This window comes from Muntiacus reevesi, chromosome 6 (assembly GCF_963930625.1).
Source record: "Muntiacus reevesi chromosome 6, mMunRee1.1, whole genome shotgun sequence".
NCBI lineage: Eukaryota > Metazoa > Chordata > Mammalia > Artiodactyla > Cervidae > Muntiacus > Muntiacus reevesi.
Window position 1 is genome coordinate 65,979,398 of NC_089254.1, and position 135,501 is coordinate 66,114,898.

The 135,501-nt window shown below is 41.3% G+C and overlaps 1 protein-coding gene across 4 annotated transcripts; it reads right to left on the reverse strand.

Annotated features, from left to right (window-relative positions):
- Positions 1 to 25,402: 25,402 nt before the first annotated feature.
- SNX10 (sorting nexin 10) lies at positions 25,403 to 92,106 on the reverse strand. 4 transcript variants are annotated; one of them, XM_065939711.1, is made up of 7 exons: positions 91,864 to 92,106; positions 54,835 to 54,881; positions 40,182 to 40,268; positions 36,685 to 36,785; positions 36,016 to 36,114; positions 27,710 to 27,922; positions 25,403 to 27,254 (listed from the first exon to the last, which is right to left on the reverse strand). In XM_065939711.1, exons 2-7 carry the CDS (start codon positions 54,856 to 54,858, stop codon positions 27,173 to 27,175), a joined length of 606 nt encoding a protein of 201 aa, XP_065795783.1. In that variant the 5' UTR covers positions 54,859 to 54,881; positions 91,864 to 92,106; the 3' UTR covers positions 25,403 to 27,172. The 4 variants fall into 4 exon arrangements, with proteins under 4 accessions (XP_065795783.1, XP_065795785.1, XP_065795784.1 ...); XM_065939713.1 differs by lacking the exon at positions 91,864 to 92,106 and adding an exon at positions 91,738 to 91,786; XM_065939712.1 differs by lacking the exon at positions 91,864 to 92,106 and adding an exon at positions 56,371 to 56,501.
- Between the last annotated feature and the right edge of the window lie 43,395 nt (positions 92,107 to 135,501).

The window sequence follows — 135,501 nt, forward strand, 5'->3', positions numbered from 1 at the left end:
ATCCATACCCATGCAATCATTACAAAGGATGTAACAGATCTAAATGCCCTGAGGAGAGATGTTCAATATATTATTAGTTTAAAATACAAGGCACTGGAGAGTAAGGTTTAGTGTTATCCCACTTGTGTAAACAAAGAATTGATATACTTATTTTTATATGTATAGAAATTACTAAAATATACAAAAATATATTAACAGATTGTAACGGTTGATGGTATAAAAGAAAGGAAGGAACAGGAGAATTACTTATTTCGTACACTTCTGTAGTATTTGAATTATTTTCCTATTGAATATATTCTATGATGTCTAAAAGTGTCTTCCACCTTCTTATCATCTCCTTGTTTCATCTATTTCAGTTTAACCAACTAGGTTTTCTCAAGACTAAAGTTACAGATTCTGTACTAACTCTATAAACTCATACACATCTCCCAAACTTTTTCTCTCCAAACTACTTTTTCTGTTGTAAATATGACCCTCCCAAGGTTTTTAGCTTATGATTAACCAGATGAAACCATCAGTACACAGACCTCCAATCTAGGTTTTGAATTACAAAAGGGACCTTGGCGGGGAAGAAAATGCTAACTCAATTGCGTCAGTTAAAACATCAGCGTTAGCAACACCAGTGTCCTGATGCAGGAGGTCAAAGATCCATGGACTCAGGGAGTCACAGCAGGGCTTAACTGGGGCAGTTCTGGTTCTGCCATTAGAACCACGAGCACTCCAATCTCAATGAAAGTGCATAAGACACCACAATTATCTCCGGATCATCGACTCGGTAGACCCAAACAGCGCCAGTCTATCGTGTCAACGTGTATTCTGGGAGTCTTTAATGCACGGATCATTGGCAAGCTGCGCCATAAAAGCCCTGCAGGGGCTGTGGCCGTGCATGCAGTCAATGCACACTCAGGGACCCCCCAGGTCCGCATCATTGGCAGCACATCGTGTCAATGCATACTTCGGGAGCCCTGTGCATGCCGAGGAACCGCGTCCACCAAAAATACTTCTGAGATAGCTGCTACAGGACATACACAGTATTCACTCCTCCAAACGGCATGTCAGCAAGTTTACTGTGCAACAAATAACTCCTAAAAGGCACAAAAGGCTCCTAGAGGCCCAACTTCACACACAGGCGGTTAGTCCAGGGGACTGGGGCATGACTGCGGTGGGAGCATGGGTCTGTCTTTACAGTGAACAAGGGGATAGGAAGAGCCAGTTTATACAATCGAAGCCACTGCCTCTACTCCGTGCTGTCAAGGTTTTCAGCATAACACGGACGACTTCCTAATTATCTGCCTGGGTATTTGATGCTTAAGAACTAAGAACCTTCTCTCTCTCCCTTGTCTTGTTCCAAAGCACCTGCGGGGTAACGTGAGAGGGTTACAGGAAAGCACCTCGGGTCTTAAGCCTCTAGACTAGTACCTGCCCCAAAATATAATGTGATCCACATGTGTCATAGTAAATGTTCTTTGTGGTTACATTTTTAAAAGGTAAAAAGAAACAGCCTTAATAGATTTTAACAATATATCTTATTTCACTCACTATATCCAAAACATTATCATTTCAATGGCCCATCAATATTTTAAATGACTGAGATAGCTTACTTTTTTTTTTTTTTTTTTTTTGGCTTCACAATCTAGTCTGTATTTCACACTTATAGCACATCTCCATTTGGACCAGCCAAATTTCAAGTGCTCCACAGCCCCACGTGTCCAGCGGCTGCCCCAGGGACCGCACAGCTACTCAGGCCTAGGAAAACGCACCCATCCCAGGAGCGTAAACGTTCACTGCGCCCCGTCGGCTACCTGTCTCAAAGCAGGGGTCTGTCTAGCCTGCGCCTCCTCTCCTAACAGCGCTGAACCTGCCGAGGCGCCTTTTCTCAGCCGCTTCTGCGGGTGAATCTGTCTGAGGCTTTGAAATCCTAAACGGACCACAAATAAGCTTTCAGAAACGGGACAGAACGACTTTAGGCCAAAGTGATAGGCAGTGTCCGGTCCTCTTTCTTAGACGTGGAGATGAAGAGAGCGAGGGGCTGCTGGGTGCGCGGAAGGGGAGCGGGGACGGCGCCCCGGGCGAGGACGGCAGCCTCCCGGTTACACTACACCGCCCCCCAAACTTGCGGATCAGCAGGGCTTGCGGGTCACGGGGAGTCGGCCCCGGCGGCGTGGCTGGGGTCCGAGACTGAGTCTTCCCAGGGACACAAAAGGCAAGGATGCGAGGATAGGGAGACAGCGACAAAGATGCGGGGTCGGGAAGAGAGAAGGGCCGGGGCGCTGCTACCGGTGCGGGCGGCGGACAAAGCCGGCGGCTGTCAGGGGGGCAGCGGGCGCCGCGCTCATCCGGGGACTCGCGGGACGTGGGAGGCGGGGGGCGGCCGGCGCCCGGCAGGCCCATTTGAATATCAGGCTCTGCCACACTCGGGGCGCCGCTGACAACTTCATTACCTCCGCGGATAAAAATGACTGCGGGCGAATGCAAATAGCGAGCCCGTCTCGCTGCCTGCCTCCGCTCGGTCGCCGGCTGCGGGCGGGGCCCCGCGCAGCGCCGCCCCCGCCCCGCGCCCCGGGCCCCGCGCCAGGCCCACCTCCCCGCCACTGCCCCCGGCCCCGCGCGGCGCCGCCCCCTCCCCGCGCCCCGCGCCCCGCGCCCCGCGCCGGGCCCACCTCCCCCCACTGCCCCCGGCCCCGCGCAGCGCCGCCCCCGCCCCGCGCCCCGGGCCCCGCGCAGCGCCGCCCCCGCCCCGCGCCCCGCGCCCCGCGCCAGGCCCACCTCCCCGCCACTGCCCCCGGCCCCGCGCGGCGCCGCCCCTTCCCCGCGCCCCGCGCCCCGCGCCGGGCCCACCTCCCCCCACTGCTCCGGCCGGCCCATGCGTCTAGGAAAGGAACGCGGTGGCGGCGGCCGGGAATTGCTAATCTAGTTAGATTTGCTCGTGAATGTTAAGAAAATGCCCTGCTTCTTAACTGTCGTTGAATTAACGTGTGAAAATGCCAGAAAAAGAAAAAAAAAAAAAAAAAAACTACCCTCTGCATGGGATTCCTAAGCTTGAACCCTGGTAAGAGGAGGCTGGATCTCATTGGTTCGCAACCACCACGCCCGAGGTGAATAAGTTGGACGAAAGCATCCCCAGCGCCCATCTTTGCCCACTGAGCAAGCAGGTGAGGGGGTGTGCGACGCCCTGTTCCCAACCTTTCGGGTCCTCCTGCCACTAGGGCGTTGCTGAGTCACCGTGCAGAGCCCCCCTCCCAAACTCCTGGTCCAGCTGAGTAGTCCATATGGGGATGGAAGCAAGTCTTGTGCAGAAAGGAAAGAAGTGTTTCCAGAGCCGCTCATCTTCCTTTGCATAGAGAAAGAGGGGAGGGCTCACTTCCTGACAAGAAGTCACCTCCTGCCTTGGACAGCTGCGGTTATTGCGTGCGGACTCCTTGCGAACTTCCTGAGGTCGTTTTATTAATAACACCAGTAACAGCAATAACCATAACAGTAAACATCTACTGAAGGCTTATGCACAAAGCATTATGCCTACTGCTTTACCGAGATTATTTTATTTTTGCCACAACAACCCTATTGCTCTCCTGGAAACCAGGGCTTAGCCAAGCTTTGCAAGAAGCCCAGGGTAAGCCAGCTAGGAAGTGGTGGATCACGGGTGAGAAAGGCCTCCCTCCCTCCAGAGCCTGTGCTCTCAACCATTCTGCAGTTTTCTGGGCCTCTCCTTCAGCTCACGTTGCTGTACCATGCCCCCTTCCTTCTCCCCTAGCTCCACCCGCCCCCGCACCCCAGGCCATTCCTTCCTGTGGCTCAAGGGTAAACCCTAAATAGTATCAATCAATCAGATCAGTCCCTTTTGTCCAGGACTTGGCTCAGAAAAGGAGTTGGTGATGGACAGGGAAGCCTGGCGTGCTGCGATTCATGGGGTCGCAAAGAGCAGGACACGACTGAGCGATTGAACTGAACTGAACTGGCTCAGAAAAAAAGCATGTGACCCGTCCTGGCCTACGCGGAAGTTGGGGGAACATCTGCGGGGTGAGAGGGGGTCTGAGAAATGCTTCCCTTCGGGATATCGGAGCGCTGTGTGTAGTTCCAGGGTGTCCACCACCTGGTGGCGCTAGTGGTAAAGAACCAGCCTACCAACGAAAGAGACAGAAGAGATGCGGGTTGGATTCCTGGGTTGGGAAGATCCCCTGGAGGAGGACATGGCAACCCACTCCAGTATTCTCGCCTGGAGAATCCCAAGGACAGAGGAGCCGGTGAGGGGGTGGGGGAAGAGGCTACAGTCCATAGGGTCGCACGGAGTCGGACAAGGCTGAAGAGATTTAGCACGCACGCACCACCTGGTAACCAGCAACAGAGCTACTGTCAACAGAGACAAATTTGCAAGATTTAGCGCAATTAATGCCAGGGCTGAAGTTTAGGAAAGTGGCGTCCTAGTCCTTTCTCTATCAACAGTGAAATCATGCTGTTTCATGTTTATTCAGGATTTTATTCAAGGTTAATTCCTTTTGGGGACAAGAGATAATATAAAGAAATTAACAAATGAAAACTCGAGCAATTTGGCCATGTCTCTTCCCCACTGTTTCTGTTTCTTCATCTGTAAAATGACGGAAGAACTTCTGCTCCTGGGCGCTTCAAATGGAACCTCACAATCCCAACTTCTCCTGGGCACGCACATCCAATCTCATTCGGCCTCAAGGCTCTCAACAGCTTTTCCCCAGCTCCCTTTTCCATCAGGATTTCTCTTTGCCTACACAGGCAAGTCACCTCTTCCCTCCCAGGGCGTCAGACCCTCCATCTAACTGTGCTGCAAGTGCACATCCAGGCGTCTGAGCTTGACTGCCTTTCAAATGTTGTTTACTAGACTTCAAGTAGTCTCTCTGGGGCACTTGCATCTGGTTTTAAGCGTTTTGGAAAACAATGGCTACTTAACCAGTCACTTACTTGGTTCCCTTGGCAATTGCTTTAAAATATAGAATCAAATTAGAATGGAAATTTTCTTTCTTTCATTAAAGTCATGCACACTTTCCATTAAAATATTCAAAAAACCTATATATGTACTATAATATATACTGTATACTTTAACAATTCATCCGGAATCAGTAAGTGGTAACCAGCTCAACCCTCTAATGTTTCCCACCACCAAGGAAAGGAAGCCCAAACTCCTTAACAAGACATTCAAGACAGTTTACAGTCTACACATAACCAGCTCCAGCATTATTATCTACAATGGTAGATAGGGGTAGTAGATACCCCTAAGTCATTCTGGTGCACTTCTTCTCCCACGACATAGTACTTCAGTAGGTAGGGTGCCCACATTCTCTAGAATGCCCTTGAACCTTATCTCCAACTTTTCCAAGTCCAGATTAAATACCACTTTTTTGCAAGAAGCCTTTCCCATTCCTCGCATTTAACGACACAAAATACTCAATTGTCTATTGTTTGTTCTCAGTAAATGTAACATGTTTTGTGTTTATTGATACCCAGTATTCTAGAAATAATTCCCATGTGTCCAAATAGCAGAGGACTTCAACATTATTATGCAAACAAGTAAAATGGGTTATAAATATTATAGCAGACTGTATAATAAAGCTCATTCCCAGTTTAAGGATGAGCTGTTCTCATAAAGGCATTAAAGTTTCTTTCACCTTGTTTGTGTTAGAATAACTTTGACGCAGGTAATAGAAAACCTGTCTCTACTAGATTAAACAGCAAACAAAATGTAGTGTTTCCTGTAGTATTTCTCAAGATAGCAGGTGCTGAGGTTAATTAATTCATGTTTAATATTGTCAAGGACTCAGATTGTTCTCATCTTTCCACTACTCCATCTTCAGCTTACTGACCTTGTCCTTAGGTAGTTCTCCTCAGGGTCCCAAAGTGGCTGCCATAGTTCCAGGCATCACTTGAAGACATGGTAAAGTCCAGCCCAAAAAAATGAGACTAGTCTTACTTTAAATTTCTTCTTCTGGAGTCAGTTATACCAGAAGACCCCTCAGAAGATCTTTCCTCCTATTTATTTGGCCAGAACAAGACCCCATGTCTCTCTCTACAATTTCACTAGCAAAGGAGATGGGATAATCATCACTGATAACAAATCAGGATTTATCTTTGAGTTATATTGATGGGGAGGGGGTGGGGGAAAGGCAAGAGTTAAGACAATATCAAAACAAAAGCTGAATTTTAGTCAGTATCTCAGTCATTTATCCCTGCATACAAACTATCACAAAGCTTACTGTCTTAAAAAATATATATATATATTTTCCTGAAGAATCTGAACTGGGGAGAAAGGAGTGAGTCCCAGGAAAGAAGGGAAGATTATTAGGTAAGTATTTAAAAGTATTTCTCTGCAACTTATTATGGTTTATGATTTGAAAATCAAATATCCTTATGTTTAAATTATTCTTGTGAGTATGTGTGTGTGTCTGTGCTCAGTTGTGTTTAACTCTTTGCAACCCCATGAGCTGTAGCCCACCAGGCTCCTCTGTCCACAGAATTTCCCAGGCAAGAGTCCTGGAGTAGGTTGCTATTTCCTTCTCCAGGGATCTTCTTGACCCAGGGATTTAACTCACCTCTCCTGCATCTTCCTATGGATTCTTTACCACTGAGCCATCTGGGAAGCCCCCAAATTATTCTTAAATTGGTCTTTTCCACAAAATATGGTATACATTTTGTATATTTTGAAAATATACACACAAAAAATTGTGTATATTGATTTAATCAGTAGTAAGTTGGCTAAACTCAACCAGCAATTTTCTTAGAGGGTGGTAAAATGATTTCTACTCTTTTGCTTTGTTTTTTCCTAAAAACTAGCTACATAATGGACTCCACATCTTAAGTTTTCCTTTCAATAATAATGCTTAAATGAATGAAGTAATTTTTGCCCTAAATCTTTAGCTTGCAGACATCTAAGAATTAAGATCAAGAGGATAGCAAGTAATCCCTTTGATTTAGCAAATAATTTGATAATGGAATTACTAACCATGGGAATATTACCCTTTTGAAAATCAGTAAATAAAAAAAAAAGAAAGAAAATCAGTAAACCACAGAAGCTTTTGAAGACATAATAATTAAGTAATAATTCCCCTCTTTTAATCAGGGCCGGTAGGAAAATTGCAACATACAGTCTTTGTTTTGTAATATCATGTTATCGTAAATAGGCCTTCTAGTTCTCTTGTAACTTTTATACATCTGAGGCAAAAAAAAATTCTTAAGTGGTTGCTATAGTTAGATTCATATCATTTACTAAAATAATACATGGTATTCCTTTTGTAACTGTATCTTCCATCTTCTTATAAATGTATAGCTGTCGCTATAACAATACCCAGTCAGGTGATGAATGTTCATATATTAATGTTATCTCTCTCCCTTTTTTGTGCCCAAGAAACCCATGGCAGTGCTTGAACAAAATTGGATGTATTTCAACATCATCTTTGTGAATCATAGACCCTTAAAGCCAGAATCAGCCCCAGAATCAGCTATCTCATTTGATGAGTGAAGAAAGAACTTAAAGAATTTTCTGGAAGTTTCCAGGCTAATTAGTGGTAGTGTGAAATCTCATTATCTTGTTTTCTGCTTGACTGCTCTTTACACCACATAATACTATTAATGATTAACATTAAGGACAGAGCTAAGTTTAACCAGGTTATCAAGTCAGATTCCTTAATGTGGAGTTGGTGGAGCCCACTCAGTCATGTTCCTGCAGGGGGCAGGGTTTCCATTCTGCCCTCAGGGACAGAGAGTTTATCCTCTATCCTCCAGTCCATCATACCCAGAGAGCCCGCCTACCATTGTGTATACCATCAAGCTCCACTCACAGATAGCCAAGATCCCTGTTTTGTTACATGTCCTAGCCGCCCAGGAAAAACCAGGGTACAAGGAACATGCTTGATAAGGTGCTTCTGTCTTCCATGCTTGTTTTTTAGTTAGTGAGGAAAAGGGGAAAGGAAGAAGGCAATTGATAGTGTATTTCTTACCATCTCCTCACCATCACAGTGAATTTAAAGCCAAATTTTAAGATTAGAATCTGACAGCTCAATCATATAAGTAGGTTTTTTGTTCTCAAATGCTAGTTGAATTTTCCCCCTTAAATAATTATTTGGATTTAGAAATCCCAGGGTCTATATTTTTTCAATATGAAATTATTCCATTTGCTTCATTTATTTAAATCCACAACTCATCTGTTCAATTCATACACTTATAAACAGGAGGAAGGAAAATGTACTCTAACTCTCTAATATTTTTTTAACAACTAAAGCACAGCTAAGAAAATGAAGCCTCTTCATTCCCCTCTTCCTCCACCTTCTCTTCCTCCTCTTCTTCCTTTTGACCAACAACTGCTGTAATCCACACTAATGAGGTAGACTGTGCTAAGAATTTTCTTCACTTAACATTTCTCATTATTAATAAATTTTACACTGACAACTATAAAGTGAACACTTAGGATTTATGCACCTAACCTAATTACATATGCTGCATGTATGCATTTCATTATTTACTTGACAGATTCATTCCTTGATATCATAAATAATTAAATAAGAATCAAATATTAACAATCAGATACATATTAATTCTCCTCAAATCTGTAGAAACAAACTATATTTTTATCTTCAGTTCAACAAGCACTGATTAAAATGTCTTCATTAGGCAAATTTCATAAGCAAAGTTCTTGGTCTACATTTCTTACCTTCTCTAAAAATTAAACCTGGGTCAAATTATTCTGGAATTACTTCATGGAAAAAAATAAATATAGCAGTATTTTTAACAAGTCATGGGATTCATAATCTTTCTCAAGCACTGCTGCATCTTATATATGAAACATTAATCTTTGTGTTTGTTAGGAATTTTCAAATATAGTTTTTATTATAAACGAGGAACCAGCACCATCTTAGTTCTTAGTAGCATGTTACCAGAGCTTCCTGTCTTATGAGTTGATGGGTTTAACCAAATAATAATTATATAACTAGTTTAAAGAATAATTTCTAGACATTGTGGATAAGGTAAGGACTACATTTATTGGGGCTGAAATTTTACCCTGAGATTAAAATGTACAGCTGTTACTTTTTCTACTTTTAACAAGCTAGGTTTAAATTTTTTTATTCGTGTATATCAACATCTTCATTGATCAATCTTTTCTCACATACTATCAAATTTGCTTTGGTAGAGCATACCATACAATTTCATCATTTAAAAAATGTTAAAGATTCATGGATAGCCACATTATTCATAATAGAAGATTAATGCCAGGCTGACAGGTTTTTGTAAAGATCTAACTCTTTTTTCCTAAGTGCATATACCATATCTATGTGAAATGTACCTCTGATGTTGCATATTGATTACTCTCTTCTCTTCTCTTCTAAAGCTAAAGAGAGAATATTATGGAATGATTGTCAGGGTTAGTGTGTCTCTAACCTACACATGTACTATTAATAATTTATGAGCTGACTTGAAATACAGCATCAAGAAACCAACTGAGGACCACTGCCGCTGCCTGGAATGACATATACTCGGGGTTGACAGCATGTGCACCTAGATTTTGAGGTCCTGTTGTTAAAATATGTAGAGAGACACAAACGTTCTAAGTGCCAGAGCTAACTGAATGGAAGGAAGCCACACTTCTTTGTTACAAATCTCTGGAAGCTATATTTATGTCTTTTCATCCCATCCTTTCCATGCCATGAAATTTTCTTATTAAATTATTTAATCAGCTTGCCAAGTGAACTCATGGTGTCTATAAACATTAGAGTCTCCACTCAAGAAATATAGAGGTACAGAAAGCAGAAGCTTGGGTCTTCTTATTCCCCACATTCCTTCACATCTAGAGGTTGTCTGGGGTGGATCCTTCCAGACTGTGTTCTATGCTCATACAAAGATAGTGGGGGTGGGGAGAGAGAGTCCCCTCTACCCTCAAAAATGGTATCACACTCTACACACTGTGCTGCAGTTTGTTTTTTTCATACAACATATCTAAGACATTTCCCAGATCAGCACATATGTTTGTAGTTCTTTTTTTTTTTCACTGTTTTCTCATTTATTTTTTAATTGGAGGAAAATTGCTTTACAATTTTGTATTGGTTTCTGCTGAACAATAACGCAAATCAGCCATAATTATACACATATCCCCTCCCTCTTGGGCCTCCCTGCCTTCCCCCAATGCCACTCCTCTTGGTCATCACAGAGCACCAGCCTGGGCTCCCTTTGTTATATAGCAACTTCTCACCAGCTGTAGTTCATTTTTAAACAACAACATAGTGTTCCATTTTATAGAATACCATGGCTCATTTATCCATCCCCTTATTAATAGATTGTTAAGCTGTCCCAGATTTTTCATAATTGAAAAACAATGCCAGATACACGGGAACATATATACTATGTACTTGCTTAACTATTTTGAAAAGACAGAGTTCCAGAAGTGAAATTGTTAGGTCAGTAACTAATCTTTTAAATCTCTTTAACCCATCAATTAGGTAAGAATCAATAAGTATTACTATTTAGGATTTAAATATTATAACATTTCATTAATAGATTCGCTTGTAATATGTTAAGTGTATTTTTTAAAAAACATACTTTTACAACTTTAAGAGTATGGAGTAATTTTGGAAAAAGATTATGTTTTAGTTACATTAATTTCATATGTGAGTAGCTTTCTGCAAAAGCAGACTAAAGTCAAAGTTGTTTCCAGTGTTTTAGCAATATGTCATCAAGTCACATGTGTGTGTATATTATTTTTAACATCAATGTCCAAAGCAGCCAGTCTTCATTTCAGCAATGCTATCCATAACTAAGGATGTTTATGGAGATTGACAACTGTTAAACCACTGAATGCTTTTCAAAATATATTAAAAAAATCTTATGTGTGAAAACATTTCATCTAGGAAATCTAATTAAAAGCAAGGTTATATTTATTTGAAACCATCACAAGTAAGTAAACTTATAAAATTTCCTGCTTTTCACCTAAACTGTTTGGAGCCTTCTACAAACAGCGTCATGGTTACCTACTGTGTCAGGTTCTATTATATGAACTAGAATATGTTTTCAGAGAAGAAGCTTGCATCCGATGACAGACACTTCCTATCTGCTAGGACTCATATATAAAAATTGGAACACTGATCATTTCACGTAGAGATTTTCCATAGCGAGAAGATAAAGGGAAATCTTGTTATGCTAACTGACTTACTAGTCAAAAGTAGCCAGGGCATTGAAACCTAGAAACTAGTTAATGGTTTGTAACAAGTCAGAAATAAAGATGTTCAACCAAGAAAAATGACATTAAGCAGCACTGGCTACAAGAGAAAAGAGCAGCCTGTCAGAATCACACGAGGACTGTGGTGACAGGTAGACAATAAAATGGGATGACACTGGGTCCTCTCACCGGGGGTGTTTTCAACAGCTTTCTCTTGGGAGTTTCCATGCACTTCCTTTGTAGGAAACCTTCCCTTTAAAAATGGCAGCAGACCCCTTGGAGGTCTTATTAAAATTCTCCTTCGGTGTTATGAAGTGTGTTGTTTAAGGCAGATGGCAGTACCTGAACGGTTCATTCCTCATTGTATAAAGGAAAGTGAGGAAAACAGTCATACCAAGAAGGTAGTTTGTGGCTGACATATCCTAGTAATATTGCACGGTGGCCATCGTCAGAGAAGAAATGAATCAAAGAGGAAAATCAGTCCACAATCCCACCTAAGATGGCAGAAAGCATGAATCTAAACAGAAGCAATATGGTACATAATGAATATTTCATATTCAGATTGATACCCATTATATCTGCAAACAAATTTCATATACCAGTTAAACTTCCATAGCACCACTAGGATAAACATGGTTTTTTGTTTTAAGAGAAATTTCCTTTCATTCATTCTTCACTAGAAAACTGCAGCTAAAACAGTGTAACTCTTCCTACCTCATTATGGACTATAAAGGCTATGCCATGCAAGAACTGAAAGAAAGCAAAGAGTTTAACTGTTGCCCAATGACTTCTTTAATACAAGTAATTTCAAGGAATCAATCTACTTTATCTAAAATAATGCTATCACTTTTTTACTTAACCCTGTTCTAAGTAAAGTTAAATCATTTCCCATATGTCTAAAGTATTATAATACCACTAAACTATTTCCAATAGAATAATAGCTTCGAGAACACTCTTCTAAACCACTTCTCTCTTTTTTTATTCTATCCCAACATATTTTAAGTTATACGGCAAAATAAACATTTCATAACCTTTTTCAGCTGAAGTTTTTTCTACTAATATCATTTCAACCAGTGGGAGATCTATATTTTCCATGCTGCAGTTCAACATCTAAAATTATTTCTGATATAGATTAGCTGTCCCTTCGTGAACCATGAAAGACAAAATCTAAGCCTCTTTAAGCCTGTCTTGTTTGACAGCATGCACGTATTTACATGAAATATAAAGCAAATATTTGTTCTTTTCATACAAGCTGTCAGCACAAACTTGCATTGTTTAGAAACCTGTTTAGACAAACAGAATTGGCATTTACCACATAACATATGGTAAAAGGTCAACAATAGGTAAAATCAAAGATTATCGAAAAAGAAAGAAAGCGTTGACATGCATTTGTGGAACCAAAGTTGATCACATTATGCCGTAACTCATATAGTATATTGACAATTAAACTTCGTTGTGTATTCATTGTTTGTTTAAGAAAATGTGAGGCTTAATTTTAGTTGCTTACTTATCAGAGTATTAACTTTTGGTTCACTGCAGGGATAGGTGTAAGAAAACTGTTACCTGAAAAGTTCCCAATTAAAGTTGCTTTTCAGCTTTTTCTCCACAGAACTTTCTAATTGCTAATAGGAACATACTCTGGACATTTCTTGATATTACTGCCACCTAATCAGGGTCACTGAGCTACCAACTCCAACTGCCCAGGACAGTTCTTGCTTTAAGGAACTAGTGATTCCTGAGTGTGCAGGAGCAGTAGTTTACCAAAAGATCAAATTTGCTTTCCTCCTGCCTTTAGGATTTGCACTATCATGGCTTTCCTGGCAAATGCCTCCATCCCGGGGGCACATTTCATCTACCTCTAGACCTGCTCTGTTCTGAAGCCACAAGGACAGAACTTCTTCTGCTTCCTGTGGACAGCGTCCCATCTGCTGAACACACATTTTAATAAGTGAACTCTATTTCCAGGGAAATACCTATTGGTATTAACAAGAAAATAGCATCTCTACAAGATTTTCTGAAAAGAAATGCTGTCAGTGCCACTCATTCTACCTTCAAAGACAAGTCCCTGTAATTACTTTCTCCCCTTCATTTCCTTGTCTGGATAAAGCAACGAGATCAAGAGAACCTATCCATTTTCCCCAGATACCTTCCAAACTGTGCATCCGCTTTTGCAGGCTGGGATCAGAAATTTCATTATCTGTATTTGTATTAGTAATTCACTGCACAGAGAGAACAGGGGCAGAGGAGGACAGCAAGCATGAAAGCAAACATCAGACAGACAATTGTATATATGCAAATGCTTGCAAATTTCTGCCAGCATCTCCCTATCTATAACCAAGCAACATGGAAGCCTATTCATTCCTCAGTCTCTTCACTGCCAAACATGGTTGTGGATTTGAAGGGGAAAATCCAGGAAACATTGAACTTTTAGCCACTGAGACTAAATCTAACTCAAAAACTACTACATAAAAGGCTAATGCATAAATATAATCAATGATTTTCTAGAAAGACATGAGATATGCAACCTCCTGGCCACAGAGAGCAGAAAAACAAAGATGCCCTGGGAGGGGGCGGGAGAAGGGATCTGCTGCAAGTGACTCTCCAGCCCAGTTGTCAGAGGACTGAAGGGTTGCCTTCAAGCTTCATGTTGTGCATGTGCATAAGCTGCCTGGGCAAGAAGGGGTATGGGAAACCAAAAAGAGGCAGGATGAAAAAATGCCCCCAAATTCATAAATACAAAGTGTTCACTGTCAAATGAATATACATGGTGTTTGAAAATGACAGCAAAAATCATCATGTGTTTTGTTTTGCCTTGAAATCAATTATTCTCACTGTTGGTAATAGAAAATTCCATGACTTCATTCTTATATGTATACTCTACTCACTGCAAATCCCTTTCACATATAGTAATTCCATTCATCCTCAAAATTGTGTTTCAGGGTAGGGTCAGCATTATACCCAATTTACAGTAAAGAAACCTGGACATGGAGGTTAAACCAGCTCCACTGTGAACAGAGAGCTAAAGGGGTGGCCTGAAGAAAATCAATAGACTTGTGAGAAGAGAAGGGACAGCGGGTAGGTGAAACAATGGGTGTTTACTATGTCTACTAGTTGTCCTTCAGCTACGGCCCCTGATTCATCCTGTCTGGTATTATGGTTAGATGTTTTCAAGTGTATCTGCTCTCGGATGGACAGCCCCTGAGAACTATATATCAGTTATCACTGTATCTCCTGAAGGACCCAGGACAATCCTTAGAATATAGGATAAGCTCAATAAATGTTTTTTTGACATTACTGTTTCATTAAACTAGTTTAAACTAGTCTTTTAAGCTAAAAGACCACTTCAGGTTTTTTAAGTTCTGTGGTGTCTTGTTCTTTTTATTTCATGGATATACATAAAATCTCAAACACTGTTAAATACCTTCTAACACTGTCAAAGACAGAGCTTCAACAGTAGAAGCAAATAACCTATGTTCATAATCTACACATATTTTGACTCTCCTCTAAAATCATTTCTTCAGTTAATTTACACAGGTAAAAAAGAGTAAGCTTCTGCGGTGCCTTTCTAAGTCACTTCATTTGGCTCTTCTATTTTTGTTCAGCAAATGTTATATTTGCTGAAAATTCGAGTGCCTGAGACTCCCTGCATCCTTTCATAATCTGTTAGCGTGCAGTTGTTCATCATTTGAATTTCACTGCAGTGTAGAAATGACCTTAGTCTTTCCTTGAGTCATTTAATTTCCATCTTTCTGACCTTTCTCAAGGAGTCTCCTCAAAGCCTGTAATCTCAAGTACTGCTTCTTTTCCTTCTTTCTGGGTTTATAGCCGCCCCGCTTGAGATTGCCCAGCCTTTTCTGAAGTTAGACATGGCCATGAGCCTGAGTTCTTATCAAGAGATGTGGTGATGATTACAACTACCAGATCATCTGTTTAAGGATGTCTGGGGTTTGATTTCGAAGAATCCAGCAAAGAGGGACATATCTGGGGCACAGAATGGTACAAGTTCTACCATAGGACCCTAACTTGAAGCTGAGTGATGGGCACATGGGGGTGAATTATACTACATTATCCCCACTTTCATTTCAATATATTTGGAATTTTCTATTAAAAAATAAATTCAAAGGTGCTGGCCCTAGTTGTGTTGTCTCCTTTCCTTATCACTGGCTGGAAATAGAAATGACTGGAGCGAACTTGGAAAGCACCTGTGGAGGATGGCAGAGCCACTCCCCCCACCCCCAGCCTGGGTCCTGGAGCAGGACTTGTCCACCTGTCTTGTAGATTTCCTGAAAGAGAAATTGATTTCTCGATCATTTGAGCTATTGCACTGTGGGGTCTCTGATAGCTAGAATTCTCTACATAACTCAAGCCCCTTATTTAGTTACATTCTATTTCAAAACATACTGGACCATAAAGAAGGTCTTTGGACCATGAAGAAGGCTGAGTGCCAAAGAATAGATGCTTTTGAATTCTGGTGTTGGAGAAGACTCTTGAGAGTCCCTTGGACTGCAAGAAGATCAAACCTGTTAATCCTAAAGGAAATCAATTCTGAATACTCATTAGAAGGACTGATGCTAAAGCTGAAGCTCCAATAATTTGGCCACCAGATGTGAAGAGCCGACTCATTGGAAAAGACCCAGATGCTGGGAAAGCTTGAGAGCAGGAAAAAGGGACGGCAGAGATGAGACAGTTGTATGGCATCACCGACTCAATGGACAGGAATCTGAGCAAACTCCAGGAGACAGTGGAGGACAGAGGAGACCGGCTGTGCTGCAGCCATGGAGCTGCAAAGAGTCAGACACGACTTAGCGACTGAACAACAACAAAATTTCAAACAGTCTTCTTTGCTCTAACAGCCAGCATAATCTCACTCATCTTCCCCATCCCTTTACTCCTCTTGGGCTCTCTTATTGGTCGGCAGGGTGTTAGAACTCAACCAACATTTACTATGGTTACATTTTTTGTTCCTCTGAAGATCAGGCTGAACCACAAGCCATACAAACACCTAGGTTGCACCAAGACTACCTTAAATTAAATTGCTCACAATCCAACTCACTGTCAAAAACCTTACAAAAAATGTCACTTTTTAGTCTGGAAGTCTACTATTTAATACAGTTACTGACAAACTTGATTTAGAAAAGAACTATACGTTACTATAGAAAAACTTAGGATGAAGTAGTAATATTGAGAACATCTCAATCAGATAATAAAAGGTTAAGAAGAAATTTAATTTTCTTTACACAAAATATGCTTGTATTCTAAACCAGTATTCTTGCCTGGAAAATCCCATGGACAGAAGAGCCTGGCGGGCTACAGTCCATGGGGTCACAAAGAGTCGGACACAACTAAACGTGAGCGCGCACACACACCCGTTCTAAACCACTGTGTAGGTTGCATCTGATCTACCAAGTGTTTTCTCTCTCACCTCCCCAGTCCAGCACAATCCAACTCAGTGCTCTCGTGGACTTTTGAACTTCAGTGTGTATACAAGGCAAATGCTCTCCAGTCCAGAAGTTTCTGTCCTTCCTGTGGCCTCACACCAGCCTCTTCCACACTAACCCTGGCCATAGATTGGGCTTAACATGTGTAGCATGAGGTGCGTGGGTTAAAACAATTTTCTAAAAGGAGTTGTTAATCCTTGTGATGAATTGCCAAAGAAGGTCACAGACTCTTTCTCCAAAGGTCCTTAGAAATAAAGTAGATTTTCACAGAATGACTTTTAGAGGAGGTCCCGTGAAGGTCAGAGGATGAACTTAGGTAAACCAACAGGGAGAAAAGCAAAAACAGGATGCAAGTTAATGTTTGCTATTCGTTGAAACTAAACAAAAGGAGGAGTTTGGGGAAGTTCTCTTTTCAGGGTTAGACTGTACGTTTCACTCTACCCACTTTTGCTCACAGGGAAAAAGATAATCAGCTGCAAGTATAGCCGATTGTTCCCACCCTCAGCCCCCAGCACTGTTCACACTCCACACTCCCCTCCCAGTCCTGCTGCCCACATCCTTCAGGAGAATTCCCTCTTTGCCAGACTAGTTCCTGAGCTGTGGCTGCCCAGGTTGGACCAAGTGTGGGCAGGAATCAAGAGGATTGGGTTTACATTAAGAAGAGTAAATAAGGTTAGAGAACAAGGAAAAGACAAGAGCCAGTGTGGGCTGGGATCTGGAAGTTTGGAAAGAGACTAAAGTTATCACAAGTTGAAAAAAAGCTGACAAGAAATGTGAGATGTAAATATCTATATCTATCTATGTATATCTATCTAGAGACAGAAAGAGAAGAGGACTGAGGCTTTTAAGAACGTTTTGGAGTATTAGAATCCTTTGGTATTTTTTAAAGAGAATTCAGTAAGGCTTTAAATTATTTTTCAGTTGCTTTTTAAAAGTCAGACTGGGCTTCAGCTTTAAATGGGATTATATGACATAGCAGACTACATTTGGAAAAAATACTCGTCTGTCCATCAAATAAAATATTCCAACTTAATCATCCACTATTTATTGAATATCAGTTGCTCTATTATGTACACACTGAGCTAGGCACAATGTCTTAGAAACAAATTAACCAAAAGAACTATTTCATCAAAATATTTCATCGAATGGTTTCTTTGATAACTGAAAAGAGGAATCTCAAGCAAAGCTTTGATTGACTGCCATGTAGACCTCACGAATGGACAACTACATCACCATGTCAAGGTCTTCTGCCACAGAGAGATGAGACATGAGTCACTGTAACAGCAGGTTCTTCTACACCTTCCGGACAGCCAACGATGTCCAGTTCCAGGAGGAGATCTCTCTGAATCACCTGCCACCATTCCTGAAGTTGATCCACTGCTACTTTTGCTAGTTCTACCACAGGAAAGGGGCTTTGAAAAGGGTCTGTATACCTTTTGCCTGCATAGGAGTGTAACTCATCTCTGGCTCGACCTCGCTCTGTATTAAACTGTGGCTAGTGCTGGGAGGTTGAGGTGGGCCAGAGGTAAAATGCATTCTTCATCCTCCAGGGGCTTCTGCCTGAAGAGAAGATGGGTGACCAAGCGCACAGCACAGGGCACGGGTGCTGCCAGAAAGGCAGTGCGAATGTGAAGTAGGTCCTGCGCGGAAACAGCAAAAGCACCCCTGCCCTGCAGGGGGTGTGGTCAGAGTGGGCATCTGTACCAGGAGACATTTCATTAGAGTCCTGAATAACTAGGTGAAATGAACCAGGCAAGAAGGCCTGAGTAAGGAAAGCGAGAGAGCCTTCCAAGCAGAGGGAACTCGCGCTGATTTCATCAGCACCTCACAACTTGCCCACAGGGTGTATTATTATCTTCATGTTGTATATAAAGAAACAAACTCCAAAAGGTTGAGGGACCTACCCCAAGCCACTCATCTTTAGGCAGTGAACCTAAGATTTCAACTTAGCGCCATACTCCCTGCCTCTTTACAGAACCTGGTCACTGAAAGGGAATCCTTCTCATTTAATGATATCCACATTGACTTCCCTGGTGGCTCAGAGGTAAAGGACCCGTCCGACAGTGCAGGAGACGTGGATTCGAGCCCTGTGGTGGGACGATCTCCCGGAGAAAGAAATGGCAACCCATCCCCATATTATTGCCTGGAAATCCCATGGACCGAGGAGCCTAGGGGGCTACATTCCATAGGATCACAAAGATCACATAAGATCACTGAGCGTGCATGCACCCATCTCTCACACCATATCCTCAAGAACGTTTAGGATGAACATGTGCATGCTCAGATGCTCAGTCATGTCTGACTCTTTGCGACCCTATGAACTATAGCTGCCCAGGCTCCTCTGTCCATGGGATTCCTCAGGCAAGAATATTGAAATGAGTTGCCATTTCCTCCTCCAGCGGATCTTCCCAACCGAAGGATGGAACCCTCATCTCCTGCATCTCTTTGCATTGGCAGGCAGATTCTTACCACTAAGCCACCTGGGAAACCCAAGGATGAACACAAGTGTCCCTTAATCATTCTGGGAAAAAGATCCAAAGTATTATAGACTCAAAAGATCATGAAATTTTTATTGTTTTTTTGGATACAGTTTTGTAAAACAGTATCCCCCTACACACACACACACACACACACACACACACACACACACATACAGTATCTCAACATATGAAAGGCACTGAGAAGTCCTGCAATAGTAATAGACCATGAAAACTTCCACCCTACCTCCTTTTTTCCCTTTCTTTCTTTCTTTTCTTAAAATAACATTTATTAACACCTTTAAAGACATTCTGTATTTAGTCTTTTTATTGTATTGATGAGGATACTGCAGTCTACAGAGGGTGGGCGCTGCCTTTGGGTATGTGTTAATGGCAGAGTCAGAACCCAATTCAACAGACTTCCCTCCTGTCAACACTCACTTGGGTAAATCACACTTCAAAGTGTCCATTCCATACCTCCAATATATAAACAGTACACAGAGCACAAGAGCTGATAACCTTGTAATTGTCAACTTACAAATTACTCTTTTAAAAAAAATACAAAGAAATCCCTAGGTGAGAGCTGAGATGGTGTATACAAATTTGAAGTGTGTTTATACACACTATTAATCGCCCTTGTCATGGTTTATACTAGTTATCCAAGTCTTGCTGATATCAATTGTTTATCTTCACAGACATCCCACAGAAATAATAATACTAATAACAACTACTAGCTCTTTTTTGCTCTCAATGTGAAGGATAACATTAATATATTGATGCAAATTTCCAGTGTTTATGCATGCACTTAAATGGAACCAAAGCTGAAGAAATCACTTCTTAACAAGATAATCACAAAACAAATCTTTGTACCAAGTACTTCATTACTAGATTAAATTCCATCATCACTAACTAAAAAAAAAAAAAACTTTGGAATCTGGTTGGAATCAAGACAGAAAAAAAAAAAGTGGGAGAGGAGATTGGAAATCCTTTTGTTTTTGCAAAGACTCACATTATAGCACTATTTCTTATATTAAAATTAAAGTTATTTGACTGGAAATTCTTTAAAGTAATGTACAAATTTAAAAACATATTTCAAGAGCAGTCAGTACTCAACTTCGAAGAGTATTTATGAATAATAACATACTAGAAAAGGTCAATTGGGCTTTCTACCTAAAAAGTTAAATATTCAGTGCCTGTATTCTGCATTTGTTACCAAAGTCCCCTTTATCAGCAGAAGGAGGCAAATGATACCCTGAAAATGTTTTAAACGTGCAACTTTGCTTATCTTCCTGTATTAATGATCCTTATGACAGTTGTTACATTAACCTTATCACATTGCACAGCAATAGGGGAAACCAGTTGTGAAAAGAAGAAAAAGAAAAAGCATTTAGTTTAATCTTGGAAACTTTTTTTTTCTAATTGAGCATTTTTCTGATTGTCAAGGAGGGTGAAAATGAAAGTTAGATTTTTACTGAGTTTTCTTAAAATCTCAAAGAAAAAACTAGACATTTCCAAATGGGTGACTCATTAACCATCATATACTGTGAAAAGGACACAAATTAGACTATCGACTAGTGGCTCATTATGTGAATTCTGGGTTTCCTGAGATCCACAAAGAGGCTCTGACTAGGAGACAGTCAATGGCTCTTGAAAAAACCAGTTTCTCTTTCAAGGTTCTGAATCTCTTATTTGTGGATATCCTATTCAAAACTTGCCATTTGCCTCTAAGACGTCTATGTCCTTCTTCATGCATTTGTGTGCACATAGAGGAAATTCAAAGGCTCCATCTTTTAATCCCTTTTACCTTTGACAATAGTAAACCTGACCCTGAGACCCTTCTATCTTCTCATTCTCTCAAGGTGCTTGAGAAACCACCTAACTTTATGACTAAAATTAATGTTTTTATTCAACTGCAGGTGCTTGAGCTCAACACCCATACCAGCAGAGTGAAAATCAGCCCCTTTCATTCCTTCAGCCAGGTAATATGCTTTTTCCTTTTTTCTTTTTCTTTTTTTCATTTTCCTTTTAATGCAGAGCAGGGATACTGATTACAAAGAGGCAGTTTGACTCCAGCAATAGGTCTTCTTCACTAATCCTCACTGTCATGGAAATTCCAGCTGCTACAAGAATAAGAGGCTCAATCCATATTTGCCAGCTCTAATATGAAATCTGTCAGAGCCCAAATTAATGAGTTCCAAATTCCTTACATCACGATAACAGGTTAAGACTGGTCAATTAATTACATAAATCCTTCCCGATTCATTGTGCGTTTGCAGCCCAGATTGTGTCTTACATTACTCCATGACACAAGGCCTTTTGGCTCCTGTTGTTCTGCAGAAAGGCCCCATTTAAGTGGAGGCTGCCTGCCACGGCAAAATGTTAAATGTCACCCGTTAAATTTGCACTTTTCTGTAATTGCTTTTGTTAAAAAAAAAAAATTAAATTACAGCACAGGGCTCCCAGTATACCACTACATAGAGGGCCGGGGTTGTACTGAATGGATCCCAGGGCAGGCAAGCTATCTTTTATGGTTTACACAGGTGTGATAGTTTACAGTCTCCTTTTTACCTGGTGCCCGGTAGGCAGCAGAGCCCAGAACGTGCACGTTTATGAAAAATATACCAAATTTCCCTAAGATCGATGGCAACAGAAACATATATGCAGAAGATTCTTTTATGAAGAGATTAAAATAGGATTCTTTAGCCAGTTTCCCTTTTGCTTACCAGTGAAAGTTTTAGATATATAAAACACTTGATCTAATCACCTTTTCAGGACCATATATTGTACAGATGTGAGTTATACTTGTTCAGGTATTTGTGGTGAATGTTGCAGATGGTTTTCCTGTTTGCAACTGGCACACACCTACACAGGGCGAACAATTGAGGATTAAGATCTCGAAAGACTTTAAAAATTATCCAGACTTTAATCCTTATTAAAACATCAAAATGCACCTGGAATCACAACTGGTTAGATTTAGACCTAGAACTATAAGGCGTCCAAGTTCCAAATTCCGAGTGCCCTCTCTCTTCACTGCACTACACTTCTGGTGGAGTGGACTCTTTATGCACCTAGTTGCTCTGTATCCAGTGGAACCAGTGCCGGTTATGTTTCCTGCATCATCCTTTTGACAACTGGCTGCTCTGAGAACAAGGAACAGATGACGCTCCCAAGGACCGACGGAAACCTGTGTAGGGCGTGGGTTCTTTCCACTTGGAACCCCACACCACCACGCAAAGCCTAGCCAGACCCCAGGCGGCGCGTTCTCCCACGGATCGCCGGGCCACCACGCTGGCCTGGCAGCGCCCCCCTCTGTCCTCCTGCAGCCTTGCACCGGGTCTGCCACCGGCCGCGCCCTTCCTTCCAGGGTTAAGGAAGCTCGGCCTCTGGGCTCCCGGCCCTAGTGGGGTGAGGGACTTGTCTTTCCCTATACATTCCCCCCACACTCCCTCCACACACGCGCACACATTAAACCTTGACCCAGGGCCGTTTCAAGACCCAGAAGCACGCGCTTCTTCCTCGGCGACCCGGTCCCGCAGCCAAGCGCACCTGTCCCCTCCCTACCCACAAGGGAGCGGGCGCATTAACGCGAAGGCGCTCCCACCGCAGGGTTTATTTAGGGCTCTGGGGAGATTCCAGGGGAGAGGGGACAACTAACGTGTGCGGTGCGGACGCAGATAGAACGTTCGGAACGCGTGGGCTTCGCCCCAGCTCCATCGCGACCCCGGAGCGCTCCCGGGCCCCTACAGGCCGCATCCACACCCTAGCCGGCGGCGCGTCTTCGCCCTCTCTTAGGCCCGGCGGCGAGGTCGAGGGCTCAGTGCCGCGCGAGCTTCTGCAGAACAAAGACGGGTCCAGCCCTAGAGTGAGAACTGCCGCCGCCGCCTCCCCGGCTCCGGCCCGGCTGCCCTGACCCAGCTAAGCCCGAAACCCACCCGAGCGACTGGCGGCAGCCGGCTCCACGCCCGCTCCCAAACCAGCCGGGCCCCGGAAACGGCTGAACCTGCAGTCCCCGGGGGTCATCGGTATTCAAACCTCCCTCCCGCACCAAACCTGTCACCCCAAGCCCCTCTGCATTATTATTTTTATTATTTTTTTCAAGTCGCCAAGTTGTCATTCTAAAGTTAGGAAGGGGGCCTCGCGGTGCCCACGTTCGAGGCAGGTGGGCAGGGGAGGGGGCACTGCAGGTCGGCGCTGTAAATCCTGTCTCTTTGCGGTTGTTGTTCCCACTCACCACCCGCCGCCCCCCTCCACCCGCGTTGGGTTTTTTTTTTTTTTTCCCTTCTTTCTTTCCGCCTAGCAGTTGCTATGGGTTACCAGGGCGGTTGCCATGGGTTACCGGACCGAGGCCGGCTGGCTCGCTACCTGCCACCCAGTCGCCGCCGCCGGCGGAGCGGCCCGGGCGGGAGGCAGCGGGAGCGCGCGTGTGCGGGCAGCGGCGCGGGGAGTGTGCGCGAGCCGGCCGGGCGCCGCAGCCAACAGGCGGCCCGGGTGCCGCAGCGGGAGCGCCGCCGCCGGTAGGGTGGGGGGCAGAGCTATAAAGAAGGCCCGGAGGTAAGAAACAAGCAAAAACACAACCACAAGTTATGCCCGTGCTGTTCCTCTAGCAGCAAAGACAAGCGGTGTGGGGTTTGGATGCATCTACACTTCTCGTCGGGGGAGAAAGGGTATTTTCCTGTTTAGCATAAACCATCTGCGTAGTGTCTTGAGAGTTTAAATTCCGCAGAAAAATTGTAGCTTAATTTTTTTTTCTCGTTTCCTATTATTTTAAAAGGAAGTCTTTGGAATTTTGGAGAAAAGGGGTCAACTACCAGTTTGCGCAGCTAAAATAAATGAGCGTCCAGTGCACCGTTCCTAACAATGATCTAGAAAAGTTTCCATCAAGAGTGAAGAGCAATTGTGTTTGACTTAAAGGAACAATGGTGACTCGTTTGTGAGCTGCATATGGCAAAGAAGAAAGCCAGAATCCTTTGTAAATATTTCAAATTTAAAGAAATTGTTGCTTATGTACATCCTAAAATTTTTGAATTCCATTCTACTAAAATGTATTAATTTCGTATGACCTTTATGTGCAAAGGAAATTGTACCTATGCTTTGAATGTCTAATTACAATAACTAATTTCAGACAGCTTTTTGTATTTGAAAATATGTGTATATATATGTTATATATATAATAAAGGTCTATATTCCAAACAAAAGCAGAAAATTGTATTGAAATAAATTGTCCCTCTGTTGAAAAGATGCTGCATTATATTCACAGGATATCAACTAAGTGACTTAAATATTAAGAAGAAAACTTACTTAGAAATAGAATAAGCTTTTGCTATTTTTGTCTTAAAATTTTAGAAGCCTTTCATGGAAAAGGGTCTTCCTTTATGGCTGAAATATTGAAAATCTTATCTGTACCACAGCTGCTCAATAATGATGAATCCTCAAGGCACCAAAAAACAAACTGAGTTCAAAACAACATTCAATTTAATGTTGGGATATAATGGTAATTGTGGCTAAGCGAAATGAATTTGTTTAAATTCTTAAAGAGACATAAGAGAATTTTTTTTGTCTTACTATAGTAAGGTTATTGCATATCACTTGTTTGTATTTAATTATTTAGTAAAATGTGAACTAGAGTTAAAAAGCTCCTGCAGGGTATTTAATATCTTAAGGTACATAACTCAAGAGTAGCATTTGTTTTTCCTTAGTAATTTTTAAAACTTAAAATTTTAACTCAGTTTCTTTAATCACTTTCTTCCAAGTGAGACTTTGAAAGAAGCCCTAAGTAACAGGTTGTTGACTTTCATTGTTGACAATTTTGGATTATACATAAAATCAGTTCTGAAACAGAACACATAAACTAGCTTAATAGGTGAATAGCATGCCCTTTCAGAATTAGCCAGAGAAATATAGTATTGCTGTATACAAATCATAAAGCATCCAGGGTAAGAATTCTTTAAATTTGTTACATTTTAAATAGTTTTAAATAAACATCTATTTTATTTAGTTATGTAAGTAATTGTTTTCTTTCTCTAAAGAAAGCTTTATAAAAATATGCCAGAGAATAATAAGAGACTTGAACAAAGCAAGAAAGCCACTAGGGGCTGAAGTTCATTTAAATCTCTCAGCTGTTGGGAAATCAGTTTTAAGAAGCCAGTACTTAGATATCAAAACAACCAAACCAAGGCTAAACGCCTTAAATGTATACAACTACAGTGAATATGAAATCAAATTTTACCAAAATTATCCATTAAAAATTACTGATGATTCAGAAATACACTGAATTTAGATCTAAGTCAGAAGAAATATATTGTATAAAATAAGCAACAAACAAGTTGTTTTTTTCATGTTTAATGTGAAAATGATGATCTCATGAAGTTTACATACCACAGTATTACACATTACTTAATATCAATTTTGACAGCTATAGTCTCATCATCTAAGAATTACATTACAATTGGTGGCACGATATATGCTTTTCAAAACTACTGTAAAACAGAACATGAATACAAATGCATATTGCCAAGGAGCTGGTGACCACACTGAAATGACTTAATGGCAAACTTCACATGTCAGCAAGATAAAAAGAAATTGCTAAATCTTTTTTCTCCAGTATTAAAATAATGAGTCTTAGATGATAAAAGTAGTAAGATCCAAGATACATTAAATAAAAATATTTACAAAAAGTTCAATAACATTTTAGACCAAACAGAAAACAAAATGGCAAAATTAAAGAAATCATTCGTATCCTAAATTTCATTTTTTTCTGTTGAGCCTGTTACAAGCATTTCACAGACTTTTTAAAATAATACAGTAACTTTTAATAAACTCCTAGTTAAAATGAGGGTGAGGTAACATTTAATTAAAGCAACAAGTTATCCCCCTTATATAAAGATATCTTCTTGTTAATTTCAGAGATATTTCATACCATTCAACAAGAAAGAAATATGAACAGTTATCTCAAGAAAATGCTGCCTCATCTGAAATTTGACGTTCAATGTAGTTTATCTAAGATATTTTATCTTTGACCACTATAAGAAAAGACATTTTGTTAAATTATACCAATCCTTAGGCAGATGCCTTAAAAGAAAGGACTTTTAAAAAAATGAATAATTAATTCTGAAATTAGCAAGTTCATATCCTTTTACATATCATGGGAATATTTACTGGCAAATTTTATTAATTTTTATAAGATCCTACTTTTAACTTAAAGTAACAAGCAACTGTCACTGATACTGAAAGTTATCTAGTGATAAGAAATTGCACATTAAGTCAGAAAATAAATCATGAACCTCTAATTCTAATTACACACAGATAATGAAAACAAATGGTTTGTTCCCAGAAACCATGTGTTAAAGCTGATTTTGGACAATGAAAATGTATTTCTGAATCTACATATTGCAGATTCTTTACTGCTAAGCCACCAGGGAAGCCCTCTATATATTGCAAATATAAGCAAAATGACTAGAGCTATTTCTGGGCTTTTTATTTTTAAAGATGTAAACATTATTTTAACATGTCTCTATTCGTAAGATACATTTTCCATCTAAGTGTGAAATAGAATAATGAAAAGATTAAACACTCTTAAAATATTTCAATCAACCATTCCAAAGCTCAGTGTTTTTCCATTGCAGAGGAGGTACCCACAAAATTCCAGCTGCCTGTCTGAGAGAGGCATTCTGGTCTGTGCCGTAAGTCATACACATACCTGCTGTGTTTATGCTAACACTGCCCCAGTAATACAAGGAGAAATGCTCCATCTGGATTTGAAATGCTACCTATTTACCTATCTTTTAAAATGCAATAAAGCCAACTAGATTTTGTTTAAACATATAAATCATTTCATCTGAGGGCAGGATCTCGTTTTACCAATAGCGTGCGCTGATCAAGGAGAGTGCTGCATTCACAGGCTTTTAGCTTTTCACAGAAGCTTAGCCAAAATAAGACAACATAAAAATACCACTAATAAACAACACAACATCTTTACGAATTTAAATACTTAATATGACAGTTAGCTTTAGGTAAGAATATATTATTCGCAAGCTTTATTCTCTATGACTGGACACAATTTGCTATTCCTAAAATGGTAACATTAGAATTATTTTTCAGGATTCCTGTGGAGCTGTGCTCATTTTACATCCGTTAGGACTGCTGTCATCACTACTATGTCCAAACCCAGAGGATGAACTGGAAAAGAAGAGAGGGGGGAAAATAATAAAAAGAGGAAATTGGTTTTCACAACACACTCAAAGCCTGAGTAACAGAGGAGAACTTTAATTATCTCCAGTCACAAAGAGAGACAGGAAATTTGGACTTTTAATTAGCCATTTGGAGTGCAGTTGGATATTTTTTTAGCTAGATAATTTAAACGCGAATAATTCAAGTCTGACTAAATGAAAGTCACATAATCAGAATGCAGATAATTGAATTTCTACTGCATTCATTAATTCAGTGTGGAGGTGTGTGTGAAGAGTACTATGATGAGCTGTCACAGCTCAATAAAATCTCAGTCAATTAATTTTTTCATTATCTTAGTATTACATCAACAAAAAGTGGAGTGTGTGTATACGTCTATACACACGCATACGTGTACGATGTGTTATATAAATACGTATATGTTAAATCAAAATGCAAGGAAATACCTTTCTGAATCATAATCTATATCGTTTTCTTTTTTTCCTTCTTCTTCTTCTTCAGGGAAACGTCTGTTCATCAAGGCAAACTTGTGAATTGCTTCTTCTACAGAGTACTTGGTCTGCCCAGACACACATGCCTCGATGTCTTCTGAATTCAGATGACTTTGCAGGAAGAGGTGAAGGCTGCTATCTGAAAGCAGAAGTGCATTCTGCAGAACCCTGTGTAAAAGAAAAAAGAAGACACGATCAGTGCGCAGGGAGGGACAATTATAGGGTGGGAGAGAGGAAAACATTAGAAATATGCCACTGAAGTGATTTCTCTACTATGGCAAACTTGGCATCAATTACAGACTCTCCCTATTAAAAGGATGAAAGCATATGTTAACTTTTATTCGATTATTTGGAAATTTAGGTGAGTAAAAACATGAAGCTAATAGTTAAGAACATCTGTTAAAAGAATAACTTCAAGGACATTTCTTCAATTTAACCATCTGTTATGACCATGTGGATTAATTATGGAAATATTTTGCTTAGATAGTCAGAGAAATTTATTCTGCCTTTAAAAAATTTACTGCCAACCAGCATGTCAGTTCTGTGATCTTTATTGGTTAGGCTGTCATGAAACATCAAAACTTTCAACGACTATTAAAAACTATATTAAAAAGTCAATACATTTCTCAGCATGTCTTACATTTTCAAACTTTACAAAGATGCTTATATACAGGTTCACAAGGGCTCAATTGAGAGGGAGTGTTTTTTGAATACTTAAGATTGACTAGAAATTTCTCCAAAATTTTCAGCAGTGTATGTATTTTAAAATGAGTCACTAAATAAAATTGCTCCCAGCCAGTTTTACCATATATGTAATTAAAGTATGATAAGTCTGTAATAAGTGCATACTAGCCTTCCCACATTCCAAGATCAAAGTTTACAAAGGGAGAACAGATTTCAGCTAGTACATCATGGAGAATGAAACTACATGGAGAATGAAAAAGTGCCCTGTAGCAAAAGGTACACATGCTCAAATTCATCTTATCAGTTAATGTGTCTTTTCTGAAATGCATATCAAAGAACACCCTTATGTTTAAATAAAAACTGGTTTTCTCTTTTTAGCAACGATTTTGACATATGATAATTTAGTCTCTGTTAATAGGTCAACAATGATATAACACAAGACACTAAGACCGGATGTTGGGGACAAGCCTGAAACATTGAAACTCAAGTGTGATTCTGTTCAACACAGATTTTTCATATGGAGATCTATGAGAAATAGAGTATTTCAGACCAACAAAACTTACCTTATATTCTGCATTCTTACATGCAGAAAACAAGTTAATTAGAAAAGTAAACAAGTTAATTAGAAAAGTAAATCTCTTTTGATCATTCATATCAATTTACTTAAAAACCAAGTCCACTGGAATATTTCCTTCTCTTTCAAATAAGACAGTTATTTCTTAAAGAAGGCAAGCATCGAAAAATACACAGTATCAAAACCAAAATCTGGCTGTCCTCTTTGCTTCAGATAGGTTTACAAATGGTTTTTGAGCAAACATTCTTTACTGACCTACTAAAATGAAAAGTAAAACCTTGGTGCGTTTTTAAAAGGCAAAGCCTCAAGCAAAATAGCTAAATATTTCCACTCTTCCATGTCCTCTGCCCTGAGTTCCCTCAGTAAATGACCATATCACATGATAAAGATTAATTTACCAAGTACAAGGAGTAAAGTAGTAAATCCTTTTTACTACTCTTTGAGATTTATTTTCTACATTTATAAATGTTTACCACTCTTGTTTTAAATGCTTCAAATCAAGAGAAGATTTATATAGCAACGACCCATTAATATTAACTTGCAGTCGCTGTGAAGTTTGAACTGAGTGTTTCCTGTGTCCTTTTGTCAGCGGTTTCCTGCCCGCATGTTAAAAGTAACTGTTCATGGGATTATACTTACTGCTTTGTTTCTGTTGGAAATGTGTTTTATTTTCTTTATAAAATAATGGGTAATCTTTAAAATTGATTTTGGATGCTTCGAGGCATTACACCACAAAAGTAATGAGCACTAATGCCAATGATATTGGACACAAATTCATTTTAGCTTTATTTCATGTCTAAAGCAATTCTATTGAGCCTTGAACTGGTCACACGCTGTTATTAACTTGCTAGTAACCTAACACATGGGTACAGCAAACAAAAGTGATCAGAGTCCAGGTTGATCAGGACCTCGAGGCTACTGTCTTTTTTCTTGAACTATAATTCAATTTCCAATTTTACTGTACATTAGACTCATTATTTCCCAGTCTTGTCTTTTCTGCTTAATACTGCCATCTGGAGGACACACAGGTGAACAGTCAGAGGGAGCCTGGCACCCCTAGGTCACAATTCTGAAAGGGGAGAAGGATGTGGCTGGGAGCATCTGAAGAACCACACAGGCTCTTGAGTGCAAAAACATCTGCCCAGTTTAGGTTTTGTGAATTTCCTCTGTCTGGTTGGCTAAATTTATGCCACCATACTCCATGGATAATTTTTAAATAAGCAAAAATAATTTTTAAATTGTATTTATGATTTTTATTTTCAGTCAAGTGTTTCATTCCAAAATTAAAAATATACAATGTTCACAGAATTTTCCCATCTGGTTCAGTAAGCAAAATTAGTTCATTTTAAGTAATATCCGGTTTACTATATATCAGAGTATTGTGACTGCCATCATAATACTAAATCCTATTTTTACCCTAGTCATACTTGCACCACATTTTCCACAAACAAATTTAATAGCAGAAAATCAACTTCAAACTTAAAATAAACTTCAAACTTAAAGGAATACTTTGTAAAACAGTCAGTAAAATGTCACCTTTATAAGTCTCCATAAAAATAAATGTATATAATTTTCAAGCCCTTATAAAAGGAGCAAAAAAATAGCCTCTAGAATTTTAAAGGAATTTTAAGCACAAGCTATTTATAACATGAGTCAAAAGTTATTCCTTTCTCCATTAATAACTTTAAACAAAGCAAAACCTGTTTTTCCTTGAATTAAACACATTTGAAAATCTGGTTTTCCTCAACATGAGTTTATTAGGTGCATTCTATATTGCTTCAGCTGAGAATATATATAGCTGTGCAAGCCATGTAACCCTAACTAAGGATGCCCTGAGTCTACAGAACCCAATATAATGATATACATACACATCTGTATAGCGGGTGGAAGTTCACCAGTTTGATGTAGGGGAAAAAATTAATTCAGCCTGTTTACCGCTTACCATGAGAAAAAAATAAAACCTACAAATCTTCATTGAAGACATTCATGATCTGTGCTGTGGTGCCCTCTATTGAACATAAAGACTTATAAAAATTGTGCGTGTGTGTGTGTATGTGTGTGTGCGTGTATAGGACTAGCTGTAGTGTTTCCATGATATCCTTTCATAAAAATTTTTTATATAAATTCATTAAAATTTTAAGACATACAGAACTGTTATATGAAAGTCTACCTTGTAAGGTATGTGTAGTTATATTAATGGGATGAATTCAGTAAAGAAGAAAAGTTGGCGCCCACTTGTGATAGCAAAGTGCAAAAAAATAGTAGAAATGCCAGTTTCATAGCTGGAGACTTACCAACAGAGCTTATAATTTAGTCTATAACTTCTTTGTTCATGACTATTCGTAAAAGTGACTTACAATTTAAAATTAGCCAGGGAGGAAATCCCAAAGGGAGATCATACCCAAGACAGAGAAAAAATGAATATATTTGAAAAATTTCACAATCATACCAACTAATTTAGCTAGCATTTAAGAGTTCCAATTATAAAGCTGCCAGTTCCTGGGATTAATATAGTGCCTCCACCTTGCTTATAATTTCCTTATCTATAAAACTGAGATGAAACTTGACTCCTAATATTGTCAGAGGTATTGAGATAAAACATGTAAAAAGCTAAACATAGCCAGTCTTCAATAAAATGGTATGCTGCTGCTGCTAAGTCACGTCAGTCGTGTCTGACTCTGTGACCCCATAGACGGCAGCCCACCAGGCTCCCCCGTCCCTGGGATTCTCCAGGCAAGAACACTGGAGTGGGTTGCCATTTCCTTCTCCAATGCATGAAAGTGAAAAGTGAAAGTGAAGTCGCTCAGTCGTGTCCGACTCTTCACGACCCCATGGACCTCAGCCCACCAGGCTCCGCCGTCCATGGGATTTTCCAGGCAAGAGTATTGGAGTGGTTGCCATTGCCTTCTCCAATAAAATGGTATAAATTCCTCTTATTTGGTATCTCAGCAAAGGAACAACTTTCTAGTTTCTCTATGAAGACTGCCAGGCTACATACGTTGCTATCAAATATGTATTACTTCACAGATAACCTTAAAATGGAAAAAATACATATTTATATTATAGACACATACCTATGCACAGAAACAGCAGTATTTTTGTTTCAAAGAGGTTGAATATATACAACACTCTTGGTTTATAACTTCAAAATTTATATAAAAACCAAGTTTTTTAAGAATTCAAAAAGAAACATGTTTATTCGGGGCATTTATTGGGAAGCCCCCTAATTTCATTCCCATTCATCATCACCAGTTTAAAAACCAAGTCTTAAAAATACATGCTAAAAAGGAAATTCCCTGGCGGTTCCGTGGTTGGGACTCTGTGCTTCCACTGCAGGGAGTGCAGGTTCAACCCCTGGTCAGGGAACTAGGATCCTGCATGCTGTGTGGTGCAGCCAACAATAATTAAAAATATATGCTAAAAATCTACTATACACAGGCATATTTCGTACTTTAATATTGTGGTGTGTTTTTCTTAAATTCCAAAAGTGCTCTACAAACAAGGAACAGGCTACCGACAGTGGCCTCATTTAACGGATAACCAACGGGCCTCAGAGGATGTCAAGGTGGGGTCAGGACACAGATGGCTGAGATGCACGTTGCATCGTTTCCCAAAGTGGGCGTAGGCTGGGGGGACAGAGGGGTCCACTAGAGGCAAAGACATGCAAGGCTGCTATTTCTACACACACTGGACAAACAACAGGACTATGTACGAGATTTGCGGGGCACAGAAAAGACGGTGGGGAGGGTGGCAGGGGCCACAGCATTTAGGGCACTTAGGTGAGGACTGAATCCAATGGTGTGGTATCAGACTCCTTGTTTCCTTCAGGAGCAGACCACATAGAAGCACCAGCTTTCATTTTTCATGTGAAATTCATCTCTTGGAGACTAATGTTCAGAGACCATAATGGGACAAATAACATCACAATGGTGTCTGCTCCGTGATTTGACTTCTGGATGACATCAAGATTCAACTTTAATGAATCAAGACATCCCTGATAAGTATGCAGTTGCCTCCCCGCTAGAATGGAAGCTTCAAGAGGACAGGGATATGTGTCCGTCTTGTGCAGTCCTATATCCTCAGTACCCAGCCTGGTCAAAAGCAGTCACTTCATATATTGGCCCACTGAGTCCTTTCCCAACCCTCCTCTGAATGACACAACTACCCATGAGGTCGTGATGTGTGTATTACATTATTGCACTTTCCAGCAAACCAAGGCTCACAGGAATGAATGACTTTTCTGAGGTTACAGAGCCAGAAAACAACCAGGAGCCAAGATTCACAGACCTGGAACACAATCCCTCGAGCTCCTGACCCAGGACACTTTCCATTATGACCTCTGCATAAAATTCAACCAGCAAACTGCCAAACAATACAGCATGCAAGAATAACCTACAGTAAGTGAGCACAACCCCTCAACAGCCTAGTGACTCTCACACCGGCATGAATTTGGTTGCCCAATTGTGCAAGGCAAGGTCATGTTCAAAACAATGAAGTAATTCCTGATCAAAAAAAACACATGCCTTGTGCTTAACAAGCCACATAAGCAAAGAGACACATGGTGTCCTTTGATCTCAAATAAGGACACTTCTCTCCAGAAAACACACAGCTCCCCAGATGCTTATGGAGACTGCAGGATACAACTAGCCCTGTCCGGGACTCGCTGGCGATGGCCAGTCTGCAGCGGCCCCCAGCAGCATCTGGAGTGACAGGCCACTCTGCAAACTTGTCTGTGGGGATCAGGTCTTTAGGGAGAGGCCATCAACCACCTGGGTCTCATATAGACAATTAAAATTGGAGCTATCCCCAAAGGGAAAGGGCAGGAAAAACTTGAGCAGGTCTTTGTTCTGTCATGCCTATGAAACTCCAAAGAACACCACTGTGAGGATTTCTGAGGACTTGGCTCGGTTAGATTCTTCTGTTCTCCTGTCATTTTTATTCCTCTGTTTTCTTTTTCTTTTTCCAGCCCTCCCTCAATTTATAACCTTGGCTGTTTCTCTGTCTCCATGACCCCTTCAAAGGAAAAGCACGATACCAATCTAATGGAAATAAATATTAATATTCATGTGGATACTTAATACCCAAGCCTTTGATGAGTGAGCCATAGAGAGAGAGACAGCCAGAGGGCAGTATATTATTTCAGGCTAGCTCAAAGGTGCCGAGTAGGAAACTCAAAAGCTGGCTTCCGATTCTGAAGCTAGTAGAAACAGTTCAGGAGACTGGGCCCTACCACTAACTAGTAGTCATAGAACTCAGCCTATTCCCTTATCTATAAATAGGAAGATAGAAAAATTAGCTCAAAGCTATTTCATGTCTAAGTGCATTAAAATAATGGCTGATACTTGGATATCACACATTATATTTCAGTCTGTTGTGAGTGCTTTACATTTCTTAACTGATTTGATCCTCTTGACAGCCTTATGAAGTAGATACTATTATTACCCCATTTTACAGGTGGGCAAACACAAGCACCGAGGAGGTAAAAGGCTTGCCTAAATTCCCAGCTAATAAGTAGCAGAAGCAGGATTTGAACCCAGGCAGTCTGGCCTCAGAGTCTGTGTGCAGATCAGAGTGTTGTCCCATAGGATGGATATTCCAGTATTACAGAGTGGAAAAAAAGGGGGGATGGTAATTATAGCAGTATGAACTCAAGTCACTTTCACTGCAGTACCGACCATTACCGAGTGCTCCAGAGTTAAAAACCCACTGTGTGCATGTGTGTTAAGACAATCAGTTGTGTCCACCTCTTTGCAACGCCATGGACTGTACCCACCAGGCTTTTCTGTCCGTGGGCTTCTCCAGGCAAAAATACTGGAGTGGGTAGCCATTCCCTGCTCCAGCAGGTCTTCCCGACACAGGAATTAAACCCATGTCTCTTACATCTCCTGCATGGGAAGGCAGATTCTTTATCACTAGCACCACCTGGGAAGCCCTAATAACCCACTAAGACTATTCAAACACCAATAAATACTCCCTTATAAACATTCCCTCCAAAGAGTAGCAACAAGTTATTCACTTAGAGGAGCTCAGAGCAGTGTTAGCAGGCCACTGTAGAGCTGATGTTGGTATGTCGATCCTAAACGTTGTAAATAAAGAGAATTTCTAAGAAGTGCCTTTTAATAAGGTACATTTGTTTCCCGGAAAATTTTACTCTTGTCAACTAAACTCCCAAGCAATTTGGCTCTGCTTTATAGCTTAAGGGAGTATATATTTATTATCTGATTCAATTAGTTCATTGTTTTCTTTCTGGAAGGTTTGGTCCTGAATATGCACTGTGTGAGGTGAGCCACGAGATGGCGCTCTAATATAAGAAATCAATGGGCACAGCATACAGAGCACAAATGGATTTACAGTTCTGAGGATTAGTATTGGCTTCTATTGGCCAATACCTGAAAGGTACTGTAGAGGATTGAATTGTGTCTCCTTGAGAGAGATGTTCTTCTTAAATCCCAGTAACCTATGATCATGACCTTATTTGGAAATAAGGTTTTAGCAGGTGTAATTAAATTAAGAATCTCAAGACAGATGATCCTGGATTTAGGGTGGGCTCTAAATCCAATGATTGATGTTCTTTTGAGAGAAAGAAAAGGAAATCTGAGACACAGAGAGAAGAAAGACATGTGAGGATGGAGGCAGGGATTAAACTAGCTTCCCTGGTGGTTCAGAATCTGCCTAGATTCTGCCTATAATGCAGGAGATCCAGGGTCAATCCCTAGGTTGAGAAGATACCCTGGAGAAGGGAATGGCAATTCACTTCAGTATTCTTGCCTGGAGAATCCCTTGGACAGAGAAGACTGGTGGGCTAAAGTCCATGGGATCGCAAAGAGTCAGACACGACTGAATGACTAACAATATAGGAAACGAATTACTGAGCATCCCTCCAAAGCAGATTATCAGCATTTTAGAAACAGGAACATCCTCTCCAGCTTGACCACAGGACCCTCAATTCTTACGGAGCACTGTGCTCACATCTCCCATCTCACCAGAGTGTCTGCACACTTACTTTCTGAGGAAATCTTCCAAACCCTGACGGCGCTGATCTACATGCTGGCGATTGTTCATGTTGAAGAACAGGTTTTTAGATGGAAGTTCTGGCAGTTGTCTTATGAGAAAGAAAAAAAAATTTGTTTTAATCATCAAATCAAGGTGATTTAGTTACAGAAATCCCTCAAAATGAAAGCAAATCATGCATGATAATTATCACACAACTATTATATAATTATACACATATTTTATAGTTACATTATACAATAAGGGTATGAAAAAAATCAGTTAACTTAAAGAAAAAATATTTTTAAACATTTTTGAGGTCTTTCATGATCAATACTCATATAAATGAGTATAATTCAAGTGGTAAATTTTGAATCCAGAGGCAACAGCCAAAAAAATAAAGCTATATATTGCAATCGAGAAGAAAGCCTACAAAATCCTTTATATATATCAATACATGTCAATTTTTTAATTGATGTATATTGTTTACAATATTATGTTAGTTTCAGGAGTTTTCCACTGTTTTTCAGATTGTTATCCATGTTATTACAAGATATTGAATATAGTTCCCTGTGCTATTCAGTACATCATTGTTGCTTATTTTATATATAGCGCTGGGTCAAATTTTTAAATATTGAATACAATAATAAAGTCTTCTCAATGTACTCTTTAAATCACTTACACCAGTAATGCATTACTTTGGAGTCTCTGCCTCAGCCACACAAATTCTCTATACCTTCTTCTCACACAGGATGTTTTCATTGTAAAACACATGCTATTGGTCTGTTTAAAGAAAACAAAAAAACATAAGCCTCACTTGAGGTAAACATGCTTTTCTTGTATCTATAACACTCTATACGCCCCAATATTCATTTAAAGTAGGATTTTAAAAATAAAAAATAGATTTGCATTTATGCCAGACTCAAATCTTGCATATAACACACCAACATAGCATCCATGAAAACAGCTGGGGTGACATTAATGAGCAGTGATGTCCTGGGGCAAGGCATGAACCTGACTTTCCCTGAGTCCTGACATAGCTTCCTGCTCATCTATAGCACTCCTTTCAGAGACAAATCCTAAACATTCGACAAAATCCTGAAGCATAAATGATCAGCAAAAGCTCAGGGTCATCCACTGCATTTAACCCCAGTCATCCATCCATGGAGAAGCCTTTGGGGATTAGCGACACTTCATGGTTCTCAACACGGCATTGCAGAAGGCCACGTCCTTGATACGGCCATCACCACAGACCATACAAATCACCTGGGATCCTGAAATCACCTTTAAACAAGAGATCAGCATTCCCCATCTCCACTAGGTATGCAAGAGAATGTGATCAAGGGAAAGAGGCATGTGGTGCACAGGACAAGTATGTGTGTGGAGGACCCAAAGTCCAGTACTGGCTCTGCCAAAAGGCAAGTGACTTGAACTCCAGTTCCTTGGATGGGAAAATGGGGATGAAATAGCACATTACTGTTTCCCAGGGTCATTGTCAGGATTGACAATATGCAATGGCAAATGTTCTTTCTTAATATTATTATTAGTTACTAGATATAACTGGTACTTTCTGCTACCTTAAAGCAGATTTAGGAAAAGCCACCCTCAGAGTCCCTACCTGAAGCAAAACCTCGATGCTTCTCCTGTGGGTTTTACCCAAAGCTGTTTCTCCTTTGTGTAAAACAAGGGATTGGTTTTGTAAGAAGATCTTTATTCTGCCTATTAATTTCAGCATTCTATTTCATACTCTTTATACTGCCAAATGAGAAACTTTTTTGCCCCAGGGATTGATATTACTTCAAAAACTGTTATCAATTTGCTTAATATGCACCCAAAGGCTGTTTTCTCTGGGAAGTGCCAGTGATAGCAGGATTAGTTCCTAACAGTCCCTGTTAGATATACGGCACAGTTCCTGGTATTCCTGAACTTTATAAAATTCAAAGAGTCTCAGGATGCAGAGAGGTTAAGAAACTTGTCCACAAAGTAGTTATTGGCCTAAATCTCACTGTGGACAATTCGGCAGCAAAATGCGCTAGGCGGAGTTTGTGGCACAATAATAACATTGTGTGTGTGGATTTCAGAGCGCACCAGGGCCTCCCTCTAACGTGACCCTTGGGGACTCAGTCGGCAGGCCATTTACATCAGGATCCGTGCCCTAGTGAGGCTGGGTGGGCATCCCCTCAGTGCTCTCTCCCCGGAGAGGACCAGGCCACTGCAGACCCTCCTGAGCCTCGGGCGGAGACGGGGTCCCGGGCAGCTCCCTTCATTTCTCTGCTCAGAACCACTGTGGATGGAATAACTGGAGACCCACGTGGTGCCTGCACCAGACAAAAGTCTATCTATAAGTCCTTCATTTGAAGGACAAGCTCAGGAGAGAACACATGAAGGGCTACTCACCTTGACCATCCATTAGTTTAAAATTCCAGGTAAATGCTATGACTTCAGAGTTGTCTGGTATTATTTTCCTTGAGGCTAATTTAAATGGGTTAAACACCAGCTCCTCTACCTGCAAAGCTCTATGGGTCTATGGGTGCAGTGTCTAAGCGAGGCTAACTAGAACTATCCAGGCTCCCCACCCATTCCTAATCATACAACAGGTGGAAGCCTCTTCAGGATCAGGTTACACTGAGATCACTAATTTATTAAGTTCCTCTAAATCTAGTTGCTGGTTTCTGCTATCTACCAAGCCAAGAACATGTATTTATTGTCAATTTATTAGCATCTCAGAGAAAGGCCAACCACTACCACCATAGAAAAATGCCGGAGCACCACCAAATAGAACTTGTGGAACCCATTATTTCTGGCTTTTAATGGACATTTCTGAACTCACAAGTTATTTATGTAGAAAAGAAGGATCTATACTTTCATCAACTCCCTGAGGATAATTAAATTTCATACCTACTATAAAGTCAATAAATATGTCAAAATTTGACCCACAAATTTTTTTAGAGGAAGTCAAAAGGCAACTAAAGAATTTCATTTCATTTTCAAACGCTCAGTGTTATATACTCGTGTTATAATTTTCCACACAGAATGCACATCTAGTGTGACCTTATGAGTAAACCCAAAACAAAATCAAAATGCAAGGCATACCCTGATAATGGCCTTCAACACCATCATCAAAATAAAGCATTCTGAGTTTTTACTTTATTTTCAAAGCTGAGGAAGTTTGAAAGAAAAAGGGAAGAAAGGAGAAAAAAGAGTTTGGTGGCATTGAGGTACCCAACATAACAATTTAGCTATTAATAACGAGAAGAGTAAAGAGTGGCTAAATTTTATCTCACTTGTATAATATTACACAGTCACAGATAAAATCTGAGACCATTTCTATGCTCTCAAGAGAAGTCTGGACTAAATCAGACAAAAGAAGGGATTATCTTCATGATCAAGGGCCAATAAACTATATACACTTGTGGGCCAAATCCAGACGCCACTTGTCTTCACAAATAAATTTTTATTGGAAGACAATTATACTCATTCATTTATGTATTGTTTATGGCTGCTTTCAGTGATTCTGAGAGTCTGTATGGCCCACAAAGCCAAAGATTTTTACTACCGGGCCCTTTACAGAAAAAGATAGCTGACCCTTATCCAAGATGATTATAGGAGGCCACACAACACACAATACTCCTCAAAAGATTATGATACAGTATTATTTCCAAATAAAATAAGTCATTTCTAGTTAATTACTTCTCTTAATTACTCAGCATTGAGACCAAGGCAAAAATAATTGCACATATTCATTTCCCACTTTTCTGTTCTACATATAAAACACTGCACATCTCTTTTCCAGAGAACTCTACATCCTCTCAGAACTTAAGATTTATCAGGTAATATAGTCTGCAGAAATATGCCATAACAGATCATAAAGAAATACCATTAATGAACTATAAAAACTCTTTGTGAATTTTAGATGTTTTACATCTTCAACATGAAGGCAATAAACATTAAAATATTAATATTAACAAAGGTACAACAAGGAATTCAAATAAGTCCATTTTTCAACTTTAGGAACCATCATATTACTTCATTTAAGAGACAGCATTAGTTGCAATCATTCAACTTCAGTTCTTTGAATTAGAAACATTTTTATAAATTTCACTTATATTGTAGTATCCATCAAATGTATGCTACCTAAAAATTACTATGATTTCTATGTACTACTGATGGCATACTTACATGAATACATATCTCATAGTCGATATAAGAGTGCCAGAAGTCCTCCTTCTGAATCCTAGGATCTCGAACCCAGACACTTACAAATTCCTGTAAGGGCATCACAAAGAAATATGTTTAGAATTGCAAGGAGGGCTCGGAAGGGCTGAGAGAAATGACTGTACTAGAACAAAACTGGAAGGAGCTTTAACTGATGTGGTTGTAATCCTTTAAAAAAACAAGAAGTTAATGAATCAAGCACCACAGGAAGTCCAAGAAACACTATTGCCACAAATGGAATTTTACAATAACGAAAAACGAAAAACCAAGCTGGGCGTGATTTGGTTTTACAGGTTATATGAAGACAATAAGAACAGAGGATTCTGAAACTGATTTTCTTTTTTTTTATGACTTTCAATTTTTAATCATGAAAAATAGGTTCAGATTTTTATCAAGTTTTAAAAAAGGTCATTTCATACTTTCTTCATTTCTCTGCATTAAAACTACAGACCCTGCCTGATAAGTTACTTGCTAGAACACTAACATGAAAGAGTAACAAAGGTCATGTCAAAAGCAAGCAAGGAGAGTTGAAAATGACTTTTGTGCACCCCGATGCCCTGAAAATAAGCAATACTAACTTAGTAATATGAACAGAAAGATGGGTAATTTTGACATACATTTCTATTTTTAAAATATACTTTCCCATGTGGTAAACAACTTCTTCATAACAGCCTCATGTTATAGGTAAAACTTAGAGAAGTTAAAAAAAATACAGAGTAGATCATTTTATTCCTTTTTAAAGATAATAAGAGCAGGAAATACAGAGTCAAATTTAAAACACTTTTTTAAAAAGTGCTCTTCACTACATCAGCTTAATTTTAAAACATGAAAACATGTACAACAAAAAAGTGCTATGTTTGGCATGATAATCTTTGAAAGTATCATTTATTCATTTGGTGATTATAAATTTGCTAACTCAATTTCGCTTTAAACATTTTTAACCTTTTGTTTTGAAAAAAAGAAAAAAAGACTTCAGGACTGAAATTGTAGGCCTTTCTACTGCTTTGCTTTGGCACGTCTGTGAAGCAGGCTGTCAATCCTCCAGAGCAGAAGAAGAAATATTATGGCGTTTTCTGGACAAAGAACCTCCATTCTGTTATGCAGATAATAAAAGGAGAGTTTGCAAGACAGAAAATTAACAGAAAAGGAGAAAAACAGTCCACATTCCCTTAAATAGCTTTTGCTACCTATAAGTTTCACCTTCTAAAATAATACTTTGTTCTTGCATTGGAGATTTCTGCCCTACTGCTTGTCCTCAATATGCATACAGAGGTGATGAGTTAATGCTCCAAAAAGACTTATTTTGAAATCTTTTCATTATGTATTTTTAAACCGTTTAGAAGACAGACAATAAAAACAAGGCAACAATACAGCAATGTTCTAAACATTTTGGCCATTATTTCTTAAATGCACATTCTTAATTATAAGAAGGATTATAAAAACAATTGTTGATAAGAGCCCCTCTTACATAAAGTGTGACTGGTTCAGTGTAAAGCGGATCCTGACCAGGGGCAGAAATGAAACAGAAACCAGGCACCCTGCCCTGAGTACACATTTCACCTCCATCTCCTACCAGAGTGTGTGGATGTAACTCATTTTCCCGAAGTGCTTTTCACACACCCATAGTTCTTAGGAGGAATGAATCAATCATCAGTGAATCAATAAACAGAGGACAAATAGGTTAAGAATAGGAGAGAAGACCAGAGTCCAGGGTAGACCACATCTAACCCTCTACAGTGTCTCCACACACTCAGGGCAAGACAGAATATTGACAAGGGCTAAGAAGGTTATCCTGCCCCCTGTTCAGCCCAACTAAGGGAGAAGGCTCCCAGTCATCCAGTCACATGGAAGCCACACTCCCTCACAGGGTGCTGGCAGCTCCACTTTTCCACTGGAGAAGCAGAAGTTATTGAAAATCCCACAGGAGAAATTAAATATTTCCAACAGTTCAGTGTTCCATATTAACAGTAGAAGACCCGCACCCATTACTGAAATAGTGAGCCTTTATCCAGGTTAAACAAAAACGAAAAGACAAACAAATGCATTTGTCAACTTTCTACAAACCTGTCATTTAAAAAAGGGTTTCTGAACTAAAATTATAGAATCCAGTTACTACAGCATCACCACTCCTTTACCACTCAACATAGTATTAATTGAAGATGGTAGTAATGACAAATATTTCTCAAAAAAATCAGAACTTTTCTCGCCTGTTTGCTATTGCTCAACTACTAACATCTAAACTTTGAGTAATATGTCCCTTTTCATGGAAAGAACACTGAAATAACGGTCACAAGACCAGGGGTAAATTCTTGTTCACTTACTTCCTAAATTATGTGCTTATTCACTGAGCTTCTGTTTCTACATCAGGAAAATAGGAATGATGCCTATCCAACCTATCTCAGCTGTTCATTAAGAGAACCAAATTACAAAATACCTGTGAAAGCTCCAGGAAAATTTTTATTGTGCTACATGAAGTCAAATATTACATAGAAAGGAAAGTGCTTATAAACCCAAAGCACGAAGGTCTTTCCAAAGACCTTGGTAATAAGCAATTCAGAAAAGCTAACCCAATTATCTTTTTTAAGTACAAATTTATTAATTTAAGAACCTAGTAGCAAATACTTTAATACTGTAATTTTTCAGTAAAAGGCACAGAGACCTAGAGACTTCACAGGACTCGCTTGGAGCAGGCCCCTCATAATATTTGTAGAAGGAATGAATATCATAATGACAAATTACAGTAAGGAGCCTAGTTTCCTCATCTTAATGGGCTAGAATTCTCAGATTCTTCCTTTATTAATACTCATTATGTCTAATCTTTATGTAGGAAAGCATATGTTGAAAACAGATTCTAAAACTATGCTGAGGGAAAAAAAAATCTCCTAAGAACACAGCCATGGACTTTAAATGCACACTCAAAATTAACGATGGTGCTAAGTCTCCAAATACTTTCTCAGTCCTGAAAATCTTTAACTTGGTTGAAGTGCTAAATGGTAAGCTTCCTTCCTTCTCATTCCCTTCCACGTCTCTGTGGCCCTGAGAGCCATCCCAAGCTGCTGTTCTTCACATCCTGTTACCATTCCAGGGTGACCTCATCCAAACATATGGTTTCAAGCACTCAGCACAAACTGATGATTCTCTCTCCATCTCGGTCCAGGCATCTCCCCACATATCCAGCCTCCTGCCTAGAAGGCTCACTTGAAAATCCCACTAGTGCACAGAGTCCACACCCTTCCCACATCCTCCTCCTCATCTCATCCTCAGCAGCCCCAGCCAAAAATCTAGAGTCCCCAGACTTCTGTCTTTGACTCACTGACCAAGTCCTGCAGTTTCACCCTCCTTTGATACACCCACCACTCTATTCCCTCTGTGAGTGCTCTGACCCAAGGACGGATAGCATGCCCAATGTTAATGCAAGTGCTGCTAATTGATCTCTGGGCCTGTATCCAATTCATCCCCCATACTAAAACAAGAACAGTTCCAAAGCACACATCTGATGATGTCATTTTCCTGCTGAAAATCCTACCAAACCTGTCCCATGACCTTCAAGATCAAGTTCAAACTCTGTAGCTAGCACAATACAGCCTTTCATGATTTTCACTCTACCTATCTCCAAAGGCAAAGCTTGGGTCACCAGACATAGCAGGTCATTTCACACCTGCGTGCCTTTGAACACGCTGTTCTCTCTACCTGGACTGCTGTCCTCGTCCCGCTTTCTGCTTTTTCCTTTATCGCCATCATCTGGTTCTTTCTTTTATTTTTTGCTAACTCAAATCCATTTTCAAAATGTAACTCAGTCTCTAGAAATCCTTCTGGAATTCCTCTGGAAATCCTCAGATTCATTCAGTCTGATTAATTTGACTCTCCTCCAAGCCCCTACTGCCTCCGAGCAGACCTTGGGCATCCTCTCTTTTCACCGTGCCTCGTTGCACTGTACTTACCTGCTGGCCTCCTTCACTAGATGCTAAGCTCCTTTAGGGTAGCTTAGGCTTTGCAGTATAACTTGAGTGCCTGGTACATCCAAAGCAGTCCATTAATATCACTTAATGAATAAATGAATGCCTGTAGGAATAAATGAACTGCCTTCAGGGGGAAAAATAAAGATGAGATCAAACTTCAACTGAAATAAAAACCTCATCCACTTGGGTTCTTGGACTTCATGAATTAATGATAAGTTATTTAGCAGCTGGTCTAAAGTTTATCTTAATTTAACAAACCCCCTCCTCTAAGGGCGTGCCAATTAACAGCACATGGCTACAAGAATAATGTTTAAGATCTATGAGAATCAACTGTTTTTCGAGCACCCTTAAAGAACTCCAGAAGCACCTATTTACATAGAAATAATTGAAAATCATCCTGAGAGCTCCAATAACCGGAGTCCCCTAAGACTTCTACCAGATGACAATTTGTTTGCCTAGTTGGAGTTAAAACACGTACTTGAAAGTAATAAAAGTACATTTATTTTAAAATATTCCATAATTCAGATGGGCCTCCCCTCCCCCACTCCACAATTAGTAGGAATTAGTGAAGTTTCAGGATACTTCCAGCTATGAACAGCACACCCAGGAAGCCAAGGTTCACCTATAATCTCTTAATTAGACGCATCCCTCATGATCCTGCCCACCATCCTTCAAGGGAATGTTGACAGCCTGTCAGCCACAAAGGACAGCCCCAAGTTCCATACCTAGAATCATATGGATTTCCTATGAAAATTGCTTTTGCAGCAGCAGTTAGTCAATTTAATAACCTTATTAAACACTTTAATGACTTCTGGGGCCTAATGATTATTTCCAGTATGAAGGAAGAAGTCAGGCAGAGTAAAATTAAAAATTTAAGCTAACTGATCCCTACTGTTCTCCATGTGAAAACAGGCTTCTGAAGAAAGACTGCTGTACTGTTTGAAAGTCTAATTCCTATGTTGTCTTATAATAATCACGCCTTGGTTTCAGTGTACCCCATTCCCTCTCCCAGCCCCATTCCAGGTTCAACATTTATCCATGTATCCATCTACCTTGTCTTTTTTCCCATAGTCCTTATATGAGATGAAATCAACAGTAAAAATCATCGTACTGAACAGAGCATGCATATGGGTCATGCACTGTGGTGTTTTACATATGTTTTCCTTTAATCTTTACAACAATCCTAAGAGGATATTATTACCCCATCTTACAGACTAAAAAAAATTTAAAAATTGGCTTCTAAAGCTTAAACAACTGGCTCAAAGTCAAATGGCCAATAGGCTCAGCTAGGTTTCAAACTCTGGTCTGCCTTGCTCCAAAGCCTGTGCCTTAAACACATTCTATCTGGTGGTTCTTAAGCAATAAATAATAAATCTCCAATTTCACTGTATTTTCAATCCCATATAAGTGCATTATTCTGGAGTGGAAAAAATTATTTCCTCTGCTATTAGCTACAGCATCAGTTCAAGCAGCATGCTCTTCTGAAATTCTGTTCCACTAGCCTCACAAAGGCCTTATATTTTATTTTCATATTTCTAGCATCAAGCACAGTACTGGCACCCATTAGTAAGTGCTCATGAAATGCTTGAGAATTAATTAACCAATTGATATTCTAGAAAATTCAAAAACAAAGGATGTATAGGTTCTGTATGCTGAAAATTATAAGATGCTGTTGAAAAAGAATCAAAGAAGTATATACTTCTTTGTATATATTTATGGATTGGATGGTTGGCTGGCAATACCGACTCAATGGACATGAGTTTGCGCAAGCTCTGGGAGTTGGTGATGGACAGGGAAGCCTGGCGTGCTACAGTCCATGGGATCGCAAAGAGTTGGACATGAGTCAGTGACTGAATGAACAATAAAACTTTTAGAAAAGAAATATAGGAGAAAGTTTCTACAACCTACAGTTAGACCAAAAGCTCTTAGATTTGACACCAAGAGTATAATTCATACAAGGTAAGAGAGCTAAGGACTTTCCTGGTGACCCAGTGGTTAAGACTCAGCACTCCCAATGAAGGGGACACAGGTTCGACCCCTAGTCAGGGAACTAAGATCTTGCATGCCACACACTTCAGACAGAAAAATAAAATACAATAAATAAATCCTTTAAAATTAAAAAAAACAAAAAGAAAAAAAGGAAAGAGAGCTAATTCTACCTCACCAAAATTAAAAGTCTTTGCTCTGTACCTCCTGCAGAGAGGCTGCGAAGACAAATTACAGACTGGAAGAACGTATCTGCAAATCACTCTTTCCTCAAAGGATTTGTAGTTAAAATATACAAAGAATTCTCGAATCCCCAACATTAAAAAAAAAAACAGAGAATTCAATTAGAAAATGGGCAAAACACATGAAGAGACATTTCACTAAGGAGGACATACAGACAGTAAAGAAGCATGTGAAAAGACATTCAACATCATTAGCGATTGTGCACGTGTGTTAGTCGCTCAGTCATGTCCAGCCCTTTGCGACCCCATGGACTGTAGCCCGCCAGGCTCCTCTGTCCATGGAATTCTCCAGGCAAGAATACTGGAGTGGGCTGCCATGCCCTTCTCCAGGGGATCTTCCCGACCCAGAGACTGAACCCAGGTCTCCCGCATTGCAGGCAGAGTCTTTACCATTTGAGCTACCCAGGAAGCCATTAGGGAAATGCAAATTAATACCACAATGATGTGTCACTACATCCCTATCACAGTTTATAACAGTATTATCACTTTTTATTTTAGCCATCTTGACAGGTATACATTTTAAATCTTTACTGTAGTCTAGCTTTAATCTTTATAGTACGGTAAACATAACTGTGTTAACTGAAAAAACATTTATTCAGATTACAAAAAGATGAATACAGACAAAAGCTAATACCCAAAGCAGAAGGTGTTAGGTGCTAGTGAGTTTCAGTTTTTTATAGCCTTGATGAGAATCTTCTATCACAAAAATGAAAACTTGTTTCATTTTGTACTCCCTTTTTCAGAATATTTTTTTCCTATTCCAAAGTATATACCATTTTATATGTTCATGTATTTGAACTGGAAGACTCATTCATTCAATTAAAATGTGTTGAGCCCTGGCTCAGTGCCAGCAGAGAACAGAATTTAACCCAACACCTTATTCACCAGGGTTCTAGCCAGGACTCCCAAGTAACAATCTCAAAACTAAAATTTAGCCCGTTTCACACAAACCACATTCTTTTACAAATAACATGCTTGAAAGGCAGAAGAAATGTACCAAGTAACCTTCCTTTATTTCCCGATAACAATTACAATAAATAACCTAAAAGACATACTACAAGGGATGCTACTTGTCACTTTATAGCTTGAAGTAGGTTTAAATGCCATGCTCTGGCAGTTTTGAATGATGACTTTTAAGAAAGCTTTTATTACTTCAGGATATATAACTGTGGGTGAGCTTTGCCTTTTACATGAATTATAGTAATTTGTGATGTTACAAGTTTCTCTACACAAGCAGCGTCCAGAATTAAGTACAGTTACCTTTCTGCATCTCATAATACATTAGAAAAAGTCCAGTGGAAAAAGACTCACCTTTTACAACAAGAAATAATTGCCAACCTGTGTTAAACTACACCACAAGAACATGAAAGATCAGCAAAATCCAGAATATGAAAATGTCTACAGGTCAAAAGATGCAGTTTCTTCAACAAATAAATTGCACAAGGGGGAAAAAGGGCAGAATAAGAGGTTTTAAGCAATATATTAACCAAATGCCATGTGTATTCCTGATTTGCATCAGGATTAGAATAACCAAATATACAAAATTTTTTTCAACATCATCAGGGAGACTTGAACACTGAATATTTGATGGTATAAAGGAATTAATGTTAGTTATTTAAGGTGTGATAATACGGGTGTTTCTAAGAAGGGTCATTTGTTAGAAATGCATACTGAAATATTTACAGATGAAATCATACTATGCCTAAAATTCATTTCAGATAATTCATCGGGTGGTAGCAGAAGGAAATGGGTGAGAGTGGGGCTTGATCATGAATTAATAATGTGTTAATTGTTGAACCCTTAAGCATATGAGTTCATTATATTTTTCTACTTTGTATACGTTTAAATTTTATAATGAAAAGTTAAAACCAGTAAAAGAAAAGAAGCAAGAGAGGAAGAGGAAAAGGGATGGAACTCATCTCAAGAGGACTGCTTTACGAAGAGACACATATGGAACCTGAAAGTGAAAGTAAGTCAGAAATGTGAATCTAAAAGAGCTAACCATGAGTTCAGCCTGTACTGACACCACTAACATAATGACATCCTAATACTTATTTACTTTTAGAAAATAAGATTTTTTCATTATTATAAAAGTAAAATATTATGTAATTAGAGAGAGATACAATTGCAAATTCAGATGATAACACCATGAAAATGAAGTCCCCCTCCAACTGTACTCCCAGTTTCTTGTCCGCCTGTATGCTGCTGCTGCTGCTGCTAAGTCACTTCAGTCGTGTCCGACTCTGTGCAACCCCAATGGCAACCCACCAGGCTCTGCCGTCCCTGGGAGTCTCCAGGCAAGAACACTGGAGTGGGTTGCCATTTCCTTCTCCAATGCATGAAAGTGAAAAGTGAAAGTGAAGTCGCTCAGTCGTGTCTGACTCTTCACGACCCCATGAACTGCAGCCCACCAGGCTCCTCCATCCATGTGAGATTCCAGGCAAGAGTACTGGAGTGGGTTGTCATTGCCTTCTCTGCCACCTATCTAGGACTTTTATATATTTTTAATATTATATATATATAACTGGCATATATATGGATATAGCATATATATATATATGCCACATATATATAATATTATATACATAAGTAGCATATATATGTGTCTATATTTGTATGTGCTCACTTGTGTCCAATTCTTTGCAACCCCATGGACTGTCGACCTCCAGGCTCCTGTGTCTATGAAATTTTCCAGGCAAGAATACTGGAGTGGGTTGCCATTTCCTTCTCCAAGGGATCTTCCCGACCCAGGATTGAACCTGAGTCTCTTACATCTCCTGCACTGACAAGCAGGCTTTTTACTACCAGCACCACCTGGGAAGCCACCTGTGTGTATATATATATATATATACATGAATATATAATTTTTAATGCAAATGAGAGCACACTGTACCTTGGTTTATTCATTGCACAATCTTTTAGAAATCTTTATGTGTGAGCACATAAAACTCAATGTTAATTTGTTTTAAAACAAAGTTGTTTATTTTAGTACAGTTTTAAACATACAGGAAAACTGTTCAAAGATAACAGAGAATTCCCATATATCGTATATGGGATATATGGAAACTATATACCCAGTTTCCCCGATTATTACACCATATCACATATATAGGGAGGAAAGGAGCAAGGAAAAACAAATTGATTTCTGGCGATTGGGAAAGGGTCATGCCTTGTTTTGTCGCTTCCCCTCAAAAGTCCCCAGCATCGCAGGACACCAGGCAGAGGCCTTGCTTATGGATATTCTTTAATATTATTCATGGGTTCCAGCTTAATCAGTTTCCAATCAGAAATCAACATTAAAAAATGCTTTCCTAGAGCAAGCCCAAAATGTTACCATCAATCAGCCTAAGTGTATCTTGGACACCTACGTTTCAAGCTCAGAGCCAAAACATCCAAAATAGCAGCACCTCCCTCCTAACTCTCCCTGTAGGGGCCTGAGTGTCTGGGTCCTCATGGTGCCTGGAACTTTCCCAGACCCACTTTGGTTCTGCTCTGCTCAGGGTACCTCCTGCCACAGAGCTAGTGGATTTATTGTCATTCGTGCCAATAAATGGAGAAGTGAAGTGGAAAGTGTTAGTCGCTCAGCTGTGTCCGACTCTTTGTGACAGCAGGCACTGTAGCCTCAGGCGCCTCTGTCCACAGAATTCTCCAGGCAAGAATACTGGAGTGGGTAGCCATTCCCTTCTCCAGGGGATCTTCTCAACTGGGGAACGAACCTGTACTGCAGGCGGATTCTTTACCATCTAAGCCACCAGCGAAGTCCTAATGAATGGTAACTGACATTATATCCAATATAAGGTATGTACATTTTGAAGGAATAAAAACTCTTATCCAAAAGGCATGAATCTCTAGAAGTTTAACTCAGTCATCATGATTCAGGAGAGCTGGGGAGACACACACATACAAAAAAAAACAGGTCTCAGCACACCCTTCCTGTCACATCACATACACAAGACTGTCTCACTTAAAACAAGAAAGCCCTGGGCAGAGGAACAAACCCAGTTCCTTGGAGGGGCTAGAATGTCAGACTCCATGAAAGACTGTAAACTGCTTATTTACATATCACATAAGATGAGCTCCATGTACCTGGAGCCAAAGGGTCTTAGTAATGTAGAAAACTCAAACTGTTCATTCTGGACATTAGAATATACAGAAACCAAAAATGCCTGACTCCACAAAAGACACCATCTGAAACGTGTTTCCTGTCACAGCCACCTGCCTTTTCATAAGGGTTCTGGGTTCTGTCTCATTAAACAGAAGAGTTGATTCAGTTGGGTCCATCTAATTATTCTTATTAAAATATGTAACCATAATATTTTAATTGTAAATTAAAGCTGCATGCATGAATGAATCTGAATTCATTTTAATTTTACAATGGCCCAGTGCCAAGGCCTTTTTATGGGGAAGATCCATCAGCACGGATACTGCTCTCATGGGAATTCAAACCAATGTGCAAATGGAACATGTTTAACTAACAAGGGAGCCTCTCCCTCCCTGCTCTCCTCTCTCTAGATTTATGGCAGTAATAAAGCTATTTTAACGAGAGAGTGCAATTGACTCCCCACTTCCCCCCAACCATCTTTAAAAGAAAAATTTACCAAACTTCTAGGCTGGCACTACCAGTTAGGTGGAAACAAGATGTCAGTCTGGGGCCGTCTGCCTCTTAAACTTTCTTTTTTTTTTTGCCACACTGCATGGCTTGTGGGATCTTAGTTCCCCAACCAGGGACCGAACCCAGGCCCTAGCAGTGAAAGCATGGAGTTCAAACCACTGGACTGCCAGGGAGTTCTCTGATGTGCATCTTGAACAAGGATGGTAACTAGGTCTCAATTCATGTGCCAACCTCATGATTAATTAGCAGCATCTCCTGTGGGCACTGAGTACAAAGCGCTTATACACACACTGGCCCCTGGGTCCGGATTCTAGAATAATTAGGGATACTGCACTCAGCCCTCACATACCCGGTTGTGGGGAAATTGAATTCTTTTCCACTAAACAGCCACCAGTCACTAGGATATTTAAAGTCTCCACCAAAACCTCCTCCACTGCTAACTGGCACTAACTCCAGGGTGCTGCTGGGTAGGTGCTGAGATAAAAATACCTTGGTAACTGAGGCTTGAGGAAAGCCTCTTCTTGACTTATCAGCTGAGGCCTGGAAAATAAGGAGGAGTCAGCCAGCCAAGGTGGTGTGAAAGCAGTGGGAAAAACATCTGTGAAAGCGCAGAAGCCCAGGGCTAGTAGAGCAGTAAAGTCTCTGAAATAAGGACTGAGATGGGCGCTGGGTGGAGGAAGGATGGGAGACGAGCCTGGGGAAAGAAGCAGAGTAAGATCACCTGGGGCCTTAGAAACCACATTGAGGAACGTGCATTTTGTTCTAAGAGCAACGTGTCAGAAGCCAGGAAGTCATTCTGACCACATGCAGAAAATGAACTGATATGTGATGAACATGTATGTGCTATAGCACATTGAGAATCTCGCTTTTCTGTGCTGGTTTCTTGCTGACAGAGGCCAAAGTAAATTTTTAGACATTATACCTCTTTCTCCTCACGGGTATTTTCCTTTTCGGTTGAAGGACTTTCCAGTTTAGATTTCTCTAATGTTATGCATTAACACTCTGTGCTACGTGCTCAGTCATGTCCAACCCTTTGTAACCCCATGGACTGTAGCCCACCAGGCTCCACTGGCCATGGAATTCTCCAGGCAAGAATACTGGAGTGGGTTGCATTTCCTTCTCCAGGGAATCTTCCCAACCCAGGGATTGAACCCAGGTCTCCTGAATTACAAGTGGTCTCTTTACTGACTGAGTCACCAGAGAAACATTAATGTTATAATAACACTAAGGTTATAATGTTATATAACCTTAATGTTATAATATTACATGATTATTTCTAATAAAGGACTTTCACAAGGTCAATAAAATGCTTTCTTTATGTAGTTGGTTAAAATTTGTGTCTAGTTTTATGAATTGAAATGAACTAAAAATTTACATCAAGTGATTAAACCAGCCAAGTCAAAAAGAAAAAGAAACACTTCTTCTAATTGGAAAAAAAAAAAAGTCTCTGTTGCTTTCATGGGGAGCTTTGCCCTCCAAGAGAACAATTTTTAAAATATGCCATGGAATAATGCTGGCTGTCAACACAGCCCTGCTCCCTTGGCATAGCCAGCCCAGGGCTCAGGCTGATACAGGTGTGTAGTGAAGCATTCAGCTTACCTGAAGGGAGATCTGGCCTCTGCCTCTGACTACTGGGAGGTGATCTCTAGGCCCCCAGAATGTCCTTACTGACAAGAGTATCTTTTTCTCCCTGGGCTTTGACCACTGAACAGTCTAACAATGTGAATATATTGGAGGAGGCTTAAGGTCACGCTCTATGAGCTGTGACCTCTGGAGAAACTGGAGACTAAAGGTATTAGCCTGATTCCAGGAGGACTGGACACTAAAGACTGGCCACGCAGGCAGGATGTCGTTGTTGTTATTCAGTTGCTAAGTCGTGTCTGACTCTGGGACCCCATGGACTGCAGCACGCCAGGTCTTCCTGTCCTCCACTATCTCCTGGAGTTTGTGCAAGTTCATGTCCATTAAGTCAGTGATACTATCTAACCATCTCACCCTCTGCCGCCCTCTTCTCCTGCCTTCAATCTTTCCCAGCATCAGGGTCTCTTCCAATGAGTTGGCTCTCTGAATCAGGTGACCAAAGTATTGGAGCTTCAGCATCAGTCCTTCCAAGGAATATTCAGGGTTGATCTCCTTTAGGATTGAGATCAATATCTGAATATTCTGGTTTGATCTCCTTGCAGTCCAAGGGACTCTCGAGAGTCTTCTCCAGCAGGCAGGAGGAGCCTAAGAGAAATCCCTGGACACCAAAGGCTCCGGGGAGCTTCTCTTAGGCATTATCATACAGAGAAGAGCTACTATCACACCCAGTAGCTCTGCACTTGGCCCCTTCCCCAGCCTGACCCTCTGTTCAGCTGATCCTAACTGGTATCCTTGCTCTGTAATAAACTATAACCATGAATGTAACTGCTCTCAGTGAGTTCTGTGAGTCTTTCTTGTGAATAATCAAAACTGAAGCCGGTCTGGGGAACCCCTGAACTTGAAATCACTACTGGAAGTGACGGCAGGGTGAGGACTTGCAGTTTGGCCAGCTTCACAGAGGTATTTCCTGAAGCAAGCAGCTTGGTCCCAGTACTGTTTAATACAAGGACAAGTAAAAAGCATCCCTGGTCACGGTATTGTGTGGAGCTCAGTCTGTGAGGATGTTAGGGAGACTGACTGGAAAGGGATAAAGGTACCTTCTGGGGTGCTGGAAGCATCCCTACCTTGAGCTGAGTGGTGGTTACGCAGTTGGACACATAAGTGAAAATCTACTGAGCTGCATACATAAGATAAGGGCATTTTATGCATTTACTGCGATTTACATGTGTTATACTAATTTTTAAAAGCTAGAAAACAAAAACACTGCCTTTGAAAATGGGTGGGGGGGCAGCCTGGACTACAAGTGTGGAAGTGGGCTGGACTCCTGAAGAGACCCTGAACTCAAACACGGGACTGAAAGAAAGAACGAGAGATCTAGCAAAGAAGTTTTCTGGGAGGATTCTCTGAAATGGATTGTTTAGGGTTTTACATTTGGGCAAAGCAAACTAAGGACCACGCAGTCGTGTTTGACTGTGTCTGCGACTATGTGTGTATACACGGAACGGTTGTGTGTACACATGTGACTGAACCTGGAAAGGCCCAACGAAACTACTGCGTTTCATTCAGCTCACCTGGTAACGACGTGGGTACTACAACAATCGGCAGGGCAGACAGACAGGTTTTTCCAAGGGAGACCGCTCAACCCAGGGCTGGTGTGCTGGTTATCCTCCTACCCATCTCCCAGCCAGACAGCAACTCAGGAAGCTGCAGTTGGAAGCCTGGGAGGCCAGGCTGGGATGGGGAAGGGACAGCCTTCCCCATATCATGTGAAACCAATCCCAGAGATCTAAGAGGCAACAAGCAGGACAAAACTGAAACTAGTGGCAGACAGTTACCCCAGGCGGTTAGCAAAGATGGGGGAATTCAGAATTAAGTAACGGAGCAGAAAACCCGAGACAGCAGGCCAAAGGGAGACTGTTCAAAGCAAAGTGGGGGGCAAAGCCTGGTAGAATTCTGAGTCATGGCAAACGATACTTTCAGAAGCAGTGGATGGGAGTGAGCAGAGAGAAAGCTCAGCCACTGGAACCAAAGAACAAGGGCCAAGATGGCTGCAGCAATGCTGGGGAGAGGGGGTGGGGTGCAGGAAGACAAATGCTTTGTTCTTTCGTTAGCCCCCGTCTATGATGCCCTATGGTATCTTGACTTTCCTCTACAGATTTATGGTTAGAAAACGAAGAACCAACCTGGAGCGAGTCAAAGCACATGAAGTCTTTATTTTCTGATTTCTTAAGACATACCTCTTTCTGCTGTTCAGGAAACATCTTCAACACAGAACACGGTCAATCTGAAAAATAAGATACAACACTCGGTGATTTGGAACCCCCATACAGGAGTAGATAGGCCCCTCAGGGCCTCGTGCTCAAACTCTCACTGAGAACTGGCCCTCTGGGTCTCTGAAAAGTGTACCTCTGCTCCTCCCTGACCCCATCCCCTGCAGACTACACCAGAATGCAGATCAGTCCACCTGGGGATTGGGAGTTTGGGACACGGCAAGACCAAGGCAGCCGGATGATGGCAGGCCTTCAAACTGAAGATCAGGCAGAGTCAGGCCACAGTTGAAATCTTGGGACAATCACAGGGGCTGGTGATGTCAGGGAGCAGAGGGACCGTGAGGCACAGCAGGGCATGCTGGTTAGCACCCAGATGGAGAGAATGAAAAAGATACCCAGAGATCCACTACCGAGAATGGCCCTGACGGTTTCACTGTCAACCCAGTATCACTATCAACAGCCCATACCTTTGACATTTAAACTACTCCAGAGTTCAGATAAGAGAACCTGGTGTGGTGTGGCCTCAAGAAGGACAAAGGTCGGAACCTTGACTCTGACCCACAGTCGATGCAGGTAGCCTATCGGCTGATTCCAGACCCTACAGGTCACAAGGACTGTCTATTATTCCTTAAACCTTCATTTATTACAACAGCTCATTGCCCGCTCCCGCACCCCTCCCAAAAAAATTAAATCCCCTGACTATAGGCATGCACATGTACCTTACAATGGAAAAGTGGCTATGACTACAAAGTCAGAATTTGCCTTTATTTTGATAAAGTACATCTGACCTCATTTTTCCAGATGATTATCATCCACAAGTATTTCCTGAATCTCTAAAAAACGTCCCTGGAACCCTAGGGAGTACAAGGAAGCAAGAACACCAGCTCTGGCCTCCAGTCCCACGTGGTGCTGGGGAGGAGAGAACCCAGAGCAGGCAGAGGAAAGAGCTCCCGCAGGAGGAGAGCAAACCTAAATAGGGAGGTAGGGGAATGTTGCTTGGGAAGGTTTTACTGAGAAAGTACTTAAACTGAGGCCAAAAGGGTGGTGTGATTTAGCCCAGAAGGCAACAGAAAAAAAGGCATTTTAAGCAGAGGGACTGGGACAAGCAAAGGGGCAGAGGCTGGAAGGAGGAGCAGCTCAAAGAATTCCAGTTATTGAGAAAGAATCTCTGCATCACCTGAGAAGTAGGCCATGGGTTGCCTCTATCTGGGGATTTGGCTGAAACAATGATTGGGCGGGTTCTTGACCCCTTCCAGATCCTCCTGCCAAGTCCCACTCCTCTTCCACAATGCTGCCCAGAAATTGCCTACCAGCTCTTGCCCCAGCTCTCAGCCCCCATTACTCAGTGAGTTATGCGATTCCCTGCTGGCATTAACTCATTTGCATCACAACCTTTGTATATTCTCTGTCTCCCCAACTGACTGAATTTCTCCAACAAAGCATTCTGTGTTTCCTTGTGTAAACTTCACAGCTATCCTGTGAAAGAGATTTAAATGTCCTTACTTTACAGGGCTTCCTTGGTGGCTCAGACGGTAAAGAACCTGCCTGCGATGAAGGAGACCTGGGTTGGGAAGACTCCCCTGGAGAGGGAAATCGCAATCCACTCCAGAATTCTTGCCTGGAGAATTCCACCGACAGAGGAGTCTGGTGGGCTACAGTCCATGGGGTCAGATAAGAGCTGGACATGGATGAGCAACTAAGCACGCACTTTACAGGTAAGAAAACAGAAGGTCGGAGGGATTAACTTGCCCCGGGTCACAAAGGAAGGGAGAAGTGGCAAATCCACTTCCCAACCCTTGTCTTCCCATTTCCCAAGGCTGCCTTCATAATCGTGTGATGCAGACAAATGGTTCAAAGTTTGGGTCTTAATTTAATTCTCTCCAAAGAACTTGAGTTTTCCAACCTCTCCCAGCCAAGGCAGAGGGACTCTGCAATTCCCATGGGGCACTGGAGTCAAACTGTAAAAATAGGAAGCTGAGAAGTTTAAACCTGTTCCAAAACATCACAGAGAACACATGCTCAAGCTTTAATATTTTAAATCTGGATAGTGGGATGGGGGCGGGGTTAGAGGGGCAAAGAGCTTTATTTTCCACTGATACACTTCCATATTGTTTGAATTTTTCCATAATTTTACACTTTATGAAGTAATAGTCATTTAAAAATAAACACTATAATTCTATCAGAAGTGTTAAAAAAAAGAGATGACAGGCCCAACATGGAGACACTTGTGCTCAAACCAAGACTTAATTCCTAACCAGTCTGCCATTACAAGGCTGCCCAGGTGGTGCTAGTGGTAAAAGAAAAAAATTTGCCTGCCAATGCAGGAGACACAGGAGACTTGGGTTTGATCCTTGGGTCAGGAAGATCCCCTGAAGGAGTAAATGGCAACTCACTCCAGTATTCTTGCCTGGAGAATCCCATGGACAGAGGAGCCTGGAGGGGTATAGTCCATGCCATTACAACCTTTCCCAAGATTGCAATCCTAATCAGTGTGGAATTTTCTAGTTAGCACCAATGAGGTCACTCTTTCATCCCCCAAAGGAAGATGAGGTAATCCCTTCTGTCCCCCACAGGGAGGTTACCTAAACCAGAAATAATCCTTTTGTTTGTTTATGGCTTCTTTGTCTTGCCTTTGAAAACCTCTCCCTCTCTGCAAGCCTCTGGAGCTCCTCTCTGCTCACTAGATGGAATGCTGACAGATTAATGAATCGTTCAATATGCAAATTAGATCTGTAAAATCTATCAATACTTGGTTGCATTTTTGTTATTCTACAGAAGAAATAATGACTCAAACACAAATTATAGAAGTTGTTACTTCATGTTAAATAAATAACAGATTCAAATATAGGAAGAGATGCTACCTTTATAACACATTACACATCAATAAAGTGGGGGGAAAAAAGAAAATTATATACTTTTAAAAAGAAAATAAAACAATGTATTCAATTACTTTTATTATTTCCCCTTGGCAGTGGGGGGGGGGGGGCCACAACAGCTCAGTTAATTTCACTTTCTGTGTTTGTTTCATTTCCTCCTACAATGTTCAGCAAGTTTTCTATTCAAATTTTAAAAAGAAATTCACTGACTTCTTACTTTCATCTATTTAAGGATACACCATGAGTGGGGTTATTTAAAATGAAAGATTTAATTTAGTGCCAGTTTTTCCCAGAGCAACTCTCGTTGGCACCTCTATCCTTTGCAGGTCTGTGGTGGGGACTGCGGGTGGGGGTAGGGGTGGAGGGCACAGTCCTCCCTTCCTCTGGGGGAAGTTCTGGGCCAGGGTCTTGGCATGGGGTGGCTCTACAGGTATCCTGTTTTCTGTCACCTGGGGGGGGGAACCCTCCTCAGATACAGAAAACGGGCATCAGGGATGGCCATCGGACTCCAGAGAAGCCCATCCCTAGGTTAGCCAGGTGCCAGAGGTGTGGCCTGGCATGAAAAGCAGGGAGGGCTGGCACCAGCTTCCTCTCAGCATCTGGACTAGGACTTGGACCAAGACTCGGCAGCTCTCTGGGTCCTGAAGCTCAGAAATGATGGTGAGAACACGGAGAGATAACAGTGCCTTAACTGGAGTTCTGCAGACCAGAGCTTATGCTTAAACAGAAGTCATGATGGAGATAAAACATCTCTTGAGATATGAAAGAAACTGGCCACCAGAAAAGCTGGGTTGCAGAAGCCAACTTCAGCGGCTGCTGGCACCGTGACTCAGAGGTCTTACTTCCCCAGTGGCTTAAGCGCCCAGTGTCTCCTGGGCTCCCACGCACAGCATCCTTACGACAAACAACCCCGTGCTCGAGCTTGAGGGAGATACCAATTCATGTAACCAAAAGAGCTCAACAGAAAAGAAAAAAGAACTGCACCAAAACATGAGAATGGACAGAAGTGGGGCGTCCATGTACTTCTGAGGAGGGCCAGCAAGGTGTGCATAACCATCCATAAACCAGACCCACGGTGTTCTCCCTCAGTCTGATCTTAGAGCTTTAGTTATCAAGGCAAAACTCAAATAGAAAAATAAGATGAAACATGAAATTCAGTTAAAGACAAAAATTATCATTTTTTTGTCTGGAAAGACAAAATTACCATTAAATTTTCCCAGTATTCATCACACAAATACTCACAAATATATTAAAAAGGGTTGCTATTCAGTCGCTAAGTCATGTTTGCCTCTTTGCGACCCCATGGACTGCAGCACGCTAGGCTTCCCTGTCCTTCACCATCTCCCAGAGCTTGCTCAAACTCATGCCCATTGAGTTGGTGATGCCACCCAACCATCTCATCTTCTGTCACCCCCTTCTCCTCCTGCCTTCAATCTTTCCTAGCATCAGTCTTTTCTAATGAGTCTAAAGAGAATGAGCAGTCTAAAAAAATTACTGGTTCATAACACATAAAATAATGAAACTACTAAGTTGCTCATCTCTAAGACATAATCTCTACAATGGGTTCCATTTATGGTCATAAGTACGACAGTAGGCCAAATTTAGGGTCTGAAATCCAGAAACAAGAAAAAATATACATACATATAACATTTTAGCCTCACAACTATTTTGGAGGCCTTTAGGACAAGTGCCACCTTCGACTTACGGATGCTCCAGACACAAGCAAGTGCATGACCTCCCCTTGCCTTCATATACATGCTAAGGAGAATCACTGGGGGAGAGCAAAACAACCTGGATAAACAAATTCAAGGGGAAAAGTCATATAAAGCAGATGAAGGAGAGAGGAGGTGACCACTAGAGCAGACAAGCAGGTAATAATTACTAACTTGTGCTGTGACATCCTCTCTCTTCAAAACAACCCTAACTTCCCAGATCAAATCCAAAAATACTTTTCACACTTCCCAAATGGTCTCCTTCCTCTTTAATGCTACCAAGTTTCTCCTAATTAGTGATTCATCTGTGCTACTCATTTTCCCCTTTTAGAAAAAGCTGATAAATCTCAGAAGTTGGGGGAGGGGTATTAGTAATCTAAATATTTAATGTGAGTTAGTCCAATTGGATTGCATTTATATTAACCACGAGCGATCAATCTTCAGATACTCACTCCCATCCCCCACAGCACAAAACCATGCGCTCTTGGTTATATGGAGTTCTTTCCAGGCTGATGTATCCCTCGGGGCCCTGCCACAGGACCATGAAAGACCTAAGCACACAGCCTCCTGAAGAACAATAGAAAATGCCCTGCTCTTTGCTCCTGGCAACAATTGGAGAGGCATTTTTTCAACTCTCCACTCACTACCCCTTCACTTGATAAGAGGATTTCCCATCAAAATACTACCTGACGGGTTAGCATCAAAAGAAAAAATAGCTGGTGGTCCAGTGGCTAAGACTCTGCACTCCCCAATGCAGGGGACCTGGGATCCTTTGTGCCGCAGCTAAGACCTGGCACAGGCAAATAAATAAGTAAATATTTTTTTAAAAAAAGAATAAAATGCCTAGAATTAAATGTATCAAAAGTGCAAAATATACTCTGAAAACTACAACACTATTCAAAGAAATTAAAGATCTAAATAAACAGAAAAACATCCCATGTTCATGGATTGGAAAACTTCATATTATTAAGATGTCAATTCTCCCCAAACTATTCGACAGATTCACTACGATCTATATCAGAATCCCAGATGAATTCTTGGTAAAAACTGACAAACCAATTCTAAAATTCCTATCTAATTGCAAGGAACCCAGAACTGCCAAAACAACCCTGAAAAAGAAGAAAAAAGTAGGGAGACTCTTATTTCCTGATTTCAAAACTTGTTACAAAGCAGTGGTACTCGAGACAGTGTGGGACTGGCACAAGGATAAACAAATAGATCCACAGAACAGAACTGAGAGTCCAGAAATAAACCCATACCTCTTTGATCAACTGATTACATCAAGGGTGCCAAAACCATTCAATGGGGAAAGAACAGCCTTTTTCATAAATACTCCTGGGACAAGAGGCTAACCAAGAATTAAGTTGGACCCCTACATTATACTGTATATAAAAGCTAACTCAAAATGGACCAAAGAACTAAATGTTAAGAGCAAAAACTATGAACTCTTGGACGAAAGCAGATAAATATTCATGGCCTCAGATTTAGCAAAGGATTCTTAGATATAATACCAAAAGTATGAGCAACAAAAGAAAAAAACAGACTTCATGAAAATTAAAGTTTTGTGCTTCAAAGGATACCATCAATAAAGTGAAAGTCAAAGCATAGAATGAAAAAATATCTGCATGTCATTTATCTGATAAGGAACTTGTATTCAGAATATATAAAGAACTCTTACAACTCAGTAATAAAAAAGACTTAAGGATCTAAAGTAAAACAGGCATTGTATAAATGAAATTTTCTAAAAGAATAGAATTTAAATGTTCTCACCGAAAAATAAAAGGTAAATAAGTGAGATGATGGGTGTGTTAATTAACTCAATGGGGGAATCCTTTCATAATGTATACATATACCACCATATTGTACATTTTAAAAATTCGTCAACTGCACCTCAATAAAGCTGTAAAATAAATACTAAAAAGACTTACTTCAAAAATGGGCAAAGGATCCTGAATAGACATTCCTCCAAGGAAGATACACGAATGGACAATAAACGCATGAAAAGATGCTAGATGTCATTAATCACTGGGGAAAGCAAATCAAAACCACAGTGAGATACCACTTCATTTCCATTAGCCTGGCTAGAATAAAAAAGTCAGATAATAAGAAATGTTGGCAATAATGTGGAGAAATTGGAACTGTCATATATTACTGGTGGAAATATAAAATGGTACAGCCCCTCAGGAAAACACTCATATTTTCTCAAACAATGAAACAGAGTTACCATTTGACCCAACAATTGCATTTTAGGTATATACTTGAGAAAAATGACAGAAATGTCCACAGAGAAACTGGTATATAAATATCAGCATTATTCATAATAGTGAAAAAGTGTAAACAACCCAAATGTCCAGTAATGGGCAAATGGGTAAACAAAGTGTGGTGTATCTATACAATGGAATATTATCTGACAATAAAAAAGAATGAAATACTGACACAAGCTACAACAGAGATAAACCTTGAAAACATCATGGTAAGTGAAAAGAAGCCAGTCACAAAAGTCCACATATTATACAACTTCCATTCACATGAAAATCCAGAATAGAGAACTTTATAAAGACAGAAAAGAGATTTGAGGTTGCTTAGGGCTTGGGGCGGGGACAATCGGTGAAAGAAAGGAGACTGGGGTTACAGAGGGTGATAGCTAAAGGACAATGAAATGAGGTAATGAAAATATTCTAAAATTGACTGTGGCGATGGCTGCACCTATCTATGAAGACACTAAAAACCACTAAATTGTATATTTTAATTGGGAAATTGTACAGTATGCAGATATCATAGCAAAGTCATTTAAAAAAAAAAAGAAGAGTACTATCTAAAACCCTTCATTCATACCCCTAGTGACAGTCATCCTGCAAACCACATCTGCCAAGAGAAAGGCCCTCCAGGTATCATCCCTTCCAGCCCTTGGGGTCCCCTCATTCCTATCTGGTTCTGACCCCCTCCCACCTTTGCCATCTCTTCTTCTAACGCTGCCTTCCACCATGACCCAGGAACCCTCAGTCTCAAGCCAGCAAATGTCTCACACTTGCATTATCTCAGCAGCTTAGCTTAGCTTACTCCTGGCTTCTCCACTCTCTTCTTCCCTGTAACCCTCCCGAGTTGAGGCTGCTCATTTCCTCAGCACTCCCATTTCTCAAGATGAGGAGAAATCAAACTGCCCTGGTCACTGTCATCTCCAGACAATAACTACCAAGAAGCACCCAGAATCTAGGCATGGGATCCAACTCCCTTCTGCTCACTTCCTAGCATCATTTCCTTCTCTCCAGACTCCTGCTCCTCATCTCTACATTTTTAGAGACCTCCTCTGTGAGTTCCCCACCACTTTTTCCTGATCCCTCCAAGGAGGACATCATTCACAGTATGACCTAACGTTCCCTGGTCTCACCTTACTGGCCTGTTCCTCTTCATTCCTGTAACTTAATCCTTTGTTTATCAATAGTTTATCAATCATGTGGCCACATCCCAACCAGGAACTGTTCTTTGAAATAGAACACTAAAAGTCTCCTCTGATCACCACAGCCAGCCCTTCCTTTTCTCACCTTCTCATTGTCATGCAATTTGCTCTTCCACTTGAATGGAAAGCCACCAGAAGTTTTGATCCTCCCTCTTATTCCTGCTCCGGACTTCACTTTCTTACCATTCAAGTTTTCTTCCCTCCAGCATCCTTATTTTCCTGTTCCATTGACACACAGCCCCTTTTATCTTCCAGTCCCCCAAACACAGATCAACATAGCCTCTGTCTCCTCCACTTCTTTCTTGTCCTGTTCACTATCAAAGAAAAATCCAGTCATTTCTGTGACAGGCTCCATCTAGAGGTTCTGAGTTCCAGCCTAGGTGGGATACTCCAGGGTTCAGGAGTCCCTCCACCCATCCAGCAGCTTCAGACCCTTATATCTCATCCAGCAGCCTCCTGCCTCCTCCTGGCCTACTTCTCTGTCATCTGATAACTGTTCCTCCCACTTCATCAAAGAGTAAGACCATCGGGTTTATACTCTTCATCTTGGTCCTGCTACCTTGAAATCTACCCATACATTCACCCACTTCCCTTAGGCTCAAAAGAAAAACATGAAACTCTTCCCTGTCTTCATGATCTTATCTTCCCTACCTTCTTCAATACATCAGTCCATCAAGTATCCCACCTCCTTACTAACTCCAGCTTCTTTCTTTTCACTAGTCCCTTCTCCTTCCCCAACAAGCAAGCTCAGGTTCTTCTCACCCCAGTGTAGAGTGGCAGCCCTGGCGAGTCCATCACTCTAGGAAAGACCCGGCACTGCAGGAGACATCAGAGATGGGACAATGACCAGGTCCTGGGTTTACTTACATCAGAGTGGGAGAAGGAGAGTTATCCAATACATGGACAACTCATCCGTAAAAAAGAATGAAAGTTTGCCATCTGCAAAACATGGATGGATTCAGAGGATATTATGCTTAGTGAAATAAGTCAGACAGAGAAAGACAAATACTGTATGATATCACTTATACACAGAATCTAAAACACAAAACCAGTGAATATAACAGACTCCCCAGGTGGCGCTAGTGGTAAAGAACCCGCCTGCCAGTGCAGGAGACATAAGACATGGGTTTGACCTGGAGAAGGAAGTGGCAACTCACTCCAGTATTCTTGCCCAGTGAATCCCACGGAGAGAGGAGCCTGGCGGGCTATAGTCCACAGAGTCGCAGAGCCAGTCAACTTTAGTGACTTGGCACAGCACAGTGAAAATAAGAAAAAAGAAACAGAATCACAGATATAAAGAACAAATGAATGGTTATCACTAGAGAGAGGAAAGGGAGAAGGTCAGGAGAGGAGGATTCATAGGTACAAACTATTAGGTACAAAATAAATAAGTCACAGGGATATATTGTACAACATAGGCAATATAACCAAAGTTTTATAATAACTATAAATGGAGCATAACTTTTAAAAACTGTGAATCTACACTGCACACTTGTCACATATAATATTGTACATCAACTGTACTTCCATTTTTAAATACTCCAGGGGGAGCAATCACCATGTGCCGAAGTCCCAAGGCAGAACCAGCCTGGCTTACCTGGAGCCAAGGAAGCCATGGGGATGGAGTTGGTGGGAGACAGAGAGGGGCTCAGAAAGGGAGGCAGGTGCCCTGTGGACCTTAGTGAAGAATCTGGAAACTCTGCGGGCATTTCCAGCAGGTGAGAGACATAATCTGACTCACAGACTATCAGGGGCCAGGGCAGAAGCAGGGAGCTCTGCTGGGAGGCGACTGACACGGTAGAGCCCACAGCTGGTGGGGGCCCAGACACACCGCAGCTGCGGAGAGAGGTACGAGAGGAAGCGGCTGTTCGTGTGCTTCCTCCTTTGTGCGCATCCAGCTGGACAAGGGAGTAAGCAACGACCCGCGGCTGCTAGGGGAAAAGGACCACGGCATCTATCTACCCAAGAAAGGTTCAAGACTTCTTGGTGGTCTGCGCTCCCAAGGCAGGGTGCACATATTCAATCCCTAATCAAGGAACTAAGATCCCACACGCTGCGGCGTACAGCCAAAATAAATAAATGCATTTTAAAATAAACAAAGGTGTTTTCTTTTTTTTTAAAGAGAAGGGTTCTGTGAGACATGCTGCGGGGGAAGAAGATAGACACTCACGGTAGCTCAGGCCCTGCAGGTGATGAGTGAGGTCCCTGTGGGCAAAAGGGTGTTCTAAGACTCCCCACCTCCACACTAACACCAGAGGCTGGTCTTAACTTGCAGATGGTGGTGGCCTGTGCTTGGTGCAGGACCTGAGCAGTTTTCGGGGTGAGGCAGTACGCATGGCTTCCCAGCAGAAGCCACAGGCTCACACTCACCTTCCGCTTTAATCAGGGCAATTCCCAAAGGGTCACCACGGCCTCGTCTCTGCTGCTCCACACTTGTTCTCTGTCTGTCACCACCCCATTTCACACCCAAAGGAGGCCACAATCAGAACCTCCTTGCGCTCGTCCCTGTCCAGACATCCTTCAGGTACCTCAAACTGACTGTGTCCCATCCAGGCTGGCTGTCACATGCAACCTCTTCCTGCCCCCCCTCAAAACGCAGCTGGTTCTCCCTCCTCCTATGCTATCCATCTTAGTTAATGGTGTCAGTATCCACACACTGACTCAAGCAAGAATCCCAGAGACCATCTTTGATTGCTTCCTTTCCCTCACTTTACAAACCCAGCTGGTCAACAAGCCCTGATCACCCTCTCTCTCTCTAAATGCCACCTAAGCCCATTCCCTGCTCGCAGCCTCCAATGTCTCCAGCCCAATTCAGGCTCTCAACACTTCTCTCCTGGACTCGAGCTGGAACAATGGTAGATTCCTGGGCTGGTCACCCTTAGCAAGTGCTTATAAATGATTTTTGAACAAATGAAAGAGAATGCATAAATAAAGAAAATGACTGACTGAACAGATGAGTGAGGAAATCAAATAAAAGAATCAATGAGTGCTGTGTAGAAACAAAGAAAACTTAAAAAGATATAAGAGTAGGAAAAAAAAAAAAAAAGATATAAGAGTGGAAGAAATGCAACCAAACAGGTACAAGGCATCAGGTGACATAGGGCTATAGCGGGGGAGGGACGGAAAATATAGAGATTGTCTTCCAGGTGTCAAGGATGAAATTGGGCACTTCACACATGCTTCACACATGATTCACCCAGAAACCATGTGATATACTGTGCTCCAGATGGGGAAACCGACATTCAAAGAAGTTATTGAAAGATAACCACTCAAGGTCATCCAACACATAGGTGCAGGGTTCAGACTCAAACACAGGTCTGCAGTCCCTAAATTCCACGCTGGTTAATGGGCACAAGCTTATAGGAAGGACCAGACTTCAAAAGATAATGAGAATAATCAACACCCAGAGAGTCCTTCTGCCAACAGTCACTGTGCTAAGCACTTTACATGTATCCTCATAAAAAAACTCTATGAGGTAGATGTGAATATTAGTGCCATTTTAGACTTAAGAAAACATAAGTACCAAGAAGGTTACAAGTAATTTGTCAAAGGTCATACAGCTACGAAGCAAAAGAACTGAGATTTGAGCCCAGGTGGTCTTGCTGCCATGTCCATGCTGCTCATTCCTTTGACCTTATGTTACGTTGCCCTAATGACGGAGGTGAGATGCCAGAGGCGGGTTCCAGGCGGGAGGAATGGTCTGATTACCCAGGGAAGCAAGAAGTTACAAATGACTTTGGGGAACAGGAAGTGGCTCATTGTGGCTGGGATCAAGAGGTGGTGGAAAGTGAGACTCCAGGGGAAGGTGGGACCAGACAGGCGGCTTCCTATCACCTGGTCCAGGGTGCGGGCCTGTCTTGTCTGATCAAGTTCCTCCCTCCTCCACAAGGCAGTGAGCAGTTGCAGGAGCACATTCACCGTTTTCTTAACCAAGTTATTTTGTTTTCTTGCATCTGAACGTGGAAAAGGCAAAGGAATAACTGATTCGTTCAAGGTTTTACCATTAACTAGACAGTACAACCTCTCCATAGTCCATGGAGATAAATATCAGTGCCATGATCCCTTGGCATTGATTTTTTAAAATTATTTAAAATAATTTTATTATTTATTTTTGGCTGTGCTGGGTCTTCATTGCCACGTGGGCTTTTCTCTAGTTGCAGAGAGGAGGGGCTACTCTCTAGCTGAACTGTGTGGGCTTCTCTCTGTGGTGGCTTTTCGTGTCGTGGAGCACGGGCTCCAGGGCATGCAGGCTTCAGTAGGTGCAGTTTGCAGGCTCTAGAGCACAGTCTCAATACTTGTGGTGCACAGGCTTCGTTGTTCCATGGCATGTGGAATCTTCCTGGATCAGGAATCAAACCCATGTCTCCTATATTAGCAGGCAGATTCTTTACCACTGAGACACCAGGGAAGCTGTGGCACTGATTCCTAATACATATTTAGTTTGAAAAGATTACCCTATGTTAAAAACTCCCTCTCTGATTTTATTTCCTGGTACTATAAGTGTCCAATACACTGTCATTTTTACACCTCACTGTGCTGTGCTTGGTCGCTCAGCAGTGTCCAGCTATTTGCCACCCCATGGACTGTAGCCCACCAGGCTCCTCTGTCCATGGGATTCTCCAGGCAAGAATACTGGAGTGAGGTGCTGTACCCTCCTCCAGGGGATCTTCTTGACCCAGGGATCGAACCGAAGTCTCCTGCATTACAGATGGATTCTTTACCAGCTGAGCTACCAGGGAAGCCCTTACACCTCACTATTATGAGGTTATACACAAGTCGGTCAAATACAAATTTCTATTAGGAACACGTTAGTAGAAAAAACTAAAAGGAAGATCCCCAAAACTAACTTTTAATTTGCAAACTGTTTTGGGAAATTAAAAAAATAAAGAAGACCAGGTCTGCCAAATAATCCAAACAAGTCCTTGGGTCATTATTGAGCCTACTGGGGTCATAATCCATCAATCACAGGAAAAGGTCCTCTTGGAATCTGTAAGTGCTATTCTAGTTCCTTCTTTCCTAAAAATTTCAGGGGGGGAAATAATCACAGCATCAAAGCCTCCCAGCTTGAAAGAGACCAAAATGGTCCCTCCCCATGGTCAGGAGGACAGACTAAGTTAAGAGAGCCCAAAGAAATGCTCTATGACCTCTGAAAGTAAATATTCTAAAGCAAAAGAACTATTTTGCATTTTTTAGTTCGAATTAAATTTAAAGTGGTATAATTCAGGAAGTTTGAAAAACAGAGAAGTAAAATTACCACCCATACTTAGGATGACCATATGGCCTGGGTTAGTCAAATCAGTACTGGCTTATACGGGTCACTCTGTAATTATTAATAGCATGAACACACACACACACACATTTTAAGAGTGCTCAAAAGCATTGTGGTTTAAATGGTAAGTTATTTCTGGTTACCCTAGCATCAGTTCAGTTCAATTCAGTCGCTCAGTCGTGTCCGACTCTTTGCGACCCCATGAATCGCAGCATGCCAGGCCTCCCTGTCCATCACCAGCTCCCGGAGTTTTTTCAAACTCATATCCATTGAGTCAGTGATGCCATCCAGCCATCTCATCCTCTATCGTCCCCTTCTCCTCCTGCCCCCAATCCCTCCCAGCATCAGAGTCTTTTCCAATGATTCAACTCTTCGCATGAGGTGGCCAAAGTATTGGAGTTTCAGCTTCAGCATAATCCACTGTTAAAAAGAATCATCACAGTTTGGGTATATTTCTTTGCTGACTTCTTCTTACGTGCATATTTTTTTTTTATCACCATAATCAAATGTTTTCACAAACCTGCATCTTTTCTTCAATATTCATTGCAACAACACTAGCATTCTGTTCCTAGATAGTAAGTCACGGCATTCCACTGAGTAAACATTACCTTTCTTCTACTGCTGAACATTTAGGTGGCTACGAGATAGCTTTCAAGGAAATGAATCTGTGGGGTACTTAGAGGACCAATGTATAAATCTCAAGAGAAATTTCAACCTAAGTGAGGAAGAGTCAAACAAAATAGTAATTAGGTGGAATTTCACTAATTCCATTTTTATGAACAGGGGAGTCCCCTGTTTCCCTCTAGACCAAGCAATTTCTTCATTCTTCCCTGATGAAGGGCTGCTGGATTCAATTCCAGCATGCCTGTGTGACTTCTCCATTTGTGCCCATGCAACCCATGCTCCACACACGCAGAATGAACCTCTCAAAACAAAATTCAGATCAAATGCCTCTACTGCCTCAAGTCCACCCACACTGGCCACTGCAGTGAGAATAAACTGCAAATCTCTGACCATGACTTACAAGCCCCGCCCCCCGACTTACAGACCCCGTGGGCTGATCCCAGCCTACATTCCTACTTTACCTACTTCTCTCTCCTCTACTCTCTGCCCTTCTCTCCATCTCTTATATGTACCAACTTCATTCCATCCCAGGGCTTCTATACCTACTAGTCCTTCTTTCTAGAACATTTTTCTCTAGATCTTTTCTGACTGTGTCCTCAGCTCAAATGTCACCAGAGTCATCTTTGCTGCAACACCTTAACTAAAAGTTTCCTCCCAAAGTCATTCTCTTTCCAATTAACACTACTTTATTTTCCTTACGGCACTCAACACAACCTGAATCTATGTTATTTGTTTATAGGTGTATCTGTCCCTGTGATGTGGGCTCCAAGAGGGCAGAGAGTCTGGCTAGTTCACTGCTGCACCCCAGAGCCAGCCCATAATAGCAGATGGAGAGCATATAACTAGAAAGAATGAATGACAGTGGATAGAGAGTCACCACGAGAACAGGCACCTATTCAATTTGCAAAGTACTACTAACCACTTTATGTTGTTCTGCAAAATGATCAACCGGTACTATTATGCAGAAGTAATGAAATTAATGAAATAAAATGTTCATCTAAGAACACATCAACACCAATATACAATATTACCTGGATTAAAGGAATTAAATTTTTGCTTTGTAGTACCCTCCACCATAATATAAAAAAGAAAACCTCTAGCAGTCTGAAATAAATAACAGGGGTCTCTAAATGGCATTTAGGTCCATGACCAAGTTTTTTTTTTTTCCCCCATTTATTTTTATTAGTTGGAGGCTAATTACTTTACAATATTGTAGTGGTTTTTGCCATACACTGACATGAATCAGCCATGGATTTACATGTCATGACCAAGTTTTTAATGGTCCACAGTAAAATGGGAAAAAGAAAACAATGCACTGAATTTCTAGAAAGCTAAAATCTTTCTATGTAAAGTACTCTGCTTATTTTTAGATTATGTCTTTCCTACTTTTGGGGTATCAAAATAAACCTCCCTTTTGTAAGAAAACAATAATTGTATCTGATATGTTTTGAGGAGGTTTTTATGCCCTTTATGTAAAAAGCAAAAGGTTGGCGATCTTGTGCTAGGCCGTAACTTTCTTCTATCATTTTAGAAACCCAAGAACTCCACAGAACTGGGTATCATTCATCTCTGCATTCCCCATACTCTTTCTCAATTACAGCCCTTGGAGGTTTTACTAAGTCTACAGTTGTTCAGTTCAGTTCGGTTCAGTCACTCAATCGTATTCGACTCTGCGACCCCATGAACTGAAGCACGCCAGGCCTCCCTCTCCATCACCAACTCCTGGAGTCCACACAAACCCATGTCCATCGAGTCGGTGATGCCAATTCAACCATCTCATCCTCTGTCGTCCCCTTCTCCTCCTGCCCTCAATCTTTCCCAGCATCAGGGTCTTTTCAAAAGAGTCAGCTCTTCGCATCAGGTGGCCAAAGTATTGGAGTTTCAGCTTCAACATCAATCCTTCCAATGAACACCCAGGAATGATCTCCTTTAGGATGGATTGGTTAGATCTCCTCACAGTCAAAGGGACTCTCAAGAGTCTTCTCCAAAACCACAGTTCAAAAGCATCAATTCTTCAGTGCTCAGCTTTCTTCACAGTCCAACTCTCACATCCATACATGACCATTGGAAAAACCAACGCCTTGACTAGACGGACCTTTGTTGACAAAGTAATGTCTCTGCTTTTTAACATGCTGTCTAGGTTGGTCATAACTTTCCTTCCAAGGAGTACTGCTAAGTCACTTCAGTCATGTCCGACTCTGTGCGACCCCATCCCTGGGATTCTCCAGGCAAGAACACTGGAGTGGGTTGCCATTTCCTTCTCCAATGCATAAAAGTGAAAAGTGAAAGTGAAGTCACTCAGTAACATCTGACTCTTCACGACCCCCTGGTAGGGCCCCTACCAGGCTCCTCCATCCATGGGATTTTCCAGGCAAGAGTACTGGAGTGGGGTGCCATTGCCTTCTCTGTCCAAGGAGTAAGCGTCTTTTAATTTCATGGCTGCAATCACCATCTGCAGTGATTTTGGAGCCCAAAAAAATAAAGTCAGCCACTGTTTCCACTGTTTCCCCACCTATTTGCCATGAAGTGATGGGATCAGATGCCATAATCTTAGTTTTCTGAAAGCTGAGCTTTAAGTCAACTTTTCACTCTCCTCTTTCACTTTCATCAAGAAGCTCTTTTTACAGCCGTTAAAAAGAATTCATTTGAATCGGTTCTAATGAGATGGATGAAACTGGAGCCCATTATACAGAGTGAAGTAAGCCAGAAAGATAAAGATCATTACAGTATACTAACACATATATACGGAATTTAGATAGATGGTGGCGATAACCCTATATGCAAAACAGAAAAAGAGACACAGAAGTACAGAACAGACTTTTGAACTCTGGGGGAGAACATGAGGGTGGGATGTTTTGAAAGAACAGCATGTATATTATCTATGGTGAAACGGACCACCAGCCCAGGTGGGATACATGAGTCAGGTGCTCGGGCCTGGTGCACTGGGAGGACCCTGAGGAGTCGGGTGGGGAGGGAGGTGGGAAGGGGGATCGGGATGGGGAATACGTGTAACTATATGGCTGATTCATGTCAATGTATGACAAAACCCACTGAAATGTTGTAAAGTGATTGGCCTCCAACTAATAAAATAATATTTAAAAAAAAAATAAAATAAAATAAAATAAAATAAAATACAAATTTAGATGTGAAAAAAAAAAAAAAAAAAAGAAGCTCTTTTTAGCTTTCTGCCATAAGGGTGGTGTCATCTGCATTTCTGAGGTTATTGATATTTCTCCTGGCAATCTTGATTCCAGCTTGTGCTTCCTCCAGCCCAGAGTTTCTCATGATGTACTCTACATATAAGTTAAATGAGCAGGATGACAATATACAGCCTTGACGTACTCCTTTTCCTATTTGGAACCAGTCCGTTGTTCTGTGTCCAGTTCTAACTGTTGCTTCCTGACCTGCATACAAGTTTCTCAAGAGGCAGGTCAGGTGGTCTGGTAATCCCATCTCTGTACTGGCTCTAATTCTGCAGCGCCAGGGGCCCTGGGCTCTACGGTGAAAGGGCAGGATCAATCATTCAATCAATGAGTGACATCTATCATGGCAGGGAGAAGGGTGGGCAGGAGATGGGAGGTGGAGTTGAGGGAAACTGGCATGCACAATGCATCCAGAAAAATAACCCCTGCCTAATATTAAATCCACGCTTCCCTGATGGCCCAGTGATAAAGAACCCACCTGCAATGCAGGAGACAGGGGTTCAATCCCTGGATCAGGAAAATCCCCTGGAGAAAGAAATGGCAACCCATTCTAGTATTCTTACCTGGAAAATCCTATAGACAGAGGAGCCTGGCAGGCTACAGTAAAAAGAGTTGCAAAGCGTCGGGCACAACTGAGTGACTAAACAATAAGCAAACAATATAAAAACTACCTGGAAAATCATAAGTGAGAAATTTAAGTGACTTGTCTAGCCCCTTAACAGAAGTCGTTGTTGAACCCAGAGAAGTGAGGACAATGAAGTCACGAGTCTGCCCAGTGGTCAGCCGGCCTCCTTCGCGGCCCCCGGTGTGTGACCAAACTCGTGGGAAGCTGTCAGTGTGGCAGCCGTGAATTCAAAGGCTGTGGTGAATTCATGGCCAAGGTAGTCTGGCCAGGAAAGGGCTGGGGGCAAGGCATCACAAAACTGACCAAATTAAGCCAGTGGGAATTGGTTTCAAAGAAGGCTAATCTTGTGATCTTGTCAGCAATTTTTAGAAGTCCAAAGGTTAACAAAACACCAAGAAGGAAAACAAATGCAGGCAGCTGGGGAGCGGGAAAGAAAACCATGACTGGCCTCGTTCTCTGGGCAGACTGGGCATCCTGGAGTGAGGCGGAAGTCAAGATTTGAAAATTGTTACCCGCATAAAGTTTGGAAAAGGGTGAAAAAGCAGGGAGAAGCATCACGCTCATTAACTAGCTCTGTCCAGGCTCAGGGGCTCCGAGTGCCACCACTTTGCCTGCCTTGGTGGAAACCAAGACGGGATTCTATCCGAGTCAGGCCAGAGCTCATACTCCACCTGGTCCAGAACACAGGGTTACTGGCTCCAAAGCCTAGAGCTCACACACCCTTCGACCTGGCACCCCTACATCTGGGAAGGGATCCTCGAGAAGGACCAGCACCCATGCGCAAAGCCACACATCTGAGTCTGCTCACCGAGGCCGTGTTTATTGCTAAAAAAGTTGAGACCACCGGAATGCTCATTCCTAAGGGAGCGATTAAACAAAGTGAACCCATTCACAAAAACCTTGTCGTTCAAAACACAGGGGAATCTGGAAGTACTGAGGGGAGGGGCTGTGTCCTTGACACACCAAGGGGAAACAACACACTGCAGAAGAGCAGGCAGGGTGATTCCACTGTTTAAGTATGGACATAAATGTGTATACACACACCGATATGCACGGGGATGCACAGAAAAAGATTCCAGAAGGATACACGCCAAAGCGTATGCAGGCATATATACACATGCATGTGGGGCAGGGGAGAAGGACCCACTTTTCTTATTTTTTACTTTATACACTCCTGGACTGTTGACAACTTTTTTTTTTAATATATTGCCTTTGTGATTTAAAACTGTAGATCAAATAAACCTGTAAGGACATAAAGCATATACAAAATAAACAAGAGCCACCCCCACCCCAGTCATCCTTATTCCTCTTGCTGAATCAGGAAAAACCAGTCACTAGGATGGAAAGCAAGGCTGGAGAAGGGACCGCTCCGGCTTGCCCCCCTTCTCCACCAGCTGCTGGATATTTCTCCCTCCCTTAGCTGACACATCAGGTTGTATTTTATTTAGTTCTGATCAAGAACCACACATACTTTTTGAAGCAGGATTTGCACTAGCAGAGAACAAAATAAGAAGTGCAGAACAAATCGGTTCAGAAGTGAGCTCTGCCCAGTCTGCAGCAGTATCAGGCTCTGACAGCCAGTAGCTTTTTGGCCAAATGTCTCCTTGATACACCTTTCTGACTCCACCCACAGAGTCTACACCCATCTCTAAATTTTTTTTGAAGGGGCCACATCAGACGGTTTGTGGGATCTTAGTTCCTTGACCAGGAATTGAATCCAGGCCCTTGGTAGTGAAAGCTCGATGTCCTAATCACTGGACTGCTGGGGAATTCCCTATATTTTTTATTTATAATGCATCCTCCCTTTGCTTCCAAATGAATGTGAAGTAGTTCTCCAATAGATTTAAGGCAGCAAACAATAGCTGATCTAACGATGGTAAAGTTATTAACATAGGAATTGAGGTAAAAATGAGGGAAAAGCGAAAATGTTATTTGAAGTATAAAGTCTTACCACTCATAAGCATATTTAATTTTTGGTTGCTATGCACTAATGCTCCTTAAAGCCTGTACTGCAAAAGCAAAGTTTACAACTATCAGGAAAATAACCTAGAAAGGCATTGCATATGCACATGCATGTGGGGCAGAATATCTACTTCTGATTCACTGAATAAATCTAAATTCAGTAAGCTTCCTCAATGCTCTTCAGAGGCCACTAACATTTTTCATAAGCCTTCCTCATAACTATATAGTGTATAATAAATCTTTTGACACACACCTACCTTGCTGACACAGCAGTTAGATCATCTCCAAAAACTTAGCTTGAAAGGCAGCAACAAAGTGTTTAGAGCTCAAGTTTGAAGCCACTCACATCTGGATTCAAACCCCAACTATGCCACTGATGGCTGTATGACCCTGGATAAGCTACTTAACCTCTCTGAGCGTACATGTTCTTATAGAAGAGGGGGAAAGCATTCTTAATAGTGCCTATTTCATAACGGTACTGTGAGAACTATTTAAGTAATTCAAGCACTGAGCAAATGTGCAGTAAAATTAAGTTTGATTACTGGCTAAATTCTTGGTACCTTTTTTTTTTTCAAAATATTTGTAAAAACAATGGAAAGTGCAAAAAATTGCATAACTTGAGTAAAAAGCTAGATTGGATATATGTATATACATGTGGGTCTCCAGAGATCAGAGAAAAAGTAAGACTTGCCTCTCTCAAAGGATGCAGACAGACCCTTGCACATTTAGCTATAAGAAATACCCATAAATAACTACAAACGCCTTGGCAACAATCACTGGACAAATAGAATACAAATAGAATACAGTATTAGAAGAGAAAACATACATTAGCCTAGCTATTCATGGTTGACTGCCATGAGAAACGGAGGAGATGTGATCTAATAATTCATATCTTAAAATCCTGGTATATTCAAAGGCTTCCAAAGTAGCCCCATCCTGAATGTGACTTCACATCAATGACTCTATGAAAAGCCTTTCCCATATCTTCAAAGCTGAGGACACTTGGCCTATTTGTAAACCATCATTAAATCTCTCTTAGCTTCCATTTTCCAAGTTAACTATTCTGGAGTTATTTAGTAGCTCCTGCTAACCAGAACAAGGAAAGATTTAAGTGTCTTTTCAAAGTGTCCAGCAAAATGAACAGAAAGCACAGAGAGAAAGAAAACAGCTCTCATTATGAGTGTCAACTGCATGTGGCAGCATGCTGAGTATGTTCTGTGCACTGTCTCATTTAATTCTCAGAACCGTCCAATTCACAGATGAAGATACTAAGCCTTAGAAAGAGGAAGCAGCTTGCTCAAAGTAATTACCACAAGGTCACCCACCTGCTCATGGGCAATGCTGGAATTCAAACCCATCTGTCACTAGATGACTGCTACTCCCTTTTCAGATCTCTGTTCCCATCTCACTACCTCTGGGGAGCTTCCCCTAACTCCCTCCAGCAGAGTCAAATCCCCCTCGTTATACTTCCCCTGCACTAAGCTCTTCCTCTGTGGTTCTGATCTCAGCAAGATTCTTACCCTTATTCATTTAGGCATTGAGTTGATGTCTATCTTCCCACCAAACTGTAGGCTCAGTGACAACACAGCTCTCACTGTTCTTTATTTAGGATCTCTGGCCTAAAGGGAGATCTCTGCCTTAAGGAACCAGGCACGTAATGGGTTCTCTACATACATTTATACTGATTGAAGAAATAAATGGGAGAAAACAGTGCTCAGAAATCACTCAGCCACTCGGGCACCCCACGAAGGAAGCACAGGCAGCCCAGTGTTCACGGACATATGGGCATCATAACACTTGAGACCGAGGTCTTCTTCGGAACTGAAGAGGCTCTCAGGTACAAAGCCTCACAGAGGTGAGATGGACACGGCAGCATCCTGGCAGGTGAAGGAGGGCAGTGTGAGGTATGGACTCTTCATCAGCCCGGCTAATACATTATTAACAATAAACTGCTTTTCTGATTCTTCTGAGTGATTTTTTCACTATACAGGGCTTCTGTTTTATTTTTCCTGCTAGTTTAATTAGCTTTCCAATCCCTTCCTTGAATATCTTTTTTCTTAAAATAAGCAGAATCACATGTCATTCACAGGTTAGGTTCTTAACACTCAATTGTGAAACTGAAAACAACTGAAATAAAGGAAACTATATACACACACATACACACACACAAAGTAACCAAATCTCTGTACTTCTCCACAAGCCACTGTCACAAGGAAAAGCCCGAGTGTTTCAGAATATTGTACTTTTAAGCAAGTCATACAGCACCATCCCACATTACACTCACTCCTAATGTAAAAATACTAAACCAGAAGAAACAATAAGTTCTTTATGAGAAAGGAAAACATCCACAGGCAAGCTATTTTAGTCTAAAAAGATTTTAAAAAGAAAATTATATTTGTTACTTGTCAAATAGTGAGGTTCTCAGGGTTTCAGGATTTTGATTATCACTCAACAATAGGCTTGATTTCACAATGTTTTCATTTTTTTTGCCACGAGTGAACAACAAACTTTAAGAGGTGAGAAAAAGTGGAGAAAAGCAGATGGAGTTTTGCTACGTGAATGTTCAGGAAAAAAGGGAAAACTACAAACTTAGCTACATTGGTTTGGCAGAGCCCTAAATTTACCTAAACTATCTGCCCCTTTTCAGTAGGCATATAATTCCTCTGCACATTTTTTTTCAAAGATTTATAGATATAGCAGGTCCCACCAGACAGGCCAAACAATCTTGAAAAGTCCAGTTAAGCAACCTCCCAACCAAGAAAAGTGCCTCAGGTGAGTGACACTATAGCCTTGGGGAGGAAAGAATTCATTTACAGGATCTAACAAGATCGAGCTTCCCTGGTGGCTCAGACGGTAAAACATCTGACTGTAATGTTGGAGACCCAGGTTCGTTCCCTGGGTCAGGAAGATCCCCTGGAGAAGGAAATGGCAACCCACTCCAGTACTCTTGCCTGGAAAATCCCATGAACAGAGGAGCCTAGTAGGCTACAGTCCGTGGGGTCGCAAAAAGTCAGACACAACTGGTAAAGAAACCACCTGTCAGAGCAGGAGACCCCAAGTTGATTCCTGGGTCGGGAAGGTCCCCTGGAGAAGGGATAAGCTACCCATCTCAGTATTCTTGGGCTTCCCTGGTGGCTCAGCTGGTAAAGAATCAGCCTGCAATGTGGGAGACCTGGGTTGGATCCCTGGGTTGGGAAGATTCCCTGCAGAAGGGAATGGCTATCCATTCCAGTATTCTGGCCTGAAGAATCCTTAGACTGTATAGTCTATGGGGTCTCAAAGAGTTGGACACAACTGAGCAACTGAACAACAGCAACATCTCCACTTTCTCCTCCTGGTGACTCTAATATGAAGTCGACCGTGCCCAAAGTCTCTGCTATTTGCTGCGAAGCTGAGCCCCTCTGCCTGGGAAGCAGCCCCACATCCAGGGGGCACAGCTGGGCATCAGGCTCACCTGTCACCTGTCAGTCCTGGCGGAGGGAGAGAACCCTCAGAGATCGCCTTCCAGTGGTCAAGGACTAGGCAACCCATTCCAGGCACTTCACACATAGTACACACACGACTCAAGCAGAAACCATGTGATATCTTGTGCTCCAGACGGGGAAACCAACTGAGGGAAAGGAAAAGACAGGGCTCTCAACCGCCCATTCACCACCACCCAGGACCAAGGAGACCATTAGCCCAGGCTGCAGCTTCACAGGGAGGCCTTCATCCTGGTCAACCAAAGACCACCATTTCAAATCACAACTCAGCCCTGTCACAGACATTATTGTGTACCTGTGAGTCAAAATCACATATGCTTTTATTTCCTGTTTGCTATCTGTCTCCACAAGACAGCCTGTGGCTCTTCTGCTCAAGAAACCATTCTACATGCTGAGAGGCCACAGTCCCCAAATGGCCAAAGCCGGAAGGGAGTCGGCTTCTGAAAGACAACCAGCCATCAGCCCCTGGGGACCGGCAAAGCCACACAGCTGGGGTTTCTGCTCCTCTCTCTGCAGGGACCCAGGAGAGCCACTGCAGACACCAGGCTGTTCTCTCTCCAGACACTGAGTCCTGGGGCTGGTACCAGGTACCAGGGCTTCCCCTATGGCTCAGTGGTAAAGAATCTGTCTGCAATGCACAAGATGTGAATTCAATCCCTGGTTCTGGAAGATCCCCTGGAGAAGGGAATGGCTACCCATTCCAGTATTCCTGCCTGGGAAATCCCATGGACAGAGGAGCCTGGAGGGCTATAGTCCATGGGGCTGCAAGAGTTGACCATGACTGAGCGCCTAAACACCACCACCAACCCAGGTACTAGGTAATGGCCCCTGATCCAGATACACCTCCAGGGTGGCCCAGTGGTCAGAGTCAGGGGATGCGGTGTGATCATCGTGGTTAGAGGTCAGGCTGCTCAGGGTAAGGAGACAGACGACAAGGGGGCGGGGGAAGCAGATTCTGAAGTCAGGGCTCAGAACCGAAGCCAGCCTCCCCTCTTAAAGAAACCTGACCAGCGCCCTAACTGTACCCACTGTCACCCTTCCTACTGAAACCTTAGGCACTAGGTGGCCGCCTCAGTCCAGCTTCCAAGGCCACCGTCTTCCGGCTTCACACTCCTCAACACCTCGTTTTCTGCTCCCTCCTCACCAGTGTTCCCACCACTGAGGTGAGAGCCCCCTCCTCGTCTCCCCAGCAAGAGGCCTGCTGTCCCCAGAGGCTCCCCCACCTCCCTCTGCCTGGCCCCGCCCTACTCTCCCCTCATTAGGACAAAACATCACCTGCAAACACGCCCACAGCCCTTGGAAATGCCAGGAACTAATCCAAGTACTTTACACATATTCACTCCTTTCCTCAACATGAGAGCCCCTTCAGGAGGCATTATTAGTATCCCCACTTTACAGATTAGAAAACTGAGGCACACAGAGGTGACATGACTGTCTCAGGGCCCCACAGGCAGCACCCGAGTCCCTGCTCCCAGCGGGGGAGCTGCAGTGCCTCTTACAACACAACTCTGACTGCCACCTCCTCCCCAGGTCTCCCCTGGCCTCCCCAGACACCTCGTGCAGAGCTCCTTGCAAATCTCCAGACCACTTTCCACACTGGCTGGCATGAGGACTGGCTGGGTTCTTGTCTTCTCTCCCCTCTTAGATTAAAAAGCCCCTGACTAAGGCCTTGGGGTATTTCTACATCATCTTTGTATTAGTTTCTTGTTGCTGCTGAAACCAACTGCCATCGACTTAGCGGCTTGAAACCACACAAATTTATGACCTTAATTTTGTAGGTCAGAAGTCCAACACAGATCTCTTCAGGTTGAAATCAAGGCGTCCTCGGGCTGTGTTCCTCCTAGAAGCCTAGGGGAGGATCTATTTCCTGGCCTTCTCCTGGTTCCCCAGGCTTGGCTCATGGCACCTTACTCCATCTTCGAAGCCCACAACATATCATCTCTCTGACCCTTTTTCTGTAGTCACATCACCCTCTGAACACAGCCCGGAAGGTTCTCTGCTTTTAAGGACTCACGTGACTGTATCAGGCTCACTTGAATGACCCAGGATAATCTCCTCATTGATCAAGGACCTTAACTTAATTATACCTGCAAAGTTCCTTTTGGCATGCAAGGAAAAATGTTCACCGGCTCCAAGGGTTAGAATGTAGACCAGTGTGGAGGCTGTTATTCTACCTACCACACTCTTTGTACAGAAACCTTGAACACAGTGGCCCCACTGAACTTCAGGAGCTGCACCAATCCCCAAAGGCTGGAGTATATGGCCCTTCCATGGCCTCTGATTGAGGTGGACATTAGTTCTGTACCTGCCAAATCCACCAAGAACTCTTTGGAGGAGTACCCCCAAACAGAGATTAGTGATAATACATGGTGGACATATAAAGATGTCTGATAATCTAGGGATCAAACACACTGCTAAGGAATTTACCGCATTCAGCTCATCAATCCCTACCTCAACCACTATTTTTTAATTTTTTGCTCCGTATTTTACTTTTATTATTTTTTAGAGCTTAACACTTGTTTCAAAATGCAAGTAATGCCAAAAGGTCAAGAATAAACAGTCTCCTTCTCTCTTTTCTGCCTCTTAGTCATTTTTTGGTATCCTTCCAGGGACATTTTATGCATCTGCAAGTAGGATATATTCCTATTTATTTCCTACCCCCTACTCCCTTTTCTGTAAATGCTAACATCACTTATAGTCCTTCCCATGCCTCACTCTTCACAACAGAGACTGCTCCGCAGCTGCCCACAGGGCGTCCTGGTTCTCTTCTGGGTACCATTCCACTGTGCAGCCAGAGCAAATTCAGCTCACCAGCCCCCACACTGACAGACACTCTTTTGCTATTAGAAACGGTGCTCAGAAAGTTTGTGTGAATTTGTCTGAAGGATAAATTTCTGTAAGTGAACTGAATCAAGCAAGGCAATGTGAACGATTAACTCTGACAGGTTCTGGCAGATGCCCTCTGCAGGGAACTAATACACATTCGCAGAGTGTGTATGTATGAGTTCTGTTTTCCCACATCCTCCCTAACATGGATGGTTATCAAAATTTTTTACTTTTGCCAACCCCAGATAGGTGAAGTGTAGCATGTTTCAATGCATTTCAATTGCTATTTTAAAAATTATGTGTGAGGTCAAGCATTCTTCATGTGTTTAGGAGTCATTAAATTACTTTATATGGATTTTTTGTTCATATCCTTTGACCATTTTCCTGCACCGGTCTGTTCTTTTCCTTATTAATTTGTAATTCTTTATGTGCTAGGGAAATTAACCCTTAATGCATAACATGAAACACATATATTTTTCCATTTTGTAATCGGTCTTTAGTTTTGCTTACAGGGGTTTTGCTATGCTGTTTTTAAGTAATGAATTATATCAATTTTTTCCTTATGGCTTCTAAGTTTTGCAGCACACTTAGAAAGTCCATTCCTACTGAAAAGTTATAAAAATATTCTCCTTTGGATTATTCTAGAGATCAGTCACCTATGAGCAGTGAAAAGTTCTTTTCTATGGTCATGGATTTACACCCTGGCTATCATGTGCTTCTGGCCATACCATATGCAAACAAATTTTAATTTTATAAGGTAATTATATTTTCTGGTACTCTGCCGTTTATAAAAGCACTGTCCCACGACAGTCAGTGAGACAGGCAGTGCAAGACTTATCTGTCTTGTTTTATAGAAGATAGCTTCCCAAGCCAACACCCAGAGAGGTTAATCTCCCATCCACATCCACACAGTGTGGTCCAGACTCACACTGAGGACTCCGGAAGCTCTTCTCTCCTCTCCCCTCCACTGCCTCTCTTCAGAAAAGGACATCTATACTCATTAAAATCTTAAAGGACATCGCCAAAGGCATTTCTAAATAACTTCAAAAGAATGTGAACAACTTTTCTATTCAAAAGACAGCACTGGACTTCCCCAGTGGTGCAGGGGATAAGAATCTGCCTGCCATCTCAGGGGACACAGGTTCGACATGCCAGGAGCGACGGACCTCGGACCTCGTGAGCTCCAGAGCCCATGACCTGCAACGACCGAGCCCAGGTGCTGCAAGTACTGAAGCCCACACACCTAGAAGCCTGTGCACTGCGACGAAGAGAAGCTCCCACTCGCCACAACTAGAGAAAGCCCACACAAAGCAAAGAAGACCCCGCACAGCCAAAAAATAAAATAAAATGTTTTAAAGGCCTTGAATGCCATGCCAAGGACTTAAAAAAAAAAAAAAAACCCACAGTATTATTTAAATGGGCCACACAGTGATCCAATTCAAGTGACTCATCCTCAAATGCCCGTGCCAGTGTTATCAAGAACAGGTAGAATTCCATGTTCCTACAGTGTGCCTATATAACCCTGCAAAATTTAATGAAAATTAAGAGATATAAATGTCCCCAGATCCCAAGGCTTCTGAGTGGATCATCAAGAGCAGCGCTTCTCATTTTGTGATGAATTATATTTAAGCTATGGAGGGCTCTTTTCAAATGACAGATATCCCAGCCTTCTCATCACCCATCCCCCCAAGGGTATCCCCCCAGGAGCATATCACTTGCCCCCTCAAGTGTACTGACAGTAGAAAACTTTTGAAAACCACTGTCCAGAGCACAGGGTCTGTATCTGCACAGCTCCTATCTACCACACGACCCTGGTTCTCCCACCAGCCCGGACTCTTCTGCCATAGTGCCCAGCTGCCCTTATCAGGTGAGTTCTGAAATTCCCCCCTCAGGTCCTTTGTACCTTCTGTTTCCTCTGACACCCCCTCACCACCTTCCCTCCCCAACCCACCAAGACGGCTCCTCCCACCCTGCAGGTATCGGTTTAGATGCCACCTCCTCAGGAGCCTTTCCTGACCGCCCACTAAAGCAAATTCCCCCCAGTAACGCTCCATCCTTTTATTTTCTCCTTAGAACGTGTCAGTCTATATTATTTTTATCTATTAATTTATTTCCTTGTTTATTGTCTGTCCTCTCAAAAGTCCCACAAGGGCAGGGACCTTGTCCATTCACACTTTATAAGCCTAGCATGGAGCAACATTCCTGGCATATAAGAAATGCCCATTAAAATATGGGTCAATTACACTTGATTGAATTAGTCCTAGCTAATTGTCTCCATTTCTGCATCACCATCAAGTTTTTAAGCAGCCCCAACCACATGGGCTGGGAGGATGGACATTGGACAACTTGCCCAGCCCCTCCCGTTGGCCATCTCTGCTCATGGTCACTCAGTCATTTTGGGAAAAAAGAAAGCAATTTAGCCAGCAACAGTCCAGGGTGGAATGCCTTGAAGACCACACGCCTTCCTCCAATGTTTTCTCTTTTTCCTTCTGGTCTAATTCCACTGGACTGTGGCAGATGAGACTGGAGAATGATGTTAAAGTCACACTATTCGTCATCAAAAACAGCAACCAACTAAAAATAACTGACTGTTAATGATGGGGCCAGACACTGTGTGAAGAATGCAATATGAATCATCTCATCTAACCCTCAAGACAGCCCCCCAGGCAAGTCTCACTAAGCTCAATTTTACTAATAATGAAAAAGTGTGCAAGGTCATAGAGCTAGTAAGTGAAGGAGCCAGGACCCAAACCCAGCTAGCCAGACCCAGGAAAGCCTCGTCCTCCCCACACAGTATCCCCTACATCTAACACAGCATCCAAGTTACATACTTAGAAATAAATGCTAAAAAGAGAGCAATGAGAGGAGAATACTAACCAATAAATAGGATTATTTGTGTGTCAAATGCTTCAGGGATGTGGAGATTAGGGGCAGTTCTGTCTGTACATGAACTGGGAAAGTTCACAGCCATACTTCTAGAAATGATTTTTTCATTCTCAGAAAGGAGGTAATATTGAGACAAGTGTAGTGTCTTCCTCTGAAAGACCTCTTTTAGGGTCATTAGCTATAAAAGGGGACCCCTGAGAATAGCTAGAGGGCAGCAACGATCCAATTCAATGAGCAATTACTGAAAGCCCCACTATGTGAGAGTTCTAGGTTTGGTCCTGACTAGGGCTGTTTTTAATGGTTAAGGCACACGCCCTGAGTTCTAAGATGTAAAGATGTCCAGATACAGACATGAAACAGTCTACTTGTAATCCAAGCTTCACTCTATGTGCCAAAAGAAATAGCACTGGTAACAGGGTTACAGGAAGGAGGAGAGTGCAAAGGGAGAAGCTTCATGAAGGATAGTAGGACCTGACGAGGCCTCGATGCTTGCAACAGGACAAGCAGGGAAAACAGTACCAGCCTGGGGGGATTAAGAAGTAGCACCACTTGGGAATTCCCTGGTGGTTCAGTGGTTAGGACTCCATGCTTCCTTGCAGGGAGCACAGGTTCAATCCCTGGTTGGGGAACTACAATCCTACCAACTGTGATGTGTGGCCAAAAAAAATAGAAGCAACAGCATCACTTTCAGTAGACCTAAGTGTTCAGCGCCCCCAGCAGTGGAGGGCCTGCGTTGACAGAATATCATGAGGAGGTAAGCTGGGAAGAGCTCTAATGGGCATCCTAGGATGGGGAAGTCCTGAATGATGACTTCTCTTAGAAGGCAGGGATGTAGTACTCGGAAGCCTGCCATGATGGTGATGACTCATCTGGGGATGGGGTGGAGGATGGATTGATAGGCTGTGAGCTTCATCAGAGAGCTGCTGGAATGTACCAACCACCAGAAGAGATCATGAACTCAAGGTGGGCGGGAGATGGCCAGGCACATTTGAAAATAACAAGAAAAAGAACCCTGAGGATTTGTTGGTGAGGGGTGAAATCATTTTGTGTGATACTACAATGATGGACACATCATATACTTGTCAAAACCCGGAGTATACCACATTAAGAATTAAGTGAACCTCAATGGAAGGTACAGACTTTGGGTGACAATGTGTCAATACAGGTTCATGGACTATAATGACATACATACCACTCTGATGCCAAGGCTGATAACAGGAGAGGAGAGGCGGGTAATACATAGGATCTCTCTGTACTTTCCATCAGTTTTGCTGTGAACCTAAAACTGCTCTTAAAAATCAAATCTTCCCTGGCAGTCCAGTAGTTAGGACTCCGTGCTTCCACTGGAGGGGGTCCCAGTTCAATCCCCAGTCAGGGAAATAAAATCCCACAAGCTGCATAGCCCCCCTCCCCAAAAAAACAGGTTTATTAAAAAAGATGTATGGGGAATTCCCTGGTGGTCCAGTGGCTAAGACTCTGAGCTCCCAAAGCAGGGGTCCCAGATTCCATTCATAGTCAGGGAACTAGATTCCATAGGCCGAACTGAAGATTCTGCATGCTCCAAGGAAGGCATGGCACAGTGAAATAATTTTTTTAAAAAAAGATGTATATAACAAGAATAACTTGGAGACAGCATGATGGAAGAAGGGCGTCAAGACTGACTCACCAAAAAAAAAAAAAAATTAAAAAAAAAAAAAAAGAGTGACTCACCAGCCAGGTGACTGGAAGAAGACTGGGGTCACAGGCGGAATGGGGAAGCTGGAAAGGAGGTCTGTTTGTAGAGGTGAGAGAGAACAAAGATGAGTTCAGCTGGGAACAAGCCAGGGTGATGGTGGACATCCACACAGAACAGTCTTCAGGCACCTGAAGAACAGTCTGGGGCTCAGATAAGAAAAGGGTAGAGCATGCAAACTGGAAACAAAAGTAAGCACTACATGTTCCTCTTTTATTTTTTTTCCCCATTTATTTTTATTAGTTGGAGCATGTTCCTCTTTTAAAGTGATAAATTGTCTTTCAAAAAGGAAAATCATTGCAACACACCAGAAATAGTCTTCCCACTTGCCACTCTGTCGCAAAGAACTCTTGCTGAGGAGGCAAGTTTATCTACAAAGGAATACAGCAGCACCAGGGGTTGTGATACACTAGCCACTTTCAACTCTGCCCAAAGTGACATCAGTCCAGATGGGAAGTCATCTGAGGGACAGCAAGAGGGAGATTTCACTTTTAAGCAAACAGTGTGCCCCTAACAAGGTTTCCCAGGTGGCACCAGTGGTAAAGAACCCACCTGCCAATGCAGTAGACCTAAGAGACCTGGGTTTGATCCCTGGGTCGGGAAGATCCCCTAGAGAAGGAAATGGCAACCCACTCCAGTATTCTTGCCTGGGATACCCCATAGACAGAGGAGCCTGGTGGGCTGCAGTCCATACCATCACACAGGGTATCGGACATAACTGAAGCAACTTAGCACGCATGACCCCCTATCAAGTAGAGGAAGGACATTGTGAATGCCAAACTGCCTGACTCCCAACCTTATTCTGCCCCTTGCCTGGGGAGATTGTTTCACATCTCTGTGCCTCAGTTTTATCATCTGTGAAATGGGGATAATGGCCTGTTTCATGCATCAGCCGTAACGATCACAGGAGTAAATGTGTAGTTCAGCTACTGCATCAGCTACTGTCATTGGTCATTACTTTCTAGAGTTTTCTAAGACCCCTGAGGGAGAAAATGCTGAGGTCTCTTCCTGATTATCACAGAGCAACTGTGCCTTTTTAAAAATATCCCCTTCAAGTATCTGATTTATGAGATGGGACAGGAATATTTACAGAAGCAGAACATTTGAAGTCTATAGTCTCTGAAACAGCCCACACAATGAAGTGCACACCTTGGCCCTTGCCTGTGGCACAAACTTACCCACAGTTTCCTGGCACAGGCCTTGACCCAAGAAGAATGAAATAACACATAAAGTTATTATGTGTTAATAACTGTTAATAGTGGGTAAAATGCCAAACATAATATTCCTTAAACTAGATGCCCAAAGCACTGACTGCAATCCAAAGCATCTGACTCAGACCTGTCCACAGATTCAGTCTGGCAAAGGTCTCACCTCAAACAGAGGTCACATTTTTTCAAGGTTTCCCAACCATCAGGGAAAAGTGCTGGCTACAAAAAGTCAGCATCGGGTCTGCACTTACCCATAAAAGGTAAAGCTGATCTTCCGGCATAGGAATTTTCAGGTGCACCCAGGCAGAAGCAGTCCCAATTCTCAGGGTCTGATCACCCAGAGAGAGCTGACAGAAAGGCTCCACATTCCCTGCTTTGAGACACTAGAGTCTAGTAGGGCTGTAGGAACACCTGCCTCCTCCTCAGCGGTCCCAAATGCCAGTGTACAGTAAACAGGGCTGTGGTGTCAGTGGGGCAGGGGAGGATAATGATCAGGCATGGAAACCTCCTTCCTGCGTGCTGTATTCATAATTTCTAAAGAGCAGCAGTTCCCTACATACAATGCCCCCTGTTCTGTTCTGCACTTGGAACCCTTAGGGTTTGTAAGTCTGAGAGGAACCGGAGAGCATCCATAGTCATAAAGATAAAGAGAAGATCCTGCAGCTCATGGGTCAGGGAGGAGGGTGAGGGGCAGGGCTGAGAGACCAAGAGAGGGACCCAGGGGATGGTGGAAGATCAGGGGGCCCACAAGGTGACGGCTCTACTCACCGAGTAAGGTCTTCTGAACCAGCAGAGCACGAGGTGGGGTACATTTCTCAACCAGTCAAAGATTTCCCCATCAATATGGAGAAATGGGCTTGGACTTCTCTGGTGGTCCAGTGGATAAGACTCTGAACTCCCAATGCAGGGGCCCCAGGTTCGATCCCTGGTCAGGGGACTAGAGCCCACATGCCACAACTAAGAGTTCACAATGAACAACTAATGATTCCCATGTGTCACAATTAGAAGATCCAATATGCCACAATGAAAACCCAGTGCAAACAAATATTTTTTTCAAAATCTCACGTATGTGTATATATATTTTAATATCTATAATTTTGGTTTTGACATTCAATCTTTATTCTAAGTGGCATTTACTTTTCTGAATGGTGTGAGGCTTGGATCTCGTTTTTTCCTAACTGGACCAATAATGGTCCCAATAAACTTTACTACAGTAAATTTAATCACACGATGAATTCCTATCTTGACAAGGGAACTAGTTCTGACTTGCTACTCCTGGTCCGAAGTAACATATTTTGATGTCCAGTTGAACAATACATTTCAGAATATATTGCCTATTAGTACAATGTATTGATATTTTCCCAGGAAAACTTTATCAATTTGTAAAAATTAAGTGACTTTAAAGTGCTGGTCTAAATTAACAGCAGGTTCATGACCTATTAGTCTTATTTAGTCACTGGAGCATCAAGCTTTGGCCTGACTTCCCAGTGATTCACACCCTACATGGAAATCTCAGACTTCGTGGAATTTCACTTGAATTTTCAAATCCCTCAGCAATAACTGTTCAACACTACAATTCGATCAAGAGGCCTGAACAGCATCCTTGTGCCTTAACCAATACATGTTCTGACTCCTTCCTTGCTTTCTCTCAAAACAAGTTTTATCCTCCTGGCTCTTATCGTACAGTGTTGTAGATTCCCATCTTAAATCACTGCAGAGTGGTTCAGCTAACAAGATGACATGCCAAAGGATGATGCATTTTAATAGTGCTTCCAGGAAACTTTGTTGGCCTCTCCCACACTGGGGAAGAGGGTGGGAAATCTGGGAGTCTTTTGGCTTTTTGTAATTCATTCACCTGGTACCACTCATTTCAAAGGGAAATACTGGGGTGTGATGGAAAGAATATGAGACTGGAAGTTAGGGAACCTGAGTTTTATAGTCCCCTTTCTACTTCTAAGTAGCTGCATAGCTCAGATTAAGCTATTCCCTTATTTGTAAAATTAGATTATAGGAATAGAATAGTAGAATAGTCATTACCAAATTTTCTCTCTACCATGAATGTCCCTTTAAGAATCTAAAGTAAGGACCTCCCTGGTGGCCCAGTGGTTAAGACTCTGCACTTTCACTGTAGGAGGCACAGGTTAGATCCCTGGTCAGGGAACTAGGATCCCACATCCCATGCAGCCAAAAAGAGAATAAATAAATGAAAAAGTATTTTTAAAAAAGAGAATCTAAAGTAAGCTGTGGATTCTCACCTCTAGAATAATATACTCTTGTACAAGAGTATGAAATCATATGCTTTCAGGGAGTTTACAGACTCCCTAAAGCCTATCTCTGTATTCCCAGGGTCAAGATCACTGAGACCTACCACAAACTTCTAAAAAACAACACAGAATACAACAGAAATGTATGCAGAATCAGAAAATCTTAAGGAAAGTTGAATCATTTCCAGAACTAAAAGCATCTTCTTCTCCTCAGAGACTGAGAGGAGGAAGTGGTTTCTTAGGGTAAAATAAATGAAAATGCCAATTAAGGGCTGCCCTTGATTGAGGTCTGGCTAAGCCCTTTACCTACATTCACAGAGGGCTGGCTGAGAGTACCCATTCCAGAGCCAGGCTGCCTCGTTCAAATCTCGGCTCCATCGTTTATTAATTGACTTAGGCTTTGTGCCTGTTTCTTCTTCTGTTATTGAGAAGGAGAGAAGGGAAGAAAAAAAAAAAAAAAGAAAATCTAGGGCAGACTAAAAACAATACATATCTCAAGGACTGTTAATATACATGTGGTACTTGAAATCAAGCCTGCCAGACACTAAGTCCTAAATAACAATTCCACATTATAGAAATCTGGGACACTTTTGCTGGGTTGTTAAGATCTTGAGCTGAAGAGTTTAGAGAAGCCATAGATATCTTGATAACTCATTTTCCCTCAGATGGAAAAAGAAATCTGCTTCAGAGGTTTGTTATAAATGAGCCTGCCATGTTAAAAACTATTTTCACAATGCCTAGCACATAATCAGTGCTCAGTAAATGTCAGCTATTGTTATGAACAATTCTGGGAGGCAAGGATTATCAGTAGCTTTTTTTAGTTCTGAAGAAAGGATAAATCAGAAATTTAAGTATTCTGCTGACAGTACCTCAGTTAGTAAATGATTATCCCCAGATTTCAACTCCAACGAATCTGAAACCAGAAGCTGTAACCACTATCACAACACAACCCCTTAATTTGAACAGGGCTTAGAGAACAGAAAAGCTGATTCATACCTACTAATTTTAAGGGGGGGGGGGGGGGAAGACTGTTGGTGATAAGAGTCTTTTATCCAAAATGCAGGGTATTTATTTTCCAGAGAGGTCAGTCATGACTGGCCAAAAGCCCTCATTTGCTACTCTTAGAAATGGAAGCCTGGAAAGGCTGGACCCTGGTCTCATAGATTTCAAACCCCTCGCAAGTGGTTGCTAAACCACAGCCCTCACATCAAAAGAGGAAAAAGAAGCCATTTCCCACAGCTGAACAAACAAACTGAGTTCTCTAAAATGCAAGTAGAGACCCTAAGGCTGAGAAAAGTATTATTAAGAATGCTCCAAAATGACATAGAAATGCCACAGTAGAACACAACATTAGTCTTTAAACAACAAACTTTTTTTTTAACAACAAACTTTTATGCAGGCAGGAATGAAGGTGTTTACGTCTGTTTCCAATAGCAAGCTCCAGGAGGCCTTCCCCTAAGTAAAATAAGAGGAAGTTCCCACCACAGCCCACTGTTGCAGGAGGAGAAGCAGACTCTCCGTCAATCAAGAGACCCCTGGTGAAGGGCGGTGTCACCTGAGAGTCACACCCTACTCCTCCAACACCAGTTTCCTCCCTAGTGATATAGTCACCTCGGAAATGAGAATGAAATAGACCAGTGGGAGAAACAGGGTGGGCCACTGAAATACAGGTCAGTGCTAATCACCTTTCTTCACATCTTCTATATATTTATTTCTGGGTGTATTGTATTTTTTGTCTTTTTTCAAAACAGTCCCATTAGTCAATCTTAAATCTACCATGCCTTTTAAAAAAAAGGGGGGGGGGGGTGCGGTGCTTAGGACTAGGCATCACTGATCACTGGAAGAGATGGTAGAAACAGCAGAAGCATCGCATTCAACTGCATCCTTGGAGCTTGGTCCATCGGATGGAGTAGCCAGTTCCCCCCCTGTGGCTGCATTCATCCCTTCCACCCAGCCCACTTCCAGGGGGCAAAGAGGGACTTTATGCATCCCCAGCCTACCCCCACTCCCACGCTCCTAGAGGTGTGGAGAAGGCTGCGGACGGAGGGAGTCAGAAGTCCACCACAATCTAGGCCTGTTTCCGCTCTCACTAGCTGGATGACTCTGCTCCCTGGGGCCTTAGTTTCCCAGCCTTAAAATGAGAGGCTTGAAGGAGATCACATGAAAGCCTCCTGCCTGATCTAAATTTCTAAATCCATTATTCTGATACATAAACGTGTCCTGCAGAAATAGAAGCCCTTACTGGCAAGTAGGACTTGTGGTTCTACGTCCCCCTGACCCTTCCCCTCAATCCCCCGCGGACCATCTTACCGAAGTATGATACATCAGAACTGAAACACAGGCTGTTGCTTCCCTGTGACACCAGACCTAGTAATCAGCCAAACGTGGGTTTTCACTCGGGCCTTTTCCCTCAATCCCACAATCCCACGAAAAGCCCCTGCCGACCCCTCCCAGTTTCTAAACTCAAAGCTACCCTTTCGGGAATTAAAAACACCCACCCCAACCCGGCCTGGTGTAAGGTGTCTCAGCACATTTCCCGCGCCCCCCCCCCCCTCCGCCGGCGTCCAGGAGTCCACCTCTGCCCCATCTTCTCCCCGGGGTGTCTTTTTAGCCGGATCAATTCGATCCGTGTCCTCCCCTGGCAAACCAGCCGACCGATTCCTCTTCCCCGGCAGGAAAGGAGGCAACGCCCGGCTCCAGCCCCAGGAGACCCAAGCATCTTCCCAGCCCGCAGGGAGAGGCACCTGGGCGCAGAGGAAAGGGCCCCAAGCCTCCGCGAAGGAAAGGAAAGGGCGGCCGGCTCGTCCCTGGTTGCGGTCCCCAGCCGGCGGCGCGGGGGAGGCCTTCCCGGCAGATCGCCTGTCACTTACGGGCGGCACCTCCAGGCAGAGCCGGGCAGAGCAGGGCCAGCGGGCCAGCGGGTGGCGGAGTTTGCTGACTCAAAGGCGCGGCGGCGGCGGCGAGCGCCTAGGAGCGCACACGAGCGCAGCCCCGCGCTCCCCGCGCACGTAGCGGCCCCGCGCCCGCGCTCCACGCCCGCTCTCGCGGCCACCGCACCGCCCAACCCAGGTACGGCCCCGCGGGGGCCTGCCCCGCCCTGCCGCGGACCTGCAAGCGGCCCTCTGCCCCCGGGCTGGGGAGAGCTGTGCGGCCGCTGGGGGGCGCCACTTGAAAGCCACCAGGAGCTTGCAAACCCCGCCCTGCCCCCTTCATTACTTAGACGGAGAGGATGGTTGAATGGGAAGAGTGATGAATTGATAACGGTACAATGTCAATGGTAGAACCTAGGTGGTAGGCATATGGGTGTTTACTGAAAAATTCTTTCAACTTTTCTGTATGTTTGAATTTTTTCACAAGACATCCTGGGGGGAAAGAAATGAGGTCTGTCAAGGTGGCTGAATCAGTAAACCGTTTCCCAAGTGACATTTTGGGTTGCATCTGACCCACTTGTTCTCGTGGAAAGCCGCAATAATCACTTAAACCGCTAATGGGTGACTACATGAAAGAATAATAAAGGCAGTGTTTAAAAAAATCCATTGAGTAAATGTTAAAGATTTTACTGATTTTATTCAAAGATTCATGATTAGTCGGCATCCAATTTAGCAGATAGGAAGAAGCGCTAAGGAGTTGTACAAAATAAAAGGCTCTTACAGACATAAAGTGGGGAGACAAGGAAGTCATCCTAGCAAAAATCGGATTGGTCATGGCAAGATCACTTTTCTCTAGGAGAAGATAGGGGTCTATCAGGGAGACAGTCACACTGCTGACCAGGTTGATACTAAGTTCCCATTTTGTGATGTCTCAGCAGATGGCCATAATGGTAAAGAACCCAGCTGCCAATCCAGAAGACATAAGAGAGCAGGTCAGATCCCTGGGTTGAAAAGGTTCCCTGGAGGAGGGCATGGCAACCCACTCCAGTATTCTTGCCTGGAGAATCCCATGAACAGGGGAGCCTGGTGGGCTACAGTCCAAGGGGTCGCAAGGAGTCGGACAAGACTGAAGCGACTTAGTACACCCTGTAAGTGCTCACGGTAAGTGACTCCATCCTGGGCCTATTTTCTTTCTTGTATTAGGAGTCTCGATTCGGTTCAGTTCAGTTCAGTCTCTCAGTCGTGTCTGACTCTTTGCAACCCCGTGAATCCCAGGATGCCAGGCCTCCCTGTCCATCACAAACTACCGGAGTTTACTCAAACTTATGCCCATCTATTCGGTGATGCCATCCAGCCATCTCATCCTCTGTCGTCCCCTTCTCCTCCTGCCCCCAATCCCTCCCAACATCAGAGTCTTTTCCAATGAGTCAACTCTTCGCATGAGGTGGCCAAAGTATTGGAGTTTCAGCTTCAGCATCAGTCCTTCCAATGAACACCCAGGACTGATCTCCTTTCGGATGGACTGGTTGGATCTCCTTGCAGTCAGAGGAACTCTCAAGAGTCTTCTCCAACACCACAGTTCAAAAGCATCAATTTTTCGGTGCTCAACTTTCCTCACAGTCCAACTCTCACATCCATACATGACCACTGGAAAAACCATAGCCTTGACCAGATGGACCTTTGTTGGCAAAGTAATGTCTCTACTTTTTAATATGCTATCTAGGTTGTTCATAACTTTCCTTCCAAGGAGTAAGTGTTTTTTAATTTCATGGCTGCAATCACCATCTACAGTGATTTTGGAGCCCAAAAAAATAAAGTCTGACACTGTTTCCACTGTTTCCCCATCTATTTCCCATGAGGTGATGGGACCAGATGCCATGATCTTAGTTTTCTGAATGTTAAGCTTTAAGCCAACTTTTTCACTCTCCTCTTTCACTTTCATCTAGAGGCTTTTTAGTTCATCTTCACTTTCTGCCATAGGGGTGGTATCATCTGCATATCTGAGGTTATTGATATTTCTCCCGGCAATCTTGATTCCAACTTGTGCTTCTTCCAGCCCAGTGTTTCTCATGATGTACTCTGCATACAAGTTAAATAAGCAGGATGACAATATACAGCCTTTTCCTATTTGGAGCCAGTCTGTTGTTCCATGTCCAGTTCTAACTGTTGCTTCCTGACCTGCATACAGGTTTCTCAAGAGGCAGGTCAGGTGGTCTGGTATTCCCATCTCTTTCAGAATTTTCCACAGTTTATTGTGATCCACACAGTCAAAGGCTTTGGCACAGTCAATAAAACACAAATAGATGTTTTTCTGGAACTCTCTTGCTTTTTCTATGATCCAGCGGATGTTGGCAATTTGATCTTTGGTTCCTCTGCCTTTTCTAAAACCAGCTTGAAGATCTGGAAGTTCACGGTTCACATATTGCTGAAGCCTGGCTTGGGGAACTTTGAGCATTGCTTTGCTAGCGTGTGAGATCACAGCAATTGTGCAGTAGCTTGAGCATTCTTTGGCATTGTCTTTCTTTGGGATTGGAATGAAAACTAATATTTCATAATTTAAACAAAGTTTTCCCACTAGACACAGCCAGCCCTGTTAGGCCATTGCAGGCTTACCTGAAAATATCCAAGTCTATATTCCACACTCAAATTGACTTAACTTAAGAAAACTTCTAAATCTACAATGTTGTGTCTTAACACCTTGGATCCTAATGACTCACTGCTGAATCTTGGATCACTTGTATTTAATTTCCTAAAATTGCAACCCAGCTATAACACACAAGTAAATGTAAATATGATCACTTCTGAAAATCAAGTCAAATTGTCTTTTTTGAATTATTTTCCCTATGCTGCACAAAGCATTGACTAGAAAACAAAATGCAGTATGTATCTAAGATCCTAAGAGATTCTGCAGAATTAAAATCTTTCTAAGTTTATTATCAACAAGAACACGATTTTACAATGTGGGCAGAGCATTAAAAAATAAAATAAAAAAACCTTTGGAGAATTTATAGGAGTCATTTAAATATCTGGCTTCCACAGAAAGGAAAAATATGAAAAAAATTCAAAGTAGAATAAAGCAATGATGGATTTTAACACACTATCAGGGTAGTTACTTGGTGGTGTTTCTAGTTTAAGAATTGTAATATACAACCTGAATCCAGAGGACTGGGCTAAGTGACCACCACGTTTTTAGATTGATACTTTTTGTTATACTATCAGGTAAGAAACTGGACTCTCTGATTCTTAAGAAATCCTAGGATGCTAATAAAATCACCATAAAATTGCTATTAAGAAGAAATCCTCTTGCCAGTCCCAATCCTACCTCAACTCTGGCTTCTAGGGTCAAGTTAACTGATTCAGACCCCAACTTTATCACCTCTCACTATGTGATCCTGGGATAATGAAACTTTCTGGGCCTTGTTTTACCATCTGAAAAAAAAGAGAGAGATAATAATAATAGCACCAGCTTGTAGGGTTTTTGTGGGGGTTAAGTGAAATATTTCAGGTAAAGCTCCTGAACTGCTCTAGAACATAGTAATAAATTTTTTAAATTATATACTCAATAAATTTTTATTATTATAACTGTTATTACAACATGATCCTCTTCTCTAATTTCTTTCATCTCCAAATGCCCTTAGTTAGACATATTAAGGAAAGCCAACTGTGTCCCCTACCTCTAACTCAAGAATCAATAAGAAGACAGAGTCCATCTGTCTCCTGGGAAAGTTGCAAAATGCACAGACAGTAAAAATAGAATTTGCCTGGACTTGATCTTCAGCAGTTATAATTAACTGATACAATACAGTTATTCTATACTATCCAAAATTTACATGAATGGTCCTGCCTTCTTGAGAAACACTGTCATGGTACATATCCATTCTGTAAAAAAGATGGTCTTATCATTCATCAAACAACTAATAATGAGATGTGAGCAAAATAAACAAATAATTTGGATTTTGATTTCTCATTTTACATCATCTTTTTTCAATAATATGAAGACATACTGATTAATGTGAATAAAAATAATTTCTCTTGACTATTGTTGATGGAAAATTAATCAGTCAATCTAAAAAAGAAATGGAAAATTTTATTAGTGCCAAATTGAGGATTATAACCTGGAAACAGCCTCTCAGGAAACTCAGAGAACTGTTCCACCCATTAGAGGTCAAAGCATAGTTATATAGGTTTTTGAGACAGAGGGCTGTATCTTAAATGACCTATTAAAAGTTTGCGCAATCTGTCTCTGCAAGTACCAAGTAGTGGGTCATCATGTCGCCTTACAAGATTAAGAAGGAATGTTATCTTTAAGGAGTTGTCTTCTTGGTGCTAGGAGAATGTTATTCTTTATGATTGAGTAGGCATTTTTGCTGCTGGGGAGGTCTGGTCAATGTATAATGCAGATACACAATGCACAGTAGAGTGGGAAAAGAAGGCCAAAGGCCAGAGAAATTTTTTTATGTTTAAATTTTCCTTAACTTGCCTTAGAATATGAGCTTGTATTTCATCATGATCAATCTAAAGTGTTTTTTCAAAATACCTCTCTTATGCATCCGTCCCCCCCCGAAAAAGGCTAGAAAAAAGTTTTGAGACTACTTACTTACTTGTAAGGTAAAGAGGTTTAGACTTCTCCATCTACTCATTCCTCCATCTTCCTTATGTGTTTATTGACTACTGTTCTCTCAGTTAACACTCCAGACCTACTAACTTTGGCATTACCTTTGACCCACTGCCATCCCCTGATTCACTCAGGTCCAAATCCTATACATTTCTTCTCAGTTAGATCTTGGTGTTACCTTCTGCTTTCCATTATCGTGTCTAAACTCTCAGCTCAAAATCCAACAATAGCCTCTTTATTAAACTAAGCTGGACCCTGTGGGACTCTTTCCTGTAGCCTCTGTTTTTCTTGTTTGCATGGAATAGACTCCAGCCTCCAAGACCTTCCCTGAGTTCCAAAGGGTAGATTGGAACAGTTGCTAATCAGGGAAGAGAGGATATGCAGAGACATGAAAAGAGATGACCTGAGGCCAGATTGAAGGAGGGCAGGCCCTGCAAACACCATGATCCTTATTTGCAACTCCACCCTTGAACCATTGCTATAAAACTCCTCACCAAATCCTCCCAGTTTGGGACACACGGGTTTTTGAGGCACAAACCCTTTGTGTTCCCACTTGCCTGGCAAATCAATAAAGCTATTCTTTTCTACTTCACCCAAAGCTCTGTCTCTGAGATTCGATTTGGCACTGGTGCAGAGGCTGAGTTTTTGGCATCATTTACAGTGGCCTGATTAAGTAGTTTTCAAATATTTTTAGCAACAGGATATTTTCAGCAACAGGATATTTTCTTCACAAGAACCTCATTTATAAACTAGTGAAACCAGTATTTCATTACTATACATTTATTAGAAGAATTCAATTTTATAACATTAGTTTATCATACGGAGAAGGCAATGGGACCCCACTCCAGTACTCTTGCCTGGAAAATCCCATGGACGGAGGAGCCTGGTAGGCTGCAGTCCTTGGGATTGTGAAGAGTCGGACACGACTGAGCGACTTCACTTTCACTTTTTACTTTCATGCATTGGAGAAGGAAATGGCAACCCACATCAGTGTTCTTGCCTGGAGAATCCCAGGGACGGGGGAGCCTGGTGGGCTGCCATCTATGGGTCACACAGAGTTGGACACGACTGAAGCGACTTAGCAGAAGCAGCAGTTTATCATTAAAAAAAAATCAATGACTCCTAGAAGTTGCTTTGCTGAATACCAAAATCAAAAGTTTGTGAATGACTCTTGGAGTCTCCTATCAGGGTCAATAATCCAATTTATTTCTCTATTCGATTGCTCAATACTGAGAAAATTCTACTCTATGCTGAGAAGTATTTGTAAATAGTAAGAGTTTGGAGAAGAATCTTGAGAGTCCCTTGGACTGTCAGGAGATCAAACCAGTCAATCCTGAAGGAAATCAACCCTAAATATTCATTGGAAAGACTGATGCTGCAGCTGAGGCTTCAATCAATACTTTGGCCACCTGATGCAAAGAGCTAACTCATTGGAAAAGACTATGATGCTGGGAAAGATTGAAGTCAGGAGGAGAAGGGAACAACAGAGGACAAGATAGTTGGATTGCATCACCGACTCAATGGGCATGAGTTTGAGCAAGTTCCAGGAGATGGTGATTAACAAGGAAGCCTGGTGTGCTGCAGTCCATGGGGTCACAAAGAGTCAGACACCTGAGCGACTGAACAACAATGAGTGGTTGCCCTATGGTTATAGTTTATACCAGAATGACTGGTCCTGCTACTCATTTATCACTTGCAAGTGAACTGTCTCACCACCAGACTTCCTGTTACAGGAAATGCACAGTCTTGGTGGAACTGTCAATCAAGGGTGGTAGGGGAGGCAGGATCTGAGACCCAAGTGAGCCAATCAGACTCTTCTGGAAATTTAAATTACGAGGGAAATAGCATCAGATCAGGAAATTAATTCAAGTTCCCAGTGCTGGGAGTCTGGGTTCTCCCACATGCCATAACTGAGAATTTGCATGCCACAATTAAAGATCCCACAGCTGAAACCCAATGCAGCCAAATAAATAAATAAAAGCATTGGTTTTAATGGCAGATTTTACTTCATTATTACAAACTAAAAATAACAAATTTGTTGGTTAAAACTGGCCAGGAACAAAGTGTAGCATTACTGAGCATATCCTGAACATGAATCCAGGCTCAAGTCATCTAACTTCTAGGCCTTTGAATCAAATTGCAGTGTGGTGTAATTACCACCAACCTCAACCAAAGAGCCAGTGGAGAAGCCCATCGTCTTGGATGAAGCAGTTAGAGGTTCCTGGTCTGGACTTATGGTAGCCTTTATTTTACATCTGTGGCACTGCTTCTGGATCATGGGTACATTACAGCCAATAGCCATGTAGAGATAGTAGAGTGCAGTGGTTAGGGCTCCAGAGTCAAAGGTTCAGTTCTAATTCCAAAACTCTTACTTGGTAGCCAACTGACCTCAGGCAAATCATTTCATCTCTCCCCACCTCAGTTTTCTTATCTGTGAAATAGGATCCACCCTACAAGGTTAGAATTAGGAGATAAAATATGTAAATAACTTAGCCCAGTTCTGCAACAGAATAAAGAAGAGCTTCATAAATATTACTTAGTGTGTGGTAAAATTCATATTTTATGGCAAGACATTAAAAAAAGTTAAACATAAAAAATTATCTCTGCCCTTTGGCTTCCTCTCTCTCCCCTTTTGGGCAGTGTGTGTCTGCATTATGCATAGACCAATCTGTCCCATTTTTGGACATTCTCCTACTTCAACAAGACCACTCCTTAAAAGATAACGTTCCTTCCAGATATTATTAGGGGCTTAGATCAAGATGTGTAAACCATCCATAATATGCATCATTTAATGTATAGTCCTTTGTCTCAAAATATTTGTGTAACTGTGCCCTGACATATATATATATATATACATATATGTATATGCTGTTGTGGTACACAGGCTTCTCTAGCTGCGGAGCATGGTCTTAGTTGCCCCACAGCATGTGGCATCTTAATTTCCAGGCCAGTGATCGAATCCACATCCCTTGCACTGGAAAGCAGATTCTTTACCACTGGACCACCAGGAAAGTCCCGTGTGCCCTGACTTAGGGAAATAGTTCCCAGAGCTTTCTGAGATGTTCTTCCAGGGCTCTAGTCCTCGGATTTGACTTGAATGAAAATTTCCCATTTCTTTCTTAGATCAACTGTTTAATTTTATATATAGCTATAGGTATTGATGTATGGTCTAGAAGGGCAGCCTCAAACTTTGAGCAGATGCTACCCCTGAGAAGGAGAATGACCCAACACTGCTGCTGGTTATGTAACACCTTTGTGAGAATTTTTTTTTTTAAGCTTCTTTTCTTCAAATAATTTACTGCCATCTGCTGGAAAACTATCATTTTAAAATGTTAAAACTGACTACCCTGTGACTAGACATACTTAGCGTTGTTCAGGGCACAACCTGCAGAGCTGTGCTCCGTGACCCTAGAGGCCATGCCCTTTACGGGTAATGACTGAACTTCTTATACTGAGATCCAGCTACATTCTGAGGTTTACACAAAGCAAGTTAAGTTGGCCACATGAATAAACATTAGTTTTCAATGTGTTAAAATTTAGCACATAACACATTTCAGTGTACAAAGGTGGCTGGGTGCCAAAGCACTGAGATTTGTGGGTTGTCATTGCCAGCATCAGAGACTCAAAGCTTACAAGTGCTGGGAGGGCTTAAGTAGTAGCAAGCTTGGGTATCAGATAAGACACATTTATTACCTCTCAAATCCTTCCTTTTAGATGGCAGGAATGCGATAAATTCTTGCATAACAAAGTATCATTTCTCAGTAGTCCCAGGCATCCATTTTCCTGCTTCTCTTTATGTTTCAAATATCATTTTGAAGCACCAGGAATTGGTAAGCTATTTGCAGCCATTTGCTCATAGCAGCTTAAAATATTTTTGCAATATTAATTTAAAGTAAGTATTAATTTAAATTTAAATTATTAAATTAAATTAATTAAGTTACATTTCTACCTATGTGGATTTAGACTCACATGGGCGAAATGTGATGCTAATTAGCAGTGAATGTTAGAACTGTGAAGAGTGTTGTTTGTATGAAAGTATTAAATAATATTCCATTCAGTTCAGTTCAGTTGCTCAGTTGTGTCCAACTTTTTGCGATCCCATGGACTGCAGCATGCCAGGCCTCCCTGTTCATCACCAACTCCCAGAGTTTCCTCAAACTCATGTCCATTGAGTCAGTGATGCCATCCAACCATCTCATCCTCTGTCGTCCCCTCCCGCTCCCACCTTCAACCTTTCCCAGCATTAAGGTCCATTAATTCATTCCCAAAAGTCAAATTTAGAATTGCTAGTTTATTGAAATAAATTAACAAATTTTATATTTACTAAACAGAGTTTTGTTTTATTTTTAACTTTAATAAGTGATATTGAATGTCTTAGAAGAATTAGCTTTCAAAAAACACCAGAAACATTCAATAAAAATATGTTCAAAATTTGTTCATTTTGATGAAAGCTACACATTACTTTAAACTCTTTGATCATTACTGTCAACAGAAGAAAAATTATGTAAAAAGATTCATTATAATAATAAAATTAGTGATTTAGTTAAAATAAAGTTTTAAAATATCTTTATGAACAAAGTGAAGTGAAGTGAAAGTCACTCGGTCGTGTCCGACTCTGCGACCCCATGGACTATACAGTCCATGGCATTCTCTAGGCCAGCATACTGGAGTGGGTAGGCTTTCCCTTCTTCAGGGGATCTTCCCAACCCAGGGATTGAACCCAGGTCCCCCACACTGCAGCCAGATTCTTTACCAGTTGAGCCACAAGGCGGGGAGGGATCTTTATAAACAAAATACAATAATTTATGAATTATGAATGTATTACTTTATTGCTCATACAAACATCACCAACCCAACAGAACATCCAGATATGCTCAATAATTGAATTTAGTCATCTTTAGTATTTCACTAAACGTCAATCACATAAAAACATGATTATGAATATATTTTTCAATTTTGACATTAGGAAGTTTGCTCTGTCAAAGTAGAAGAATAGATTATATTTCCTTTAACAGTTTGTCAGGTTGATTTATAACTGGTAAATATTTAGACACATGATATGCCTATCTTCATTTTACTCTTGTCCAAGGACCTATAAACACATTTATGGAGATATCAATGTATAAAATAAAAATAATATCACACTATATAGAAGTATCATTTCAAGATGCACCATAGACCTAAATGTAAAAGATAAAATTATTAAGCTTCTAGTGAATATTTAGAATGCTATTTGTTAAGTTTAGGGCATTAAAAGCATTAATCATCAAGAAAAACTTGATAAGTTGGGCCACATTAAAATTAAAAAGTTCTGTTCACCAAAAGATACCATTAAAATGGCAAGCCACTCTAGTACTCTTGCCTAGAAAATCCCATGGACGGAGGAGCCTGATAGGCTGCAGTCCATGGGGTCGCTAGGAGTCGGACACGACCTAAGCAACTTCACTTTCCCTTTTCACTTTCATGCATTGGAGAGGGAAATGGCAACACACTCCAGTGTTCTTGCATGGAGAATCCCAGGGACAGGGGAGCCTGGTGGGCTGCCGTCTATGGGGTCACACAGAGTTGGACACGACTGAAGCGACTTGGCGTCAGCAGCATCTTATGAGGTTGTATTGGACAAGGGCATATGTATCTCAGGAGGGGAGCAGAAAGTCACCTATTTTGCAGGGATTTTATGAGACCTGAAGATTAAGGAACTTTCACTGCTATTCTTACCAGTTTCATGTCTGTTAATGTTTTGTGATCCTCAAAGACCCAATGTCAGTGAATGCAGAAAGTCAGGGTGAGGAGAGACATGTCCATGCCTTGGGGTAGATTGTTCTTCACTTACTTCTCACCTACCCTGTCCATCTTTCCCTCCTGAATTCCAGAACCCTGAGCCCTGTTCTGGAGTTTCAGGAGGGGACTTTATGCTGTCAGAAAGGAGGACAACATGGGCCCCCTGCAAGTGGACAGTCAGGGCATGATGGTTTAACTCCAGACACCCAGAAGGGGTCAGGTCCAGATTTGGATAACTATATATCCACACTAGAGACTCTTATTTTAACAAAACCAAATGAAATTAACTCAGGAGTTATGACCCAACCTTTCCATGAGGCAATCAAAGGAGATGCTATACCTATAAACACTGCCCCTGTCAAAAAAAAAAAAAAAAAAATGGATACCATTAAGAGAGTAAAACAAATTAACCAGAGTCAGAGAAGATGCTTGCAATATATGATATGTGACACAGGACTTATATTCAGAGTATAAAAACAATTCGTAAAAATCAATTTTTTAATAGTCAGACAACCCAAAAGAAAAATGGGCAAAATTTTGAACTTCCTAAATGATGATATTCAAATGAACAATAAACATATAACAAAACATTCAGCCTTATTAGTTATCAGAGAAATACACATTAAAAATATCAACTAGAATATGACTAATAATACCAAATTCTGTCAATGATGTGGAGTAACTAGAACTCTCATAACCCACTTGGGAAAATCCTTTGATGTCATCTATGTAAGCTGAACATACACATATGATGTGGCCTAGTAAGTGCATTCCCGGATAGATGCCCAACATAAATGCACATACATGTTTCCTGAATACATGTAAGGCATACAGGAAGGTTCTTAGCAATGCTATTCATAATATCCCAACTGGCAATAACCCAAATGTCCATGAGCCTCAGGAGAGAGAAATAAATTGTGGTGTATTTGAAATGGAAAAGGACCCCATGGTCCTTCCCACCATGTCCTCTACCTACCTTTTGCTGTGGAAAGAGTTAGCCAAAAAATAAGTTTAATCAGAGAAGTGAGAAAACGCAGAAACAAAGAAAAACAGTCCACCAAGACTAAATAATAACAGTTTAGTCACTAAGTAGAGTAAAAACTCTTTAGTTCCTCTTCAAGGGCCATAGATAATAATCTGAGCTGTCTCTTGTGACCTGTCTTGTGGATGCTGAAACCTCCCACCAGGTGGAAGAAGTTAACTACATAATGACCAGATGGTAGCCATGACGTAAGCTGCCAGAATTCTGGGAATTCTTCTCAAGAAAATGGGAACAAACCAACCCTAGACCTGAAGATTAACTGTACTTAAAACAATCAAGATGCCATGTCCAGTTTCAAGAGGACTGTCGGAGCTGGCTGTGCTGTTTCCACACGTAGCCTCCTTCTTCCGTTTATAAAAGCTCTTGCCCAGTGGTTGTCAGTGGTGGGGCGGGGATGGGGGGAGTAGGCCTTTGGACAGGAGTCCACCTTTCCTCACCCTACACCCTTGGTTCCCAGAATCCAAAATAAAGCAAACTTTCCTTCCCACCAGCCTTGCCTTTTACCTGCTTTTCAGCAGCGAGCAGCCAGACCCCACTTTCAGTTACGTAGTCATACAATACTGAGAGTGAACGAACCTACTGCTATGCACAACAGTGGAATGACTCTTATCCCATACTGTTCCACAAAGGAAGCCAAACTCCAATACAAAACAGGCAGAAGTCATCTGCAGCTTTATTAGTCATGGCAGTGGGAGGTTGTGACTGGAAGGGGAGTGAGGTAATATTCTATTTCTTGACCTGGCTGGTGTCTACACAGGTGCATATGGAGAATGGACGCCCAGAGAGAGAGAAAGATCTGGGCAGATTCCCCTCACACATCTCACAGCTCAGCCTTTGCCAGCCAAGAGACCACTGTATCTAATCTCCCTTCTGTAAACTCTCTATGTACTTGGTGTTCAGTCGTGTCTGATTCCGTGAGACCCCATGAACTATATAGCCTACTAGGCTCCTTTGTCCATGGGATTCTCCACGCAAGAATACTGGAGTCATGCCCTTCTCCATGGGATTGTCCCGACCCAGGGATCAAATCCGCATCTCTTACATCTCCTGCATTGGCAGGAAGATTCTTTACAGTTTGAACCATCAGAGAAGCCAATGTAAACTCTTTATACACCCTCTGAAGGTTCTTCTCAGAATTTCCTCTTGGGAATGGGAAACTGTTGACTCCTGGCTGAAGCGCTTGGTAATTCTCCAGGACGCGGTCCTCAGGGAGGGTCAGCAGTGCTCCACCGTGTGAGACATCTTCCCCTGATAACTCTGTGGCACTCTCGAATAACCACTGAAGTCAAGTCCCTGGTTTTGCTGGTCCTAACAGTGGTTCTGGCCTCCCCTTCATGAGATTATTTTTTCATTGCTTCATTTTTTGGCAGTTTTCACTGCCTTTGAGGATCCTGATAAGCATCATTGGAAAATGTAGATAGAGCTTTAAGAATTTCCCTGCTCAGCATTTGGATATTAAAGAAATGAAATGAATGAGTATTAAAAAAAAAAAAAAGAAAATAATTTCCCTGCTCAATATTTACATAATTAAGAAGAGCAGCATTAAGAATTTGAGCAATATGACTTCCATGAAGATCTTCATTCCGCTCAGGTAGAATCTTCCCTGGGCCAACATTGTCTGTTTTCAGCCCTGTGAAGCTTGCTTGAGCCAGTAATGAATGATTTTATTTGACTGAATCTTTTTTTTTTAATGTGGGCCCTTTTAAAAGTCTTTTTTGAATTTGTTACAATATTGCATCTGTTTTTCATGTTATAATTTTCTGGCCTTGAGGCATGTGGAATCTCAGCTCCCTGACTAAGAATCAAACTGCATCCCTTGCATTGGAAGGTGAAGTCCTGACCATTGGACCTCCAGGGAAGTCCCTGTTTGGTTGAATCTTATCAAAGTGGAATAAATGGCTTTTGTGAGCAAAATCTTTGCTATCTCAACTAGATGTGACTATCACATTAATTCCTGCATAGTGAAGCATTTTCTTATTTAACACACCTTGAATACAGTTTTGTGCATGCTGCCCTGCCTCCCTGGCCTCCCGATCCAGAGACACAATTGATAACCTACTGTCCATCACGGTGGCATCATTATTGTTGTTGCTGGAGGCAGCAGCCGGAGCAACTTCCTGGAGATGATCAAAAGGAAAAAAATTACAGGATGAAGTGAGGCTCAGGGATGCAGTGGGATAGAGTGGGGTGTTCTTTAGTTTTTATGATTCAGCCACTTTTTAAAAAAGACAACTTTAGTGGTTTATTTTGTCTGCATGAAAGTATGCTATGGCAAAACATCAACATCAGCTTCAACTAGCTGGCAGCAAGATAACTGTTAACAAGGTCACATACTGTAATAAACAGCTTGACTCCTGTTTTTTTTTTGTTTTTTGTTTTTTTTTTAAAGTTCTCTGACAGCTTTTAAGTCTCACATCTTGCTCATGAGTCTGGTGCTCCCCACTTTGCTACCAGCAGGAAGTTCAAACACATACAGAATCCTTACCTTGGCCTTACTTCCAAACATTAGAGTACCCTCACGGCAGTCTCTTTTCCCTGCTCTCTCAGCTATTTACACCTGCTTAACAGCCACCCTATTCTCCCCAGTGAGTAATAAACCTATTCATGCTCCCTTTTAAAATTTTTTATTTATTTATTTGGCTGCACTGGATCTTCGTTGCAACATGTGACATGTGGCATGTGGGATCTAGTTCCTTGACCAGGGATTTAACCCCGGTCCCTTGCATTGAGTGTGCAGAGTCTGAGTCACTGGACCACCAGGGAAGTGCTTTCACGCCTTTCTGATCTGTCTGTGGCATCATCAGTTTCAGCATCCCAACCAAATTTGGGATTGGGATCCATTCTATTTTTTTCTGAGTGGCCATAACATATTCCCTTAGCAAGTGTCCCTTGTATAATATTCTTAGGTAACTAATTTGTACAGATGTGCTACAGATTCACTAGTGTTTAAAATAACCCCAGATGAAGGCCCCCAAATGAACTCCATGTATAAGTATAAAAAATGGTACATCTACGTTAAAGGCCAGATCATAACGCTTTGAACAATCACCTGCTTGAGAGCACAATCTCAGCTTCCCTTTTCTCAGACCGCTCCTCCAGGTATCTTTGGAAGCCCCCAAAGCGGTCCTCATGTGTTGGTAAATCTGTCAGCATCAGTCACCATCTGGAATCATCATATTCTTCCTCTATTGCTCCAACAATCCCACGTTACTGTCCACTGCCAGTAAAGCTACTTCAAGGAAGTTCACCTTGTTTGTTGTGATGGAGTCAAGGTGAGAGAGAAAATTTGGCTTTTTCCTCTTGTATGAGCTTCCTCCCTGACCCGGCCCAGACATTCTTCCACATTGCTCTCCAGTGCGTGAGACAGAATGCCCCAAGCTTTTCCACTTGTTTTGTCACTGCACAGGAGAAGACAGGCAGCCCTTTCCTGAATGCAAGCCAGCTTTGAGGAGTATTCTAGGAGCTCCGACAATCTGACAGCTTTAGAATTGTTTCTTGCAAGCCATAGTTTCCTCTGCCACCCTGGCTGGCATTGGCTCTACTTGACAACACCCCCAGCATCTCCTGGTCTCTGTCTCCTTGACAACAGACAGGCCTGAAGGAGCATACTTTCCATCTTTTCTCCACAGGACAAAATTAGGGTGCCCACAAGTAGTTCACCAATGAAACAAAGATAATCGAATAAAAAGAAAATGGAGAAATAAAGGAGCAACTGATGTGAACAAAGAGCAAAATAAAAGAATAAAATTAACATGTGGACCTAGAGATTATCATACTAGGTGAAGAAAGTCAGACAGAGAAAGACAAATACCATATAATATCACTTATATGTGGAATCTAAAAAATGATACAAATGAACTTATTTACAAAACAGAAACAGACTCATAGGAAACAAATTCATGGTTAACAAAGGGGAAAGAAAGAGTGGGGAGGGATAAATTGGGAGTTTTGAATTAGCATATACAGACTACTATACATAAAATAGATAAACAACAAGGATTTACTGTATAGCACAGGGAACCATATTCAATATCTTGCAACAAACTATAATGGAAAAGAATCTGAAAAAAAAAAAATATATATATATATATGGACTTCCCTTGCGGCGCTGTGGTAAAGGGTCCACCCGCCAATGCAGGAGACGTGGGTTCGATCCCTGGGTCAGGAACATCACCTGGAGAAGGAAATGGCAACCCACTCCAATATTCTTGCCTGGAAAATCACATGGACAGAGGAGCCTGGTGGGCTACAGTTCATGGGGTCACAAAGAGTCAGACATGACTAAAGCAACTGAGTATATGTACAGGCTTTCCTGGTGGCTCAGATGGTATAAAGAACCCACTAACTAACACAACATTGTAAATCAACTATATTTTAATTTTTAAAAGTTAACAAAAGCAAAAGAAAATATATAAGGATGGAAAGAAGTAGTGAAAATGGCAGGTTATAAAAGCTATGTAAATTGCCCTTTCATTTTTGTTTTCTTAGAGAAGGCACATAGAGCAGGTACAAAGTGACAACCATAATTTCATTTTCTCAAGATATAACCCATTTCTCTATTTTGTTTATGAAAATAAATCTGACTGTAAACTCTGCTCCACTGGATTAGTGGGAAAGTCAATCTCAGGCATTACTAAATGCCTGTTAATGCCTTCCCCCCAGTCTGATTCCTGCCTCCGTGCCAGGCTTAAAAAGGAACCAGAGATTTTACTCAGAGCTAAATATTTGAGGAAGCTTCAGATTTTTAGTCTACACTGGTTCTCACTGAGATGCCCATTGACCAGACTCTCACAGTCCTTTCATGTTATTTCTGTGCCATGGCATTTGATGAAACTGCACAAAAAAAGACAAAAACACTGTATGTTCTAAGCATGTTTAAAAAGACAAATAAGTAATTGCATTAGAGGAAAAAAAATCATAAATACAAAATAGGCAGGAAAAAAGCAAGAATAATTGGGTATTAAAAAATTGCCAATAAAAATTCTGGGGAAAATTATAGCCAATGAAATTTAAATCTCAAGAGATTTAATTTTAAAAATCATGAGATAAACTCTAGGCTGGACACAGGTGAAGAGAGAATTATTAAACTGGAAAACATAATTGCAGCATTTGCCCAGGATGTTTCAGAGACAGCTGAGAGATGTGGCTAGTAGCGTTGACAGAGTCCAAAATACACACAAGTGGGGCTCCAAAAAGAGACACTGGATTGAAAGGTTGTAAAGTGATGTTTCAGTTCAGTTCAATCTCTCAGTTGTGTCTGACTCTTTGCAACCCCATGATCCGCAGCACACCAGGCCTCCCTGTCCATCACCAACTTCTGGAGTCCACCCAAACCCATGTCCATCAAGTTGGTGATGCCACCCAACCATCTCATTCTCTGTCATCCCCTTCTTCTCCTGCCCTTAATCTTTCCCAGCATCAGGGTCTTTTCAAATGAGTCAGCTCTTCGCATCAGGTGGCCAAAGTCTTGGAGTTTCAGCTTCAACATCAGTCCTACAAATGAACACCCAGGACTGATCTCCTTTAGGATGGACTGGTTGGATCTCCTTGCAGTCCAAGGAACTCTCAAGAGTCTTCTCCAACACCACAGTTCAAAAGCATCAATTCTTCAGTGCTCAGCTTTCTTTATAGTCCAACTCTCACATCCATACATGACCACTGGAAAAACCATAGCCTTGACTAGACGGACCATTGTTGACAAAGTAATGTTTCTGCTTTTCAATATGCTGTCTAGGTTGGTCATAACTTTCCTTCCAAGGAGTAAGCATCTTTTAATTTCATGGCTGCAATCACCATCTGCAGTGATGTTTAACAGCCCAGAATTGTTAAAAGTCATGATTCTTCACATAGAAAGTTCACTCTAAAATCCAGGAAGAAAAATAAAACTAAACCTACACTTAGAGTTGTAAAAGTGGTATTCTAGAACATCAGGGATAAAAGAAAATCTATGAAGCTACCAGAGAGAAAAAGTAGATTACAGGAATTATTTACACTGACCATAACCTTTGGTAAAGAATCCACCTGCATGAACTCTGTGGGAGAAGGTGAGGGTGGGATGTTTCGAAAGAACAGCATGTATATTATCTATGGTGAAACAGATCACCAGCCCAGGTGGGATGCATGAGACAAGTGTTCGGGCCTGGTGCACTGGGAGGACCCAGAGGAGTCAGGTGGAGAGGGAGGTGGGAGGGGGGATCGGGATGGGGAATATGTGTAACTCTATGGCTGATTCATGTCAATGTATGACAAAACCCACTGAAATGTTGTGAAGTAATTAGCCTCCAACTAATTAAAAAAAAAAAAAGAATCCGCCTGCAGTGCAGGAGACCCTTGGTTCAATTCTTGGGTTGGGAAGATCCCCTGGAGAAGGGATAAGCTACCCACTCCAGTATTGTTGGGCTTCCTTTGTGACCCAGCTGATAAAGAATCCAGCTGCAATGCGGGAGACCTGGGTTCAATCCCTGGGTTGGAAAGATCCCCTGGAGAAGGGAAAGGCTACCCACTCCAGTATTCTGGCCTAGAGAAGTCCATGGACTGTATAATCCATGGGGTCACAAAGAGTAGGACATGACTGAGCAACTTGCACTTCACTAACCTTCTCACCAGCAGCAACAGATACCGAAAATGCTTAGCAAAAACAAATGACAACCTCGAATTTTTTTTTTTATCTAGCTAATTGATCATTCAAGAGTGAAATCAAATTTAAGATACACTTAGATGAAGGGAATTTCCTACCCACAAACAAACAAAATCAGGGCTCTTGAGGTAGCTACAGCTCTGGCCCACAGGGAGGTCAAGGGTTGCCGAGAAAATGTACTGGCTCTGAAAACAGTTGCCACAAATTTGTGTCCCACGTGCCAGGCACCATCTTACTTTATCCTTCAATGCCCTCACCATGGGAGTAGTCGAAGTACATAAATGTCAAATGGGGGGTATATAGGTATTCTCTGTTACATGTTACTTTGCCTCTGCAATAACTCATTTGCTTGACATCTTTAGAGGATAGAATGTTATATATTTTTCCAGATGAGATGAAAAAGAAAAGAGTAACACCCCCTCACTAGAAAATTCTGGCCAGCACAATTGCTTGCAACAAATTCCACAATTATTACGAAGAATGTACAACCCCATTACGAAAGCCCAACACCTCACAGATAAGAGCCCCTTAAAATTCAGCCAGACCTCTTTTCCTTTTATTTACGGCAATTCTTCACTATGTGGTAGCCCAGAAAGCAAATGGAAACAGGAAATGTTAGAGATAGATATGACAACACCAGCAAAGAGAGAGGAAAACGTTTTGAAAGCAAGTCTGGAAAGATCCCTGAAGTTCCAGCCTCACCACAAGGCTGATGTCCACTGTCCCCACTAGACTTTGAGCTTCCTGAGGACAGGAGCTGTGCCTGCAGACATCTGTAGCTCCAGACATAGTGCCCAACACATAGAGAGTAGGGCCTCGATACTTACTAGGATGGAAGGGGGAGGAGATGAGGGAAGGAAAGGAAAGAAAAAAGAAAGTAAGCTGAAAGGAACGCTCTGGGGAAAAAAAAAAAAGCAAAAACCCAAAACCTGCTGAGAAAGCCCCAGTCAGCTGATGCTAAGGTGTATTGACCTATTTTCTCTCTCTCCCTCTTTTTTTTTTTTTTTTTTGGCTGCACTGTGAGGCATATGGGATCTTAGTTCTCTAATCCAGGATCAAACCCACACCCCCTGCAATGGAAGCACGGAGTTTTAACCACTGCAGGACCACCAGGTAAGTCCCTATTTTCTCTATTCTTTATGCTTTTGGGGTCTTGATCCTGGAGAGACTGTCCCTCCCCACCTCCCCGACCCGGACCAGCTAATTCCTAAAAAAAGCAAATGACTCCCCTGCAAGTGTGCCTTTAATATACAAATGAACCAACCAATTCAGAGCTCAAGCCCTAACCCTCTGGTTTATCAAACTCTCACACACCAAGCCAGTATTCTCCCTGCCCTAAATTGTCCGAGGCTTCCCTCATAGCTCAGAGGGTAAAGAATCTGCCTGCAATGCAGAAGACCCCTGTTCAATCCCTGGATCGGGAAGATCCCTAGAGAAGGGATAGGCTACCCACTCCAGTGTTCTTGGGCTTCCCTTGTAGCTCAGCTGGTAAAGAATCTGCCTGCAATGTGGGAGTTCTGGGTTCGACCCCTGGGGTGGGAAAATTCCCCTGGAGAAGGGAAAGGCTACCAACTCCAGTGTTCTGACCTGGAGAATCTCTACAGTCCATGGGGTCACAAAGAGTCAGGCTCGACTGAGCAGCTTTCATTTTTACTTTAAATTGCCCCAGGACCAGGTGCTGAAAGTTAGCTACCACCCAAATAGCCCAGTGTGTGGGCGTGCTCAGTCTAGTGTCTGACTCTTTGTAGCTCACCAGGTTTCTCTGTCCCTTGGACTGCAAAGAGAGCCAACCAGTTCTTCCTAAAGGAAATCAGTTCTGAATATTCATTGGAAGGACTGATGCTGAAGCTGAAACTCCAATACTTTGGCCACCTGATGTGAAGAGCTGACTCATTTGAAAAGACCCCGATGCTGTGAAAGATTGAAGGCGGAGGAGAAGGGGACGACAGAGGATGAGATGGTTGGATGGTATCACTGACTCATGAGTTGGAGTAAACTCTGGGATTTGGTGATGAACAGGGAGGCCTGGCGTGCTGCAGTCCATGGGGTCGCAAAGAGTCGGACATGACTGAGAGACTGAACTGAATTGAACTGAGGCTCCTCTGTCTATGGAATTTTCCAGGCAAGAATACTGGAGTGGATTGTCATTTCCTACTCCAGGGGATCTTCCCAACCCAAGGGTCAAACTCCCCTCTCTTGCATTTGCAGGCAAATTTTTTATCACTGTGCTACCTGGGAAGCTGTAAATAGCCCAGAGCCTGCTGAAGTCATTTAAACCATCCCATCCTAAATCTATTCAGTGTACCTACTCTGCCTGGCGCATTCCTTCCCAAGAGAATCTCAATAAGGCTCTGGGCCAGGCTCTGCCCTCTCCCTCTCTCCTGCCACCTGGCTGTCCCTGGTCATTCCCCATGTGGCCTTGTGTGGAGGGCATGGTGGGCCTCCTGTATCTAGGGATCAGCGTGGATAAATGTCTTCAGGACAATCATGTCCACATCTGTGGGTCTTAACTATATCTGATTAAAACAAATTCTAAGTACATCTTTAATGCACAAAGTAACCTTTCTTTCAGTAGAAATATCTTTCCAACTAAATAACAGAATTGTGTAGGGAATAGAGATAGCATTTGTGGATTTTCCCCTTAATATCTATTTCATTAAGCAAAGGGAAATGAAGAAAACTCCACAAATTTTATAAAAAGAAAACAAACAGCCCAAATCTTTGCATCAAGCCAAAGATATGAGTCCTTTATTTTTTTAAATTTTTTTATTTTTTTATTTTTTTTGATAAGAGTCCTTTAAAGAGAGGGTCTCTTCTTTTCTCCCTCAGGTACACCTTAGTCAAGCCCTAAAGAGATAATAGCTTGGTCCTGGAATTTTAAGTGTTATTATCTAGAGAGCCCGGTTCAATTTCCAGTTGAGAGAAGATGAAATTAGCAATACAAGTAGCACTGAATTGCATGAAGCAGCATTGAGACAGAGCTAATCACAGTCTGTTCTGTTCCACTGCCTCATTTGGAATATTTCTCTTTCTTCAGTTTCACTGTGATTCTTTTTTCCTGGAAATTAGTGTGAACAAGATGAACCCAGTTCAGGCTGTTCTGGAGTACTTTTCCTATATAGGAATGAATACACTTCAGCTGTGTATCAATACCCTAGTTAGAAAACATCACCTCCATACTTATTTTTTCTAAATATTGAAATATCTTTCTTTGTTTTCCACAATTCCCTCTGTGTAACTAAGGCCATCAGAGTAAACCCACAACCATAGATCATTGCAACCCTTTTCTTTTTCCCCTGCTTTGGTTTATATTTATCTTCTTAAAGTATATTAATTCAATCCATATGTATTTATTGAGCATCTACTAGCTGTCAGTCCAGTAGATATTTATTGAGCACCTACTAAGTGTCAGTCTACTAGTTGGTTCACTAGATATTGCCCATTTCCTCATGGAGCTAATAATCTTATTAGAGACACAAATGTTAATTTAATAATCACAAGTTAATGATTAAATATTATCTGTACTAAGGCTGAGATTAATTTCTACCAGTCACTGAAGGAGCAACTTTTAAAAGAGAAAGTTCAGGCACTGAGTGCAGGCAACCATAGGGTTAATCCTGACAGAGAAATACAAGAAGCCAAGGTAGCTAAGGAAGAAAGAAGAGTAGGCTGTGTAATTTCACCCCAGAAAGTATCATTCTTGTGTCTCTAAGTAGTCTTTTTCTGCACTCATATCCTGTCAGATATTTCTCCACAGCAGTTTAAACACAACATGTATGGTCAGGGAAACAAATTATATCCTTAGGTTGTTCTCAGACTTTTTCAGAATTGTTTTGAATTCTTGAAATAGTTCTAGTCAGTTCTCAGGTCTCTATCGGAGAACTGCTAGGGGCAAGTGGACTGCACACTGAGGTGACAGCTGTCCTGGGGAGTTAACCTAGAGTCAGGCCTGATGATAAGTTCTAGCCATCATGAACCACCGTGGCAGGATATTTTACAGATATTATCTCATATCCTTCCTTCTTCTCTCTCCACCCCTTGCTCATCCACAATGTTTTCCTTTGGTTTCCAAAACTCTAACCTCACTGAGATTAACCTAAGTGTCCCTGAGTAACACACCAAAAAGCATTAAGAATGCATTTGATCCAACAAACAGTGGCCTAATAAAGAGGAGTTTCTCTTTTCTTTCAGTCAGTAGATAGTCCTGAAGTAGGGCTTTGTTATTTGGGTTCAGAAACTCTTTGATAGCAAGGACCTGGGGCCACATCTCTTGAGTTCAATCTGCCTTCCCATCGTGGTTGTAAGACAGAGTGAGCACGTTGTGTGTAGCAGATGTAGTCACCCCATATCTCTGTGGCATACTCCATTTTCAGGGATGCTGGCCCAGAGTCCAACTGCCAGCACCTTTCCACCCCCCTACTCCTTGCTGAGATCTCTCTCTGGCCACCAAAACCTCCTAGAACAGCACTCAAGTAATAAATGATGAAAGTTGGTGAGTAAATCTTGCTGCCTTGACCCTGAAAGCGGTGATCACATTAAAGTTAAGGTTCTACATTGCTCCGCCAGGGGGAATATGTCTCAATTACCCACACTGGGTGACTTGCTTTGAGAATTCACCTTTTATTGTCTTCTTGTCCTTCCGGGTCTCTCTTCCCCACTTTTCTACCAATGTTTCCTGGAAACACCTTCCAAAGAAACCACTGATGCTAACATCCTTATTTCAGAGTTTACTGCGAGGGTAACCCAAGCTAGGACAGGAGGTGATGACACCAGAACCAGAAGCTCTTTTGTCCTCCTGCCTCTGAGGAGAGGGGGAATTTCCCAGAAACCCTCTGGAGATTCCTCTTACAGCCTATTGATCCAAGTGACTCATGTGGACTCCCACAGCTATTGGGAGGCTGAAAGAGCGGCTATAGTGGAGGATGGACGAAAGACGAGGGTTTGGTCGTGGTGCTTGAACTGGCCAGTGTATTTGTCAGGATAAAGCTCAGGAATAAGGGAAGGAAAACCCCAAACAAGAGTGACTTAGACAAGGTAAAAGGTTATTTCACTTTCTCACATAAGAACTGAGAGCCCACTACATGTTCAAGTTGGTCAGGGGACTATAATTTACTTTGTTGCTCCTTTGCTCCACAAGGCCTGATTTCCACCCCAAGTTCACCATGCGGCCTGAAAGATTTCCTATGTGGCAGGTATTGTTCTAAACTTCTCATGTGCATTGTTTCGTGTAATCCTCTTAACCTGGTGACTTAAGTGCTATTATTATGGAATACTAAGGGGTTAAGTATCTTGCCTGCTGCAAAGTGGCTGAATCAAGGGTAATCTGGATCCCGAGTTTATGCTCTTAAACTGTGCTTTTAAGATAGTATCTCCCTGCCTAAAAACATGGATGCATCTGCATTTATTTAAGCATTCTTTAATGTCTTGAGCATTTCTACTATACTTATTACTGTTAGAGATTTGAGTTCTTAGACTCTTGTATCAGTAGAAATTGAAAAGAGACTAGATGAGGAATTCAGGCAAGGCTTTTTGGGGCTCATGGAGCTGAAGGAGTGGGAGCAAGAACAAGCAACAGGTGCCCTTGCTCCTTTGTGTGAGTGTGTATGTGCGTGTACTCTTACTCCTTCGTGTGTGTGTGTGTGTGTGTGTGTGTGTGTTGGTCGGGGGAGAGGGGAGGCAAGCTGGTCGAGCTGGTCCTTTAAATGCTGGGATGGTGGAGGGGGGTCCTGTGGGGTGGGTGTGAGGGGTGGCTTAGGCGGTCTGCCCACCCCCTTGGTGGTGCTGTGTGCAGAGATTATGAATAATACCCTGCATCATGCTCCCTGCACCTTAGAAGTGGCAATTGGGTCTTGGCCCTTTTGTATATTAATGTGCCCTTTGGTTCATAATGTGCCTCACCTGTGCATGCATGCAGTTATTTTTAGTCTCTTATGGTATTCTGTTGCTGGAGGAGATCTTTGTTCAGATGCAAGCACTGAGGTAAAGGGCCTCAGGTCTCAGCCTATCTCATTCATAGGGTCTTTATCTTTCTATTGATAATGGCAGTTTGGAAACTTTTCTTTATGGCTGGGGTATCTAAATATAATGAATTTCTCTGTATCTCTCCATCTTACTAAATTTATTAATTTGTCTGAATAATTTTGGGTTTTCTGTGTAGACATTTATCATCTGTGAATAAAACCAATTTTGTTTATTCATTTCTAACCCTAATACTTGCCTGCTTTTCTTCCCTCCTTCCTTCCTACCTTCTCTTCCTCCCTCTTCTCCCCTCTTCTTCCCTCTTCCCCCTCGTTCCTTAATTCAATGGCTAAAACTCTAGTACAGTGTAAAATAGAATAGTGTAGATAATAGTGAGCATCTTTTTCTTGTTCTTGATTTTTAAGGATACCATTTCTCATGTTTTATTAATTAGGATTATTTTGACTGTAGGTTTTTTGTAGATACTCTTTAACTGGCTAAAGAAAGTTAACTCTGTTTCCTGGTTTGCCAAGGTTCTTTCTTCACAACGGCTTTCTCTACAACTATTGAGAATATAGTAGTTTTCTTGTTTGATCTATTAATGTAATGAATTACATTTATAAAACTTTTTAAAAAATAATATTTATTTTTATTTATTTATTTGACTGTTCTGGGTCTTAGCTGCAGCATGTGAGATCTAGTTCCCTGAGAAGGGACTGAACCCCAGCCCCTGCATTGGGAGCATGGCGTCTTAGCCCCTGGACTACCAGGGAAGTCCCCTACATTTATAAAACTTTTAGTGCTAGATTGGACTTGTATTCCAGGGATAAACTGAATTTAGTTTAGTTTAATTTATCTTTTCTACACATTGCTGTGTTCAGTTTACTTATATATTTTTTAGGGTTTCTCACCTATGTTCATGCATGAGATTGGGCTGTAATTTCCCCTTTTCCTACTATCACATTTTGTTTAGGTATCAAGATTGAGGGCTGTTTCTTCCTTTTGTATTCTTTGGAAGTCTTTTATTAAACTGGAAATGATCTATTTCTTGAAAGCTTAGTAAAGTTTTCTTATTGTCTTGATGATTTGTTCTATTTTTTGAAGGTTGTCTTAATTTTTTATTTTGAAATAATTTCAACTTACCAAAAAGTTGCACATAGACTAGAAAGAATTCCTATATATCATTTACTTGGATTACTCCAACTAATAAGATTTTATCTTATTTGCCTGTTATTATCTTTGTATTGCGTACATATTTTTCTGAACTATTTGAGAGTAAGTTGCAAACATAAAATTTCATTATCTCTTAATTCTTCAGGTTATGTTTCCTAAAAACAAAAATGCTCTTCTACATAACTACTTACAATCAACAAAATTAACATAGATATTGTATTTCCATGTTTCCACAGACCTTATTCAGATTTCCCTGTTAATCCCAATAATGTCTTTAAGGTCTGAGATCCAATCCAAGGTTAAAATTGCATTGACTGTTATGCTTCTGAGTCTTTATTCTGGAACAGTTTGTCTTTCACGACCTTGACATACTTCAAAAGAACCATTTTGTTACTTTGAAAATTGTGCTGAAATTTGGATTTGCCTAATTCCTCCTAATTATGTTGAAGGTATGCACTGCTGACAAAGAAAATATACAAGTGATGATGTGTTCTCAGTGTAACATATCAGAAGGTGCATAATATTTGTTCCATTACTGGTGATGTTAACTCTTAGCACTTGGTTAAGTTAATGTCTTCCATGTTTTCCCACTATAAAGTTAATTAGTAAGTATTCTGCACTATTAATTAATAAGTAATCAATTACTATTTTGTGAAAAAAGACTATTTAAATATCTTTTTCCTCATTCGACTTTCAGTCATATACTTTAGGATTTACTGACGATTCTTATCTGAATCATTTATTACTATCACAGTGGTGGTCAACTGATTTTTTTTTAAATTCTAATATTCCTTCTATATTTATTTGTTGGCATATACTAAAAGGTAGAGCTTTACTTTTTCCATTTATCTATCCATTTTTTTTATCACAATAGACTCAAAGTTTCCTTATTCACTATGTTAAAATCTGATGTAATTATTTATAAAAAACAAAATTACTTTTATAGCATAAATTATTACATATTGTACAGTGGGAACCCCTCAATACTGGGTTTATGTCTTTTTGACATGCTTCCCATAATTCTTTGAGGATTTCCTTACTTTTCAGTGCAATAAGAAGTTCAAGGTAATTTCTCCACCCTGGACTTCTGTTTCTGTCATTTCTCAAGGAGCCTTGATTCTTTTTCCAGGAGAAAGATATTTAGTTAGCTTAGAAATGAAGACCTGAGTTCTAGGCACGTTCTTTGTGTCTGGTGTGTCTTTCTTCTATTTCCAGGCTTGTTAGTGTAGATTGAGTTAAGCTGCCTTTTAAATTCTCTGTACCAGGCTTTGGCTCCCCTGGTAGCTCAGACAGTAAAGTGTCTGCCTGCAATGCAGGAGACCTGGGTTCAATCCCTGGGTTGGGAAGATCCCCTGGAAAAGGAAGTGACAAGCCACTCCAGTACTCTTGCCTGGAAAATTCCATGGATGCCTGGTAGGCTAAAGTCCATGGGATCGCAAAGAGTCGGACACGACTGAGCAACTTCACTGGGGAGTGCAGTTTCCCAGAAGCCCAGCAAGGAACCAGCTACTGATTAGTTCAAGCAATATCTACCACATATCTATCACTATACCAGGCTTTAAATGACTTGAAGCCAGACCTGAGCTACCAGCCTAGTGAGTTCCCACCACCTCTTTGCATCAAGCCAAAAATTTGCATTTGGGATGTAATAAGAATTCTAATGGCTTAAACAGAGGATAATAATAGCAAGAAACATTACATACTAGACCTTAATTTGAGTGTTTTGTGTATATTAACTTATTTAATTTTTATAAAATTTTATGAGGTGGTACCATTATTTCCCCCATTTTATTAATGAGAATTTCGAATCATGGGATGTTTAAGTAACTTGCTTAAGGGACTCAACTAGATCCTTGTATCAACAGAATTAATCAAACAAAATAACAGGAACTTCTGCTGTGATGCAATCAGAAATATAATATAATATGTAGTGTTCTTGCTAAAAGGTTATGAACAAAGTATCGCATTTCTTTCTCTAAATCTAATTATTATCGAATCTTCATTCCACCAGGCTGGTGAGAAATTCAACTTCAGTCATTCCTGGGGCTCCCTTACCTTCCACACAAGAGTCTAGAGAGCTCCAGGGCATCTAGAAAACAATAGAAGACCTCAGACTTCTAGGTCATATCCATTCCATCAGTCACTGCTCATATCCTCATTTCCAAGCCACAAGGTCCCTATTCAGTCTGGCCACCCTGCAAAGTTAGAGATCAGAAATCCCTGCCGAGGCTGTGATCTCTATGTCTGGGTCTAGCTTGCCTGCCCCCTAATGGGAACACTACCAAGTTTGACGCCTGTTGCCTACCTCTAACAGGATCTATTCCGGATCCATCATCCTCCCTGCCCACTCCTGGATTTCTAGCATAATCTCTTCACAAAAGGCAGGAATAGCCATTTCCAAGAAGTTTCTTTAAGTGCTATAAAAAAAAGACACAAGAAAACAAGGACACTTAAAGAGCCTAACTACCTTCTTGGAGTGCAGAAGAGAGGAAATCAAGGAAAACAAAGCATGGAAATTATCCGGCCCCAAATCTAAGTGGTCCAATTGATAACTCAAGACCAAATCCCTGCTGGTCCTAACAGAACAGTGGTGAAATTCCCTGTAAGGTGATGCATGGTCTTCATCTTCTTATGTGGGACAGATCCAGCCGCAGCCATGCCATACAACCTAAGCACCAAAGATGATACCGCAACAATCAATCAAAAAGATGATACCGCATATAAAATCTTGACTGATTTATTCTCTGACTTGAAAGAACAACCAAGTGGAGGGCTTAAAAATGTGCCGCCAACTAGCCAAGTTCTCACAAAACCCCTTTGGAGGACCAGTGAGAAGAGGATTTTTTCCCGTTAAAGATCCTCCTCTGATGGCAGTCCTTCAAATCCACAGAGCAAAAGCCGAAGTCCTTTCAGTGATTTTCAAGGCTCTACATGCTCTATTCCCATCTGCCCCCAGTCAACGTTCACTTTAAGACTTATCATTGGAAGCATAAGGTCCCATCTGTGTTGACCAGTGTCTTGATGTGGTCACATCATCTTGGGGTCTCATGCACAGATTTATGACTCTAGAAATTTTGCTTTTGTCCATAAGCCAGAATTAAGCAAACAGACTTAGGTTAACCATACCATTTCTGTTCATTAATTTTACAGTGAAGAGGATGTAACTATCCAGTGAAGGGAATAGGTGTGTCCTCTATCACTGTATTCCTCTTCTGCCCACAGGGGCAGAATTATTGACCAAAAGTCTTCCTGGAAGTGTAGAATCAGGGTATGTATTTCTGGAGGTGAGAGGGCAGGGTCAGACAGAAGGTATATTTACAGCTGACCCTTGAACAACACCGGTTTGAACTGTGCTATCTACTTATACAAGATTTTTTTTCACTAAATACGTACATGATCTGCAGTTCATTGAATCCCAGGATTTGGAACCACTTATATGGAGGGCTGACTATAAAGTTATAGGTAGATTTTGACTGTGGAAGTTGGCACCCATAACCTCTGAGTTGCTCAAGGGTCAACTATATTTAATCCATGAAGTGGATGCTCTCATACACTTTGACGGCAATGGCAAATTGGTATACCTTGGGGAGCAATTAAGTACAATCTATTAAATTTTAAAATGCATATAATAATTTCACAACTAGGAATATAGTGTGGCTTTCACTTATGCAAAGGACATATATGCAAAGATATTCACTGGAACATTGTTTAGAAACAGTCTAAATATCTATTACCAGGGAATTGGTTAAATAAAGAAATGGAATATCAGTTGATAAAAAAGAATGAGTTAGTTATGAATTGAAAAATAATAATGTCCAAGGTGAATTTTTAACCATTTTGCTAAAAGTTATATAGAAACACTACGCATATACTTCTATAACCCATGAAGGGTACATGAGAAATGGTGATAATGGATAGCTATGGACAAACCACCTGTACCAGTCAGGGACCCTCACCAGCTCTGAGGTCAGGTAGATGAAAGCTTAGCATCACTGTGATAGGGAATAAGGTAAAGTCCTTTTAGTGACCTTTGTCTCTTTGTGTCCAGAAATGTCCCTCTGCCTTGAAAAGTACTTTGGGCAGTGTGGTTAGATTAAGCAAATAGGCTGGGAAGTCAGTTCATCTGGGTTTGAATCCCGAATCCACTGCTCATAAATCCTGCAATGTTGTTTAACTTACTGAACTCTGTGATACAGTGTTCTCATCTGAAAAATGAGACCATAAACTGAAAATATTCTGAGAGCTGTGTGTGTGTGTGTGGGGGGGTGGGTGTTAAATGAGTTAATATATGTAGGAAGTTTAGTTTTTGGCACATAGGAACCACTAGAAATATGTGACCTATTGTCATATTATACCCAGAGAGGGAAGGAAAGCAGTCTCTAACTCTGGCCATCTTAAGACAAGAATGCTTGTTTTCACTATATAAACACTAGTAATGTTTGATCTTCTTTTCTTAATGATGAACATGATTTCCTCCAGGGGAAAAAAATTATTCTGATGATTTGAAAAAAAAATCCAGGCATGGTAGATTTGAATGAACTATCTAGTTCTCCCCCAAGGTACACTGGGGCAGGTCATTCATTCATTCATGGGGATTAGGGTCAGATTCCCTCTCTCCATAGAACTGGCTAAATGTACCCATATTTATCATGTATATTATCCTCTCTTTATTAATTCTTTCTTGAAGGTCAATATAAAGGAGAAACATATTTATATAAATATAAAGTTTGATCTTTCTTAGTTATAACCACATCAGACCACACTGTCCTGATATTTCATCCAGATGATTTTAATTGACTTTGACTGCCCTGAAGTCAATCTCATCTTCACAGGCTGCTTCATACCTCAGTACTTCTCATCAGGTCTCCCCATTCCCACGTCTCCTCCTGAAACTCTAGCCCTCATATTGATGAGCAGAGTCCTTCCCTGCTCAGAAGTTTCATTGGCTCTCTCAACTGCTTAGAGAAATAAGTACTAATTTAAAAGTTTTAATTCCAATCCCAAAGAAAGGCAATGTCAAAGAATATTCAAACTACCACACAATTGCACTCATATCACACGCTAGCAAAGTAATGCTCAAAATTCTCCAAACTAGGCTTCAATAGTACATGAACTGAGAACTTCCAGATGTTCAAGCTGGATATAGAAAAGGCAGAGGAACCAGAGATCAAATTGCCAATATCCGCTGGATCATCGAAAAAGCAAGCGAATTCCAGAAAAGCATCTACTTCTGCTTCATTGACTATGTTAAAGCCTTTGACTGTTGATCACAACAAACAGTGGAAAATTCTTAAAGAGATGAGAATACCAGACCACCTTACCTGCCTCCAGAGAAATTTGTATGCAGGTCAAGAAGCAACAGTTAGAACTATACTTGGAACAACAGACTGGTTCCAAACTGGGAAAGGAGTATGTCAAAGCTGTGTTTTGTCACCCTGCTTATTTAACTTATATGCAGAGTACATCATGAGAAACTTTGAGCTGGATGAAGCACAAACTGGAATCAAGATTGCTGGGAGAAATATCAATAACCTCAGATATGCAGATGACACCACCCTTATGGCAGAAAGTGAAGAGGAACTAAAAAGCCTCTTGATGAAAGTGAAAGAGGAGAGTGAAAAAGCTGGTTTAAAACTCACAATCAAAAAACTAAGGTCATGGCATCTGGTCCCATTACTTCATGGCAAATAGAGGGGGAAACAATGGAAACAGTGAGACACTTTATTTTCTTGGGCTCCAAAATCACTGTGGATGGCAACTGCAGTCATGAAGTTTAAAGATGCTTGCTCCTTGAAAGAAAAGCTATGACCAACCTAGTCAGATATTAAAAAGCAGAAACATTACTTTGCTGACAAAGGACTGTATAGTCAAAGGTATAGTTTTTCCAATAGTCGTGTTTGGATGTGAGAGTTGGACCATAAAGAAAGCTGAGTACTGAAGAACTGATGCTTTTGAACTGTACTGTTGGAGAAGACTCTGGAGAGTCTCTTAGACTGCAAAGAGACCAAACCAGTCAATCCTAAGGGAAATCAGTCATTGGAAGAACTGGTGCTGAATCTGGAGCTCCAATACTTTGGCCACCTGATGTGAAGAACTGACGCATTGGAAAAGACCTTGATGCTGGGAAAGATTGAAGGCAGGAGGAGAAGGGGATGACAGAGGAAGAGATGGTTGGATGGCATCATTGATGGACATGAGTTTGAGCAAGCTCCAGGAGTTGGTGATGAAGAGGGAAGCCTGGCATGCTGCAGTCCATTGGATCATAAAGAGTTGGACATGACTGAGTGACTGAACTGAACTAATTAAAACCAAAATAGAATAGCAAGTTGGGAGTTTTTATTTTGTTTGTTTGACTATCTTGTTGGCAAAAATTTAAAAAGTAAAGAGTTCATATATTGCTAAAGATGTTGAGAAACAAGAATTCTCATACGCTACTGGTGTGATTAACCATCTCTCTGGGGATACATCTGAGAATATGTATTAACATTTTTAATGTGCATGTCCTTTGCCTCAGCATTTCCCCTCTGGAAATTTAATTTAAGAAAATAATCCAAATATACAAAGATGGTTGCATAAGAATTAAATGTAGCTTTGAATGATAATAATAGAGAATTTGTTTTCCATTTGTGGCGTATTATAGCATGGAGTACTATGTACCCATTAAAATGATTATACAGATTTATATTTATTGACATAGAAAAATATCTAGTATATAAAACAATGTTTGACACATGGTAGATATTCAATAATATTTATTGGATGAATCAATTTATAATGGTAGTTATAAAACAATATATATATTTCTATTTTTGTTTTTTAAAAATATATGTATCTCTGTGTTACATTGTATTTTATATATGTCTCTGCCTCTCTTTGCCCCACCCCCTTTCTCTATCTATCATTTACCTATCTCTACCTTACTCTCTGAAAAGAATCCTAGAAAGGTATTGATTTAAAAGTGAAGAGTAGAGTTGAGAGAAGCAAGGTTTCACTTTCTGCTAATTGGTCTTCAGCATTGCTTAATTTTTTAATTGGCATATATCATTTTTATGATTTATTTCAATTCTGAAAGATCAAAATCATATTGTGTGGAATGTACAAATAAATAGAAATTCCTACATATGATGGAAGGGTAAATTCCTACAATCCTTATAAGGATAATTTGGCATCTTGTTTCCAAATCCTTAAACATTAGCATAGCACATGATGCAGCAATCTCACTTGAAGGAATTTGTACTAAGGAAGCAAATAAAAATTCCCACTAAAATGCCTAATAAGAGAAGATAGTTAAGTAAATTATAATATCCATATGAGAGAATAATGTCAGCCAAACAATATGTAATTACATTTTGGGGATATTAAGAAAGCGTCCCCCACATTTCCTTGAATCACTTGCTCTCTTCCCATTTAGTATGTGTAGTTGTCATCTCAGTGGAAGAGCGAAAGATTTTTAAGGTTCAAAAGGTGAACAGGCCAATGTAGATAGATGAAAATGAGCTCAGCCCAGATACTAGTCTTCTCTTCCCTTCCCCCAACCTTGGGCAGAGAAAGGGGAAGGGTATTTAATCTACAGAGAGTCAGTTTCCACTCCTAGATGGAAGGGGGCTTGAAAAAAATATTAAGTTCACTTATATAGAAGAGTTTAAAGAGTTATGATTTTTTCTCGCACAGCTGAGTTTATATCTAACAGAATTCTAAGATTTTTTAAAGTGTGCATGAAGAAGATTGAAGAATATATATCAAAATATTCACATAATGAATTTTTCTCAATTTTGACTCTTTTTAAGAATTAATAAGGATTACTTTTGGAATTGAAAAATAAAACAGTGTTAATAGAAATGCTCCTAAGTACAACTTTTCTTGCTTTTCCTTTTAATAATATACTGTAAACACTCAGTCTCCACTTTGCTGTCACTATCAAGGTGCTATATTAATAGCTATTGCCTTTGCCAAGCTTACCTTTTTTACTTTGTATTAAATCTAGTTTTCTGGGAATTTTTCTCTCAATCATGTTTGTTTTTTCCATGTTTCCATGGTGAAGGCAGAAGTAGGCACTGGCAGCTGTTGTCATGGATATAGATGACACTAAGTTGGCTTAGAAGTATGTGATGACAAGATAACAAAAAGTAATTATGTAGTCTCTGAGACAAAATTGTCATGTTTTTTTTTAAAAATTGTCAGTGAAAGAAGATTTGACTGTGATTTCCATAGAGCATTTTCTGCTTTCATTGTCCTTTTACAATTATATGGCTATGAAGAGAGATGCCTGGTGGCGTAAAGGTCAAACCTGGACATGACACAAAGCTGATCTTACTTCCGTCACTAATCCACTGTGTTCAAGGTCCTCTGAGCCCATTTCCAAAAGGGTTTAAACAGTAACCTGGAAGAGCGTCCCAGTGTTCAGAATAGTGCATTAGCTCCAGCTTTCAAAACCTTTTTGCCTGCAGGTTTCTCTGCACATTATATATTCTGAAAACAATAAGGTATTTAATTCACAGACAGTGAAATTGAGAAAGAGATAGATTAAAAGTTGGCTGAGGTTGAGGCTTCTCTGGTGGCTCAGTGGGAAAGAATAGCCTACCAATACAGGAGACATGGGTTCAATCCCTGACCTGGGAAGGTTATACATGCTTGGTTATACATGTGAAGCAGCTGAGCCTGTGGGCCATAACAATTGAGCCTGTGCTCTAGAACCCAAGAACCACAGCTACTGCGCCCACATCCTGAAACTACTGAAGCCTTCATGCCCTGCAGCCGCCACAGCAAGAAGCCTATGCACTGCAATGAAGAGTAGCCCCTGCTCTCCGCACAGCTAAATAAATAAACACAACTATTTTTTTAAAAAGTTGACTGAGGTTGCTCAGCTGGGTTGGGAGGCAACGGTGATCCAAACCCAGGACTTCAGCTAGAACACTAATCACTACAGGAAAAATACACAAGCAACGACGTTTGTGAAGTGCCTCCTATGGGCAGGAATACAGCAGGACTTATTCATGGTGCTTTAAATTTCCCCACAGCCATGAATGCTGAGGGAGAATTATGATTCCCATTAAACAGATGAGGAATGGGAGGAACTAAAAGCGTTTGTGACTCCCCCATAGGAAAGGGCTTCTCAGGCATGAATGCAGGAATTCAGCTTCTACGTCAAATGACCTTAAATGAGTTTTGAACATCCTTTTCCGCAAGGCTTGTAAGACCCTAGTTCCCTGCCCAGGGATTGAACCCAGGCCCTCGGCAGTGAGAGCACAGAGTCCTAACCACTGGACCTCCAGGGAACTCCTGAACAACTTATAACTTTAACATTATGGTTAAAATGAAGGTCAGATTAGCTCTGGGTAGGGGTGAGGCTCGATTGGAAATGCCCATGAATGAACTCCATGAGAAGAAAGGAACGTTCTCTACCTTGATCTGGGTGATGGTCTGATAGTTGGATCCCTATGAAAGCAGTCATTGAACTGTAACTGTAAACTTAAGATTTAGGCATTTGATTGTAAGTAAAGTTTATCTCAATGAAGTACCCCAAAAATATTGCTCACTGTTCTACCCCAACACCTATTTTACAGCAGTGTCATCAGCTATGACAAACCTAGACAGCATATTAAAAAGCAGGGACATTACTTTGCCAACAAAGGTCTGTATAGTCAAAGTTACGGTTTTTCCAGTAGTCGTGTATGGGTGTGAGAGTTGGACCATAGAGAAGGCTGAGCACCGAAGAATTGATGCTTTTGAACTGTGGTGCTGGAGAAGACTCTTGAGAGTCCCTTGGACTGCAGGGAGATCAAACCAGCCTAAGGAAATCAGTCCTGAGTATTCATTGGACGGACCGATGCTGAAGCTGAAGCTCCAATACTTTGGCCACCTGATGCAGTGAGCTGACTCGTTAGAAAAGACCCTGATGCTGGGAAACATTGAAGGCAGGAGGAGGAGAGGACAGAAGATGAGATGTTGGATGGCATCTGTAACTCAGTGGACATGAGTTTGAGCAAGCTCCGGGCAGTGGTGAAGCACAGGGAAGCCTGGTGTGCTGTGGTTCATGGGGTTGCAAGGAGTGGGACATGACTGAGTGACTGAACAAGATCTGCACACATGTGCAAGGATGTGATATCTTCTTTTTCACTTATTTTGATAAGAAAATATTTTCCCACATTGTATCATAATGTGCATATTTGTCATCTTGAAATGATGATGTTGACATGTTTAGAAATATTTTCCTATCCTTTCACTTGATTCTCAAAGCCATTCTGCCAGATGGGAAAAACAGACATTATATTCTCATCTAGTAAATAAAGAGAAATAAGACTCAGGGAAATAAATAACTGATTTTATTTATAAGATTTATTTTCAATCTGTTTTCAAAAAATATTAGAGCTATCAGTTAAGAGACTTTTCCAAAGCCCTGAGGAAGGAGGGGTAGAACAAAGGCTAACTCTGGGATTGTTGCTCATTCCTCTGGGCCACAGGTTTTCATAGCTGCTCCCATCTGTGCATCTGACAGGTGTGTACTAGGGCTCAATGCAAATGTTCACGTGCCACCTGGACATCAAACTGGTCTCTGATTCTTTCAGGTGAAAAGATAAGAAAGAATATGCAGCACAGTTACAGACCTAAGGTTCTCCCCCTTTGCAAGTTTACATAAACTACACATTTTAATTGTAAAAGAATTAGGAATCCAGATTTGGCAAAAATTCAAATAATCACTGAAACAGCAATGCTCAGACATAACCACTGCTAATATTTTGGCCTGTGTCCTTTCAGACTATTCTTTGTATTGGTATATGCATAGCTGTATTTTCTTTAGGTTAACACCATATCACAACATTTATCCATGTTTATAAACATAAAACTGTATCATCTCAATAATTACACAGGTCTCATGATATAACCACACAGTTCTTTTGATGTAACTAACCTTATTTTAGCATCACAGGTTACTTCTAATATTTCTGTATTACAAATAATGATTCTTTTAAATAATCTTAAATGGATATATATTTTATATTTAAATATATATTGTATTTGCTTTATTTTCTTAGAATACATTTCTAGAAATAGAATTGTTGAGTCAAATTTCTGGGTTTTAAAAACAGGAATATATTTTAAAATTACTTACACAATCATATTTGATCAATAGTGACAATTCATGAAAAAAGCCATTTCATTTTTACCACTTAAACAAACTTTTCTGATATTTTTGTTTTTCTTTTTAAACCTTGTCCATAAACATAAATAATTTATATAGCTATAGTTTGCTAACCTTTCTGTCTCCTTTTTTCTTATAACTTTATTATAACATTAGCACCTGCTCTTTGTAATTTTCATTTGTAATGACTGTATACTAGTTTATCAGCTGGAAACACTGTCTCTATTTAACAGGTCTGTATTGTTGGACATTCAGATTGTTTTAAAACTTTCAATTTTATGCTATTTTCATTGTTGTAGAGGCAGGCCTAATAATATTTTGGCTAGTTTGAGAAGTCAAGAATTGGCCTAAAAGTCATGGTTCTTAGGTTAGTCCAGTGACCAGCCACAGCTTCATGATGACTGGGGCACAACAGAAGACCTTGCAGAGCAGGGCTCTTAGCACCTGGAACTGTGGCCACTCCCAGTATCAGCGCAATCAGGAAAGGCTATCAAGGGCCTAGGTTGGGCTTACCTCGTTCTGCTTCTCTTGATTTACCTCTGCCTCGAGAAATGGTTTTAAAATCCACTGCTCCTAAGACTTTCTCTAAAGACTCCTCATCATGTAGAGATGCCTGTAAATACCACCAATCCCATGCCTACCCCACCATCCTTGGTTATACAGATACTGCTCTGCACAGTCCTGGGGCTTGCAACCCAATGGGATACTCCCATTCTTACCTCAAATCCAACCCCACACTAAAATACACACTTAGGAACTCAACTGTTAAGTTGACTCTGTGGCCCCTACTTTGCAAGGAAATTAAAATCATTTAGAAATTTTAAACAATGCAGTCACGAGTAGGGGTTATGTAATAGATATTATATATTTATTAATACAGATGGTCCCTGACCTAATGATAGTTTGACTTATACTTCTTCAACTTCAAGATGGTGCAAAAGTGATACAATCCAGTAGGAACTATACTTTTTTAATTGAAGTAGTTGATTTATAGTGTTGTATTAATTACTGCTGTACAGAAAAGTGATTTAGTTATACATACATACACACACATATTTGTATTCTTTTTTTAAGTCATTGAGCTTTTTATCCATGGGCTTTTTTGAGTGTATCTGAATTTTTTAGCGGCCTATAAAACTTTCCAGTTACATTTTATTATGGAAGTATATTTGATTTACAGTGTTGAGCCAAACTGCTGTATAGCAAAGTGACTCAGTTATATCCATATATACATTCTTTTTAAAAAATATCCTTTTTCCATTATGGTTTATCCCAGGAGATACAGTTCCCTATGCTATACAGTAGGCCCTTGTTCATACCTTGAATTTTGAATTGTGACCTTCTCCAGACTAGAGATTCATAGTATGACACTCTCTCCTGATGGGCAGGGCAGCAAGCCACAGCTCCCAGTCAGTCATACAATCATCTAGTTAACAACCATACACTTACAACCTTTCAGTATCCAAACAACCATTCTGCTTTCCACTTTCAGAACAGTATTCAATAAATTGCATGAGATATTCAACACTTTATTACAAAATAGGCTTTGTATTAGATGATTTTGCCCAACTGTAGACTATTGTAAGTGTTCTGAGAATGTTAAAGGTAGGCGAAGCTAGGCTATGATGTTAGGTAGATTAGGTGGATTAAATGAATTTTCGACCTAAGATACTTTCAATTAATGACAGATTTCCTAGTTGGGACATAACCCCATTGTAAATAGAAGATCTGTACTTTATTTATATTATTTTTTGGTCTGTCACAGACATCTTTCTGTCTGAAAGCACTGACACTATTAACATTATCCCCATTCCCCAGATAAAGAAACTATAACATAGAGAGATAAAAATTAACTAACTGGCCAAAAGTTATATAGTTTTTAAGTGGCATAGCTAGAGTTTTTAACTCCAAACCTATTATTATGCTAATCTTATGAGAAAACACCTTCTGTTCTACCTGCCCCACCAAAAAATTCTCCCATAACCTCACCTCTCAGTGACAGTCACAAGTAAAATTTCATGCATACCCTTTTTCCTTTTAATTCAGTTCAGTTCAGTTGCTCAGTCATGTCCGACTCTGCTACCCCATGGACCGCAGCACACCAGGCCTCCTTGTCCATCACCAACTCCTGGAGTTTACTCAAACTCACGTCCATTGAGTCGGTGATGCCATCCAACCATCTCATCCTCTGTCATCCCCTTCTCCTCTCACCTTCAACCTTTTCCAGCATCAGGGTCTTTTAAAATGAGTCAGCTCTTCTCATCAGGTGGCCAAAGTATTGGAGTTTCAGCTTCAGCATCAATCCTTCCAATGAACATTCAGGACTGATCTCCTTTAGGATGGACTGGTTGGGTCTCCTTGCAGTCCAAGGGACTCTCAAGAGTTTTCTCCAACACCACAGTTCAAAAGCATCAATTCTTCGGTGCTCAGCTTTTTTTATAGTCCAACTCTCACATCCATACATGACTACTGGAAAAACCATAGCCTTGACTAGATGGACCTTTGTTGGCAAAGCAATGTCTCTGCTTTTTAATATGCTATCTAGGTTGGTCATAACTTTCCTTCCAAGGAGTAAGCATCTTTTTATTTCATGGATGCAGTTAACATCTGCAGTTATTTTGGAGCCCCCCAAAATAAAGTCTGCCATTGTTTCCACTGTTTCTCCATCTATTTCCCATGAAGTGATGGGACCAGATGCCATGATCTTTGTTTTCTGAATACTGAGCTTTAAGTCAACTTTTTCACTCTCCTCTTTCACTTTCATCAAGAGGCTCTTTAGTTCCTCTTCACTTTCTGCCATAAGGGTGGTGTCATCTGCATATCTGAGGTTATTGATATTTCTCCCAGCAATCTTGATTCCAGCTTGTGCTTCATCCAGCCCAGCGTTTCTCATGATGTACTCTGCATATAAGTTAAATAAGCAGGGTGACAATACACAACCTTGACGTACTCCTTTTCCTATTTGGAACCAGTCTGTTGTTCCATGTCCAGTTCTAACTGTTGCTTCCTGACCCGCATACAGATTTCTCAAGAGGCAGGTCAGGTGGTCTGGTTTCATCTCTTTCAGAATTTTCCAGTTTATTGTGACACAGTCAAAGGCTTTGGCGTAGTCAATAAAACAGAAATAGATGTTTTTCTGGAACTCTCCTGCTTTTTCGATGATCCAGCGGATGTTGGCAATTTGATCTCTGGTTCCTCTGCCTTTTCTAAAACCAGCTTGAACATCTGGAAGTTCATGGTTCACGTGTTGTTGAAGCCTGGTTTGGAGAATTTTGAGCATTACTTTGCTAGCCTGTGAGATGAGTACAATTGTGTGGTAGTTTGAGCATTCTTTGGCATTGCCTTTCTTTGGTATTAGAATGAAAACTGACCTTTTCCAGTCCTGTGGCCACTGCTGAGTTTTCCAAATTTGCTGGTATATTGAGTGCAGCACTTTCACAGCATCATCTTTTAGGACTTGAAATAGCTCAACTGGAATTCAATGACATCCATTAGTTTTGTTCGTAATGATGCTTCCTAAGGCTCACTTGATTTCACATTCCAGGATGTCTGGCTCTAGGTGAGTGATTACACCACCGTGATTATCTGGGTCATGAAGATCTTTTTTGTACAGTTCTTCTGTGTATTCTTGCTACCTCTTCTTAATATCTTCTGCTTCTTTTTCCTTTAATGCATTTTGTTAGTGTTACATGTTCTACATATAAATAGTGTAATATTCTATACAGTTCTATATTAGCTGTGTACCCATAAATTTCTCAATTTCAGTGTTCATCATCAAAATTCTTTCAAATGGCTCCATTAAGAGTTCATAATATATCTGTGTCATAATTTACCATTCCTCTAGTGATTGACTTTTTATTAGTCATGTGGCATTGAAATTTCATTTTTATACATCATTTAATAATTTTACAGGAAGAAGAGTTCAATGTACAATTATTGAGTCACCTACTCCCTGAAGACAGGTGAGGGGAAGTACATAAATGTTTTATCTTTCTTCTTTGTCTCAGTGGACATGTTCAACCTAGCATAGTTGCATGGGTGTGGTGAAATTTTAAAAATGATATGGATGTTAATACTTCATTAATAAAGAATAAACATTATAGGAGTAATCTAATGAGGTACTGCTGCTGCTGCTGCTAAGTCGACTCTGTGCGACCCCTTAGACGGCAGCCCACCAGGCTCTGCCATCCCTGGGATTCTCCAGGCAAGAACACTGGAGTGGGCTGCCATTTCCTTCTCCAATGCATGAAAGTGAAAAGTGAAAGTGAAGTCGCTCAGTCGTGTCTGATTCTCCTTAAAGGATTCTTCACTTGCTTGATTTTCTGTCCTGGGTTTATTTATTTATTCTCATGCTAGTGTTCTGCCAGATTAACAAAACTAGCTTCATCCAGTTTTCTTAGAGTTCTCTGTGTGAAAGACAAGGAAGTCATCTGTATTAGTTATCTATTGTTGCATAACAAATTAGCAGCTTGAAGCAGAAAACATTTATTAGCTCACCCCGTTTTCTGAGAATCAAGGATCTGGGAGTGGTTTAGCATAGTGCCGTCGCCATATAATGTTCCTCTGACTCCAAACTCAGTCTGGCCCTGTCATAATGGCATAGCTGACACACCGTTCACGCCTATCTTTCTGCCACCACAGTGCTCATGTCCTCACTTATTCTGATGGAAACACAGCTTGATGCTATGTTTCCTATATGTCCTCTCCCATAAATGAAACCAGTCTCTTCAAAGCAAGACACATTAGGGAATAACGGTGGCCAGGGAGTGAGGCAGACACTTTATATAACACCAGCGAACCCAAACCAGGGGTTATTACCCTCTGGGGAGAATTGCCAACATCTGGAGACATTTTTGGCTGTACCAGCAGAAGTGGGTATTACTGGCATCTAGTGGGCAGGGGCAATGAATGTTATTTAACGTCCTACAATACATGGAGCATTCAATATGTCAGCAAATCTGGAAGACCCAGCAGTGGCCACAGGACTGGAAAAGGTCAATTCTTATCCCAGTTCCCAAGAAGGGTAGTACTAAAGAATGGTCTAACCATTGGACAATTGCACTCATCTCCTATGTTAGTAAGGTCATGCTTAAAATCTTGCATGCTAGACTTCAGCATTATGTGAATCAAAAACTTCCAGATGTCCAAGCTGGGTTTAGAAAAGGCAGAAGAACCAGAGATCAAACTGCCAACATTCGCTGGACTATAGAGAAGGCAAGGGAATTCCAGAAAAACATCTACCTCTATTTCATCGACTACACTAAAGTCTTTGACTGTGTGGATCATAACAAAGTGAAAAGCTCTTAAAGAGATGAGAATACCAGGCCATCTTAACTGTTTCCTGAGAAACCTGCATGTGGATCAAGAAGTAACAATTAGAACCCTGTATGGAACAAGATTGAGAAAAGAGTATGACAGGGTTGTCTGCTGTCACCCTATTTGTTTAGTTTATATGCTGAGCATATCATGAGAAATGCCGGGCTGGATGAGTTACAAGCTGGAATCAAGATAGGCGGGACAAACAACAGCAACCTCAGATATGCGGATGATACCAGTCTAATGGCAGAAAGCAAAGAGGAACTAAAGAGCCTCTTGATGAGGGTGAAGGAGAAGAGTGAAAGAACTGACTTAAAAATAATATTTTTTAAAAAACTAATACCATGGCATCTGGCCCCATTACTTCATGGTAAGTAGAGGGGAAAATGTGGAAGTAGTGACAGATTTCCTCTTTTTGGCTTCTAAAATCACTGCGGATGGAGACTGCAGCCATGAAATCAGAAGACAATTACTTCTTGACAGAAAAGCAATGACAAACCTAGACAGTTGTGTTGAAAAGCAGAGGCATTATTTTGCTGACAAAAGTCTGTATAGTCAAGGCTATGGTCTTCCCAGTGGTTGGTCACATACGGTTGTAAGAGTTGGACCGTAAAGAAGGCAGAGTGCCAAAGAATTGATGCCTTTGAACTGTGGTGCTGAAGACTCCTGAAAGTCCCTTGGACAGCAGGAAGATCAGATCAGTCAGTCTTAAGGGAAATCAACCGCAAATAGTGGAAGGACTGATGCTGAAGCTGAAGCTCCAGTATTTTGGTCATCTGATGTGAAAAGCCGACTCATTGGAAAAGTCCCTGATGCTGGGGAAGATTGAGGGCAAAAGGAGAAGAGGGCATCAGAGGATGAGATGGCTGGATGGCATCACCAATGCAACGGACATGAACTTGGGCAAACTTCGGGAGGTGGTGAGGGACAGGGAGGCCAGGCATGCTGCAGTCCATGAGGTCACAAAGAGTCAGACCAAACTGGGCAACTAAACAACAACAACAATATATGGAACAGTCCCCACAACAGTAATTATCCAGCTCCAAATGTCAACAGCGGCAAGGTTGAGAAACCATGCTATATACTGTCTCGTTTAGTCCTCACAGGAGACCTCACAGGAGACCCACAAGGATCTTATCCTCTTTTTTCCATATAAGGAGGCCTTTCCTTTCCTCGGTTTCCTTTTCCAAGAAACTGAGGCTGAGAAGTTTTTGCAGTTCCACCCTGTGGTGTTAGGAGAGTTTGCACTCATGTTTCAGTTTGGAAAAGCTATGGTCTTTTTTTCTGTTACTTCTACGAGGAGTAGGGCTCTCCTGACTGCCATTCAGGAGCAGCTGGGCAGGACTGAGCATGCTCTGTGCCAGTGTTGTTCAAACTGCAGTTCCCCATCTGCTAATAGGTTGTACATAAAATTAGTGGTGGTCCGGGATCAGCAAAATAATAATCATAATAATAAAAGAAAAATATTAGAAAACATGTAGTATTGTTTTGCGAAACTTTAATTTCAGATATGTGGGTGGGTGGGTATATACACTTCTGCTTATGTGAAATTTATATCTTCTTAAGATATATATATCTTTATATCTTAAGATATCTTTATATCTTAAGATTTACCATCAAAATGTTTGAGAAGCCTGCTCCACATAGTTGCTGAGTTGTGGGTGTGACCCATTAAGAAATCCTTAGCCATGATCCTTGAGGATAATGAAGCCAATTTGATCTAATTCATGGATGATAAGAAGGAAAAGGTAAAACTGGGTTAATTATATACTGGAGACACTATCTCTGTAGTAATCACCCATTCATCAAATATTTACTAAGCATTTGCTCCACCTGGACCTGTTGTAGGTGGTAAAGTTACAGTGGAGAACAAAGCAAGTATGTTCTAATGGAGCTTACATTCTGGTGGAGGAAGGCAGGCAACAGTCATACCAGACAAAGAGTAGAAATGACCCACCTGATAGAGACTGCAGTCA

What these genes read in the sequence shown, in the direction of transcription:
- SNX10 (XM_065939711.1), bottom strand. Translation starts at nt 54,858, where the DNA reads ATGTTTCCTGAACAGCAGAAAGAG. An exon ending in TTCCTGAACAGCAGAAAGAG is followed by an intron (nt 40,269 to 54,834) that starts GTATGTCTTAAG and finishes ATGCCCTTACAG; the next exon opens with GAATTTGTAAGTGTCTGGGT. An exon ending in TTGGAAGATTTCCTCAGAAA is followed by an intron (nt 27,923 to 36,015) that starts GTAAGTGTGCAG and finishes TCTTTTACACAG; the next exon opens with GGTTCTGCAGAATGCACTTC.